General features: G+C 34.7%; 9 protein-coding genes and 2 long non-coding RNA genes across 21 annotated transcripts in view; 7 read left to right on the top strand and 4 right to left on the bottom strand.

Annotated features, from left to right (window-relative positions):
• LOC126741535 (syntaxin-binding protein 5) overlaps positions 1-46,245 on the top strand; it is a 66,072-nt gene extending 19,827 nt beyond the window's left edge. Inside the window, exons 2-22 of one of the 6 annotated variants that reach the window (XM_050447988.1) lie at positions 373-570; positions 631-765; positions 815-878; positions 938-1,142; positions 1,198-1,273; positions 1,326-1,480; positions 5,198-5,504; positions 5,562-5,799; positions 5,861-5,992; positions 6,054-6,193; positions 9,608-9,848; positions 12,053-12,361; positions 13,384-13,810; positions 30,709-30,825; positions 30,879-31,127; positions 31,176-31,400; positions 31,451-31,559; positions 33,339-33,425; positions 34,122-34,217; positions 34,275-34,399; positions 34,460-46,245. In XM_050447988.1, coding sequence (XP_050303945.1) covers positions 413-570; positions 631-765; positions 815-878; positions 938-1,142; positions 1,198-1,273; positions 1,326-1,480; positions 5,198-5,504; positions 5,562-5,799; positions 5,861-5,992; positions 6,054-6,193; positions 9,608-9,848; positions 12,053-12,361; positions 13,384-13,810; positions 30,709-30,825; positions 30,879-31,127; positions 31,176-31,400; positions 31,451-31,559; positions 33,339-33,425; positions 34,122-34,217; positions 34,275-34,399; positions 34,460-34,716 — 3,852 coding nt within the window. In that variant the 5' untranslated portion in view covers positions 373-412 and the 3' untranslated portion in view covers positions 34,717-46,245. Of the gene's footprint in view, positions 1-372; positions 571-630; positions 766-814; positions 879-937; positions 1,143-1,197; positions 1,274-1,325; positions 1,481-5,197; positions 5,505-5,561; positions 5,800-5,860; positions 5,993-6,053; positions 6,194-9,607; positions 9,849-12,052; positions 12,362-12,499; positions 12,606-13,383; positions 13,813-21,979; positions 22,410-30,701; positions 30,826-30,878; positions 31,128-31,175; positions 31,401-31,450; positions 31,560-33,338; positions 33,426-34,121; positions 34,218-34,274; positions 34,400-34,459 lie in introns of all 6 variants that reach the window. The other 5 variants (XM_050447987.1, XM_050447991.1, XM_050447992.1 and 2 more) reach the window with 5 other exon arrangements.
• Positions 46,246-46,384: 139 nt separating this feature from the next.
• Positions 46,385-50,689, top strand: LOC126741536 (ubiquitin-like protein 7). The gene is made up of 5 exons (XM_050447994.1): positions 46,385-46,646; positions 46,701-46,912; positions 46,971-47,105; positions 47,160-47,488; positions 50,447-50,689. The coding sequence occupies exons 1-5, from the start codon at positions 46,502-46,504 to the stop codon at positions 50,580-50,582; spliced, it is 957 nt and encodes a 318-aa protein (XP_050303951.1). The 5' UTR covers positions 46,385-46,501; the 3' UTR covers positions 50,583-50,689.
• Positions 50,690-57,007: 6,318 nt separating this feature from the next.
• Positions 57,008-71,651, bottom strand: LOC126740918 (beta-1,3-glucan-binding protein). Its single transcript, XM_050447105.1, has 10 exons — positions 70,927-71,651; positions 70,743-70,873; positions 70,582-70,690; positions 70,453-70,527; positions 70,200-70,339; positions 62,836-62,972; positions 62,620-62,786; positions 62,335-62,559; positions 62,137-62,282; positions 57,008-57,458 (listed from the first exon to the last, which is right to left on the bottom strand). Exons 1-10 carry the CDS (start codon positions 71,048-71,050, stop codon positions 57,267-57,269), a joined length of 1,446 nt encoding a protein of 481 aa, XP_050303062.1. The 5' UTR covers positions 71,051-71,651; the 3' UTR covers positions 57,008-57,266.
• An 893-nt stretch (positions 71,652-72,544) lies between these two features.
• Positions 72,545-86,443, top strand: LOC126740921 (peptide methionine sulfoxide reductase). Of its 3 annotated transcripts, none has more exons than XM_050447111.1 (5): positions 72,545-72,674; positions 78,180-78,351; positions 80,552-80,672; positions 80,865-81,001; positions 85,931-86,443. In XM_050447111.1, the coding sequence occupies exons 2-5, from the start codon at positions 78,194-78,196 to the stop codon at positions 86,163-86,165; spliced, it is 651 nt and encodes a 216-aa protein (XP_050303068.1). In that variant the 5' UTR covers positions 72,545-72,674; positions 78,180-78,193; the 3' UTR covers positions 86,166-86,443. The 3 variants fall into 3 exon arrangements, with proteins under 3 accessions (XP_050303068.1, XP_050303066.1, XP_050303067.1); XM_050447109.1 differs by lacking the exon at positions 72,545-72,674 and adding an exon at positions 73,033-73,372; XM_050447110.1 differs by lacking the exon at positions 72,545-72,674 and adding an exon at positions 77,847-78,125.
• Positions 86,444-87,678: 1,235 nt separating this feature from the next.
• On the bottom strand, positions 87,679-93,262 carry LOC126740919 (transcriptional repressor CTCF-like). Of its 3 annotated transcripts, none has more exons than XM_050447107.1 (5): positions 93,097-93,262; positions 92,441-92,760; positions 92,272-92,386; positions 92,146-92,219; positions 87,679-88,357 (listed from the first exon to the last, which is right to left on the bottom strand). In XM_050447107.1, the coding sequence occupies exons 2-5, from the start codon at positions 92,731-92,733 to the stop codon at positions 87,838-87,840; spliced, it is 1,002 nt and encodes a 333-aa protein (XP_050303064.1). In that variant the 5' UTR covers positions 92,734-92,760; positions 93,097-93,262; the 3' UTR covers positions 87,679-87,837. The 3 variants fall into 3 exon arrangements, with proteins under 3 accessions (XP_050303064.1, XP_050303063.1, XP_050303065.1); XM_050447106.1 differs by having other exon boundaries at positions 92,937-93,243; XM_050447108.1 differs by having other exon boundaries at positions 92,881-93,240.
• Positions 93,263-93,518: 256 nt separating this feature from the next.
• LOC126741136 (ankyrin repeat, SAM and basic leucine zipper domain-containing protein 1-like) lies at positions 93,519-96,045 on the top strand. Its single transcript, XM_050447472.1, has 9 exons — positions 93,519-94,207; positions 94,289-94,427; positions 94,487-94,612; positions 94,665-94,823; positions 94,878-94,948; positions 94,998-95,239; positions 95,327-95,572; positions 95,624-95,831; positions 95,887-96,045. Exons 1-9 carry the CDS (start codon positions 94,124-94,126, stop codon positions 96,034-96,036), a joined length of 1,425 nt encoding a protein of 474 aa, XP_050303429.1. The 5' UTR covers positions 93,519-94,123; the 3' UTR covers positions 96,037-96,045.
• Positions 96,046-112,651: 16,606 nt separating this feature from the next.
• LOC126741728 (heat shock protein beta-1) lies at positions 112,652-131,052 on the top strand. Of its 2 annotated transcripts, XM_050448273.1 has the most exons (4): positions 112,652-113,035; positions 123,755-123,830; positions 130,330-130,531; positions 130,594-131,052. In XM_050448273.1, exons 1-4 carry the CDS (start codon positions 112,852-112,854, stop codon positions 130,783-130,785), a joined length of 654 nt encoding a protein of 217 aa, XP_050304230.1. In that variant the 5' UTR covers positions 112,652-112,851; the 3' UTR covers positions 130,786-131,052. The 2 variants fall into 2 exon arrangements, with proteins under 2 accessions (XP_050304230.1, XP_050304231.1); XM_050448274.1 differs by lacking the exon at positions 123,755-123,830 and having other exon boundaries at positions 112,654-113,033.
• On the top strand, positions 113,042-119,746 carry LOC126741732 (uncharacterized). The gene is made up of 2 exons (XR_007662306.1): positions 113,042-113,992; positions 114,098-119,746. It is a non-coding gene; the product is annotated as an uncharacterized LOC126741732 (long non-coding RNA).
• LOC126741730 (uncharacterized) lies at positions 130,821-134,755 on the bottom strand. The gene is made up of 2 exons (XR_007662305.1): positions 134,676-134,755; positions 130,821-133,739 (listed from the first exon to the last, which is right to left on the bottom strand). It is a non-coding gene; the product is annotated as an uncharacterized LOC126741730 (long non-coding RNA).
• A 2,958-nt stretch (positions 134,756-137,713) lies between these two features.
• Positions 137,714-138,524, bottom strand: LOC126741729 (succinate dehydrogenase assembly factor 2-A, mitochondrial-like). The gene is made up of 4 exons (XM_050448275.1): positions 138,357-138,524; positions 138,164-138,300; positions 137,992-138,105; positions 137,714-137,934 (listed from the first exon to the last, which is right to left on the bottom strand). Exons 1-4 carry the CDS (start codon positions 138,384-138,386, stop codon positions 137,775-137,777), a joined length of 441 nt encoding a protein of 146 aa, XP_050304232.1. The 5' UTR covers positions 138,387-138,524; the 3' UTR covers positions 137,714-137,774.
• Positions 138,525-138,763: 239 nt separating this feature from the next.
• Positions 138,764-140,523, top strand: LOC126741727 (NEDD8-activating enzyme E1 catalytic subunit). The gene is made up of 6 exons (XM_050448272.1): positions 138,764-139,173; positions 139,234-139,462; positions 139,517-139,693; positions 139,747-139,940; positions 139,997-140,203; positions 140,264-140,523. The coding sequence occupies exons 1-6, from the start codon at positions 138,874-138,876 to the stop codon at positions 140,489-140,491; spliced, it is 1,335 nt and encodes a 444-aa protein (XP_050304229.1). The 5' UTR covers positions 138,764-138,873; the 3' UTR covers positions 140,492-140,523.
• Positions 140,524-144,179: the final 3,656 nt, after the last annotated feature.

Below are 144,179 nucleotides of genomic sequence, written 5' to 3'. Positions count from 1 at the left end.
CCCCGTCCTCCAAAAAAAGGGTCCTTCTCTCTTCCGTCGTTTCGAGACGCCCTTTTGAACCTTTCGAGTGGTTTGCGGCTCACCTCTCCGCAAATTCGCCACTTAACTATTCATGAGACACGTCGACTCATATTTTATAGACTCTCCCTCCCGCCGTCCCCTTGCGGTCCGGGTTTGATCTTAACGATGACGGCAATCGTTTTCTTTACTCGATGGGCTTGTAAACAGCCGCGGTAAACATATTATATGAATTTGACGAGATAAGGCTTTGAGGAAAAAAAGTGATATTAGATCAACCCTATATGCAGTTCATCTTGGAACGTTTGCCATTATAATTTAAAATTTATCAATTTCCTTAACGAATATCGATAGTTTGGGTCAGCCGGGGGTGGATGTACATGTGCGCCACGACATGGATGGTCCACCAGGATCGGCGGCCGTACTGCACCTCCAGTTCCTAGTCAATGACGGATCTTTGATCTCGTGTACGGCCGACGACACTCTGCACTTGTGGAGTTTCAAACAGAAACTGCCCCAAATCGTGCAGAGCTTAAAGTTTCAAAAAGAAAAGTAAGCTGTGATGTGAAGTTAATTTTATTCAAAATTTTCTTATTAATTCATTGCTTTTAGGATTACTTGTATGCATTTACCGTTGCAGTCCAAGTGGTTGTACGTAGGAACGGAGAAGGGAAACGTCCATGTTGTGCAAATTGAGAGTTTCTCCCTCTCCGGGTATATAATTAATTGGAATAAAACGATTGAACTGTAAGTGAAGCTTTAGTGAATATAATTTTTTTTTCATGAAGACTTTTAGGACCAGGAAGACTCATCCCGGGGCGATAGTTCACTTGAGTGATAATCCTTTAGATCCTAGTAAGGTAAGCCTCCCTTAATCACCTCAAGGGTAAATACGGCATAATATAAAACCTCATTTCAGTTACTAATAGGTTATGAGAGTGGCCAAATAGTTTTATGGGACCTGAGAAATAAATGTTCGGACATGAGGTGGCAATCGGCCGAACTAAGGTCGATCGCGTGGCACTACGAGGGTAAGCAGTTTATGTGCTCGCACACAGATGGCACCTTGACCACCTGGAACATCAGGAACAGTCAGAAGTTCGTTCATATTTCACAACCACATGGTAAGTATTTCGATCTCGCTTTAACTAACTCCGGTTGGATTTCGTCATTTTGTAGCCAAATTGAACAAGGACGGCAAACCCGAGCAATGTAAATCAATAAACAAAGTCGAGTGGAAAACTAGTAAGACGGGGTATGTAGTATCTCCTTTTAAGTATATATTTATTCGTTTATCGTTGCTTTAGGGAGGCATTTGTGATATTTTCCGGCGGGATGCCCTACGACCAAGCATGTAGAACGCCCAGTATTACCGTTGTACATAACAAAACCACCACGGTCTTAGAAATGGAGCATAACGTTGTCGATTTTATTACTGTTTGTGAATCACCTTATGTAAGCGGTAAGTACAATAGAGAAATGAGACGCCATCATGCGGAAGCCATCTCACGAGTAGTCCAAACACGTTTTGGACCACGAACTTAATAAATATACCTGGATTGCCAATTCAATGAAAAGTAAATGATCACTACTAGGGGGCCGCCATTCTTCGTGATTGTGTCCTTTCGATGTTGGTCACTCTGACAAATTTTAGTTGTGCCAATGTAGATTGTAGATTGAGAAGGGAGTCGTGTCGGCTGATCCGCCGCTCAGCACTGCTACCTGTGAGATATTTTGTGCATAACTCTACTTGTCTTAGTTTGTCTCAAAAAGTCTTAGACTTCTGCCGTACAAAGCTATATTTTTGGGAGGTAGTTGTCCCACTTCTTGAGGTGTTGGTTGTACCCCTTCCAGGTACTTGAGCCTCTTGCAGAGTTGGGTCAGGCATTCACAGAGCAGATGTTCTGCTGTTTCTGTGGCATTGCTGCAGAATCTACATTGGTCGTACTCTGTTATACCTATTGCCTTTAGGTGATATTTCACTGAGCAATGACCGGTTAGGAGTCCGACTGCTGTTCTGATGTCTGATCTGTTCATGTCTAGGAGCTGTTCAGCTCTTTTTCTAGAAGTGGTTATAAACTTTTTTGCCTGTCTTAGTCCTGGTGCTCTTCTCCAGTGCGACAGCAATTGTTCCTTTTCCCACCTGTTTAGGTCTTCGGTGATGTGGGTCTTCATTAAACCACAGTATGGCTCTGGACCATAGTATGGTGTTTGAGCCCCTTTTTTGCAAGGCGATCGGCTTCTTCATTCCCCTCTATACCCCGGTGGCCAGGTAGCCACATTAGTGTTACTTGATTCTTTGTTGTAAGGCGCTTTAGGGTTTGTTTGCACTCCCAGACTAGCTTTGAATCACATTTAAAAGCTTTCAGGGCCTTTAGAGCAGCTTGGCTGTCTGATAGTATAAATATGTGTTTTCTTTGGAGGCCTTGGTTGATGCACTCTTCTGCGCATATGTCTATGGCAAGCACTTCAGCTTGAAAGATGTTAGGGTATTTGCCCAGTGACTTTGAGATCTTAATATTAGGGCCTGACACGCCCAGTCCTGCTCCTTCTGTTAGTTTGGAACCGTCTGTGTACCATAGCGATGTATTGTCGGCTTTTGGTACTTCTTTTTTCTCCCATGATTGGCGATCATCTATGATCACTTCGAATGGAATTTCTAGATCCAGCATGGCCGTTATGTGGTCACGTGGTTTGCTGGCATTTCCCAGTTTAATTTCTTCGAGGATGCGCAGGTGACCACTTAAATCCCCAGGCTTGAATTTGCCGGTTTGGAAAAGCCTGTAAGCACTGTTAATTGCTTCTTTTTTCACGCTTATGTGAAGTGGAGGCATGTTTAGCAGTGTCTCTAAGGCTGTGGTAGGACAAGTAGACATTGCACCGGTTATTCCTAGACATATCAGCCTTTGGACTTTGTTTAATTTGGTCTGTGCGGTTATTTGTTTGGACTTCGGCCACCATACCAGCGAATGTGATGATGGGCTTAATGACTGTTTGGTAGATCCAGTATACCATTTTCGGTTTTAGCCCCCATGTCTTGCCAACGAGTTTGCGGCATGTCCAGATTGCCACTATGGCTTTGGAAATGGTCTTGTCTAGATGATTGTTCCAAGTTAGTTTGTGGTCCAAGGTAACCCCCAGGTATTTCACCTCGTTAGAAAATGTTAGCTGAGTTCCGTTTAATATAGGTGCTCTGAGTTCTAGCTTCCTTTTTCTGGTAAACGGCACTAAAATTGTTTTTCTAGGATTTAAAGATAATCCTTCAGTTTCGCCCCAGTTTTGTATAGTATTTAGGGCGCTTTGCATTCGATTCGATATTACGCCCTCGTGCTTGCCCCTAACTATTACTACCAGGTCATCTGCGTAGCCTAGAACTGTGAATCCGGATCTACTTAATATGTTAAGAATTTTGTTTACTACTAATGTCCACAGTAGAGGTGACAGAACCCCTCCTTGGGGACATCCTTTTACTGTGGTTACTGTTGCTGTCGCTCCATTTATTTCTGCTGTGATGGAGCGGTGCTTGAGCATTGATCCTGTCCACTTTACGATGGGGGCCTCCACCCCCCAGTCTTGCAAGGCTTTTCTTATGGACAGGTGTGAGGTATTGTCGAATGCTCCCTCTATGTCAATGAATGCAGTAAGAGCAATTTCTTTGCAGTCGTTTGACTTTTCTATGTCTCTTACGAGGCAGTGCAGTGCACTTTTTTGTAGATTTGCCTGCTTGGTAGGCAAATTGTCTAGGGTGGAGCGGTGTTCTAGAAAGAGTTACGCTTCTTATGTATTGGTCGATTGCTTTCTTCATTGTTTTTAGAAGAAAGGAGGTTAGACTAATCGGGCGATATGATTTTGCTTCGTTTTCAGGACGACGCCCCGTTTTTGGTATGAATATTACATTAGCCTCTCTCCAAGCTAGTGGTACGTGTCCTAAAATGAGGCTGGCTTTAAAGATTTTTTGTAGGTGTACTTTTAGTATCTCATAGCCTCTTTGTAGCAGAGCTGGGAAAATTCCATCTTTGCCTGGAGATTTGTAGGGCTTAAAGCTTTCGATTGTCCATTTGATTCTGTTAGTTGTGAGGATTTTGCTTGCCAGCCTTTTACTTCTCCCGTTTGGGTTTTGGAGCCCTTCGTTTTGGAGGTTTGACTGGTTCTGGTTATCTTCAATAATCTGCGATCCCGGGAAGTGAGTCTGAAGAAGTACCTCTAGGCTTTCTTTTTGATCGTTACAGTATTCACCGCTTGGCTTTTTTAGTAGACCAATTCCGTTCGAATGATTTTTTGAAAGGATTTTTTGCAGACGTTGTGCCGGGGCTAATACATCTATTCCCTCGCAGAACTGCCTCCATGATTTCCTTTTTGATTTTCTAAGTTCTTTGTTGTACACGGTGAGGGCTGTTTTGTAGTGCGCCCAGTCTCCAGTAATTTTTGCTTTGTTAAACAGTTTCCTGACCTCTCGTTTCAAACGTCCGAGTTCTTCGTTCCACCAAGGCACGTCCCTTCGGATAGCCTTCTGTTTTACGGGACAGCTGTTCTCAAAGGAGTTACTGATTGCGTTGATTAGATTGTTAGATGAATCTTCTTAGTTGTGCCAATTGTAAGGAAACAAAACAATTAAAGTTTTTGAGAGGTTATGTTTACAAAAGTAGGAAGTTACATATAGGTAAGAGTTGCGAAAGATCTGTGATTTTTCTTGTACTTCTTTACGAATTTCGATAAAATTTATGCAAGTAATCCTCACCTAAAATGAGACAAAATTTCAATCAACTTGGAATAGATGCATGCACTTTGAAATATTTGTTTTATTATTCTGATAATCTTGCATCTTATAAATCTAAACTTAAACTTAAATCTTATAAATCCTATTACCTTGAAAATGGTGATCTTCATTTAAAATTTTGCTTGTATTTACTTAACCAATTCATTTAACTAGGCAATCCGCTATACTCACACGTCAAATGTTAGCGTCGTCAACTTCATTACAGTTATTCAATAAATTTTTTGTTGGCAACACTAAAAATGTTCGGAGTGACCAACATCAAAAGGACACAACCACTATAAACATGGCGGCCACCAGGCAGTGGTCATTTTTGTGTATCGTGGCCATATGCATTAGCAGTCCAGATATATGTATTAAGTTCGTGCCTTGGACGCATTGAAAAATTCGATTGGTTCCTTCTAGATATGCAAGAACCATTAGCGATAATCGCCCTGCTGCAAAACGACTTGGTGGTGATGGACCTGCAAACACCCGGTTATCCGTGCATAGAGAACCCTTATCCGATGGATATCCACGAGTCGCCAGTGACGTGCGTGACTTACTTGGCCGACTGTCCTGCGGATCTTATTCCTGCCTTTTATTCGGTTGGTAGGGCGGGGGGCGTGGCCTCGAAACGTCACCAGAACGCACTGAGCGACATGGATTGGCCGGTCAACGGTGGCACGTGGTCCGCGCAGGGCTGTAGCTACCCGGAAGTGATCTTGACCGGGTAAGCTGTACTCGATTACTCCAAGATAAGAATTTATTAATCTAAGACGGTTTCTAGTCACGCGGATGGCAGTATAAGGTTCTGGGACGCGAGCGCGGGCACTTTACAAGTACTCTACAAGCTGAAAACGTCCAAGGTGTTCGAGAAGCCGAAGAGTAGATCGACGGAAAGTGAGGAGGATCCGTTCGCCGTACATTTGATCTCCTTATGTCCGGAGTCGAGGAAGTTGTGCGTCGCGGGCGCTTCCAGTCACGTGATATTGTTTAGTTACAAGAAAGTGGAATGCTGTGATGAGGTTAGAAGCGCACCCTATAGTGCGTGTAACTAAACTGGTTTTGGTTGTAATGATGTTTTAGGTTATGGTGCTTGAAATCCCCATAGTGTATGAGATAATGGAGGACGAAATATCTCCGGATTGTCAATTTTCCGGACCGGGTAGTGCCGGCTCCGGCAACAAAATCGACATGCTAGATTTCGACAATAAAAAGGTATATAACGGTTTGTTACATATTGAATATAACCCAACCCAACAATTTCGTGAATTTTAAGGAAGGATCGGTGAAAGTTAAAAGCGGACCCCAGAAAAAACCTCCCGGTTTCCAAGCGCAACTTGTGTGTTTGACTCCGTGGAACAACGGCGAACCTCCCAGCCACATTACGTCCTTAACCATCAACAGCGCGTACGGATTGTAAGTAAAACTCGCATAATAAAACGTCCAGTCACAAAAAACAGAATGGCTTTTCTATTTTACTGCATGGTTACTTATTACTCTACATAATTAAACTTTCTTGTGCATTTTTTTGTGATATGACCTCGTATTACATAATAATACAGAGTTAAAACAGTCCACCCTAACAATCTTGAAAAATCAATTGGTCAGCCAAAAAGGGCGGAACACGTCAAATTTAATATTGAGAGGGACATTTATTGACACAATTGCGTTTCTCTGACATCATCCTCTCGACCCTCAGAGCCTCCATGTCAATTGTTTTAAATGGGAATAGGGGTCAAGTGATGTGGATAAAATAATAAACCTTATTTTAAACGAAAAACCTGTAATTTATTAAAGATTAAATGTGCTGTATTACGTAATACAAAATCTTGTTTACAAGCGTCCTAAAAACTGCAAATTCATTCAGCAGAGCCAAGGAGACTGATCTCCGCGCTTCCCAAATCAGGTAGCGTGTATGCAAAATTGAACGATAAATGGGTTCGCAGAGTAGCCACCTGGGCGCTGTTAGTCAAAAGTGTATCTCGCTCTGATTGGTCACTCTGCACGATGTTCTTATTTTCACTCGCGTCAATTAGACGTTTGCAAAAAGAGAATATTTGATAACCATCGTTTTGAATTCAATTCACTTTTAATGGGGATAAGGCGTTGTAACTTTGTAAAAAAAAAGATTTTTAACTCTTTTAACTTTAAAACTGCATAGGTCAGTATAATATAACTATGATGCGAATTGCACTTTCCTCAAAAAGATATTGTGAAGATATGTATATTGTGAAGATAAGTAATCGATCCTGATAGGAGTTTAAAATACTTTATCGATACTAGCCGAAAATCGTCATTCAATGAACCAGGAAATGCAAAATCATCGTTGTAACTTTTTTTTAATTGATAATGCAAAAAAATATATAAATATTAAAACCCAGAGAGGATACTGTTATTTTTTGTGAACCGTTTTGTGTTTAATATTGATTAATTGAATTATTTTCACATTGGTTTCAATTGATAACTATTTTTTCTAAAGAAGTTAGTCTTTAGTTTCCTTTTATTGCTAAATTTTGCGATGATGAATGGTTTTTGATTGTTTGAACTTGTTATGTAGGATGATCTTGAAATCTTATCAAGCCAATGTGATGATGAGGAATCATAAATAAATAACATAAATGAAAACTTATTTTAAACGAAATACAGTTATTGTTAAAAACGTCTGCGCACATTTCGGGCGTTACTAACTGACATTCGTTAACAATTCTATTTCGAAGATCGTCAGGCTTTGTGGCAAAGACTTTGGTTTTTAAATTTAAAAAAATCCAAAGGAATAAGATCGGGAAATCTAGCAGGCCATTCTACGGTACCTCTCCGGCCAATCCATCGTCCAGGAAATACATCGTTCAAAAAATTACGAAGATAAGCAAGCAACATAATTTGGTGATGCCCTATCTTGTTGAAACATCATTTTGGTCTAGTAGTTTAGTTCAGTTATCAGATTGATGGAATCCTGCAGAAGTTCCAAGTAATTTTCAGCATTAAGGTTTATATTAATAAAAAAAAGGTCTAACAATATGATCTCCCAGGATAACAGCCCATATATTAAGATTGAAGTCGCTGCGCATATGTGTTTCTTGCAATAAATGACGATTAGTGTCGCTCCAGTATACGAGTATTCATTCGACAAGCAGACATTGTTCAGCAAATTCCTGAAAACATCTTGTCGAACTTGCATTGTCTTATTTATTTAATGTAACACGACGTTTCGGTTGGTAAGTATCTCCAACCGTTATCAAGTGTAAACTGACAGCAAACTACTATTCTATAGGCTTATATACTAGATGTGTGCAGCGATGTGGAAAGGAAAGTCATCCGTGAAAAGAGTTGGGGGGAGGACACGCCTCTCTCTAGATCCTACACTGTCCTGAGAGTAGAGGCTTCCAGATGTTGGGTACATCGACGCTTGGCTGGCTGAAGATCCCCTGATTCTGTGAAATGAAAACTGCCTCCACGAACTTCCTCTTCCGCCAGTCCTGTTCCTTGTGCAGAATCTTGGCTTCTGACCAATGGATATTGTGTCCATTATGCCACGCGTGCTCTGCTATTCCAGATTTGGAAACCTCTCCTCTTTGGGTCCAGCTACGATGTTCCTTCGCTCTGACTTCTAGGGGGCGCTTCGTTTCACCTATGTATGAGTCACCGCACTCACATGGGATCTGGTAGACGCAATTTTTGGTATCCAACAGGCCATCTAGTTTGGTCTTTGATACCACGCTTCTGATAGTGGTGCTAGATCTAAAGGCAGTTCTAATATTGTACTTGCTGGCAATGCGTCGGATTTGTTCCGATGTACCCCTAATGTAAGGTATGGGTAGAAGTCTGGTTGTCGTGGTGGCTTCGTCTCTGATTTGATTTGGACGCGTCCTTTGGATGGTCCTACTTATTAGCTTCTTTGGATATCCATTCTGTTGTAGGTCTTTGTAGATGGTATCCACTTCAGTCTTGAGATCCTCGTCGCTTCTACAGATGGTTCGAGCTCTATTGTAGAGGGATCTTATGATGCCTACTTTGGTGGTTGCAGGATGGTTGGACTCATAGTGAAGATATTGGCCCGTGTGTGTTGGTTTTCTATATATAAACTGAAGTTCGTAGATTTCCACCGACCTTTTTAACGAGGACATCTAGGAAAGGTAGAGCTGAGTCCTTCTCTGTCTCCATCGTGAACTTGATTGTTGGTCTGAAGTTGTTGAGGTGAAGCAGAAACTCCTGAAGTGCTTTTTCCTCTTTGTCCCAGATGATGAAGGTGTCGTCCACATATCGAAGCCAGAGCTTGGGTTTGCAATGGGAGGCATCTATTGCATGTTCCTTGAACAATGCAAGTTCGACAAGATGTTTTCACTGTACCATTGTCTACCACCTTCAAAAACACAACAAATTCCTCTTACGGTTCAACCTATCACTCGCTTACTCACATTTGTACACATAAATAGTTTAATTTTATTGCTATAACATGCTTACGGATTAAACAAATAGATTCAAATATGAATAACGAAGGAAGTGTTAAAATTTTTAATATTAAATAAATCCTGGCAGTGGGTTCTACTGTTTAGCCCCAGCCCAAGTGAGTAACGAATTCTCGAAAGTAACGAGCTCTTTCTTGAAGCTTGAGAATACGCTCAAATTGAGTAACGCAACACGTACAAGAGAGATGCGACCCAAAAAGGGCATAATACACTGCTCTATAAGCAGTTATAGCAGTTCCGCTTTACCCTTAATATTTTTAAATATTCTTATAAAAGAAAAAAATTGTAATGTATTAATGTTAATGCGTGGTAATAAAATAGTTTTTTAAACTTGAAGTTTTTGCACGATAATCGTTAATTTCAGAATGGCATACGGAAACGAATCGGGTTTGGTAATAGTGGACATCGAGCAGCGGGTGTGTCTATTGAACGTCGGCAGTCCGGACCTGTATGGGGCACAAGATCCGTACTCCCGTTTGCCGGTGCGCAGCCCGAAGAAGAACCAGGGGCACCACGTGACGCAGCTGCAACATCTCGGTCAAATGGGGCCCGAGTTCGGCGCGCAGGACTACGACCGGCAACCGCGCAGTCCCAGCATCGACCAGGTCAGTCCACTCGTTCCTATTGTCTAATGTGAGGGCATTTTTGGCCGTGACGTCACTCCCCAGGCGTAGCTTCTAAAGTTGACAGTAATAAAAAAACTACTATATGACGTGACTGGTTGTTGAGCCATTACGAATATTTCAGTGTTGCCACTTTTTAGTCACAAAAAGAAGATGTATATCAGGCGCGCCTCACAGTGATAAGTAAACTAGTTTTTTTTAGCATTTTTTATCAAATTGTTTCTGGAAATATCATTTCTCTTATTAACTGCTTAAAGCGTCAGCATCACCCAAGTCAGCAAATTGTTTTAGGTTTCCTGGTCAGTAGTTCGGGTTCTAATGTTTTAATTTCTGTCTTTTTTTATTTCAAAATAATGGCAAAACATTTCTTCAAAATTATTAATTTTTTATTCAAGGTCTTGTAGGTGGCGCTCTGAAAATGACAAAAGAATTTAGGTTTTTCGGTCCATACAACTCGTTCTAACTGTCCAAGTCAGAGACCCTCTTTCAAATATATTTAAAGTTTATTGTTTAAATTTCGAAAATTCTGACCCGATCTTTGTCGGGTGATCGATGTGTTGTCAATGACTGAAAAAATGCTTAACTTTGCAAGAAGATTGTCAAGAACCTAGAGTAAGTACACGTGGCCGCCATCTTGTATTTTAATGTGATATCATCACAGTCATCTGCATATACGTACATTACAACTTTAATAGCTTCGCCACTGTTTCTGTCTGTCATACTTGTCGGGAGTCACTATACTTTTCACACAAGTCATGTGTGCACTGTTGTTCTTAATATACGTATGACGTCATGCGTAGAGCAGTCACAGCTTACTTGATCTGTTACGTCTAGGCAGTACGACATCACGCATGAGATGGCATTAATAAATTAAACACAGTTTACTTGACTTATTAACTTTTTTTTTTATTCCCAACATAACTGAATACTAGGAATACTAGTGACAAAAATTGATCTGTTGACGTTAGGGTGACAGTTGTCAATTTTCAAAATGGCGTCCTCTTGTACCATCATGCGCACTACAGTCACGGCTCGCTTGATCGGCCGGTTTAGGTTTAGGGAGTGACGTCATAAACTGTGCCGCCTAATTGACATTTTAAAATGACACCAAATGAAGGCAACTTTCGTGTATATACCGTGACACGTAGCCTTAGCTAGTTCCTCTTCTTCTCTCTCTTGCTCAATTAATTAGAAAACCCTTTTGACATAACCAATAAGGCACATAATTTTTTCTTAAGTTTGCCAATCCTAACAAGTAGCACGTATTCGCTCGGACAACAAACCGATTTACGTTTTTTTTTATTTTTGTTTTTTCGAGCCAACTCGATTTACTCCACGTACGCTCATTGCACATTTACTACTCGTCAATTTTTAGCACATTATGTTTATCGATCAAACAAACTTCAGGAAGTTCGATCGAAATTATATGAGGCGCTTCATAGATTACTAGACAATTATTCACTATGTAGTACTGCTTTCGGTGTTAAGTGGCGCCAAGTGTAAAGTCAGATTAATTTATCTGACAGGTCTCCTACTTACCGACACTGCTGTCATCCATCAGTAAGTTTAAAGATTAACCGGGAAACAAAATAAAAGGAAAGGGGGATGTATGAATTAAATCCGTTAATGAAATAACAAGAATAATATAGACAAATTTTTAAAAAATTTTAAATTAATTTGTTATAAAAAAATTAGCCAAATTATTATAGCACTGCTTACAGATTGATTGCTTGGAAAGGAATGCATTTGAATGTTCTTATTATAATTTTTTTAAACTCGAAACACAACTGATAAACACCATTTCAAGTATAATAGAAATAATCAAAATCTTTCAAAGAACAATCAAAAGAACCCAAAACTAGCAACAACAATCCATTATAAGGAAAACACAAGCAATGATTGGCTGCTAGCGCTCTCGTGTCCTTAGTATCAACTATTTCCTTTGCTTTAATTTTTACTTAAGAGTTTTCAGTGCATGCAATAATGCTGAAACTAGACAGAGCTCAGGTTGACAGCCGTGTCAGTAAGTAGGTGACCCCTGTCAGGTAAATCTATCTGACTTTTATACTTGAGGCCACCTAGCACCGGAAGCGGTACTACATACTGAATAATTGAACAGTAATCTATGAAGAATGAAGGGCCGAAATATAATTGATTAACAACCCCCCCCCCCTGCGGGATATTAGATGGGCCGTTCTCCCGAGTCTCCGTTTCCATTCGCTCCCTGTCCCACCCCCGTCGAACAGGCCCAAGAGGCGACCGAGGAGGATCCGCCGCCCCCACAACTGGCCACCCGAAGGAAATCCTCCACGTGGAAGGGCCTCAAGAGGCAACTGAGCAGGGTGGACATCAAACTGAAAAACCCCCTGAAAGACAATAAGAGACACAGTATTTTTTATTCGGGGGTGTTGCCCGGAAGTGACGTGATCGATCAGTTCGATGAGGAGGAGGACATGCCGCAATCTCCGGAGTCCCTGGAGGACAGCACCGTCGTGGTTAGTTAGTTAAATTATTATGGTGTTAAAAGTTGCGCTTAATGGGTCTCTATTCCATCAAGCTTTTCATATTTAAAAAAAAAATTAGCAGCAGCAACATTTGTCTTACGACTTTTATTGCCTGTTATGCATTTCCAGCGGACAGTAGTAGACCTACGTGGCGGAGATGATTCACATGTGAGAAAAGCCGAGCGATTTTTAAATCTAAGGGAGCGTTTGAGGGCCGGTCTCTCTTGGTTTAAAGGTAAACATTTGTATTTTGGAATGCTTCTTCAGGGTTTCATGCTTGCGGGTTACATAATCTATGGTAAGCGATCGTAAAATGACTAACCAACTACGGTTGCTTCCTTAACTGTAAGCTTTTATACCTTTGGGACTTAATAACCTGAAGAATGAATTGGAATAGAGTCATCATTGAGGCCAACTTATTGAGAGTGTATCCTCGTGGGACACGTGAGCGTGTTCTAATTGATGGCGAAGTAAAGGTCGAAAATAATTTGTTAAAAAAACAGTGAGAGAAAATGTACCCCTACTTAAAGCTCCTTAACTTAAAGGCACTTTTTTTTGTTAAGGTTTCCTAATCGTCAAGTAACAAGTCATCCATCCACTCGACAGATCAAAATTATTTTACCTTGAAACATTGAAAGCCTAGAAGTAGCATACCGTGGAACATAATGCTTATGTAGAAATTGCAAAAAAAAACATTTTATAACATCATAAAAGTTTGACAGACATAAAACAATACTACTGCTTCCAGTCTTTCAATGTTCTAAGCCTTAATCCGATGTAGTGCCACTGAAACATCAATAACTCCTTTAAATCCCTTCAAATCCAACTTTTCCAAAGTTGACGGACAAACTCCTCGTCATCCACTTCTTTGACACCCTGGATTTCCGTTTAACTTCCTTCTTCCGGGTTGAAACACTTCTCTTACTAGTTTTAACAGACTTTATATTTCGACCTGAACGACGTCACCAACAGGAGCACACGGCACTTATCCCATTTAATCCAACCAACTGTAGGTGGACCAATTGAATCGTGCAAAAAGTCCGCAGCAAGAGAACCACTTTACGTCGTACTACAGCGAACCGTCGTCCGGCCAACTGTCCCCCAGTACTCTAGAGATAGAGGACGATTTAGAAATCGATAATTCGTCGACGATGGTCGATATCGATCAGCAGCGGCGTAAGATGAGCTGCGTGATCGTGAGACCGGACAATTTGGAACTGATGCAGGAGGAAACGTTTCCTCCGGTACGACCGCCGCGGGGCGTGAGAAAGAAAAGTACCGCCAAAAGTAGTAGGGAGGGTGAACGGCTGTTGTCCGTTCCGAATGTGAAATTTTTAAAAACGGACGGTGGGCAGGTCCTGAAAGATTTGAGGGAGAAGGACGATTCGACGGTGACCAGCCCCCAGCCCTCGTTTACCGGCAATTTTATGCGACGTTTTAGTAAGTCTCTATTTCGCGTTTTTCTTTTTTGTTTTTTGGGTTGTTTGCTTTTTTTTATTATTTTTTTTTAAAGGTGTATGGACGGAATTTTTTTGGAAGTGTTGCTTACTTTTTTTGTCGCTGATGAGTCATTTTGTAATAGTCATGCGTATATACCGACTGGCAATGTCAACTGTGACAAATAGAAATGACGTTGTTGACAGCTACATCACCTTGTTCGCATCAAATGCCTATTCCAGGCAGTTGAATCTATGGTTTTTCTTCTTCCTCATTTGACTCGCGTTTGTATAACGACTGTCCAAGAATCTCTTCATATTAATTTTACAAAATTTAATTCTTAAATGCACGTTGACGTCTCTATCATGATATATCCTATCATCCAATGTGAATAGGTTTAGCAAGAAAGCAATTAGAAGGATAGAAAGGGAAAAAAACAACCACATGTTGACTGAATGAAGGATGGCACGGAATTATTGTTTCCGCAAGGGAGAAGAGCAGACAGTTAACTTTTGTCAACTGTCAACAATGCTACATCAGTCTAAAAGGTCAATTATGACAGATTGGATGTTTTTTAACAAATATATCATCTTAATGCATCAGTCTAGAATAAAAACACAATTCTTCCAGGCAGTTGAGGCCACTGTTAACCTAAAACCTCTAAAGGAGAAAGTCAGAAAGTTGACGTTTGTCATTTGTTAACAATGTCATTCCAACCGTGACAGGTAGGCGTGACGCTGTTTTGACATTTACAGCAATATAACCTCAATAATGACAACAACTGCCTGGAATAAAAACAAAATTCTTCCAGGCAGTCGAAGCACTTGTTTACTCCAAGGAGGCTAAAGTTAAGGAAAATGATCTGAAACTGAACGATAACTAATTTCAGAAATTAGCCACGTCGGCGCTGTCAATTAAAGTGTATTAATTCACTGTGATTGGCTCGACCCATGTTTTGACAGTTAATAGGATACAAGGATAGAATACTGCCACGTGCAGAGTAACCAAATAGAGGGTACGAGGTACACTTCTGACCATCAGCTCCCAGGTGGCTACTTTGCGAACCCAGTTATCGTTCATTCATCTTCCGTACGCATTATTTCATTTAGGAAGCGCGACGATCAGTTTCTTTACCTCTAGTTTCTTTTGTTTACTACAAGAGAAAGGCAGAGTGTTGACGTTTGTCAACTGTCACTTCTCACTGATCTGTCAACTGTGACAGATATGAGTGACGTTCTTCATCACCTTAATGGCAATAACTGCCTGAAATTAAAACGAAATTCTTCCAGGCACTTAAGGCCATTGTTCACCCAAAGCAGAAGAGCAGAAAATTGAGTTCACTATTTACCTAAAAAAGAAAAGCAAAAAGTTGGCTGTCAACAATGTCACCCCTCTCTGAATTATCAACTGTGACAGATCGGCATGACGTTGTTGACAGCCACAGCTATATCACCTCAATGACATCATCAACTTCATGGAATAAAAACAGAGTTTTTATGGATACAGTTGAAGTTATTTGTCATTTGAACGAGAAGAATGATGACGTCCTCATCAACTGCCTGGAATAAAAAACAAAATTCTTCCAGGCAGTTGAAGCCATTGCTAACACATAGCAGATGGTTGACGTATGTCTAAAATGTCAACTGTAGCAGATGAGTGGCATTTTTGACAGCTACATCACCTTAATGGCATCAACTGCCTGTAATAAAAACAAAATTCCAGGCAGTTGTAGATATTGTTTACTCAAAAGCATGAACCCTAGACATTTCTCAGGACATCCAACGCCCATGCTGTGTATACGGCGAGGTTAAAATCACTTGTTCTATCACACTCTCTGTCTCTCTCGCACTCATGTAACCCAGCAGTCAGGAGAAAAGTCAATCTGCTTCTTCAAGGTTATGTTATCAATTTCGTATTGCACGATGTACGTACATCTGATGTTAAAAGATCGGTGATATATATAGATGAAGAGATACTGCGGACAGCTTTTAATTTCCCCATTACCTGAACGTTCTAAGAATCCCAGAGTTCGTGCTCAAAAGAGAAGAGGATTGATATCTGTCAATTGTCAGCAATGTCACTTCTGCCGGAAATGTCAACTGCGACAGATCGACATGACGTTGTTGACAGCTACAGCAACGTCACCCTAATGGCCTCAACTGTTTGGAATAAAAACAAAATTTTTCGAGGCAGTTGAGGCCATTGTTTACTTAAAAAAGAGAAGAGCAGTAGGTAGGGGTTTGTTAATAACGTCACTCCTGACTGAAATGTCAATTGTGAGAGATGTGTACGTAACGTCAATGCAAGAAGAATGGAGACAGGAGAGTAAGTTATCTCCATGAGAATGACCGAATGTCTAAATTGTCAAATGTAAGAGATATCAGTGACATTGTTGACAGTTGACAAACGTCGACCCTCTTCTTCTTGAAGTAAGCAATGGTTTCAACTGCCTGGAAGAATTTTGTTTTTTATTCCAGGCAGTTGAGGTTATATTGCTGTAGCTGTTAACAAAGTCAACTGTGACGGATCAACAATGTCCATATGTTTCATACTATTTAATCCTTGTAATATTGCCTCTCGGTATATTGGTCAATCACAGCATCAAGTGTTTAAAAAATAAAAGCTTTCTCTTAAAAAATCACAATTTTACTTAAAGCGCCCAGAGACTGTTAGGAAAACCTTATATAGAATTTTTTGGTACTTCTGTAGAATATTCTTAAGAGATTAGAGTTAGAACATTAGACTGGTACATATATACATAAGACATGTCAGATTATCATTGTTTTATTTCTGCTTTCTGTTTTTTTTTGTTAAACTCACACTTTCCCTCCCGCTTCGTATGTTTTCTTTCTCCCACAAAAAATTGGTTCGATTGAAATTACAAGTTGTTCCTCCCCAAAGGAGGGCGGTAGGTTTTGACTTTGTATCGGGTGGTTTTGGCCCAAGGACGGAGGACGTGGAGGTACCGACACTCGCCGCCCCCTCACTTGCAGAGCCCTCACGCTCGCCACCGTTTGGGTATCGGGTAAAAATAAAAGCACACTATCATAGGCCCTCCTTTGTAACATAAATCTACTTACTATATATAGAAACTAGATCAGCTTACGAACTATTTTAAAGTGTTAAAAATTAGATTATGAGGCACCCGTGCTATACAGGGTGAGTCAGATCTTAACTAAGAAAGTTTAACAAAAAAGGCAAAAATAGGACCTAGTTTGTCATATAAACATATGTCGAGGAATGTTTCCTTTCCGGGATATAGGTTGTTACAAATTATAGGAAAAAAAATATACTGCTTGAAATATTACTATGAATTTGGGTTTTTAAGCATCAATTTTTTGCATAATATGTTTTTAATTCTACCAGTGTCTTCTGTATTGCATCGAGACTGAATACTTTTAGATAAAAAAATGATATGCATACTGGTTTTGCCAAAAATAAAAATGACTCTTAAAATCCTCATTTAATTTAACGAAAATTAAGTCTCTTGACTTTTTACTTACGAGGCACCGTTTCTGGATAAAAAAAAATAAAGCACATTCTCATGAAAGAAGAAATCGCTAAAATCTGATATAGCAATAAGTTTACCACCGTTTTGTAGTAATCTTCTAAGATTAGGCCAATTCAATACACACACAACTACTGTCTTAAGGGTAGAATAATTTAATTTAAAAAATGTAAAAGACAGTTTTGGTTTCCAATTTCTCCTTTCAATACATTATTGAGTATATTGATAAAAACTTGTAATTTCCTTCTTATATAAAACAAATGGAGAGAAAAACTGTTGTCAGCTTCGAATATTATTAATATTTGAAGCTCGTCTTAAGAAGAAAGTGGGAGCTTTGGAAAAGTGGGAACCTGGTGATTAAATTTAAAATAATAAAAAAATTATGACAATGTGTACCTACATACGATACGACTTTCATCATGGGTTCCTAAAGAGTAAATCTGCCACTACATCGCGCATATTTTAGAATTAGTAGCTAAAGCTATTTCCAATAAACATCAATTGTGCGTAGTTTATACTGACTGTAAGAAAAAATTTGATAAAGTCGACCATGAACTAGTGCTTCCTGTTTGTTGAAGTCCTATAAGACAGACAGGGTTCAGCAAATTGGCTCTTCAAGATCAAACACGTTTATAGTAACATCAGCAGTACCACAAGGAAGGTACTTTGGATCCTCAATTATAAATACATTGACTCCTTGCCAGACTGCCTATCTAACTCTGCTAAGCTTCTGTTTGCAGACGATTTTAAACACATATCGTCGGTCATCTCACGAAGTGGCGTATCTTTCATTTAGCAAATTGTTCAGGAGAGGCAAAAAACGAAAATGCTTCATATTTGAATTGCCGAAGAGCCGGAAATAATTGAGATTCAGATCTAATATTATTATATGTTGCGTACTGCTATGTAGCCTGTGAGTACCTGTCGCATAAAGCGTTATAACTACGCTTTCGAAAAAAATAATTTTGAATGCAGATACGTCACTTGGTGTGAAACTAAATCTTGACTTTTGTGAGATACGTCTCTTATCCTTAAAAAATATTGAAAATTAAGTAGGCACAAAAAAATAGCTAGTTAAAAATCAAATAATATTTTATGACAAAATAAAATAAACAGTAATCAAAATATTAAAAAAGCATTAAAAAACAAATAAATCAAATTCACAAATGAAGAAAATATCATTATGCTGTAACAAAAAAAAAACTTTGAACGAAAATTAACAGTGTTTTCTGCATTTTATAATATTGAAAACAAAAAAAGTATTAAGTATTACTAATAATATTAGTAGTGACAAAACTTCATTCCTAAGTTATGCCTATTCGTCAGTGTGGGGAAGAGAGAGGAAAAACTATTGATGAACGAACCGGTGAACGAATTACTGGAGTTTCTCCTTACACAATGAAATCAAGTCTTTATATTTTTTTTCAGATATTTTTGGAAGTTTCTTGTTTAGTTGAGGTAGTTCTAATGCTGATACATCAAGGTTTACACGTTTTAGAACTATACAGTCATACTCAGGCTCTAAATGGCTGTTTTTAAAAAATATTTTAAGACGGTCAGCTTGTTTAACTAATAATTCCAATCTTATTTCTAAGTTCTAATACTTAAGATTCTAAGGTCTTTTGACAATGACTTAAAATCTTTAAAGTCTCTGAACAGCATTGGAATAACCCTGTAAGGTCTTTTTGTTCGTGCCAGACTAATTATTGAGTATAGTTGAGAAGGCAAAATATAATACCAGCTTTGGAAATAGCTCTGTGGGCTGAATCTCCTTCGCTCTGCCCATGATTTGTTTCAAAAAAACGTAAAGAGATTTCCTCTATTGTGGGAAATTTGCTTATGGAATGAATCAGCATAGAAGCGACGATGGAATTCTTGTTTTGGCCGTAACATCCGTCTGCGTACAAATAAAAATTCCGAATACTTTTCTTACTATAATATTCCAGGACTTGTGATACGCAGGATGCTATTTCAGAAGAACCACGCTTACTGACTGCTTCGTTCCACACGAAACAAAAGCTCTCTTTCGTTGCTATGTTATAAAACGTAAAATTGTATGTAGCCAAACGACTTTTATAAAAAATGGCGCTTTCATTGGAAAGTGGCACATAAATCACCTGTTGTAAGTCAAAAACACCACACACACTGGATGAATCTTCTATGGCATTTTTTTAACACTGGGATTTCAGTAAACGAACCCTTGTTTTTTCAGCAATATGAATATCGTAGAGAGTTTTTAGTTTCTCTTTAACAGTTTCTTCGCCTTCCCTATAGGATACGCAAAGAGAACACAAATCTTTTTTTGGTGAGTGAAAAGATAAATTTTTAGTCTTAAAAACTCTTCTATAGGTATGAAAACTTGGTTTTTCCATCCTTCCAATTTTCTTTAATTCATCTAGATACATACCATGCATTCTCCTTAGATTCACATCTGGATGCAAGTACATCTTGGTCGTGCTAGCACGACAATAATGAGATTCCATCTTGGGAAATCTATCAATGTGATCACTCATTTCCTTACAGTGTACACAGACCGTGTACCGTCTCCGAACGAGAACCAACAGGTTAATAATAGTAGATACGCCGCTATCGTCAATACAAGTGTTTGTACTCAAAAGTTTCACACGAATAGGCGTATCTTACTATACGTGTGATATCGTACGGGTATTTTGTAAGATACGCCGAAAATGCAATATACATTTGCACCATTTTTATAACAGTTACAGATACGCCGCTTCGTGACATCAAAGTGAGTTCAAAAGCAACTTGTTTTGCCGGCTTAACTATTTTCTGGAAATTTTGTTAGATACGCCACTTCGTGAGATGACCGACGATATGAACACTGTGTCCGACTACAGCAGAATTTGAACAGGTGTGTTACGTGGTTTGATAATAGTAAAATGGCGTTAAACATAAAAAAAATATTCTGTTATCTCTTTTACTAGAAAAATTAATCCTAACCAGTATTATATTGAAAATGCTGAATTAAGTCGTGTCACTGGGGTTAATGATCTAGGAGCTTTGTTTTAGTGAAATTCAAAATTTAGTCATTTTTTACAACGTTAGGAAAAAAGCCTTAAAGCAATGGGATTCCTCATTAAAAACACTATGCATTTTAAAATCTCCACTTTAACAAGCCTATATTATAACGCCTTGAATACGCTTCTTAAATATGGATAGGTTTCTTCTAGTTCAACACTGTCCTAATTAGAATAAAAACACAGGCTTTGATATTTTTGTATAATATATTAAATAACCTTAATTACAAAGATTCTAATGTAACCCATTACACAGATGGTGCCAGTCTGTTTTTAATTCTACGTCATGGCTCATGGCCATCTAGGGCCCTGGAAAAAGCAAGCAAGCCCAAACAGATTACAAAGGGGTCTTTAGAGAACTGATAAGATAACGATGCACCCTATCATAAACCACCCAGAAAAAGAAAGTGGCATCACGTCTTCTTGGCCGGGTTTTTGGAAGGTTGAGTCAGTCGATTTGCGGTATTATTATCCGTCGGTTTCTAAGCGCTCGTTGTAGTATTTCTTTATTTAATAAAATAATATTTTGTTCTCGAAACTTTATCTGTTTTATTCACATTGATTACAGTAACTTACACAATTTTATCCGATTGAATGTGCTTATAGTTAATCTAAGACTTCCAAATAATAAGATCTTCAATGTGGATCTTAATGTATACAAATTTTTTACCTAATGTAGGGGCATTTATTATTATTATTATTATATACGATTGTGAACTCAAGAGAAGAACTTATTGGGCCCTATTGCTCCTGTCGGGTTTATTAGACGTCGATGTGAACCACAGCATAAAGAAACGTTTCTTTATGCTGTGATGTGAACTATGTATTCGGCAAAATGATTTATAATTCGAACATCTTTAAATACGTATTTAAGTGTGGCTGTTAACGCTTTTTTTTTCAAGTACACGTTACATTTACACCGATAGTGTGCACAATCGGTGCTTCGTACTTAAGAGTCAAGAAACCGAATTTGCTCCAATTTAATTGAGGATTTCAAGAGTAAATTTAATTTTTTGAAAAACCAGTGGTGCATCATTGTTTTGTCTAAAAATATGCGATACAGTACGGACGTTATTGATAAAATTTTAAAAAAAATGTAGGCAAAAAGTGCTTCTTAATGCTTAAAAACTATGTGTCCCAAATTCATGGAAATATTTCAAGCAGTGTGAAAGTTTTATTTTTTTAATAATTTTAGCATTTGTTTTGTGACAAACTCGAGCTTATTTTTGAGGTACAATACGTGGTTAAAATTTCTTATTTAAGATCTGGACCAGCTTGTATATCGGGTGGTCCACTAATACCGTTGAATTTGTTGCTAGAGTGCAAGACTTGCAGTGGGTCACCCGGTAACGGTACACGCTTATTATTATTATATAAATGGAAACTATGGGAGATATTTGCACCTAATTACTGCGCATTAGTTTTAGTTACACCTGCAGTACTCCGATCGTTCCAACAGTACCGGCAACAATGTCTCGGTTATGAGAAAAATCAAAAACAACCACGCCTTAATTAATATAGCGTGCTCCCCCTTCCTCCCCTCTTGCTCAGCAAAGACAAAACCGCATCATAAATGTGCTTAAGTGTGAGACGTCTCGCAATATTTGTGTTGTCCGTTGTTGTTAGATGAACGGCGGCGGTTTCGTGCCGTTATGCCATCAAACGTCGTCGACGAGCGGCGGCACGCCGCCCACGCAGCAGCCGCCCTTTCAATGTTTCGCCTCCGCCGCCCCCATGAACAACCAAATCACGTCGCCCGCCCCTTCGCCGGCCGGCATCGCGTCGCCGAACGCCCCCTCGTCCTCATGCCGCCCCTCGAGGGGGGGCGGTTTCGAGCCGCCCAGACGCAGTCGGAGTCAAGGTACCCGCAAACTACACAAATGCTTGTCAACAGCGTCATATTCGGAGGACCAATCGTATTCGTATTCGTTGCCGGGGGCGGTGCAGACGCCGTCGGGCGGCGCCGCGCCGCCTTCTGCCGCCCAGCCGCCGCCCTGCTTCACCGATCGACTTACTAAGCAGCAGCTGATGGTGACGCGCCAGTATTGCAGTTTTGGTAGTACACTAAGTCACCACATTAATATTATATTAGTTTTTTTTTTTTTTTTTGACATACAAATTGTTAGTAGTAGATGAAGTTTTTGAAGATTTTTTCATTATGATACTTATTAGCGTTGAGTCTCATATTATTCGTGTAGTATAGGTGCAATGCTTTAAAAAAATATATGTTTGTTTTAAATCAAATATCCTAAAAACTACTACATCTAGCTCAATGAAACAAACACCTAAATATTCAGAAAACATTATTCTACAAACTTTGTTGAAGATGTCAGTGCATTTGAGGAAAGCACTTTGAGTGCCTTGCCGGGAACTTCATCACAGAAGGTCATGCTTCCATAAAAACTGTAATATCCCAACACTACTACACTTAACTCAATTACCAAGTTTATATGGGAAATTAAATCACTTTAGGGGCTAAACCGGTTTAGAGATAATTTAGTTTAACTAGACATGGGAGGCTTAAGAAAGGGATTCCACCTTAACCCTGAAATGCTACACTTATTTCCGACTCTACATCTGCTACACAGGGGTACAAGCATACCCCAAATAAAACACGTTGTATTTTAGAAAAACGAAAAATTTATTCACTTATAGAAAAATAATAACTTAAACCGAGTCTCTAAGAACACTTTTAACGCACATCCATAATAAAATGTTCGTGCGGCACACACTGAGCATTTTTTTTTTGATGTTGCAAACACACGAACTTTTTGCATACAGCACAGCTTAATCTCGATTTTCGATCCTCTCTTCTGGGACAAAGCACACACCTACCCACTGTTGTTGTAAGCCTAGTAGGTACTTCTTCTGAAGTGGTTATCTTGAGGACCCTACATATAGTTTCACGGAGTTCGCGCCTCTAAGTTGGAGCTTCCAAACGACTAATCATGTGCGGTCTGACCAGGTCAAGGGCAAGCTTCTTGAGGTATTCTCCCCTGTGCTTTACAATTTCTTTATTCACTTCACCAGAGCCACGCAAAAGAATCATTGAATTATATCTCAGAATATCCAACAAATTATAGAACAGACATAATGGCCAGCGACGTGTTTTTCTACCAGTAGAATAAGTGTGGCACAACTGGTCTAAAGTATCCACTCCTCCTTTTGTAGAATTATAAAATTGAATAATTTCTGGTAACTTGGTCGTAAATGGCTCATCACCTTTTTCGTGCATTGTCGAACGCATAATTACTGCTTTTTTAGCACTCTTGGGTGGACAGTATGATAACAGTGTCAGATGTCCACTGTAGCAAAACATGGCAGAATTTTGATTCCTTTCTTTGAGTTCCAAAAACGACTCGGGAATTTCTTTTTTATTTCTTCTCACAGTAACAAGAATGGTAATTTTCCTCTCCAAAAGATGTTTCGCCGTCTCAATAGAAGTAAACCAGTTATCCATGGTCAAGTTCCTATTTGTTCCTTGGATAGAACTGGTCAACTTATTACAGTAATACTGAGCTACAGGAACATCAGTTGGTGTGGAACCTTTTCCTATATAAATTTCAGCATCAAGTGCAAAAGCTGTTTTGGCATCACAGGACAACACAATTTTGATTCGGTATTTATTGGGCTTTGAAGAGATGTACATTTTAAAAGGACATCGCCCTCTAAAACCAACCAATTGTTCGTCAATTGTAATATATTCTGAAGGAGTATATAGGTTTTTCATTTTAACGATTGACCTCTCAAATACTCGAAAAGCTGCAAGCTTATCAGTTTCTTTTCTTTCAGCTCTGACTGCTTTGCAGACTGCTTATCATCAAAGCGAAGATAGTTTATCAAAAACCTGAAACGTGCCTCGGGCATGGTAGCACGGAATATTGGAATTCCTGTGTCTTTATCAAATAGTTCCTTGGTCAAAACTCCGGCCATTTTCACAACACCGGCATAATAAAATAGCCCGAAAAGTGCTTGGAGTTCAATGCTGTTTGTATCCTTAGTCCAAGAGGGTCTCTTACCTACTGGCGCAATAACAGGTTCATCAGTATCTTGGTCATTGTTCTTATTTGAATATTTCAATCGTTGAACTTGGATCTCGTTATTAGTATATTGGGTAATTTTATCGAGATTTTCTTGAGTGAAACATAATTTCCAAGCTTCAGTTCCCGATGTTATATGTTTTGCTTCGTTTTTGTTATCCAGGTAAATGCAAAACCAGATTTCGTTTTGGTGTACGATGAATTGCGCCTTTCTTACCTGACCACATAAACCCATTTTTACCCCTTAATTTGGTAGGCACTGGTAAAATTTCCACCATATCTCTGTTGATCGCCTGTATTTCTGCCAATGGTATATTGTCATCTTCCGAATCTGTATCAGATAGAAAGGTATCCTGAGTCTGTTCTGGTGCAATAAAAGAATTAAGATTGATTTGATTCTCTTTTGGCTCCTCTCTAAAATCAGGTATAACGGCATCTTCCTCCTCGCTGTCATCCGAAAAATTGTCTGAATCATATTCATAGAGAATGCGATGAATTGCTCCGACATCTTCAGGCTTTGTTAGGTCGAAGAACTTTTTCTGCCCAGCCATTATTCGTGCAGCCTAACAAAGAAAATCAATAATAACTTAAAAATCAAAGAAAAATATAATAACTAAAATATTTTCAAAGTATATAGACATATTTTAGAAATATTTTTCAAAAAAAAGATACTTACTCATATAATAATAATCACAAAAATCTACTAAGAAGCGAAATAATCACAGAGTATATTTAACCTAAACTGCTACACTGGGGTACGCGCTAACCCCAAATATCACAAATCTCGAAAAGAAAAAACCGTGTGCCAATGTCAATTGTCGCACGCGAACTGACTTGCCACGTCTTGAAACTAATAAGACGTCGGCGTTCGTTCCCCGGCCCACTTCCATTTAACTTGAGATATGATTAATGATGGGGTACAAATGAACCCCAAGTAGCATTCTAGGGTTAAGATTAATCAGCTGTTTACCTTTACCAACCTAGGAATTAAAAAAAAATTGTTGAGCTGCCTAGTTTATTAAGTGAAAAGTTTATCGGGTTGTGTGTTGTTTTTATTTTGTAAAGATGTTATCTTATTGTGAAAACAATTGTTTAAAATTCAATAATGGATAATTTCAATATTATTGGTCTGTTTATGGTTTTTTTTTAAACCAATTAGTGCTTGGGAGAAAAAAGAGTTTTAATAAAAAGGAGAAGGGCAACGAGTTTGTTTATTAAACGACTTTGTACTTTCTGAAATGGCTTTAGACATTCCTCAATCATTTTTGGAAAACTACAGTTTTAATACTAAATATAGGTAATAACCTTGAATATTTCCGCATTCCTGAACCTTTTTCCATCTAACATTTCAATATATTTTGATCCTTTTTTATCGTTGTCAAATAATGTGTTTTTAGTTAAGCTTTCTTCACTTCAAAATTTTAAATAAGCTCACCAAATTTTTTCCGGTTGATTCGTTAAAATCGGTTGATTGATGACAGGTAGTTGAAGCGGTTTACAACCCCGTTATCCACTTATCGATTTCAGTTAAACCGGTTTAAGATGGCTAAAGCGATTTACGTGCCAATTATCTTTAACCCATTTTCACTAAACCACTTCAAGGTGCTCATATAAACTTGTTAAATGAAACACACACCTAAACATTCAGAAGACATTATTCTACAAATTTTGTTAAGGGTATAAGTGACTTTGAGGAAAGCTCTTTGAACTACAGAGATTTTTTGAGTGCCTAGTCAGGGTCGCCATACTTCCTGTAATATCTGATAAATGTACTTGTACTAGTTAAAATTAGTACTAAATAACTGAACTAAGCTGAAAAATGTCTATACTCATCTCAATAAAAAAAATACCTGAAAATTCAGAAAAAATTCTTCTACAAACTTTGTTAAGGACGTTAGTGAACTACAGAGCTTTTTTAACTGCCTTTAAAAACCTTAATTTAAAAAATCATTACAGGCCCACGTTACACGTTATTAATTATAACCACTGTCCGGGCACTGTCCCGGTCCAGGCGCGACTCCTGTCCCTTGTTACACGGGAGTGTCACCCAAATATTCAGAAAACATTTTCCTGTAAACTTTGTTAAAAGTATAAATGTCTTTAAAGAAAACTTTTTGATCTATAGAGCCTTTTTGAGTGCCTTGTCGGTAGTCGCATCATAAGGGGCGTGTCTCCCTAAGAACAGTAATATCTCTAAAACTGTTACACTTACCTAAACACCTAAAAATTCAGAAAAGTTTTTGGGTTTCAGAGCTTCTTAATTGTGTTTGAGAAAACTATGACCTAGAGTTTTTTGACTACATTGGCAATGAAAAAAAATTAACTTATCTAGCTAAAAAAACGTTGGATTTGGTTGGTCTACCTCGACCTTCTGACATAACCCTCTTAAAATTTTTTTTTTACCATACAACCCCCGCTAACGTAATTAATACTAAAGAAATTTTTTTAGGAAGAACGCATTTTTACCATTAAACCGCTTAATAGCCAGAAAACATTTTTCTACAAACTTTATTATTTATTGAGCTACCACCTTATTTGCCTCGACTATACCTTGAAAGAATTCTTAAGCATTACACCTATTCACTATAGACTTTTCCTATTTTAACTCATCATTGTTATATATTTTTTTATTAATTACCTTTTCAAATTATAATTTCGATAGTACATCATTGAATAACTAAAATTGTAGTATAATTTGCCGTATTACTTTACTATATTGTTTAGTACTTTTTCTTTTACACCAAGTAGTACCTCAGTTTCAAAACACACTCAGTAGATTTGTACGTAGAACTTATTTTCCTAACAGACTATGTATTATAAGATTCAATGAATAAGTTTCTTTTGTTCTTTTTCACAGTATGCCAACTCACTTAGTTAGTACTTACTGTATAAATTTAAAATATGTCAAGCCGTGCAATTTTGTCATATTTTAAAGCGAATATAGTTCTGCATGCGTCTCACTCTCACTCAGGTCATTACTAAAATGGTGACTAAATGTACTTCCAAATCTGTGTTACCACTGTTACTGTTTTATATACTTTTCTCTTTTTCTCAGTTAGTCGCTTTATTTCTCTACCAAGTGACAAAGATCACTATGTGGATAATAAAGGCGAAATCTGAATGCGAAGTCTTTTGTGTAACGTGTGTATCTTCTATAGCGCACAAATAAACTTATGCCACGGGTTACGAAAACATGATATCGGTGTGCTTTGCACGAACCTAACAACCCCCACCCGCCTCTCCGCCCTTGATTCTTTTGTTTCCTCGTGCTTATGTGTTCCCTGTTTCGTTTCTTTACTCACCCTCTTCAGTTCAGTGTTCTTTTCTGTTAACCAATTTGAAACTCGATTGTTATGCTTTAACCACTTTTATATGAGAAAACTGATTATTTTGCATGATTGTATAAAATTAATGTCGCTCCACGGGGTGCTACATATGACGATAGGCATACTCGGACGCCATTTTGTTACTAGTTAAAACAAAATGGCGGAGGCGGATGACTCCCTTTGAATAGCACCCCGAAATACTGTAAATAAGGCTGCATGGATTGATTTTGTTGCTTTCTGAGGTTAAGCTACTGACAAAAATTTGCTTTTTAGTTTTATTTGATCCACTTGTTTTTTTTTATTACACCCTGTATAATTATTCAAACAATGCATGTTTTTTAGGTACATTTTGGTTTTTTTTTATTGGAAGGTTATTTTCTTACAAGTATGACTGTTATAGTTTCCTTCCATGGGTAGAAAATAACAGTTTTGATACGTGGTAAAAATTAGATATGCTGAATGCACTCTTCGCACTAAATACGTCTGTCAAGGTGAACAATTTGTGGTATTAATGAATTTTGTACCTCAAAAACTTCCAGTCCAATCAAAAGAAATGTCTGATAATGTATTTGACATACAAAACGTTGTGATATCCCAAGAATCTCTAACGGGAAAATCAACTTAGCCAAAGTGATTTTGATAATCTCTGCCTTTTTTGCAAAATTTTAAATTTTTGAAGATATTTTCGAAATTATTTGAGGTTTTTAAATAAGAGCTTTACTCAAAGATGTGGCCTCTCAGGATGAACATTTTAAGGTATTAAGGATTTTTGTACCTCAAAAAGTTTAAAAAGTAGAGGTATTTTCGTAAGCCAGCAAATTTGAACTTTTAAGGAAAACCACTAAAATCTTAGAATTTCGCATACATTTCTTACTATATCTCCTAAACCACCAAAGATATTTAAAAACTTTTTCAGTTCAATCAAAAGAAATGTCTGAAGATGTATTTGACTTACAAAACGTTATGTTATCCCAAAATTTGATCACTATAAAATTCACTCAGGTAAATTAATTTTAGTAAATCTCTAGTTTTTTCTGCAAAATTCAGATTTTTTGAGATAATTTTCAAAATATTTGAACTACTTTAATAAAAGCTTCACTCACAAATGTGGCCTCTCAGGGTGAACATTTTAAGGTATTAAGGATTTTTTTACCTCAAAAACTCTTAAAACTAGAGGTATTTTCGTAAGCCAGCAAATTTGAACTTTTAAGGAAAACCACTAAAATCTTAGAATTACGCATACATTTCTTACTATATCTCCTAAACCACCAAAGATATTTTTAAAACTTTTTCAGTTCAATCAAAAGAAATGTCTGAAGATGTATTTGACATACAAAACGTTGTGTTATCCCAAAATTTCATGACTCTAAAATTCACTTAAGTAAATTGATTTTAGTAATCTCTAGTTTTTTCTGCAAAATTCAGATTTTTTGAGATAATTTTGAAAATATTTGAACGACTTTAATAAGAGCTTCACTCACAAATGTGGCCTCTCAGGGTGAACATTTTAAGGTATTAAGGATTTTTTTACCTCAAAAACTCTCAAAACTAGAGGTATTTTCGTAAGCCAGCAAATTTGAACTTTTAAGGAAAACCACTAAAATCTTAGAATTACGCATACATTTCTTACTATATCTCCTAAACCACCAAAGATATTTTTAAAACTTTTTCAGTTCAATCAAAAGAAATGTCTGAAGATGTATTTGACATACAAAACGTTGTGTTATCCCAAAATTTCATGACTCTAAAATTCACTTAAGTAAATTGATTTTAGTAATTTCTAGTTTTTTCTGCAAAATTCAGATTTTTTGAGATAATTTTGAAAATATTTGAGCGTCTTTAATAAGAGCTTCACTCACAAATGTGGCCTCTCTGGGTGAACATATTAAGGTATTAAGGATTTTTGTACCTCAAAAAGTTTAAAAAGTAGAGGTATTTTCGTAAACCAGCAAATTTGAACTTTTAAGGAAAACCACTTAAATTTTAGAATTTCACATACATTTCTTACTAAATCTCCTAAACCACCAAAGATATTTTAAAAACTTTTTCAGTTCAATCAAAAGAAATGTCTGAAGATGTATTTGACATACAAAACGTTGTGTTATCCCAAAATTTGATAACTATAAAATTCACTTAACTAAATTGATTTTAGTAATCTCTATTTTTTCTGCAAAATTCAGATTTTTTGAGATAATTTTGAAAATATTTGAGCGTCTTTAATAAGAGCTTAACACAAAAATGTGGCCTCTCAGGGTGAACATTTTAAGGTATTAAGAATTTTTGTACCTCAAAAACTTTAAAAAGTAGAGGCATTTTCGTACACCAGCAAATTTGAACTTTTAAGGAAAACCACTAAAATCTTAGAATTTCGCATACATTTCTTACTATATCTCCTAAACCACCAAAGATATTTTAAAAACTTTTTCAGTTCAATCAAAAGAAATGTCTGAAGATGTATTTGACATACAAAACGTTGTGTTATCCCAAAATTTGATCACTATAAAATTGATTTTAGTAATCTCTATTTTTTCTGCAAAATTCAGATTTTTTTAGATAATTTCGAAAATATTTGAGCGTCTTTTATAAAAGCTTAACACAAAAATGTGACCTTTCATGGTGAACATTTTAAGGTATTAAAGATTTTTGTACCTCAAAAACTTTCGAAAGTAGAGGCATTTTCGTGAAGCAAATTTAGACTTATGGTACAATTTCACATAAATTTCTTACTGTGTCACCCAAACTACCAAAGATATCTTAAAATATCTTTGAGTCCAATCAATGGAACTCTTGAAAATTAACTAATGATAGATGCAGAGCCCATTTACTGCGAAAGAGTCTTGTTTTCATGATAACCTACTTAAGCATCTCTCCCTCTGTACTATTGAAGCTTGTAAGAAAATGCCTCCAAATTAAAAAATTAAAAAAACAAACCCAATATTCATACCCAAACGATATATTAATCATCATATTATTTCTATGGGTCGGGTAGACAAACTGGACAGCAGTTTCTCCCGATCTAGATCCAGTTCGATGAGCAGCCTGGACAACATCACCTCCGAAGCCATCCAATGTTTGGTATTCGTCGATTCCTATTCAAAAAAATCCGGTAATTCCATTTAATATCGAAAAATAGTAAACCTAAAACCCTATTCATTCCAGAACCGACCTTGTTGACCCCGACGTTATGGATAGGCACCTCACTAGGGTCGGTACTACCGGTGGTAATCACCCCACCGGATCCGGACAGCAGAAGCTCCCAGCCGGTGGTGGTTTCGATGGTCGGCATGACCATCTTCAGGTTAAAAGGGAGCATCTTGACACTGTCCTTCCTTGACTGTAATGGCGCTTTGGTGCCCTCCAGTTACGAGGTGTGGAGGGACGACAATCGGGATAAAAGGGAACGAGATCGTAAGTTTAATACCAACTTTAGGCACCTAACTGAAAACAAACTTACAGGGACTCCTACAAGGAATCAGAACCGTATGAGTCCGACCCTGGGCGGGGACGGTGGCGTCTCGAGCGGGCGAAGCGATAGTTGTAGCGGGGATCGCCAATACGTCGTCATCGCTAGCGAGAAACAAGCGCGAATCGTGGGACTTCCCACTCAAAACTGCGTCTATCGCCAACAGTTGGCCGCGGACAGTGATTTTGTTGTCAAAGCTGATGTGATAACCTTTAAAGGTAGTATTAATTGAACTATTTAAACCTTAATAAACTTGGGTGGGTTTTAGATAGTGTATGTTTGGTAAGTTACGTATCGAGCGGCCACCTGATGGCCTACAGTCTTCCCAGTTTAAGGCCGCTTCTGGACATTGACTTCCTGCCTTTACCAGAGTTAAGGTGAGTGCTTCCGTACTGGGTTATTGTTCAAATAACTTTAATAGACTGAATGCGTTTTTTAACAAATTGCTGCAGTGCTGCTGGCACAAATTTCCTTCCGATTTAGAGCACATCATCTGGTTTGCATGATTCTGTTTTTCATATTTTCTTCTTTAAAAGCTCATATCTAACACAATAATAATCATGACACTACTATACATTTTCTAACTCATAACTATGTACGGTTTAACTAAGTGTGACTTCTTTTTTTTTGATTAATAATATTAAACCTTGTATGGGGATATTTGTGTCTCAATCCATGGCATGTCACTGGCACTGATTGTTTGGACCAGTTTTTCGACTAGTAAATCCAGTTCTTAGGATATCACAGTGATTTCTGTGTCAACTACATCGTCGAACATGGCTTTCGATTGGACTGAAGGATTTTTTAAATTATCTTTGGTACTTAAGGAGATGTAGTTAAAAATGTCTGCGAAATATGCTGATTTACAAAAATGCTTCTACTATCAAAAATTTTTAAGGTACAAAAATCCTTAATGCCTTAAAATATTCACCCTGAAAGGCTACATATTTGAGTGAAACTCTTATTTCAGAGCCTCAAATGATTATCTCAAATAATGCAAAAATTTGCAAAAAAAAAAAGAGACTACCAAAATAACTATACCTAAGTGAATTTTTTAGGTATAAAATCTTGGAATATCACAATGTCTCATATTTCAAATACATCATCACATTGCTCTTGATTGAACTGAAAGATTTTTTAAAATATCTTTAGTGGTTGTAGAGATCTAGTAAGAAATATCTGTGAAATTGTAAAAGTTTAGTGCTTATCCTTAAAATTGAAAATTAGCTGATGTACAAAAATGCCTCTACTTTCATAGGTTTTTAAGGTGCAAAAATCCTTAATACCTTAAAATGTTCAACCTGAGAGGCGATATATTTAAATAAAACTCCTATTTAAGAACCTTAAACAATTTAGAAAATATTTAAAAAAATTTGAAATTGTGCAAAAGAAAATCACTTTAGTTGAGTGAATTTTTTAGTTATAAAAACTTCAAATATTGCAATGTTTTGTAAGTCAATTCCATCATCAGGCATCGCTCTTAATTGGACTGAAAGATTTATAAAAATACATTTATTCTTTGTGGAGATATAGTAAGAAATGTCTATGACATTGTAAAACTTTCTAGTGCTTTTGCTCAAAAGTGAAAATTATTTGATTTACCAAAATACCTCTACCTTCAAAAGTTTTTGAGGTACAAAAATCCTTAATACCTTAAAATTTTTACCCTAAAAGACCACATCTTAATGTGAAGTTATTATTTAAGAGCATCAAATAATTTTTTAAATACATAGAAAAATGTGAAAATTTACAAAAAAAAGCAGAATTTTCCAAAATCATTTAGCTAAGTGAATTATTTAGGTATAAAATCTTCAGATATCACAATGTTTCATATGCCATATACATCATTGGACAACAACTTTTGTTCACCCTGAAACATCACATATTTGAGTGAGACCCTTATTTAAGAGCCTCAAATGGTTTTGAAAATATCTCAAAAATTAAATCTTACAAAAAAAATGTCTTTGCTCATCGTAGCCGAGTATGACATATACCAAAATCATTTCATATGTAAAAACCGCCATTGCCTTTGATGAGACACTCGAAAAGATCCCTATAGTCTTGCAAAAAGTTCTTACAGCTATAGGACGAACATAATCTATGCCTCACCTTAGACTTAATAATATGCACCTTATTATTGTTTCTCTCACCCGCAGTTTCCAGACACCAAGTAATAAGGGCATTGTAGACCCAATGTTATCGATATGGGGACAACAACTTATCGTAAACGAGGATACTGACCAGTAAGTCACACTACCTCTCTCTCTTATTTATTATCCTTATGTAACTGTTTTTTTTATAGTTGTTTATAAAATCATATAAAAGATTGTCTCTGACAGAGTATTATTATAGATAAAATTGTAGTACTTACTTATTAGGGGTCAACTAGTAAGGGTGTAATAAAGAGAATTTAAAGGAAACTGGGACCTATAGGGCTAAATAAATATGTTGTAACTTGAAGGGAATTAACATGTAACAAACACAAATTAACAATGCACTTAGAGGTTCTAACTGTTCAAATGTGGGGTAAAATTGTTTTATAGAACTGTTGCCACGATTGCTTTCTTGCCTTAAAGTTACGTTAGGGCGACCAATTCACTCATCCGTGTGATGGGTCGCCCTAGGCGGGTAATTTAAATTTATTTGACGATTACGTTATTAGACAAGAGGGCAACGGTGGCATCTTAAATATTTTATCAATAAAAAGAAACTTGGTCAATACAAAACACAAATTGGCTTTGGAGCACCGCAAGCATGGGTTTTAAGGCAAAAGCAAACAATTCCTGCATGTTAGGGGTTTTTTATGACAGACTTTTTTTTTTTTAATTAAATATTGGTAAGTTGGATTGATTCTCTTTAGGGAGAGCGTTTCAGTTTAGGTATTAATTTAATAGTTTTTCCGCATAAATAAACGGGATAACTTATGAGCAATGTTTCAGGATCGCTCGAACGTTTAGCTTCAGCAACAAGGGACACGGCTTGTATCTGGCCTCGCCTTCTGAATTGCAAAAGTTCACCTTATGTGCCGAATTTTGGTACGTTAATATTCAAAAAATAATAATAAAAAATTAATGGAACACACGATATTTTAGTGTCGACTTGGCCGAGATGATGGGCGAGTTGTACATACCGAGCGAAATGCCCGAGCCCCCCAAAATTGGCTTCTTCAAGGGTCTCTTCGGCGGGGGCGTCAGCTCGCTCGACCGCGAGGAGTTGTGTAAGTACTCACTCACTCACTAACCGCGAAACTCGCAGTGCATTCACTCACTAATTTCAGTCGGCGAGTCCAGTGGTAAAGCGAATAAATCGATCGCGCGTCACATTCCGGGGGGCAACTTACAAGACGTGGGTCAAAGGGCGAACACTGTTTGCAGCGAGGTGAGTCGCGCTCACAAACTCATGCTGGAACGAGGGGAGAAACTGAGCCAACTCGAAGACCGGGCGGAAAGGATGCGGGGCGAAGCGGAGAATTTCAGTTCTACCGCCCACGACCTCATGCTCAAGTACAGGGACAAGAAATGGTACCAATTATGAAGCGCTTAAGTGACTGTAATCAATAACGTTAATTTCACACCGCTACGGTTATTTATTGTGATTGTTCTTCAGTGCAAATTAGGTATATATGTTTTTTTTTTTGAGGTTATCGGGGTCGTATGTCACGTGACTGTACTCAAAATTAAGCTTCCCCCAATGCTTTCTATATAGGACGCTTTTCAGAATTCACCGGGTTGCAAGTAACCGAGGCGTTTTAGAATTGACCCGGTACAAAAAGCCCCACGTTTTAAAATTAACCGGTGAAATCATCTGGTTGCGACCGACGAGGCATCGGATTAACCACCAAACACAAATATTAACCGATTTTATGCGGATAAGCACAATTTATTGGTAATTACCACGGGTATCCTTGGTTTTTACACGCCAAACAACTACATTGGGGTAAATACCAATCGATATTGGTAAAAACCAAAACGCGTTGGTTATTCGCCTAAAATCTGTTATAGAGAAGGGCAGGTTGCCTTAACGCGAAAAAATTTTGGCCCTCTACTAAAGGTGCAATAATTCGAACTAATTTTGACATTTGTAAGCCATAACTCTATTGGCAACCCGTCTAACCATAGTTCATAGACACAGTTTCATAAATTGGGCAAATATCTATACAAGACCTGCAAATTTAATTTTTGTAACCAAAAGAATTAAAAAACTTTTGTACCATTAAATAACTCCTTCTACTTCAAAAAATGTCCTCTGGTAATATTAATACACATATGTTATATGCAAAAAATAATATTTCTTCAGTAATAATGTCCATGTAAATTACAGGTATAAAAATAAAACACGACGATGTATGATTTTATGCAGCATTATGTTTCATAGTAATAAATTGCCCATTAACAGCAAAGTGATATAGAGTTGGCTTGTTTTCAGTATACTCAATAGTTAGTGGCTATATTAGTACCACCTTGAGTGCGTCAAGTCTTTAATGCAGTTAATTATAAGGTTTTTTTATAACCTCTTGTCTAAACTCGATGTTGTATAAAAAAATAGGACACTGGCATTTTATATAACTTTTTTAAAGATCTTGAATCATGAATACAGGAAAATGATTTGCTTAGCTGGAGTTTTTACTCAGAGAACCTGAGTCCTTAAACCCTGAAATTCTTTGACTGCATTTTTCATAAAAAAGAGGGCACAACAATGATCTAGTTGACTCATAGACTCTGTAATTAAGGTGTTTCAAAATTGTTTTGTATTGTCCAGAATTAAAAGGTATATTGGAGAGTACAGCTTGAAGAGTTCTTAGAGATGGTAATTGGAAAAAGTGCTGTTGTAAAGTTATGGACTGCGTTTAAAAATTGAGAGGGCAAAGACTTCTTCGTTCACTGACCACCTGCAACCAGAAGGTGGATCATTTAGCAATTAAGAGTCAATGAATTCTTTAGTTACTTCATTAAGATTTTCTTTCAAGAGACTTTAAAGAAGCAATAATATGCTCTTTCATTTACTTGCTCATGGTGGATTTATGGACATTATTCATTGGTTTTCAATGTATAACAATAATTTCCTGCTCACGAGTTAAGCGCTATTTTTTGAAAGACCAGCATCAGTAAGAATGCCTTTTGTACTCTCTAAGAGAAAAAAAGATTAATCAATAAAATTTGTTGAAATATTGGAACAAACCCTGCAAGTATTGATGTTGAACTAAGGAATAATTGATAGTAAATTAATATATTTTGAAAACAAAGACCGGTTAACTTTCATGTTTTTTCTATTCATTTAGACCATGTTGTTTCCACAAAGAAACCCTAGGTCTAGAAAACTTGCCCCATTCCAAATTCGAAGCCCTAATTGCACAAAAAATAAAACATGAAATTCCGGTAAATAGAAAGCCATTAATTTCAGCAACTTTATCTTGACCCACGAGGCAACGCCTTCCCAAAACTAATAACTCAACGTCAAAACTGTCAACAACGTCACTACTGTCAAATATTCCTAATGTCAAGTCACCCTAAGATGGCCGCCGTCCGAAATTCCGCTTTGGCGAGTCAAGTTTCATGGGGCTAGGATTAACTGAGTTTTTAAGGTGGAATGTCGGTCACCTATTTTTTTTGTAAATCTGTTGTTGCTCATTTTTCATTTTGATTCAAGTTTATTTTGGTAGTCCAGTGATGATAGTAAAAGGATAAACAGAAAACTTTAATTTAATCTTTTTTTTTTTCATTTTGTTGGTTTCTGGGTAACGACTATCAAAGCCAAAAAACTTACTAGAGACCCTTACAATGGAACCGGGTCATTTTTTTTAAATTTTTTTAGTTTCTTAAATTCAGGGGCAACTTATTTCTAGCATTTTCCATAGTTTGTTTGGTTTGCTTTGAAAAATATAAACATAAACAGATATTATTAAAGCTGCCAACTGTCCAACAAAATCTAAGAAAATCAACCGAAGCGTTTCCGAGTGTTTAAGCAAAATATATAGATTTCAATTATTGATTGTTAGACTGTGGTTTAAATAACCGAACGGGTTAATTCAACCGGTGAATTCTGAAAAGTACCCATAAGAACAGTCTGCGTGCGGAAATATCACGTCACGCCATTTAATTATTGCGAATTAAGCACGGCAATTTAAATACATGAAAAAATATGAATTGTTTCATAAACTAATAAGAGGTTAATAATTTTTTTTCGTTATTTTAAAATAGATTAATTATAATTGGATAATTAAACATATAACTAATTACAAAAAATATTAAGACGGTCGTAATATTCTGTAGCGTCTACATTGGCAAATATTAAATATTTTTTTATAATTGCTCCATATATGCCATATAATACTTTTTATAATAGGTATCCAGGGTGTTTCACAAGCAACATAGATTTGTCATTTTCGCAGATCAAAAAGTGTAAATTTTTCAGTGGAAGACAAATATTAAGGTGGTAGGGAAGACTGGCCTAAAATGACATACCACTTTATTTTTGCTTATTAATTTTTTATTCTTTTAATGTAAACATACAAAATCATTAGTAATTTATAATACTAAAGGTTTATAATAAGAATATAACCTAATTTTTTTTTAAATAAATGAATAATCCTGGCGAAAAAAATATAAAAAAAAACATGTAAATGTGTCATTTTACCCGAGCATACTTGGGTAAAATGACATAAGAAACTTACATAGGTACATAAGGTCATTACAAGTTAAAACTAACAAAGTTCACATACATATTGTTTGCTTCTTTTAAAAATACCAGCACACTCACAATTAATGTGCCCATTTCGAGCACGATTGATATCTAACCCATGTTTCCTTGGACTTGGACATAGAGTACAAACAGTTACAATATAGGCAGGGTAGATCATCTTCGTCGTCTTCATCTTGAAACGTCTCTTCATTATCAGAGTTTTCGTCCATTGGGACAAAGTGTTCGGATGCTACTATGGCAGCCTTACGTGTTATGCGGTTTTTACTTTCTTTGGCTACTTTCTTTGATTTGAATAACTTCTTTTAAACTTTCAGGGCTTTCAACTAAATGAGTTAAATTTTTTTTGGTTCGTTTTGCGGCTTCTCAGCAGCTTGTTTTTCCGCTTCTCTAGCTTTAAGTTCCTCTAATATTGGGGTACTCGTAAACACTTTGGTTCCTTCTGCCTTCCGCTTTCTTGGGTTTGCTTGTATCCCGCATGAACTTGGAAGAGGGGAAATGTCTTGTGGGCGAATAACTTGAAATATTGTTTATATTCAGTGAATGGTTAGCCACTTGAGTATCGCCATCTTGATATCTATATGTGACCATTGCAGGGTTAAACAGATAATCAGGAAATATATCTGGGTTTAGCGGCTATATTCCTGTTTTCATAAACCCACTTACAGCATTTTGATTTGTAGCTGCTTTTCCATATGCTGCAGCAAATAACCCGCCAATCTGATATGAAAAAGCTGTTCTGCCTGGATGACATTTTAGCCATTTTGTAACTTCTTGATCATAAAATGTTTTTACTGGCCCAAAAAAGCACACATCTAAAGGTTGCAGCCGGTGGGTGCAATGAGGTGGGAAACATATCATTTCTATTCCATTTTCTTTAGCAAATCTTGTAACATCTAGAGTTTTATGGCTAGTATGACCATCAACCAGAAGTAACACTTTATTTGCCTTTGAAGGATTAGAATATTCTCTAAAATGTTGCATCCATTTTAGAAAAATCTTGCCGTCATCCAGCCTGTCTCCTGAGCTATTCCCAATGCACCTAAGGGAGCCTCGTCGGTCAGTTCCTTTTTCCAGTTTTTTCTGGGAAAAATTAATAATAGGGAAATATATGCTCCTGCTGCGCTCATGCAAACCACAGCTGTAATATGCTGCTCCCTTTCAGCACTTGAAATTAAGCCAACTTGTTTTCGACCTTTGGTCGCAAGTATTCGGCTAGGTTTTTAGACAGTAGACAGGGCAGATTCGTCTACATTCCAAATGCGCGTGGGGTTGATTTTTTTTTTCAATTGTCTCTTGAAAAGTTCTAAAAAAATTAGCAATTTGCGGTTTATTGAAGGATTGTGCTCTAGCGGCCGAAGTAGCTTCAGGCTTTCTAAGAGATATATCGGGGTTTCTGGACCTAAGTCCACGTAGCCAATCCCAACCAGCCATTTTAATAGTTAAGTTGAACCTGTGTGCAATTCCATTTCTTTCTGCCAGTTGATACGCCAAGGAACGAACTTCATCGCATGATAAACCAAATAAACAAGATTCCAATAACTTGATATGTTGAACTAGGTCCCTCGCCAACTCTACGGAAAACGTGGTTTCGTATCGGCCTAGACCCTTATCAGTAGCTTTGACTCTTTTATTTTTGTCCGATGCTCGTCTTCTTAGCGTAGCCTGGGGTACGCCAAATGTTTTTGAAGCTTTGAGCGAGCCCATTTCTCCATTGTGTACTGCCGCAATAGCTTTTTGCATCTGTAACGGATCCCAAGACTGACGCGTGGTTTTTCTTGAGTAATTTCCAACCATTCTAAAAAAAATAAGAAGAACCAATTCATTTTGAGAAACTGTAGAAAAATAAGGGCAAAATGACATACTATGTCATTTTAGCCATATAGGTCCTATGTCATTTTACCCAACTTGCACCACAAACACATGTTTATTTATAAAAATGTTATTTATCAAAAAAAATGTTAAAATGTTGTTATTTTACCAATAAATAAGATTAATACATACCTGTAATCAGGTTAAAGCGTAAAAAATTAAACTTTAAATACTTTAGTTAAATCTTCTGGTTTAAAACACAATTTGTAGACTTGAAAAAATACAAAGCACGCCCTATGAACGTTAACGCCTAACTAATCCCGATATTTTTAATACGCGTAATGTAAAGACATGCGGAGACACTGTTGACATAAAGTTATTCCGAAAAATACTGTTGGCATGTTGGAGATTTTGTACCTATGTTGTTTTACCCTAGTATGTCATTTTAGGCCAGCCTCCCCTATCACTCTATTTATAGAACATCATGGCTCAAACAATTACATTTAATAGATAAAGTATAAAAATAATTTCTAACTCCAAATACGCAAGCGAGTTTGTTATTCTAGTCTTCATTTTATGGAAGGAGGTCATAATAGAAAAAGGTCACAATACACTACATAATAGAATGTATTTTTTTTACTAAATGTTTTAAATTTTACCCCCTATGAAATTAAAGAAAGCACAAATGGGGAGGCAACCTGATTTCTCTTGACTTGAACATATTAAAATTTAGTAGTATTCACTTGCAAGAGAATTTTTCATAAATTTTATACAAGGTCACACAAAGGTTTAAGTTAAACAAAATAAACTCTGTTTTTATAAAGTGTTATTTTGTTTAATTAGATGCTGTTAATGCATTACATTTTAGGCTAGTTGAAATATATAAACTTTTATTATATCATTGACTAATAACACCTGTAACAACAAACGAAAAAAAGCAAATATAAACAAATGTCCGTGCACAGGCTGTTCTAAGCATCATTGAGTGAATAATGAGAGTCACCTTTAGTCGAGCCTTTAATGGATATAATAATTATTTTACTGCATGCCTTTCGTTCATATTTAAACCTAAAACGAATCTGCTCCTTGTGGTTGTAATATTTTGAAATTGTGACGAAACGAACATTCCCGAGCACAATGTGTATGATCATGCATTAGCGGTGCTCAAAATCCTACTTTACCACAAAAAAAAGCCTGATAATTATACTTATAACGGTATTATTGTGGTAATTCAATAAGGAATATACTTAACATGTGTATTACATATTATATACGTATCAAAAACAAATGTGTACTCGACATACACACACACACACATAATATATAAAACTATCAACCGGAATATTTAAAAAAAAACCATTTCTATATTTGCTACTAATTACATAATAGCACTATATTATATAGCTTTACGATGTAGTGAACCAGGTTAAGATAGAATATTCTACTTTCTATAACTGTTTCTTAAGTACCTTTTAAATGACCCCTGTAGTAAGCAAAACCAAAGCCACGCCCTTTTATCAATGGAATTAAGCTCCGCCTACTCGTTGCCGAGGCACATAGCAGGGCAAGTCAAAAAGTTGTCACTGTTATGTGCCATAACCTCTTTTAAGTTGTCCTTATATTGTATATTCTATATAATTTATTTCTTTACTAACTGTAAATAGATTTAATATAAGAATTAATAACAATATCTTGTAATGTCCTAGTTGTCTATCGGTGACAGTACTAATATTGTTATTAACCAAACTAACTTGTAAATATGTTAAAGTAGTTAGTGATTCGTTGTTGTAGTAAAGACACTGGACGAGATCTTTACTTGCGTACTACTAGTGTTATGTTTCAGTATCGCGAATCGACAATAAGTAATTCAAGTATTGCTGGGTAGACTTTGTTTCTTCCACTGCCCCTTTTTTTAGCTTATTAGATCAAGTACTTACACTTTTAGGTCCAGATTATGGGAAATTCAGGGTTTAACATTTGTTCTATATATTTGAGATCAATCAAGACAGATCCCTATTGGGATTACATGATAAGAATGAAGTACCAAGGGAAACTGGTGTGAAAATGAGCAGAAATCGAAGTCTTAGAGATATAGGTTAAATTTACCAAATAGTGTGCGGGGTGGACTGGTTTGTTTAGTAAGTTCAAAAAAATAAATGTTCTACCAATAATTTATGTCTCAAAACTGGTTGCAGTAGCTAAATTACTGAATTTGAAGCTATAGAATGAAATCTGCTTTTCAAAGGTTATCTTTAAAGAGCTCTAGGTCCCTGAGGAAGCATTTTCGGACCCATGTTCATATGAACTGTTCTTTTTTTTTATCTACCCTAGGAGTTTGTAATACAACAGAAAACTCTGTTTATTGGCATGGAATGGTCTGAGTTTGTGATATAAAAGAAAACTGTGCACATTCTGCGTAGTATTAAAATTGAGATTTTCACATTTCTAATCAATTTTTAATTCTTTTTGGGCTCAATACAAGAACCCTAGGTCTAAACATTCCAGTGCATAAGACTATTCTCTGACAGAGTGTAATCCCATGTTTTTTTTTTTATGTATTCATTAAACGGGAAACCCCCATTACAAAAAAAAAAAATTATAAAATACAGTTAAGTCAATAATTAATAATCCTTACTTAAACTATTAAGAGTTAAAGTACTTAACTAAAAAAAAAACTCTAAAGTAAATAAACAAAAAAAAAATATCTTTGTATTAACTAATAGATTAGGAACATAAATTCTCACTTGGTTTACCCATCAAACAACATATTCATTAAAAATATTAATTGAACAATACTAAGTATTCAAAATGTTCATTAAACTACCCTTAAAAGACCCATATGAATTGCTAAAAACATCTAGCCTCTCCTCCCGATCCAAAAAATCTAGAGATCTCTCCAAAAAAGAGTTTTTACCATAATTGGTTTTATGGAATCCAATATGAAATAAATTATTTTGTCCAAGTGTTCTCTGAGGAATAGAAAATTTAACTTGGGAAAGTAAATCCGGACAGGATGCAATACCATTCAACAACTTATAGACAAAACAGATGTCAAACATTGTTCTTCTTTTATCCAAAGACAAAACTTTAACATAATTCAATATTTGGGAATAATCATGATTAGCAATAAGATCTAAATTAAACATGTAGTTATAATATCTTAAAAATTTGTTTTGCACACTCTCCAGTAATGACTTATGGACATTATACTGGGGAGTCCAGATAATTGAGCCATACTCAAGCTGTGATCATACCAATCCCACATATACAGATTTGACAGCTTGCAATGATAACCCCTTACAATTTCTAAGCATAAAACCCAACATTCTATTAGCTTTTACTACTATTTGGTCTATATGATTGCAGAAGTTTAATTTTGTGTCAAACAGTATTCCTAAATCCTTAGCAACATCCTTTAATTGAAGTTTCTGGCCGTTAATTGTGTAAAATGATGGTATCCTACTTTTTTCCTATGAAATGAAATTTGGAAGCATTTATTAATATTCAAATCTAACAAATTATTTTGGCACCACAGAGAAAGGCTATCAAGATCTTTCTGTAAAAGGCTGATATCAAGTTCATTCATAATAACCAAGAAAAGTTTGAGGTCATCAGCAAACATTAAAAATTCACAATACTCCAAGACATCCCTAAGGTCATTAACAAACAAATTAATAGTAAAGGAGAGCAGTGTCCGCCTTGTGGCACTCCAGAACAAACTTCAATCACCTTAGATATAAAATTACCAAGTTTAATCACTTGCTTTCTATCACTAAGAAAGCTAAGCAACCATTTTAGCAATCTATCAGAAAAACCTATATTTCTCAATTTTTCAATTAATAACAAATAATTTACCTTGTCAAACGCCTTGGAGAAGTCTGTATATACAGCATCAATTTGATACCCCCTCTCCAAGGCATCTGACAACTTGTTGTGGTATATGAGTAAATTTATAAGAGTGGACCGACCACCTCTACAACCATGCTGTTCCTCAACAATAATTTCTCTACATTGCCAATTTAAATGGGCAAACATAAGGCTGTCAAAAATTTTGGGGATGGATGACACTATGGACACACTACGATAATTTTTGACATCATCCCTCGACCCTGATTTAAAAATAGGAGAAATATAACCTTCTTTCCATATGTCTGGAAATGTTCCAGAAATAAGAGATAAGTTAAAAAGTTTACATAGTGGCTGTGATAGTGCATATCGACAGTTTTTTAAAAGAATATTGGGGATTCCATCTGGACCAATCATTAACTTATTAGGCAAAGCCCCCACCTTATCAAACACCTCAGCCAGATTTATGACAGGACAGTCAATATTAATTTGGCTAAAAGACTTTTCAGGTGGGATTGTGTTTGCATTTGAATAGACTGCAGAAAAGTGAGTAGCGAATAAATCAACAATCTGCTGACCATCAGTTGCAACACTATTATCTAAAAACATTTTCCTTGGTACAATGTTAGATGCTCTTTTCTTCCAAACGAACTTCCAAAAATTTTTCGGATTACTAGTCAAGTTTTCATTCAAAGTAGCAAGATAATTTCTGTAGCACTCTTGACTTAACCTTTTACACTGAGCTCTCAGAACGGTAAATTCATGATAATCTCTTTCATCATGGGATAGTTGGTATTTTTTATGCTTACTTTTTTTGAGAAATACCAACGATGTCTTATTTTTTTTTTGAGGCACAAAACATTGTATACCAAAATTTAAAATGTTATAGAACTCTGACACCATAATGTTAATATCGCTATCATTAAAAATAGTATCCCAATTTATAGAAAAAAAATAATCATTAGTCCCCTGATAGTCCCCATTTTTAAAATCAAAATAAAATTCCTCAACTATAAGTGAATCCAACATTACATTGTTGTCTACTCTAAAATTACAGGCATAAGAAATATGATGAATTGAGTCACAAAAAAGTGGATCTGGAGACTTAAAACATTTCATGGTAAACAGAAGATCCAGGAACACATCCCTGCTATTTGGCATATCAATCATTTGGTACATATTAAAAAAACCATATATTTGTGCTAGAAACACGGCTGGTGAATTTGTTGGACAGTCTACTTGGACCCCATTATGAGCATTTGACCAATGTACCCCTGGCAAATTGAAGTCACCTATCATGTAAAACTTAGTGCTAGGATACATAGAACAGATTTCTTCAATTGTGATGCAGTGATCACTATAGATATCATCAGAGGACCCTGGGGGAATATATACACCGCCAACAACAAAACTTGATCCTGAACATTTACATAACAAAAACAGCTGTTCAAAGTGAGATTCTGTCTTTTTAATGATTGAAGCTTGTATGTGATTTTTTACCAGTATTAGCACTCCACCACCTCTACTCTTTGATGTAATCTGCACATTTCTATCAGCACAAAATATACTGTAATTACAGCAACTAAGTTCTTCCGAAAAAATGTCCTCATTCAACCAACTCTTCGTAATAACAATAATATCATAACTTAAACAATCCAACATTCAACCATTCAACTCAGCAATTTTGGTACGAAGCCCTCCCACATTCTGGTAATACATTTGTTAAGAGGTACTTTCTTATTTTGCAATCCCAATAGTGTTCTTCCCAATACTTAAAAAAAAATTAATACCAAATTGGTCCCCTAAAAATTGGCATATCACTTGAAAGTGATATATATTTTTATTGAAGTAAATTTTTTATTTGTAGAGAAGAAACATTTTAAATTAATTTAATTGATTATACTGATGAAATCAATCTCTATTCTTTCCAATTAGTTTATACACAAAAACTGCATCACTTAATTAAGTTTGAATAATAACTTACCTGTAAAAGATAAAATTCCTTTGGGTACAAAAAAACTAAAATCAAAACATAAAACTTTTAAACAACAAACCCAGATGACATCTGTCATTAACGCTTGACGTTTCTCAGCTGATAAATTAGCAATGTTGCCACTTCTAACGACATTTCTTATAAAAAGTGAATTTTTTTTTTTGTGGGATATTTTTAATTTATTAAATTACATTTTAATTAAAAACAAGCCACATCCTAAGATAAGTATTGTAAATATAAATTATATTTTAGTGTTGCTAATAATCGCGTTAAAATATAATATATAGATTTTCCAATATTGGCTTTGTCTTCCTCTCAGTCGAAAATCGTTTGATTATTTAATTGCTGTTGTAAATAATTCTTGGATAAATCAATTAGTTAGTTAAATTAACACAAAATGGTATTGTGTAGTTTTGTTATTTATTGTTAACCTTTTCTATCATGATAGTTTATATGGCTGTTATATTTATTTAGACTATTTATATAAAGAATCAGCTTGTTTCGGCCAATGAGTTTTGGGATTAGGCGTAACTCTATAGATTATAATAATTGCTTAAAAATAAATAAACTTGAATAAGGTACTCGTTTCATTGTATAGAGGTGGGAACAAGTTGTACATTGACGATGTTTAAGTAGATTATTGTGTAAAATCATTATTATTATTATATATAATTATTATTGTTCTACCTAAATAAATAAAACATCAATTGTTTGTATTTTTATTCGTTTCATTTATAACCCTAACAGGCAAGTGTTTTCTAGGTTAGAATTTTTTTAGGAAAATCAATCCCTTATCAAGGGTTCGGCAACGTTGCCCCTAACTCTCACGTTCAAATATCAAATCTAACCTCAACTTGTCAATGTCAAACGAAAAAAACAAACAATCACAAAGACTGTGCAAATTTTAAACAATCATTGTCTGGACATTTTAACAGCAACATTGAGGCACCGGTAGACCCGAAGAGGCAGAAAATGGCCCTGAGCATATTCTTAGGAATATGGAACGAGGATAAATTGCGCAGGGTAAAAGTGGACGACGTGGATTTGGACTCGAACGTGGAAATCCTCAGGCCCCATTTGACAAAGGAGTTGGGCGAGAACCCCGATGACGATTTCGGTAAATATTTCTTGTCTTAAAAGAGCCTTAATATCGACTGTTGCCTTCATATAGAACTTACTTTTTGTGGTTTCTTGTTGGATGACAAGAAGCCTTTGTCAAGCTATGGGGTCACCGCTGGAGTCACCATTCATGTTATTGAGAAGCTGAAACCTAAGCAGTCTGCCAAATGTGAGCCACCCAAAATAAACGAAGCGTTTATCCAGGAACTTGCTAGTTCTTACAGGAGTTTTAGGGCCTCCCCATCATTTAGAACCACTTTACATGTATGTTCCCAACTATTAATGAAACAAGTCAATAACTGCAAAATTATTTGACTTTTAGCGCCTCGAAAACCCTACAGACTTGGATAAAATAATATCTGCAGTGCCCGGACTGCAAGATGACCCTATGGCAATAGCTTTTATATCGAAACCAGACATTTTAACCCAATTGGAAGACCCAAAAACTTGTTGGAAAGTAAGAGGGAACACCCATTAATCTATTTACCGAATAAAACTGAGAAATTTATAGATTGCAGAGCGCAACCCAACAATACTGTTGGCTGTCCGCTATATTATCACCGAGTTTCACAAGACCACTCCAGTAAGTGGAACCGCGGCCTCTTTTCAGCCGCCCCCGTCGTCCGGTCACTCGTATTCGCTGGACGCCCTATCGGACGACGACGACGACATGGAGGGCGACGGACCGTCTTCAGGGGGCGGCATCACAGCCGCCCATTTGGCCGCCGCGTTGGCGGCAGCCGCGGGGGGCGGATCACCGTCCGCTTCCAGGATCGGGTCGATGATTACGCCCGCGATGTTGCAGGACGCTTTGACGCCCGCTGCCGGCGGAACCGGAAGGTACGAGGAAAATCTGGTTTATTTTAGCTAGTTGTGTCTTAGCCCGGTATTAGACTATAAAAGATATTTGACAAAGATCTTTTATAAAACATTTTGTTTGATTCTAGTTCTTTTAAGAAAAGTTTTTGAGCAGTAGAACAGTATTACACTATCAAAGAACTTTGTAAAATTTAAAGAGAATCGCGACGTTATTTTTATTTAAAAATGGATGAAAGACGTGCATTAGCTTGCGCTGTTGCTATGAGTGCTGCTGTTGTTACAATGTGTTTAGTGTTAAAAAGAAAAAAAGAAAAAAACCGTCGACTTTGGGAAAGACCCTGGGTAGCGAGGCGTAATTTAAGAGGAATCCATCATAATCTGCTAAGAGAGTTACTATCTGAAGATAGTAGGAGTTATGAAAACTATTTAAGAATGGATCACGAAACATTTCCGTTTATTGCTTCAAAAATAGCACCAATTATATCCCGACAAAATACACACTTAAGGAATCCTATCAGCGTTGAGGAACGCCTTATGGTGACCCTTCGATTTCTGGCAACTGGAGAGAGTTATTCCAGTCTTCAATACAGCAGTCGTATACCTCAATGTACCCTATCAGGCATAATCCCGGAAACGTCCAAGGCCATATATCAGGCATTGAAAAATGAATATCTGAAGGTATGTAGTAAAATTACTTTGTAAAAAATAATAAAAATGATTCTTTATTTCTATTTATAACAAAACTAGAACTTAAATAGGAACAAAAAAAATGAAATAATACAAATCAATATTTATTCAAATATTTTCTTGCTGAAAATCTGTGCTTGTCACGTTAGCCATTCTAAGTGCATCGCTAATCAAATTATCGGAATTGGTTAGCCCATTCTCTTCATTGAAATTATTATTAAAATTATACTCCAACGGAGTATAACTATGATGGGGTGGCTGTGGTAATGACCTCCATGATTCTTGGGATGAGGCTGGACTTAATAGCCTGGTCGGTTGATCAAGAGTATCCCAAGTATCCATTAATATTTGTTGAATTTTGCGTTTTGTTTGCCTTAGTACAAACTCATTGCTGGCTCCCTGTATCCCACGTAATTCAGATACTACAAATTTCCCGAAAGTATCTAGGGCATCATCCTGTGTTTGATTATGCACTGAAGTTTGTTTCACAATTTTACCCATTTCTGACATGGTTGCAGAAGCTTTAACTAGTAGGTCATCGTAAGGAATAGATTTTCTTTTTTTATTTATGGAAACCGCTGGTTTTATGCCATCTGTAGCAGATTTGGAAGCTAAAGTTGTAGTTTCTGCCTTTTCACTGGTGTCATCCTGTAAATAAAAAAATGTGTTAGATAAACTTTTAAAATATTTATTTTTCTTACAGACACCAACAACTAGAGAGGAATGGGAAAATATTGCCAAGGAGTTTGAAAACAAATGGAATGTGGTCAATACAATTGGAGCAATGGATGGAAAACACATTCGAATTAATTGTCCGGAAATAGGCGGCTCTCATTTCTTTAACTATAAGTCTTATCATAGTATCATATTATTTGCTCTCACTGACGCCGACTATAAATTTGTGTATGTAGATGTTGGAACGAATGGCAGAATCGGTGACAGTGGGGTGTTTGCTAAAAGCCAACTAAGAAGATGCTTACTAGACAGAACAATATTAAACATTCCCGACGGCAAAAATCTTCCGAACACAAATATTACCATGCCCTATGTTGTTCTAGCTGATGACGCGTTTCCTCTGAGCTACAATGTTATGAAACCGTATTCTTTAAAAAATATAACTAAGGAAGAAAAAATATTTAATTACAGACTATCTCGTGGAAGACGAATGGTCATCATGGGATTCAGAGTTTTTTTAACTGCAATTAATTTAGCACCTGAAAAAGTTACATGCATCACACTTGCTGCTTGCACATTACATAATCTGTTAACTGAAAGACGAAAACATCTATATACACGCCATGACGTTTTTACTCGAACTGAAAATGGTTTTCAATACCAAGACGTTCATATCGATGAAGATCTTCAGGAAATGCAAGTTCTTACAAGACAGGTTCATATTGGAGGGAACCGCCATGGTCGAGAAATAAGAGATGCATTTAAATCATATTATAACGGTTCTGGAAAAGTTCCATGGCAAGAAAATTATATATAATCATATAACTTACATTATTTTGATTTATGGCATTATAAATGTCACTTCCCGCTTGGGATTGTTCAGACTGGATTTCTAAATTGGATTCTGATGTATCAGCTTCTGTTGACTTGTCCAAAAATTTTAATAAAGGAAACCAATACACCTTAGGCTTATAAACATCATGCTCTTCGGCTCCACTTTTTTTGGACTGAATTACCTGGAGCATTAAATAAAATAATAAATAATTAACTTTTAATTGTATTATATGTCAATAAACCAAAAAGTAAAATGTTATAAAAAAATAAAATATTTACCTTCATTTTCTCTGATAAATATTGGCTTCTCAACCCATTTAGTTTTTTTTTAATATCCTCCACCTTGCAACCTTTGCTTACTGTATTTAGTATTTCAGCAATTCGTTTATATGTATCTAGTCTTTTATTTCGATTTTTGTAATCCGGATGTTGATGATTATATAACATTTCGTAACTCTCATATTCGGAAATTAATAATTTGGTCGCCGCAACGCACCAAACAAACTTATTATCCGCCATATTGCTTTGAACTGGTCAAATATTTTATCAAATGTAATCATATGTTATTAAATGCTATAAAAGTTTATAAAACTAATCTTTTATAAAAGAAGTAACATTACACTGTAAAATATTTTATAAAATTTCTTTTATAGAAGATCTTTGTCAAATATCTTTTATAGTCTAATACCGGCCTTATTAAACTTATTCTCGGGAATGTTTTTATTTTATATAACAAAGATGAAACTTACTTGGGTGTATATTAGTTTTTTTTTTTTTGGTTAGGTATGCGACTCAGCTACGCCAAATGCGGGATTTGGGGCTTAACGACGAGGGGAGAAACGTGAGGGCCCTCACGGCGGCCGGAGGCGACCTGCAGGCCGCCATCGATCTTATTTTTAGTGGGGCATTGGACGATTAATATAAACAATATAATTGATGGGGTTTTTACCTTGTAAGGATTTATTTTAAGTTGCAAGGGTGTCTATTTGTACATTTTGTGGAAATATACATTTTGATTTATTTAAATTTGCACTTTTATTATACTGAGAAACATGTTTTGGGAAAACTAACCATGTGTGTGAAGCTAGCGTCCGATCGATATCCAGTAACCAAAATCGAGAACGCAGCATATGCCGGTTGCCAGCGACCAATTTATAGTCCGCGCTCCCTGTTATTTAATCAATATAATGCCCGTATCTCCTGAAATTCCCAAGGGATGTTAATAATTTTTTGTCCAGATATTAACGATGAATACCTAAATCGACTGACGATGGTCTCAAGCCTCTACAAACTAAGGTTTTGTTGTGAAAATTAATTAAAAAGTCAAATTGTAAAAAAATGAAAAAGGCTCTAACTCCCAAAATTCCCAAAGGATTTCGATAAAACTTTTTTTTATAAAAGATAATAAATATCTAAATTGATTTTAGATAGTTGCAAACCTCTACAAACGAAAGTTTTTTGGTAAAAATTTATTGAATTTTTAGATGTACAAAAAATAATTTAAAGCTATAACTTCCAAAACTCCCAAAGGATTCGAATGAAACTTTTTTATACAACTAACAATAAATATCTAAATCGATTTGACATGGTTGCAAACCTCTACAAACGAAAGTTTTTTGGTAAAAAAATATTGAAATGTTAGATGTAGAAAAATATAAACAACTATAACTTCCAAAACTCCCAAAGGATTCGAATGAAACTCTTTTATACATTTAACAATAAATATCTAAATCGATTTGACATGGTTGCAAACCTCTACAAACGAAAGTTTTTTGGTAAAAAAATATTGAAATGTTAGATGTAGAAAAATATAAACAACTATAACTTCCAAAACTCCCAAAGGATTCGAATGAAACTCTTTTATACATTTAACAATAAATATCTAAATCGATTTGACATGGTTGCAAACCTCTACAAACGAAAGTTTTTTGGTAAAAAATTATTGAATTGTTAGATGTATTAAAAAAACTTAATGGCTATAACTCCCAAAGCTCCCAAAGGATTTGAATGAAACTTTTTTATACATTTAAGAATAAATATCTAAATCGATTTGTAAAAATCTGATTTTTGTTTATGTTTGTATTACTAACAGCCTTGACGTAAAAAAAACATACCTCACTCTTCACTGATATGGCTTTCCATTATATTAATAAATTAATATAATCTAGGAAAAAAGACGTTGAATACAATCAGTCTTGGCTGCTCTTTAATCAACAAAAAATTGATACTAAAAATATCAAAGAATGTAGGGCAAACATTTTTGACTTCTTAGAAGCTGGACATAGTGTTGCCCACTGTGTCTCAGCGGACTTCAAAATGAGTACCTAGAGGGCTAGCTGCAAAATTCAGGTATGTAAATTGATTTTAACCAAAAATGCGAATTTATTTCTAGAGCGAAGTTTGGCGTACCCAATTTGAATAAGAATTGCGGTCAAGTTGGTAGTTGCGTCGACCAGCCAATAAACAGCGGCTATATATTCCACCTAATTAGTAAAGCCCGATTTTTCCAAAAACCAAAATATATACACATATGGAGGGCTCTTATAAATATGCGGCGATTATGCATTTTGGGTAATCTCAAAAACCTGGCTTTGCCCAAAATCGCTTGCGGGCTGGACCGCAAAAATTTTAAGATAATAAGATGCATGATCGCCTATATTTATAGGAATTGCACCACCCAAATAACCATATGTGTATAAAACTAGTTTGGCTTTTAGGAGTTAAGATGGGTACATATCGGCGCCTACGGAGGGGTTTAGTGGGTAGTGGCTTCACCGAGCCCCACACTGTCCTGGAGTGCCTTGTGCGTCCCAGTTCGTGCGTAAATGCATTCCCCGTCGTGTAATAAAACAAAATAAAAAAAAAATTACACCAAAGTACGCAAAGAATTTTATTGCTGGGCAGTTCAGTGGGTAAAAAACTTAACTGCTTCTAACAACATATACAAATTCCTGGATGAATTTCCAAAAGGATCTTAACTGAGACCACACACTGCTACAAACGGGGCCTATGTAAGTTTTCCTTAAATACAATTAATGAAACTTCCTCGGGTATACTTTCTAGGCATCCTGGTAACAATCCAGCCAGTGGTTTTAACGTAATTTTTGATTGGACCTTTATGGAGAATATTGACTGTTGTCTCCTGAAAGAGAGCGATTACCTAAAGGGAAGACCCGGACTCCTTTTGTAGGACCTGACTGTAGTATCGACGACTTAGAGCTACTAGCCCCGATGGTTTAATTCCATACTACTATTTGGCTGGACTTGGATCTTGTATTTCTACTCAGAAATTACTATCTTTGTATTTGTTATATAAAATAAACAATTGGAAAATTATTATGGTCTTTTGATTGGTTAAAATACCTCAATTTAATTAGTTTAAATAGAGAGTTTTGCAACATGTCTTAAATCTCATCACTTAAAATGTTTATTATTAATATTAAAAAAAAGTTTTATTCAAATCCTGTGAGAGTTTTGGAAGTTATAGCCTTAAGTTTTTTTTAATACATCTAACAATTCAATAATTTTTTACCAAAAAACTTTCGTTTGTAGAGGTTTGCAACCATGTTAAATCAACTTAGATATTTATTATTGGTTGTATAAAAAAGTTTCATTCGAACCCTTGGGGAGTTTTGGAAGTTATAGTCGTTTATATTTTTCTACATCTAACATTTCAATATTTTTTTACCAAAAAACTTTCGTTTGTAGAGATTTGCAACCATATCAAATCGATTTAGATATTTATTATTAGTTATATAAAAAAGTTTTATTCAAATCCTTTGGGAGTTTTGGGAGTTATAGTCGTTTATATTTTTCTACATCTAACATTTCAATAATTTTTTACCAAAAAACTTTCGTTTGTAGAGGTTTGCAACCATGTAAAATCGATTTAGATATTTATTACTAATTGCGTAAAAAAGTTTCATTCAAATCCTTTGGGAATTTTGGGAGTTAGAGCCTTTTTCATTTTTTTACAATTTGACTTTTTAATTAATTTTCACAACAAAACCTTAGTTTGTAGAGGCTTGAGACCATCGTCAGTCGATTTAGGTATTCATTGTTAATATCTGGACAAAAAATTATTAAAATCCCTTGGGAATTTCAGGAGATACGGGCATTATATTGATTAAATAACAGGGAGCGCGGACTATAAATTGGTCGCTGGCAACCGGCATATGCTGCGTTCTCGATTTTGGTTGCTGGATAACGATCGGACGCTAGCTTCACACACATAAACTAACCTACGCCATAACATAACCAAATATGAACAAAACAATGGAGAAGTGGTGGTTGCATACCATAGAAATCTTAGAAAGGAACTTCGATAAGAGCCTATAGAACACTGAACGCCAATTGACTGTTGCGCCCTCTGAATGTCGAGGAGTAATACTAACCGGAAGTGAAAATGGGTTTGTGACGTCATAATGGCGGGTAATTTAAAATTTAGATGTACATAATATATAATAAGAGACATTATAATTATATAAATTAGAAATAATCGACGTACTGTAATATGTATTTACAATGATCAAGTTAAAAATTAAATATTTGAATGGTTAAACTTTTCGATGGAGGCCAATTGAATTTGATTTTATTAGATTGACAATACAAAAAGATAATTAATAGTAATAAATAAAATCACATTTTCTTACCGGAATACGAACGAGAGAACCTTACAGTGAACGAGATACCTTTCAGGAAAAAAAATAATTAATTTAAAATAGCATCCTTAAAACAAAACCAATCCACGTTTCCGGCATACTGAAAAACAACCTTAACACACTCAAACGATGTGCCATCAGTCAACAATGTCATTTCTGACAGCACCTGTCGATATCTCGAAGAAAAATGGCCGACATACAATCATATACCTATTATTCCTATACTAAAGGTATCCTATACCGCACATGAGAGGCGTATGAAGCAAACATTTTTGAGACAGAGATATGATTCTCGCATAAGTCCGTCTCTACCTCGGCCATTGTCCCACTGCGTATGCGCCAAATATCGTGCTGTTATTGGTCAGTTTCTCGAACCGCTATCAAATTTAATTTAAATAAAATTGGCGCGCTAAATTCGGCTGAATCCCCCTCTCTGCTCACTCCATAAACGGATCAATATATTTAAGCATGCGCATAAAAAAATGGTCGAGGTAGAGACAGATTTATGCGACTATCATATCTCTGTCTCAAAAATGTTTGCTTCAGGATCTGGCCGTAATCGGTCGTATAGGAATAATAGGTATATGCCACAGAACACAAATATATAGAGAAGTGGTGGTTGCATACAAACTGAAAGAAATTCTTCTGACAAATCAGCTAGCGGCCTCTCGCTTGGCAGCGGAAACTGTTGTAACTAACTTGACAGTTTGACGTGTCTAATTGGACCAATCGAAATGGTAGAAAGGTGTGGCCAAATTAAGGCGGGAAATCACATTTTATTTAATCTGACAATCTTATCATTTAATCGTAATATCTAAAGCAAACGCCTAATCAAAAAGGTTACTCATAGAGAAAAGAGCCTTTTTGTTTAGGTGTTAGCATCAGATATTGATCTGAACAAAAATAAAACTTTTCAGCTTTATTTTACATATCTAAATAGGTTAATTTACTGCAATAATCTACGAAAGTGTACTAACAATATTGTACGACGTATCACCAATTGGACAAATGGAAATAAAACAATGTTTTTTTTGCTTTAATACATTTATTATTTAATTTTCCTGGAAAAAAAATTACTTAAAATGATATACATAATATTCAATAATTCATTATAACAGACAATATATAAATTAGAATTAATCTAAAAATGTTTAAAATTATTTTGTTAGCACTGAACTACCCTAATTTTATACAGATTAGAAAAGGATGTCAACATTTTTGTGCTATTTTCTCATAATACATCTAAAGACATTCCCATTAGGTTAATAATATCCTCATTTTATTAACACATAGAGTCAATAGAGGATGAATTATTCTTATTTAATATGTACTTGTATCTGTTTCCTAAAGAAAAATTAAACAGATTTTAAAATTATTTAAATTATAATCTAAATATTAATTTTTAAAATTAATTAAAAATTCTATAACAGAGTATTATCGAAAGAAACAATATATCCATCGACAAAACAAAATAAACTCTTTCAAAATGAAAACAACTTTTTAGTATAAACATATATCACTTACATAGAATATATTTGTTGGTCTCTTATAATACTAACAACCTATATCTTGGCACTATAATATTACTAAAAACTTAGTTCAAGGATAGATGTTTACATAAAATAAAAAGAAACTTAAAAAAAAACATGTTGTAAGAAAAACATTAATTCTGATCCATTCCGGGTGCTCAGGTCTCTTAGCCGCTATACCTATGTCTTGTCTCAGTGAACACAGGAAGTGATATGATACGAGCAGGAAATAAAATAAAAAAATAGACAGTGCAAACCTTATAAATCAATTTACTAAATGATTCATATAAAAAAAAGACAAAATAAATGTTTAAATAAATATGTAAAGCCAGGGGTATCAGCATTATTAAAATTTGTGAACTGATCAGAAGAAATTCTATAGCTCAAAGTCTTAATAATATTTACATTGCATATCCCTCTCCATGTTTTTCTTGTAATATGAACTGCAGGAAATTAAAAAAATCTTTTATTACTGTTTCCCAGAAACATTTAAAATATACATACTCTTACATCAAGGTCAGGAAAATTTCAATCAATTTTTAATTGTTGAATAGAAAATGAGAGGCCAGACATTTTGTAATATGTATTTATAATAATCAAGTTAAAAATTAAATACTTGAAAAGTGAAACTTCTTCATTGAAATCAACTGAATTTGATTTTATTAAAGGCTAAAGATTGACAATACAAAAACATAATAGTAATAAATAAAATCAGATTTTCTTACCAGAAACCTGGAATTGCTTGCCGCAAATTAATTAAAACACTATTCCCAATATTGAAAGAGAACTTTTTAGAAAAAAAGTCATAAATTTAAAATAACATCCTTAAAACAAATAGCAAACTCAACCCACGCTGGCATTCATTGAAATGAAAAACAAACTCAAATGGTATGACAATGACAAATGATGTTCTATCAGTCAATGTCAACAACTGTCTGTCAGCTGTCTGTCAATTTTGCCAAGCAAGATGGCCGATATACGATTCCGATTTTCACCATACAAGTTTCATCCATGTGGTATATGCATACAATTCTCATCCCTACCATACAAGTTGTCAACTGTCATTTTTTGTTATAGCAACGTTGTCATAGCAATTAAAAGTATTACTCTAACCCCAACCTTTAATTGGAGGTTAAAAATGAAACGAATAAAAATACAAACACTTGATGTTTTATTTTACTTTATACTGACAGTCCGAGGTTAGGTTTGGTATTAATGAAATTATTATTAAAAAAAGTGTACTCTAACTCGAGACTTATAGTTATATACATTTGGCTTATTTAAAACTGTACTATTATTTAAATTACATACATAATATTTTACGAAAACTAACCTAACCTAATATCTGCCTGTAATCAGTGTCAATTGTCACTTGTCAAATAAAATTGCAACGTCGCCACAGTAATGAAAAGTTTAATCTAGGGCCCAAACTTTAACGTACTCCACTTGAAGTTTATGGTCGCCGTTCCACGTCGGGAGCCATTGGGACCGCGCCCTATAAAAGTCCTTTTGGCTCACCGCCTGCGTATTGACCCAAGGCTTGGAGCCGTCCGTGCGATCTTCGAAATTATGACCGCCAGCACCCACACCGATGACCAGATTCATCTAAGAACAGTAAGGAGAACTTAGGCAACGTTGCACTGTCGTAGACTCCTTGACACGTCAAAGTTTGACAGTTGACAACGACGGTTGTTATAGTGCCATTAATGGCAACACAGCGGCAGTAGTGGAATAATTTGTAGCTTAGCGGTTTATTAAATATTAACGTAACCACGTCATCAAAATTCGGGGATCCCATTATGATGCGCCCTCTGGCTAATTAAGTGAATCAAAAAAAATCATTAGTACCGTTCCTTGTTTTATTTTAATGTGTCGTATTCATTATCTTATAACTACGAATAAGTTTTAGATTGCGTAAAATGTCGAACAAGTATAAGCAAAAATTCAGAGACATCTGGATGAAGGTTCCAAATTTAAAGCAGTGGTTGTGTTCAATACAAGAAGAAGGTTTTTTCCTTTGTAGTATTCCGACAACCCAATCCTTTTATTTATTGTAAACCGTATTACTAATGAAACTTTGTTCTTTGACAAGTTTGACAAGGCTACAACACTTACACTGACCCAATATAGAATGAAGAACTTTTACAGGAACTTTAATAGGAAGTCAAAAAGCGGCATGCAGTTGAGGTCATGAAGAAAAAGACGAGAAGAGCTGAGGTTTCTAGTAACTCAACTGATGCCTGTAAAAAATCTGTAAATTTCTTTTAACACATAGAGAAAGAAAAAGACAAGCAGAATAAGATTAATGAATTTAGTGAAGGAAACATCAATAAATTCTTCCAGGCGGTTAAGATTATGAAGTCGAAAGACAGGAGAAATGGATTTGAATTCTATTGAATGAAGTAAGTTAACAGCCTGTGAAAAAATGGTTAATTTCTTCCAGGCAGTTGAGGTTATGAAAGAGAAAGGCAAGAAAAAGAAGAAGACATGCAGGATAAAATTAATGAGTTATCTGTAAAAGAAACATCAATAATTTCTTCCAGTCAGTTGAGGTCATAAAGGAGAAAGAGAAGAAGAACTATGGATTCAAATAACTTAATGCCTGTAAAAAAATCGTTAATTTCATCTAAGCACTTGAAAAAGAACAACAAGAGAACAAAGAAGAAAACGACATAAAGGATAAAATTCATGAATTGTTTGTAAGAGAAAAATCAATAATTTCTTCCAGCGGTTGAGGTTATGAAAGAGAAAGACAAAAAGAATTGAGGTCTGTAACAACTCCCTGTAAGATATTCGTCAATTTCCTACATGCACTTAAAGAAGAAGAACCAGAAAAAGAAGGAGAAATGCGAGATAAAATTAATGAGCTATCTTATTTGTAAAAGAATTAATAATTCTTATCAATAATTTATTTCAAGTACTTAAAGAAGGAGAAGAAAAAGAAGAACGAGTGTGGAATAAAATTCATAAATTAAAAGAAAAATCAATAATCTCTTCCAGGCAGGTGAAACCATTCTCTTAACCCTCTAAAGGGCCAATTTTTATTTTATGAAAAAAAAATCATAGGCGGGTAAATTCATAACATAAAAATGAATTCGAGGCTTAAAAAAAGTTTATTATAAACCTTTAAAGCTTTGGGGATGAAAAAACCCCCTCCCCCAGTCTTAAGGCAGACCTGCCGACTAAAAGGACAAAAATAGTCAGGGTAAAAAAAGCGAAATTAAACTTGAAATGTATATTTTGTGCCTCAATACAAAAAAATAAGATTAGTGTAATGCTTTATTGTGTATGAAACTCTTGAAAACACTTTTTAGTTGAAGAAAGGCACAAATTTAAATTGCATTTAGTGCAAAAGAACTGAGTTTCAGCTTTACATCCTTTGTTTTTACACATTCTTTTACCGGATCTATCCAAAAGGTCGGGCATGTGGTTCAAACTATCAAATCGGATATCTGGCTCGGCGATATATGTCTCTTCCTGCTTCGAAGCAGATGAAGGCCTGCCAGGACGTTTTCTGACAGCTTCGTTAACGCATAGTACGGCAGCTACTTGTGCTCGAAACACTGGTAAAGGCGGCGATTCTTTATGAATCCGTTTGTGTAGCAGATATGCGTTGACCATAGCCATGTCAATAAAATGATAAAATAGACGCAATGTCCACTTGCTAGTCTTTAGGCGAATATGGTACCTTCCAAGTAATCCATCCATTAGATCAACTCCGCCCATGTGAAAATTATATTCACGTATGATGGCGGGGCATTCAATTTGCACGTACTTTTTTGCAGACCGATCATATCTTGTTGCCTTTGATGGTTGTTTATCTTGGAGAGCACTTTTAAAGGGTAGTACCCCGACGTATGTAGAAGCCAAACGCACATTTTTGTTGTCCTTCCACAATACAGTTGTCAAATCTACACCATGCGCATTTCCCACATACTCAACAGAAAATCCCTTATCTGCTGTAGCAAGCTGTTTATCTTTTTCACTAGGCAATTTACAATTAGGAATACGACCAGAACGAATTGTCCCCAATGAATAAATGCCTCGGCTTCTAAGATAAATAAGTAGTGGCAGTGTCGTATAAAAATTGTCAAAATATAAAATATGATTGATAAAGTCAGGTATTGTTTGAGATAGCCGGACGACAACATTTGCTGCTGCTCCCAGATTAGGCGTATTGGGCAAAATAACATTGCTCCCTGCGCCAGTAAAGATTTCGAAGGCGTAAGAATAACCATTGCTGTCACATAGAACAAATAGTTTGAACCCCCATTTATGGGGCTTTGCCGGCATGTATTGTCGCAATGAACTGCGTTTCATTTTAGTCGCGCACATTTGCTCATCTACGCATAAACGAGGTAATTTTGGAACTGTTTGAAATCGTTCATTTCAATGTTTCACTATCGGTTGGACTTTATATAATGGATCAAATTCAGGTTGATCCCGTTTTTTTTCTTTTGATTTATCGTTGAAGTGAAGATACTTACGAATCATAAAGAATCGTTTGGATGTCATTGCCGTACGAACTGGTTCAAATGCATAACGACCCCAGTATTCTGTCGTATTTGGATAACGATATATCGACATAAATATCAAGATGCCAATGTACTTCCGGATCTCAGCAGCATTGGTAACAACTGTTGTCTTGATGTCGTACTGTCGAGCATATAAATTTGTTTGTTCTGCAATATTTTCAAGAAACTCTTGTGTAAAAAATAGGCGAAGCATTGATATGGAGTTTTTAAATCCTGAAAGTGTAGTGGAAGCTCTGTGCTTCCACGGAATACCACTTCATTTTTATGCAGCTGCAAATGCTGTTTACGCCAAATTATTTCTTTGCATTCTTCTGACTGTGCTAAAAGTGCACTTGGGTTTCCCGTAAACCCACCTGTGTTAGGCTCGGAAACATCAGCCCCATCTTCAAATTCTGGCAGAGGAGAACGTGGTCGTTTTTGCTGTCGTTGAAATGAAATAGATGGTTCACCTGAAGTCAACGGGGATAAAACTCTTGCAACAACAGACATTTTTTGTGATTCAGTTGTATAATTCCCTGATGTCGATGGCTGTGAGGTGTTTCAATATCTAATGTTAACAATTGGTCGTCAGGCGTAGAAGATTCAGAAGTTAAATCGTTGCATTGATTTATTTCATCTTCAAGACAAAAATCTGGGTCAGCAAGACTATCATCATCGTCAAAATCGTCTTACAGCCCATCTTCAATATCGGTGTCAGGTCCTATATCTACATTGTCCAAAAGTTCAAACATTTCGTCCGAAGTCACTTGAGATAAGTCATATAATTCAGGCTCTCGGGGATCCTTCCCGGGCTGCCCTTTCTTGTTTGATGTCATATCTAACCACAAAAAACAAAAATAGTAAGAAAATAAATATTTCGTATGAATGAGATAATTTTCACACAAACCAGTCGATCCGCCTTTAGGCAGGTTGAGGTTATGAGTGATTTATAGCAAAAACACATGAACTACTTTTTTTTCAATGCATAACTAAGAAATATAACATACATAAACTCACCTGTAAATTTTTTGGCTTGAACAGATCGCTACATGTATTTATTTTATAGCACAGAAAATATCATTTAAAGCGAAATAATTATTTTGTAAATTTACTAAGGCGGCACATACGCGACTGACTCTACTGAAAAAACACGGGAACCAATAGCCGTTCTAAGTACGTCAGACACGAAACAAATTCCACCCCAAAGGCGGGATTGCCGCTATGTAGCCAAAAAATTGAAAATGCATCTCTAAATGAGATTTTGATAAAGCCTGCCTTAAGGAGGGTCTGCTAGCTAGAGGGTTTGAAAAACTGATTACAGTTTAATTTTAGTTACTGTAGTAATTTGCTTGAAATATAGTTATCAACAGAAGCTAGGGCGTCTAAATTTACATATTACTGTTCTGTAACATACGTCATAAATGTTATTATAAATAAATATGCGAGTTTGGCCCTTTTATTTTATTACTATTTACATTTTATTACCCACAGAATATTTATTTTAAAAGAAATAACTATGTACAAATCTATATATCTACATACAAAATGTGGATTTTTAAAGTGCTGAATCCGAGAATATTCCATTTACGTACTTTCTATAATAAAACTCTAATGCGCCGTTGTCCACTTTATCTTTACGAAATTAATATCCAAAAACAGCGGAGAAATAAGTCGGACTAATGGAAACACCGATCAAAATATGTATGTTTTTTAGTGGTATTTGTGATGAAATTAGCGTGTCAGGTGCAAAATTCCAATTATTAACTCACCTCTTTATCAAATGGAGCTAATTTACCGCCCGCCCTCCACCTATCGGAATTCTTCAAGTTCAAGCTGGCACTCAATGAGGCAAAACCGCCCTCCGGAGGAAAAACGGTCCCATAAGGTACACTATCCACGCTCAGTTTCACATATTCTAATCGAGAAAATTATCATCCGCACCCTATAAAAATGACCGAAATATTTACCGGGAGTCCATAAGACGGTAAAATTATGAAAATCCTCGCTCCAAAGTTTCGCGCTCTCGAGCCTCTTCAGGGCGTACTTTCTCGCTGCCGGATTTTGTCCCAAGATCAGTCCACCCTCGAGGGTTTGACCGCCCGCGTTCCTGTTACCGGGCGAAAAAGCGATCCTGATCTGACCGGATTCGTAGTAAGGACCGTACTCGTCCGTTTCCGAATTCAAATAGAGTTCTGCAAAAATCCACGTTATATTCCCAATAATTTTTATAATTAATCAAAAAAAAAACTGACCGGGATAAAGCCAGTCTCCTCTGGGCAACTTGGCCCTCACTTCAACCGTTCCATATTTAAAAGAAAACTTCCCTTTGGTGGTTAATTGGCCGCTAATCACCGGGGGGATGATGCGCCAACCCGAGGCTTTTTGGTAGCAATCAGTGGACGCCCTGACGCTTGTGCACCTATAAATACCGTTTTAATAATACGAGGGACGATGTAGTAAAAACGTGCCTTTCTCCAAAATCTAATCCCTCAGAGTTGAGCACGTAGTTATCCCCAAATACTGCGTCGGTGAGCACCGGTGTAATTACTAACAGGCCATTTGTAAGGGAAACGGCCGAGTCGTCGTAGGCTACGAATTCGTAGTCCTGTAGAGCATTTTATTAATTATCCATAAATCAGGAACTTAATAAATATAACTCGCCTGTTTCCAAGAAAACCAACACAACTCAAAGAATAGTCAATTTTAAGTTGCCGTGGTCATTATTTTTAAAACAGGAAGAGTTATTTCCAGAAAAATCGGCATACGTGTATTTCGAATATTTTCCGCGGAGAGCGACTAGCGTGATCGTCCCATCTCCAAATTTTGTTAAAATAATTCCGGCAATAATGTCTCAGGTCAGTACATAGAGTAATTAAAAGTATGTATTTAATATTCATTCAGTAATGTATTTAATATTCATTTCTCTATGGGTCAGTACGTTTTGTGCCATTTCTAAGAGACGCATCTAGCATTTTCGCGGAAGAAACGTTTTATTAAAAGTATTATTCGTGAAAGACCGTCCTAATTAGTGTTAAGCTAGTGTGTTTTCGAAAAAGAAATAATTATTGTGAAATTATTTAAGAGAAAACCGTCACAATTAGAGTTGTGCCAGCTTGTCCCCAAAAGTAAGTAATTTTTTTATTCACGATATTCAGGAAAACCGTCACAACTAGACTTGTGCCGGTCTGTCGCACAAATAGGTTATATTTTATATAGTATTTTAAAGAAAACCGTCATAAATTACAATTGTGACAGTCTTTCCCCATAAATAAGTAAACTTTGGTACCAATCCTAACAGGTTTATAGTCAAAAATAAAGAAAAATATGTAGTTTTCGTGACAAAATATAGAATTTTATATAAATTTATTTGACCTAATGATTCCCAAAACTTTGTAATACTTATAACGTTAAATTTTTAGAAACAAGATGCAGAAACAAAATAGGTCTTCTTTAATTTTGAAATTAACCAAAAATAATGTCGAGGTACATAACATAAATCAACCTATGTGGAAAATAGAGCAGTTCATGAGAGAGGATGAAAATGAAAAAGAGATCGAAATAAGGCAAGGTAAGGTTAAAACTAAATACAGATTGTATAATAATATTTCATATTAAATTTAATCTTTTATATTTTAGACATTTGCCGTTTATCGGAAAATTCTTCAGCTCCATTGAATGATAAGTGTGATTTAGGTGCTTTACAAAATCTGGAAAAAGAACCGAACGGAGATGAACTCTATAATAATCAAAGTAAGTGTAAATGTTAATTTATTTGCTATTTTCAAATTAACTGTTTTTGTGTGTGTGCAAATTACTTTTATGCGCGTCATAAACGATATAAACAAAAATTTAAAAAATATATAAATTATTATCACATTAATCGTGCATAAAGTTTTGTTTGAATTTCTGACTAGTTTCATAACTAGTTTTTATGATCCTATGTTTTATAGTTATACAAACATTTCTATGTTCTTAATACATAAATAAATATTTATTAATAAAACCTAATATCTTCCAGATTTGGGTCATCTAAATGGTAACAATGATTCAAGTAAAAATATTCAAAATCTAGAAGAAAAAGGGGAAGAGGTTTTTGATATTAATCAGGGTGAGTTATGTTTTTAATTAACTGTGTTTTGTAAGTTTTGTTTAAATTAATGTCTGTCTTACAAATCATGATAATTACAAATAATAAAATTCTAGATATTTGCTATCCACCGCAAAATTCTGCATCTCATTTTAATGATGATTATGATTTGGATAAGGAAAATCCAGAAAATGGAAAAACAAAAAAATAACTTTATAAGAATCAAGGTGAGTTGAAGAGTGAGTTGGCACCTAGCTATGACATTTTGATTTGAGTGTGAATAGTATGTGGTGTATTGTGTAATACGTGTGGTAAACAAATACCTAGATTGTTAGTATACTAGGTAGACATGACATTCTTTATATTAAAAGTTTTCACTTCCAACGAGGTGAAGGTAACTAACAGAATTGTTTTATTTTGTAGATTATGTACCTAGTACTTCCGGAATAAATACTGCTAGAAACATTTTAACTGAAAGAATTCACCATTCAGATACTTCGTTACAAAGTTCCTCCAGCGATAGTGAACCATTTGGTTCTTCATACTCAAATGATCCTGATTATGACGCGTCTTCAACTTCAGAATCATCATCAGAATCAGACACAGAAAATACCCCTACAACATTAACTGACAATATGGATTCGCCTAAGAAAAGAGGCAGAAAAAGAACGTTGCTAAGCGATTGCGAAATAGTGGTCAGAGTTATCAAAAACTACCAAAAACGGAGACAAACAAAGAACCTTGGTAGAACGAGCGGAAAAGAAAATGTTACCTCCTTGTACTGACAAGTGCAGATTAAAATGCAAAGAGAAAATCTCTGAAGAATCTCGAAAGAAAATTTTTAAAGAATAGTGGAACCTTAATGACTTACACCTATAAAGGGGATTTATTGCATCTTTACTGAGTCCTATAAATCCCAAATACTCTAAATTCTAATAGACGACGAGATTTAAACCACGCTTGTTATTTCCGCTTTGAGGAAACAAAAAGTAGAGTTTGCAAGCATTTTTTTATGTCTACTTTAGGGATTATACTACAAGGACTATTAGAAATGTGTTTGAAAAACAAAAATCCTGTAAAACTGGTGGTATTATAGCAAAAGAATTTAGAGGCACGCATACTAGCCACCTCAGATTATACAAGGAATTAAAAACCACATAAACTCAATTCCTAGAGTCCCGAGTCACTATACAAGAGCTAACACTGACAAGGAGTATATTGAAGGTACCAAAACTATTGCCGATCTTTATAGACTATCAGGATCTGTGTAAGAGCAAACAGTTAAAATATGGCTCTTATCGAACTTACTATGACGTGTTTATCCGAAATTTCAATCTTGCATTTTTCTTCCCTAGAAAGGATCAATGCGTTGAATATGCTAACTCGCCAGAGGAAGGCAAGATCTTAATTCAGGAAAAATATGAGACTCACCTGAAAGAAAAAAATTAAAGTCGCTTAGAAAGGGAGAAGGATAAAGAAACCGGAACTCATGTTATTACGTCTTATGACTTACAAGCTACTTTACCTTGTCCATCTGGAAAAGCGTCTTCTTTTTAATATATTTCTAAATTAAATCTCTATAATTTGACTTTTGCTAATTCAATTACAAATGATGTTTCTCGCTATGTCTGGCATGAGGGTGCTGCTAAAAGAGGAGCCAATGAAATAGGTTCTTGTGTTTGGAATTATTTAGAACAACTAGATGACAAGGCACTTCAAGAAAATAAATTAATTGATGTCGTATTTTACACAGGTAATTGTTCTGGACAAAATAAGAACAGGTTCCTTTTTGCTTATGCCGTTACTAAATTAAAAAGTATCAATAAAATAACTCATAAATATTTGATTCGGGGCCATACACAAAATGACGCAGATAACGTGCATTCTGTAATTGAGCAGAAAATCACCAGCACTGCTGTATACGTACCCGATCAATATATTACCCTTATAAGAGAAGCAAAAAAAGGACAGCTCTACAAAGTTATTGAGAGAAATCACAATGATTTTTTTACTGAAAATCTGGATTTAAAGATGCGTTTAAAACTATTGATGGTGAGAGCGTAAAAACTGCCGAAATTAAAGTCTTAAAAAAAAAAAGAAAAAAAAAAGGAATACTATCACTAGTGGAAAAAAATATATAATCCGGCGGCAAAGCTCTCAAAAGTCGTCGTTTTAGGACTAAACCCAATATTACGGTATAACTTATTGAGACTATAACCGTTTGATATATTGGGTCATTTTACATATAAAAATTGTTATGGCGACGTTGGCAATTGGTCGGGGCGTTCTTGACAGCGAAAAAACTAAAAAAACAGCATAAATTCAAAAAAATGATTTTTTAACATTAACTTGTCAAATCTTGCAAACTACTTGACGTATGCGATTTTTTTAAAAATTATTATAAAGAGCATACTTAAGCGCTAATATCTAGCCAAAATGATTTCCAAGTATTTTTGTTTTTGATAATAAAAAATAATAATAATTAATATAGATTGTATTTTTGGTATTGAATTTTTTAACAAGGGAGAAACTTTTTTATTTAAAGGAATTTTGACACACAATCTGCGAAGGAGATGTACATAACACTACAAGGAAGTTTAAAAAAAAAATACCTCTCTAGCAGGGCGGCGGGCGCGACCTTATTTTATCGACGGAATGCTATTATTACAAGAACTAAATGAAAAAATGTTTAAAACTTTTGAAGAGCTTGGAGATGTCATATTAAAAAAACTGCTACTAACACCAAAAAAATATCCTTAATATTTGACAGATATGATATTGAAGATTCCGTTAAAAGCGCTGAACGACAAAGAAGAGGTCAACATAAAATAGGAAGTTATTCTATAATTGGTTCTCGAAAGGTACCACATTACAGAGACTTCTTAAAATCAAATGTAAATAAAATGACGCTAATAAGATTTGTGACCCAATATTTAATTGACTCGTCAGATAAACTGCCTGCTGATAGAATTGTTATCATAGCTGGAGGACTTTAAAATGGGAATCTTAGGATAAAGGTAAAATATTTTATTCTATGTTATTATATTGGCAATAAAATTAATAATATGATTTTTATATTTTAGATCGAAAATAGTAAAGTTATAGAAGAAAATATTTTGTCTTGTAATCATGAAGAAGCTGACACACGCCTGATATTTCATATAATTAATAAAGAATTTACAGGAAAAAAAATCATTGTAAAGTCGGATGATACTGACGTGATGGTGTTGTTACTCTACTTTTATTGGAATAAAGACAAAATGAATTCATTGTAAATAATTATGGAAAAGGGAAACGCCAGATCTTCGACAAACAAAAAACGATTTATTCCAATTCACTTTATAGCGAATCATTTTGGAAAAGCAGTATGTGATGAATTACTAGCTTTTCATGCACTCACAGGCTGCGATACAACTAATATTCTTTTTTTAAAATTGGAAAAAAATCTACATGGCAAATATATTCTCGATATCATGAAATTCTGGATTTGCGATATTTTGGAAAAAATACTATAGATGCGAGAATTTTTTTTTGTATCTTTACCACAATGAAAAATGTACAGATTTAAATCAAGTAAGGCTTAGGTTGACAAAGGAAACTATAAAATCAGCCAAAGAAATTCCTCCCACTGAAGCATCATTTTATTTGCATGTTAAAAGGTAGATATATGTACCTACTTTTAATTAGTTTTTTAACATGATGAGTTGGTATCTTATAAGATGTTTTATTTTTATTCTTTTTATGTTCCAGGTGTTTTTATCAAGTATATTCCTGGGTCAAAAGTGACCTCGGTATGGTCGATAAGTTAGATCCACGAAGTTATGGTTGGATGTATGAAAATGATATTTTAGTGCCCCAGTATTCTACACCCAATGATCCAATTCCCCAAGGACTACGGAAAATTATAAGTCTTTTTTGTAATGAAAAAAACTGCAAAACAATAAGTGTGCGTGCAAAAATGAGGGCGTGCATTGCTCTCTTGAATGCAAATGCAAGATGGAATGCAAAAAATGTAACAGAAATCATAGATATAGAAGACAATATAATTTAATAAAATGTTTTATGTTGTTTATAACTACACTATTATGATACTTTTGGAATATTTTTTTGGTACCTACTAAATACAAAGTGCAATATTTTATTATTTAGTTTCGCTTAGCAAGGTGTGTCCTTTAAAAAATTAAAAAAAAAATTAGAAGGATATATCAAATATTTTCGGCGATATTATAGATTTAATAATAAAAAGTAGGTTTTTCTAAAACCCCGTATTTTTGAAGTTTTTCTGCTATAACTATGGTCTCGACCAACTGCGAACGTCGGTATATTAACATTTTTTGTGTAAAAAGACATGCTTAATCGACTAGTATTAGTGACAATTGGTTAAACTTCAATATTGGGTTAGTGCAAGCAAAAGTCGGCTTGCCGCTGGCCTAATAGTTCCCAGTTACTACGGAGAATTTTATAAGAATCTATAAGAATTTAGTTTGTGAGTTCTAGAGAAATGCTGTTATGTTTCATTAAGTTTTGTTTGTAAAAGATTATCTTTAATTTGTGCTAAATATAAGTTTCTTTTTTGTTACAAAAGAATTAATAAACAGAACGTATTTTTGAAAAATAGGTCATTTTGAACTTGATAAACTATAGTTGTTCTACATAAACCGATACATTAATAATTTTATTTTCCCTGGAAGACTGTCACAATTTTATTTTTTTTTTAATTTTTATCAAAAATCATATTTAAAAAAAAATAAAACTGAAGATTACTTTCTTACAAATAAAACTATGTCCTATAAAAAAATAAGAATTGTATCTTTAAACCACAGGTCACAACAAAACTTTCAATACGTGTTAAAACTTTAATAGCGGATATCACAAAACAGATGATTTAAGAGTTGTGCCTGTCTTCTTAGAAACAGGCGAACTGGAAAAATGACCACTGGTCGCCGCCATTTTTATAGTGGTTGTGTCCTTTTGATGTTGGTCAGTCTGGACATTTTTAGTGTTGCCAACAAAAAAATATATTAAATAACGGTCATGAAGTTGACGACGCTGACGTTTGACGTGTGAGTATAGCGAGTTTGGGTATATCGTCTGCATCATATATTGTAGCTTCCTCCTTATTTATTTAATACATGGATAATTGATCAGCATCCTTAATTAAACGTATTTGGTTCACTGTTTCTCACAACCGAATTACTCTGAATTGTCTGTCTGTGTTGTTTATCATAGAATAATATATATAGAGTTTATTTTTGCTATATAAACCCTTGCTAATAAAATCATCTATATTTTGATTTTTATAGATGGTCATTTTCATGGTATTAGGACTTATAAGATTCTAATTTATTAGAGTAATAAACCAAATATTTTAAAGTGCATGCATCTATCCTAAGTTAATTGAAACTTCATGTCTCATTTTAGGTGACGACTATACTTTCTTTCATAAATTTTAACGAAATTCTTAAAGAAGTACAAGAAAAAAACTCAGATCTAATACTGCAACTGTCTTATCGCACCTAAATGTAACTGTCTTTTTAAGCATAACCTCTCAAAAACTTGTAATTGTTTTATTTCCCTACAATTGGCTCCAGTGAAATTTGTCAGAGTGACCAACATCGACAGGACACAATCACGCAAAATGGCGGCCACCTAGTAGTGGTCATTTACTTTTCATTGAATTAGCAGTCCAGGTATATTTATTAAGTTCGTGATGGACATTCGAGGGGCCGAAATCACGAAACTCACCGGTCCTGTGGCGAATCTACGTTGAACGGTCCATAGTTGGTCCCGGTTATTTTTGAAATTCGAGAAATCGCTGTCGAATATTAGTTTTTTATTGCACACTGCTTGGCCCCTGACAGTAGTTGCACAGTTTGGGATGTTCCCTGTGTAGGTTATATTTAAGATAAATAAATGCTAATTTTACTGTTTTTTGACCCATTCAACTGAAGGACAAACTGGACAAGCCATATAATAGAGGGCATAATGAAAAACATACCTTGATCTGTAGGAGGTGCCGAAGTGGTAACTTTTGGCACTACCGTGACATTAGATCCCGGTTTAGGCAGCAGCTCTACAAAATGTTCTTTTATAAATCGCAAAAGTTCGAAATATTATTTGCTATAACCTGTGACGGTGAACACCTGATCGTCTTTCCTATAACCGAGTTTCCGTTGCCCATCGAAATAATCCGCGTAGGTCCAATAGTACAACACGTCACCGGGTTTCAATTTGGCCTAAAATTTACTATAATTTAAAAGAAAAATATAACTTTTAAGAACTGGGTACTTGTGAATCATAAAAGGTCCATCTGCCCCCTTTGGCCTTATTAATATCCCGTGAAAAAGTTCCCCCTTCTAATCCGTTGAATTCTTCATTGACTTTACCGTGGAAGGCAAACAGTTTGATGCCCTCCACATCTAAAACAAAGACGACAATAATGGATAAAATAAATTAAAAACAAAAGACTCACCGGGGATTGAGACCCTTAAGCCTTTAGGGGTGAAAGCTTCCACGGTGGCATCAGGTACCTCGAAGTCGGACTGTCCTGTCACCAAAATAAAACAACAAAAAACGACAATGGACCGCACAAACATGACGAGATTCTTCGCTTTACTAACGAATCTATTGTTTGGTGGTCAAGTGAGATGGCAGATAATCGCGGGAATTTCCAGCGAAGAAACCGTGTTTGTTGAAAAACCAGTCGCGCATACCCGAGATAAAGATTTAAAAAAATAAAGAAATTCCCCTGTATTTGAATTTTTAAACACAATGAACTGTTCAAGGTCGTGTAATTAAAATCCAAAATTGTAGTAGACTATTGGAAGTATCGTCTTGAAATAAAAATAGGAGCATACTCAGAACTCTGTTCGCTTTAAATGTTATTTAAGGTTCAAACTAGTCCAAGCAAGAACGGATGAAATATGAGAGTTTCAAGTAGTGGCTTTCAAGGACAAAGTGACTTCCCACTATAAAGTCCATTATCTGCAAGACTAATAGGACTATTGTCTTCAAACCGAAAGTAGCCTATTCAGAGCTTTGTTCTTTTCAAATGTTATTTAAGGTTCGAACTAGTCCAAGCAAAAACCGATGAAATACGAGGGTTTCAAGTCGTGGCCTTCAAGGACAAAATGAGTTCCCACTTTAAAGTCCAATATCTGCAACACTAATGGGACTATTGACTTCAAACAAAAAGTAGCATATTCAGAGCTTTATTCTTTTCAAATGTTATTAAAGGTTCGAACTAGTCCAAGCAAAAACGGATGAAATATCGGAGTTTGAAGTAGTCGCTTTCAAGTGACTTTTCACTTTAAAGTCCAATATCTGCAAGACTAATAGGATTATTCTCATGAAACAAAAAGGAGCCTATTCAGAACTCTGTTCACTTTAAATATTATTTAAGGTTCAAACTAGTCCAAGCAAAAGTGACTAAAATAGGGGACGGTTTTACGTTATGAGGTCGCTTGCTCACCTAAAAATCTAAGACCATTATCATAAATCAAAGTTTTATTTTTGGCAACGCAAGGTGCGTCGCGCCTGGTCCTTCGAATAGTTTTTGCGTAAGATAATTAAACAAAATCGCTGATAAAAGTTTATTAAACTGGTGTTGCATCATTATTCGTTAATTTGGACGAAAGTAGACAATTTTAGCGAATTACCCGCGAGAAGATCCAATTTTTTTAAAAATCTTCCATAGTCATAAATTCGCGACATTGAACTTGAGCTAGAAAATGCGTGCTTAAACTTGGACTTAAGACTCCTTATCTAGTTCAGTAGGTGCTTATATAAAAAATTACTATATTGAATGCGTTTTTAGTAGACGCATGCGTCAAATGTCAAATAAAGTGTCAAATAATTGTTCCCTTTTACGGACCAAGCCATTGGTCTTTTGTAATCAAGATACAAAACATGCGCACAGGTTGTTGATACCGCTGATTGAATATTTCAGTTAAATATTCAATCAAGTATACGTTAAATTAGCCGTACTAATAAAATATTTTAATGGTTTTTTTAGGTGGTGGGACTCTTAAGGCTACCTCTAGCCCCTCCAGGTAATCTAGAACGGACCGAAATCTAGATCAAGTTCGGCATCTTTCCTTCTCTCTCTTTCTCTTACACCGGGTTTTTTTCACATAACCCGAATAAATCTTTATTCAGTCACAAGCCGGGGACAGATCGACGTATATTCTTCATTTTCCTGCTTGATAGTAAGAGATTTTGGTAAGCATTTGTTTATTTATCTACAATGTGTTTTTTAAACGGTCATTTATTAATTTATTATAATAATTTTTTTTCATCTCTTTTTATTCAATGACAGTTTCGACAACCCCTTAATTCTAAGTCTTAACTGTCACTTTAGCGTCAGTATAAACAACGCCATCTCTTGTGAAAAACCATATAGTGACCCTGTAAACACGAGCGCACTTTTTAGATTCCTGTAACTAAGGGATACAGAATAGAAAGGTGAAATAAATATATTTGATAAAATTGTATGTAGGTAAAACCACCCACAAATGAACATCATGTGCGGTTAAATTTTGAAGGTCAAAGCACATCTCTGGTACAGACAATTTTGACCCAAACGAGTGAAAGTAGTAAGAACGTGCCTCCGGTCAGGTATTAATAATAATCCCTTCTCATGAGCATAACGTGTCGATTTCCTATAGGAATTATCATCAATTCATTTATAACGTATATTACACCGTTGCCTTTTAAATATGTTCATTCGTGCGGTGCCTGTGATCTGTGATATTTTATTAAAATGTTGTTTACGAGAACCAGTTTTAGCGTTAGTACTTTAGTAGTGATTATAGGTGTAGCCCTATGGGGCCTTATAAGGTACTGGGAAATCGAAGGCGGGGATAACGGGCAAACAAATGACTGGATAAAGTACTTACAGTGGTCCTATTATAAAAATGGTAATTAACTTAATTGTATTTTGCAGGTAAAATGTCACAATTATATTAATATGCTATAGATTATTTTAATGCAAATTCAAGATGGCGCTGAACGTCACTTGTCAAATTTTATATTATCGACTTAAAGAGGGTCCTTATCTAATGAGTTTTCGGGTTAAAATTCCCACTATGGGTTTTTTTTTTATAGATAAATATGTCACTAAGCACCTATTTCGCATCCCAAAACCCTATAAAATCACTACACTTATAACCTTCTACACCGGTAAAATCATTCAAAACAGTCAAATGGGTGCTTATGAAAATTAAATAAATAATGTTTTATTTCACTGCGTTCCCCCCGTATTTCCCATACAATTCGAACGCGTCGAGCTTTCGTAGCATTTTTTCATAAGAGCCCTCCAGCCGGAGTCTGCAAGTCGTTATTACGCTCTCTGTTCAACTAGTTGGCGCGCGACATGTTCTTTCTTTGTTCCTCTCGTTGGGTACGCTGCCATATTGGAATTCGGGAGATAACATTCCGCAACGTTGACAAATGTAATTGGTCCATTATTTGTTAATTTTTATTTTATTACAAAATGAATATTGATAGGCATTTAAAACAAGGTGTACATTATTTGCCTTCTTATGTGATGAAGATGTATTGCAGGTTGCCTATGATTCAAATAATAATAACATAAGGACCAAGGAAGGTTAAAAACAAAGACTTTTAAGAGTATAATTTTTAGAATTTATTACAAACGAAAAATAAGCTGTTTTGTCCCAACTAATAAATTTACAAAAAAAACACAAAAATTTATATGTGGATTTTATAATGATAATTGTGGATTTCTATAAAAAAGATTTAAACAAGTCAATTTTTTTCATCCTCGTTGGTCTTAAAGTCTATGCTATATTGATGTAGTGCAAATTGCCTAGGTTACCAACAATAATAACATAGAGACCCCCAACGACTAAAAACAAAGAGATAATTTTTAAAATTAATTATTTAGGAAAATAAATTTTGGGAATTAATTATAAATTTCAAATCTCTGATCCAACAATTATTTAGAAAGTCAATTTTTTATACCTTCGTTGGTCTCCCAAGTCTTTATATTCTGATATTCAAGATGACGTATTACGGGTTGCCAATGAAAGATACAAGAACAATATAGTGATCAATGAGGGATAAAAATAAGGACTCAGAAATTAATTAAAAAAATGAAATATTGAATTTAAACTTAAGTTTCCAAAAAGGACACAAAGTAACATAAACATAATAAAATAAAACAATTTAAGAGCAGTCAATTTTTTGCATCTTCATTCTGTTATCGAGATATTATATTGCGGGTTGCTTATGATATACACCATAACAATATGGTGATCGTCGAGGAATAAAAATAAAGACTTTAAGGAATTTATTAAAAAAAAAGGAATTTATTCCTAATTAAAATTAATAAAAAAACACTTTAACCAATTAACATAACAATAATAATAAAGAAATATTAATTTGTAAATTGTCAAATTTTTTCCTCTCATTGGGCCTACTATTTGTGTCTATCATCCTCCTTCTCCAATAATAAAACCATAATTAGCTCCTCATACGGACATACATACCGGTCGAAGAGTTGCTCCATAAAATTCATTATATTTTGGTATTTTAAATGCAAATTGAAGATTAAAAACCAGTGTATTATAAAGCATAAATGTCTGTGTGGTAATTGTTTTGTCAAAGTTTTTTTCTCATAAAAGTGCCACAATTTGCCTAAATCTGCATTGTTTAAATTAAGCTGCCTCCTGTTCTGTGTTTATATACTCATGTGCTGCGTTCCAATATACAGGTAGAAAAATATTAAACACCAAAAGCTTTAAATATGAGTGAAAGGGATCAAGAGGATGCAGAGTGCAAGATCTGCAAAAGGGAAGTTAGTGGTGATGACCAGGGGCTTTTCTGCGAAGGTAAATGTCAATCGTGATATCATGGCTCCTGCCTAGACATAAGCTCTCAACTGTATAAAAATATCAAAGGCAATGTTGGCAAAATCCTATTATGGATGTGCGACTGCTGTAAAAAGGAACTTAAAGTGTTGATGACAAAAGCAAAATATGAGGACAGCACAGAGAAAATGTTTGGAATACTGGAAAATCTACAGGGTAAAATTGCACATATAGAAAATAAAATGTAAAAAAACTGCGCTATGGTTCTGGAAAATGCTGATTATAGGTCTAAAACTACAAATAAGGATGAAGAAAAATATACCTAGTATTTTGTTAAAGCCAAAACAGACACAAGATGCGAAAAAAACGTTTTTGGATCTAGAACAAAAGATTAAGCCTGAAGCTCTGGCAGTTAAAATTTCAAGTAGGAAGGGGCTATCAGAAGGTAAGATTATAATAAATTTTCCTCCTAAAGAAGACCTTATTGCTCTTAAGACCTCAGTAGAAAAAAATCTTACTGAAAAATATGATATAGTAGAGACTAGTTTGAAAAACCCCAGAATCAAAATACCAGGTCTTGTAAACAATTACACAGATAGGGAAATTGAAGATATGATTAAAAAGCAAAATAATTTTATGTCTGAGAATGATTACCATAAAGTCACATTTATTAAAACGATTCTAAATAAAAATACTATGACCATCTATGCAGAGTGTGCACCTAAAGTTTTCCATCATTTTATGTGCAGAAGATTTATATAGGATGGGAGAGACTTAGTGTGTACGAAGATATTGGTTTGTTAAAGTGTTGGAACTGTCAACAATTTCATCACAAGGGAAATTTATGTACCCACAAACAAGCTTGTAGCAGGTGTTCTGGGGAACATAATGTCAATGACTGTCAAAGTCGTATAGTAAAGTGTAAAAACTGTGAACTGAGTAATAATAAGTACAAAACTACACATAAAATAAATCATGAGGCTAATGATCCACAATGTCCGAGTTACCAGTACCATTTGGCACGTGCAAAATCTAAAGTAAATTATGGATAACTTTGATCCTAGAAATTTTGACATTGACAATATTAAAGAAAACACACCCGAATGTATGCTGGTAACTCCGAGTGATCTGTCTGGTCATATAAGTTGTGATAAAAAACTGTTAAATATAATGCATTTAAATATCTGTGGGCTAAAGTCAAATTTAGACAATTTATTAGTATATATTACTTCTTATAATCTCATTTCCTATTGTCATATAATAGTTCTCTCAGAATGTCATAATTTAGATACCACAGATGCTGTCAATATTCCTGGCTATAGTATATATTCTAATGAGGCACATTGTCCTATACCTATCTGTAATAGTTATCGAGTTTTTCAAGCACATACAGGTACTGCGTACCTAGGTGCTAATACTTATATAGCTTTTCTATTTTGTTAAAATTCGATGTAAATTACTTTATGTTTCTGTCTAAATATTAAATTAAATTAAATAAATTAAAATAAATAAATATATAATTAACAAAGGCGAAAAATAAAGACCACGTTTAATAATATTGTTTTGTAAATCTATTTTGAATAGTAAAATATTGTCACAGTTGGAAATAAAAAATATATAACTTAAAATTACTGGATAAAGTGCTTACAGTGGTCCTATTGCAAAATTGGCAATAATTACCTTAATTGTATTTTGCACATATATTGCCGCAATTACAATTATGCAGGATTATTTGAATTTGTTTATACTATGGCGTCAAAACACTATTATAGTCTGGGATATTGATAATTGTTTAAAGAAAAAAGCTTCAAGATGGCGCTGAACCTCACTTGTCTGGTCAGTATTTGTCCAATCCGGTTTTACTTGTCACACGTCAATATCAAAACGTCACATCAGTATAGCCAAATGTAATGGACGTCAGAAGAAGGTTGCCAGCCTCAGCTTATGGGCAACCAGCCGTACGTAGTCTCTCATTTTAAGCAGTGTATAGCTGACCAATTAATAAATACGCGGTATTCTTCAAGAATTATGTAGCGTAAGCGATAAAATCCTAAATAATTAAAATTATCATGTGTAAAAATTATTCAAATAAAAAAAACATTTAATTTTCAATGTCAGCAACAAACGAGAGTTGTTCCTTGAAAAATTAATTGAGACGTAATATAATCATTTCCTTGAAGGTTTTATCAAAGTATATAGCTTTCAATATGTTAAACTGTGGTTTTATGTTGAAATAACTGATAACAAACTGCCGAAAATTGTGAATTTTAATAAGGGTGTAATTTTCCAACGTCATTATTAGGTTAAAAATAAGGCAAAGGCAGAGCCATTTAAGTTTGTTTCCAGGATTCCCTTAAATACCAGACCAACTGTCGTATAAATTATTTTATTTGTATAAATTATTTGGTCGATCTATAGTCCTGTGACTTGCAATTTCTATTTTAATCGATATCAATTTAATTCAATGAAGCGTAACGATGAGTACAATCGTTAATTAACAATGTATCCTTATCTCAAGTGGATACTTTTATATAAGCGAAAGTGAATTTATTGCAAATCACGTTCGGGATAAATAAACGAAGTCGAGACAACTTAAATCTGGCCGTCCACTATGTATCGTGTTTATTTTTTCGTTAAGCAGTGTATAGCAGCCGCCTAATTATTAATTTTATTTGATCTAATACAATTTATTATCGCCTGGTCATACACACAATATCATAAAGATTCTTTGGCCGTGTATATAAAGATAACACTCTGTCATTGATAGATTCAGTTTGTGGTTTGTCTTAGATCAGAGCACTCGCCGGTCCTTGTGGTTTTGAGCAATTTTTATTTCAAGGTGAACTTAACTTAAGGAAAAAAAAACGCATACTTTAACCCGTTTTTATTCCAGAAACTTTCGCGAAAATGCCCAGTTTAGAAAAAGAGGTTCCCTTCAAAAAGGCCACTTTCGGCATGGGTTGCTTCTGGGCCAACGACGCCCTGTTCGGGGGCCAACCCGGGGTCCTTAGAACCAGAGTGGGCTACTCCGGCGGTACCACCTTGAACCCCGTTTACAGAAATTTGTAAGTAGCCAATATCCAAAATTGTGGCAACAATGGTTGATTTGTAGACAGCATACTATACCGTTGCCAATAGTGCGGTTATGTAGACTGTATTTAAAAAAGAACAATTCTTGGCGCGAAAATTTCATTTACCAACAAAGTTGCCATATATATTTTTATTTAAATAGGGAACCAAACTAAACCTTTAAAAGTTTCACCCAATTTGACAACTTCACATGTCACCTGTCATCAATATCAAATTTGACGTTTGAAGTGTTACCCTAAACGTCAAACGTGACTTAGAATATGTTATTGTAACAACCATACAGTGCTTTCATTTCAAAACGATCCACCCATAATAACTTACTTAAAAAAAAAAAAAACACGTCAAATTAGATATACAGGGGGACGTTTAATCATGCATTTACTGAAGTTCTGTCAATCACCTCCTCACCTCCAGCTAACCTCACTTTAATATGTCAAATGGGAACCCCCATCGTGTAATACATCATAGTAAGCAGCGTAAAATTCTCTATTTAACGGTACCAAAAAAAAATGAAATCGGTAAATGTGTAAGCAAATAGTTAGCGAAAATGTCTAGAAATAATGAATATTTTATTTACACCAAACTTTGGTATGTCAAATAGTTACCCCATGGTGTGATACATTATTTTAAAGGGCATTCATTATGCTATCAATGGTTGCAAAAAAAAAATAAAATTGATTGACCAAGAAGCAATTAAAGTGTAAATCGGTAGGGTAGAAAAACAAATTTAATTACTTTAACAAATTTATTTTATTAAATGTTCAAAACGCGCGCCGTTATTAGCAAGACAATAAAAAAGCCTATTTTCGAACTCCTTCCGAACATTGGCAAGGGTCTGCCCGCTAATTTCTCTGCATTCTTGAAATATTCTATTTTTTAAATTCTCAATACTCTCAGGTGGGGTTTTATAAACTTTGCTTTTTAAGTAGCGCCAAAGAAAAGAGTCTAGTGGGGTTAGGTCCGGAGACCGCGCAGGCCATTCGATTGCACCACGTCTGCCAATCCACTTTCTCGAAAATTTTCATCAAGCCACTCTCGAACTACCAAAGTGTAGTGCGCGGGAGCTCCATCCTGCTGAAAATGTATATTATTTTCATTCAATAATATAGCACCATGTTGATCTACTTGATTTTCCATAGATTGGATGATGGAAGGGTATATTGCATTTTCTAAAAGGTTTAAATAAATTTCGCCAGTCAAATTTTCTTCCAAAAAAAATGGCCCGATTCTTTCATTCCCAGAAATTCCTGCCCAAACATTAATTTTTTTGAGGATATTAGGTATGGCCTTCCCGAAAAACCTGCGGATTTTGATTATCCCAGTATCTACAGTTATTTAAAAAAAAGGTCGATTCGTCACTGAAGCAAAAAAATAAGTGAAATAAATACACATACAAAGTTATAAGACTGCAAAGATTTTTGCAAAAAATTTGAAGACACTCCTTTTTCTCGCAAATAACGGCACACATTCTTTACTTAAAAAAATAAATAATTTGCTTGAACTAAATGTACTGTTTGTTACCACACATTTTAACAACTAAATTGCTTGTATTTTTTTTTGATGATCTATTATAAAAAATGTAAGAATTTTAAAATGATATAGGTACCACACTAAAAGTATTCATTTAAAATACAAAAGTTTGGCGTAAATAAAATATTCATTATTTCTAGACATTTTCGCTAACTATTTGCTTACACATTTACCGATTTTATTTTTTTTGGTACCGTTGAATAGTAAATTTTACGCTGCTTATTATGATGTATCACACGATGGGGGTTCCCATTTGACATATTAAAGTGAGGTTAGCTGGAGGTGAGGAGGTGATTGACAGAACTTCAGTAAATGAATAATTAAACGTCCCCCTGTATATCTAATTTGACGTGTTTTTTTTTTTTTTTTTTTTTTTTTTTTTTTTTTTTTTTTAAGTAAATTATTGAGGGTGGATCGTTTTGAAATGAAAGCACTGTATAATTTTTTTTTTAATTTCCCTTTAATTTATTAATAAATATTTATTGTCTTCAAATAATAACAATTATTCAACTTCACATTAAATACCCAACCAAAAATAATCATTTGCTCTAATCTCCTCTTCCTGTTTAATTGAAGGTCAATGTTCCAATATATTAATCCAAACAACTTGTAATCAGTTTAATTATAGAAGATTAAACAATTTAGGGGAGACCATACTGAAGTCATTGAAATCGACTTTGACCCCAGCGTAACGACTTACAAGGACTTGCTGAAGTTGTTTTGGGAAAATCATGAATATGGACTTACCACTTTTATCAAAAGACAAGTAAGTAAATACTTACGAATTTATAGATAAATGGCATGGATTAACATAAATGTCACAGACAAGGATAATTGCCCGAGAGTAATCTCTTTAATAATTTGCATGAAATAAATTACTTTTGATTTTATAGTAGGCAGTAGCTTTATGGTTAGTTGTAAAAGCTTTATATGCATAATAATAATAAATTTATTTCAGTATATGTCTCTGATTTTATATCATGATGATGAGCAAAAGCACATTGCCGAGCTGGAGATTAAAATCGAAGCAGGAAAGAGGAATGAAAAGTTAATTACTGAAATTGCCCCGGCGGGGCCTTTTTATCCAGCCGAAGAGTAAGTACTAAGATTTTGTATTTAATTTTACTTAACTATTGTTGTGGCCATTTATGTCATTGCAAAAGTTTCTTCGAGAGTTCAGGATATAGATGTCAGAACATTATTATTTCTTTTCCATACCTAAAAGTTTGGAACAACTTTTTGAGTAGTCAAATGTATTATTTCCTCTAGGCAGTTCAAGAAGGTATGATTATATTTTTAGTTAAAAATTGCATGTGGCTTGATGATAATTATTTTTATTATTATTATTATGTTGACAATAGCAGGCGGTGAGACCGATGAAGCTATTGTTTCTTTTGTATGTTTCAGGCTTGAGTAGGTGGACCTGCTCACATGCAGTAGTGTATCATTCTCTCTGAATTTTGTCCCAGATCAACATCAACGCGATTCTTGAAGATATTCGTATTTGGGGCCGTCACCGTTTCCTGATTTAACGAGTTCCACAAGTGCACTGCACGATTTGTTACAAAGTTTTTTCTGGGAAGTTTTGCCGTTCTTTCTTTTTCAAGCTTCCTTGTATGTCCTCGGAGATGATGGTTTTGGCTATAGTGGAAAAGGTTCGCCAAATTGCACTGGTAATAACCACTGGTAATCTTGTAGGTTTCGATGAGATCGCCTCTATGTCTTCACTCTCTGAGAGTGGTCAAACCAAACCTGATTAATCTTTCTGGATATGGCACCTCGCTTAATTCGTAAGGGATTTTTCTTACTTTGCGCTGTAATTTCTCCAATTGGTCTATATCTTTAATATAATATGGGTTCCATACAACAAAGGCATATTCTATTTTTGGTCTTATGTAACTTTTGTATAGAGTGGATATCATTTCAATAGAATGGTCCCTGAAAGCTTGTTTTATCAGATAGACTAGCGAGTTTGCTTTTTTACAAATTCTGGTTATATGACGTTCCCATTTTAGGTCTGATGTTATTAGGACTCCTAGATCATTTTGTTCGTTCACTGATTTTAAGGCACATCCATCCAGAAAATATTCATTATCAGGATTATCTGGACCGATCCTCAACACTGTGCATTTGGATGTGTTTAGTTTCATACCCCATTGCCTTGACCACATCTCAACATTTTGCAGGTCTGCCTGGAGCAGTGGAGTAGCATATATTTTGCAGTCATCTGCAAACAGACTTGTGTCCATCTTTATAAGTCCAACTAGATCAAACAAATATGATGTAAAAAGCACTGGGCCAACTACTGATCCCTGGATAACGCCGCTGCTCACTCGATGTGGACTGGACAGCTCCCCATTGACTATAACCCATTCTCTCATTCAGTATCCTTGATCAGATCAAGCAGCTTTCCTCTGACTCCAAAATGCTCCAGCTTTGCCATTAAGAGCTTGTGCGGGACTTTATCAAATGCCTTTTCATAGTCAAGATATATTATATAGTCTGTTGGCTGGCCATTGTCGTGATTTTTTGTCCAGTCATTCAAACACTCTAAAAGGTTTGTTGTTGTTGAACGTTTAGGCAAAAATCCATGCTGAGAGGCAGGTATCAAACCATTCTCCAGAAAGAATGCTATGAGCTCCTTAACTATTACTTTCTCCATACATTTCAGTGGGTTACATGTGAGGCTGATAGGTCTGTAGTTTTCCGGTTTGTTCCGGTCTCCCTTTTTGAACAGTGGTGTCACAATTGAATGTTTCCATTCTTCTGGTATCTTTCCTTGTTCTAAGCATTCCTGCATTGCCCCCAAAAGCAGAAACTCCCTTCTGCAATTTTGAAGGAAAACTGTTGGGATTTTATTTGGTCCTGGGCTTGAGTCGCTTTTCATATTTTCAAGCGCTTCTTCGACTTTCTCTTTTGTAAAATGAATAGTTACAATTTGCACCCTGCTGTGATTAGGCAATAATGGAATTGGATATGAACCCTTCGTGAATGCTGTATCAAACTGTTCTGCGAATGTTTCCGCCATGGATTTGCTGTCTAGAAACTGCTGGGTTGCTGTATCTTTTAGGGTTATGGTTGGGATTTTCGAGTTTAAGTTGCGATTTACATATTTAAATAGTTTATTTGGCGAGGCCTAGTTTGCAAGACCATTTTCATACTTCTTTCTGGCGTCATCACCATTTTCATACTTCTTTCTGGCATATATAGGCTTGATATTTGTCCTGAGTTTTGTTTGTTATATACTTTTCCCATAGTTTCCGTTTTTTGTTAATTTCTTTGAAAATATTTTCATTTATCCATGATTTTTGGGGGTTTGTTTTCACACGTCTGGTAGGAATGTATTGTTCGATAGCACCATTCACAACAACGTTTTGAAAGTTTTCGAAGATCGATTTGTTCGCATGCGCTGGTTGTAGTTGAATGAAGTGGTTGATTTCTTCATAGTCTGCAGTGTAAAAGTTCCTTCTTGTCTGGTGGTGCAATTGAAAGACTTTTCCAGTTAATTTTGGGGTAGTTGAAGTCTCCCACAACAATTTGTTGGACATTTTGATGATGTGTATGCCTTTTTTATAGTATCTATCATGTGGGTATTGACCTCTTCGTAGTGGTTCTTCCCGGTCTGTATAAACAAGCAACAGACAAATTCACTTCACATATCTGGACATCCAGCCATACTGCATCAATTGGTGTTTGGAATTTGTGACTATCCGAGAAAATGCAATTCATTTTAAAGCCATTAATTTTTTCCTTGGCAAGAATACATACACCTCCCCCTTTTTGATTTTGACGGTCTCTGCGATATGTATTATATCCATCTATGCTAATCACTTATGCCGTCCTGCAGCCATGTCAGCATAATAAAAGTGGGATTCGCTGTTGCAACTCTTGCTTTCCATTCGTCTATCTTGTTCACCACCGAGTTCAAATTACTATACCAAAACGAAACATCAACTACCCCAGAGCAATTTAGTTTTTTTCGGCCTTTTCGATAATTGTAGGTATACCATTTAAGTACTTTATGATTAAATTGGTCCTTCCTTCGGCCTTTTGTTCCTCTAAGTCGGCCAGAACCCCCTTCAAGAACGTTCTCTGGGCCTCTGTTTGATCGTTTTTCATGTAAATGCCTGGCTATTTCTCCTTAAGTAACTTCCTACCCTTTAGGGCCTTCAGAGCTTCTTCTTTTGTTAGCAGGATCACTCTAAGGGGTCTTCGTTTATCCGCAGCTTCTCTTCCCAGCCTAAATATTTTGGTCTCTTCTGGCAGAGCGAGATTCATCCCCCAAAAAAAGACCTGTTACCTTTTGTAGGTCATCTTTTGCTTTTTCTTAAGTGCTATCCTTGTTCGACTCTTTAACACCAAATATTAGGACGTTGGTCGCTCTTCGCTCTCTTTCCTTCATCTCAAACAAGGTCGGTTCAATGCTTACTTTAGCTGGTGCTTTCATAGTATCGACCCTCTTCTCGAGTTTTTTTAATGCATCGGCATAGCTTGTTTCTGGTAGTTTTTTGGTTACTTGACTCATATCATTTCTTACCTCTTTGATTTCCTTCCTAACTTCTTCAGATTTTTTTTTTTCTTTTTTCCATGGAACCTTTCAGGGTATCCACCCACCACATTTTTAAGCAAGGCCAGGTTTTCGGCCGTTTTGACACCCTGTTCCTTAATTGCTTTTAACTCAACGTCAGTCCTATCTGCTTTACTTTGTATTTGAGGTAGCTTTATGATGGAATCCTTGCATTCCAGGCAAAAGTACATAGTAGCTCGCACCGCACTGGGAATGACTCTCACTTCCTGTGCTATTAAGCCGGTACACTCCCCACATATGATCCTCTTGCAAAAATCACAAGGATACCCAAATAGTTTCTCCTTATTCTCCTTCAGAACGCAATGCTGATTGCATTTATAGCAATCATGCGACATTTTAAGCCTCGGTTTTAAATTAGAACGAAAAGTGTAAGGTTTCGGCCCAGTCAACCCGTCGGAGCCTTGACCTTCTCTATTGTATAGTATAAAGGACGAGGAATGCGATAAAACGGGCAAAGGAAAATTGTTTTTCTTACTTTTTCGGGCACTTTCCGCCGGACTACGGTTACCAAAATCTCACGGACCCTATGTCGCACTTAACTTTACACGTGTGCCAAAAAATCAAAATTATACGACCACTATTTTCGCATTAAGGTGGGTTCCAAACAAGAGCGCAAAACAACAGGGCCCGCCCGAACGAATTCCAAATAACGTATCTCTCGTTGATACGAAAATTGTCTTAATGTCATTTATTTCATCATTCTACCGTTCATTAGTTGAAGCCAATCTAGGTTTTTGAACATTATTTTTATTTTTGAATACTGTACCATTTTTCGAATCCCAATGCTGTTTCAAAGTCAATATTTTTCTTGAGAGCATTTCCTTAAGAATATAAAATTTATGTATTACTGCTCCTAGTTTTTTTCTTGATGCTCACATTTAACATTTTTATCTACATATATTCCTAAATATTTAATCAATTTGTACAATAGGGTTTTTTATATTATTAATTTTAATATTCTGGAAGTTCAGCCTACCCAAGTTGCAATGTATTTTGGTTTTTGGCTGTTTAAGAGACAATGTGGTAGTGTCTAAAAAGTTTTTATTCAAGGCCAGACCATGTTGGAATCATGTCTCTACTTCTTGCCAAGTATCTCCGTAAAAGACCTCAGAAGTATCATCTGCATAGGAAACTATCTTGCCATGCAAGTATCTCATTTATACTTAGAAAATTGAAAAATTAGAATCATAAAAAGAATGGAATGTTTTTATGAACTGTAACGATGGTAAAAACTTATGGTGTCGTGTGCACCTCAGTATAGAAAAAGAGGCAATTAAAGCTGATTTTTTCAAAAGTAAATATCGATACTTTCATAACGTTACTTCACGGGGGAACCGTCTTCATAAGCCTAGAATAGAGGATCTTAGAAATATGACCAGACCTTAATTGTGAAGATTCTTTGAAAACCAAAGTGATTGTTGACTTGTATCTTTCAGCTACCATCAAAAATATCGGTTACAAAAACACGGCTGGATAGTGGAGGAGCTCGGCCTCACGCCCGAGCTTCTACAGACGTCCCAAGTAGCCGCGAAACTGAACGGCTACGTGGCCGGGATCGGTAACCGAGCCGACCTGGATCGGGACATGCGATCGCTGGCAATTCCCGAAAAGATCGCCAGCTACGTGAAGATTCAGTTTTTGGAAAACGAGGGGGGCAGCCTCTACTGCTGATCAACTCCGTTCTGTCAATCCTTACGGACGGTCCAATTTAAATACGCCACCTTACTCCCCTCGTGTAATGTTTTTGCCTCGGCAACCCAACTCTTAATGGTTTTTAAAGTTGGCCCAGTAAAAATGCACCTTTTAAAGTCTCGTGTTCGTTGCGGTATAGGAAGGCCAATTTTGAACCGCACTTTTAATAAACACTGTTGTATATATGTATAGTAAAACGTTTATGAAATGGAATTAATGCTGGGAGAGGAGAGGGAGAATAAACAAAGTTAAAACCTCTTGTGTTTTATTTATTTACCTAACTAATTATAATGTTTGAACTGTCCCAGTTCAATTACTGATTTCTTCCAGGCAGTTGAGGTCAATCGAGTGTGGCATCAATTGCCTGGAAGGAACTTGGGCATAACTTCACACCATTCATAAATAAAAGGAAATCTGTCAACTCTTTAACTAATTCCTCCTTTTGTTGCTCGGTACTCTTGAACCAACTTTAATTGCTATTTACTTTAAAACATTTGCATTATATGCACAAGCTTAAGCAAAATTTAATAGAATATCGCAGTACAAGAATCATCATGTTTTTAAAATTTTAGAACTAAATATATATTTTAGATTTCATGCTTTAAAAGTATTAGAATTCATTATCTTAGTAACTAAACTTTTGTATTACCAACAGTCAGTTATTTGTAACCTTTCAAACAAGCCCGACATATTTCCTGTTTTTGTCTACAGAGTGTTACAGAATGAGATGCTGATCTTTAAGGGTGGTTTTTAAGAAGAAAACTTTTGAGCTACAGGATATTAAAATCTTGAGACAAAAATTGTTTCTTCTTCATAACTTTGTTAACTTCTTAGATATGTTTATGAAATTTCGCACACGCCCTCCCTCCGAGTATCAACAGACATTTTTTGATATAGATTTTTTTAAAGGTTCACCAATGGGGTCCGCACAGGACAACAACGAAGACTAAATCTTTTAAGAAAATATGTACAGGCCCGGCCGGTTGAAAGAGAACGACCTGAACGCGTTGGGCTGACTCGCAGATAAATTGAGGCGTGTCGTATCAAAAGCAACAATTTCCACTTTTTGTAAATATTGAGTTTTGGGCATAAATTATTATTGCTAAAGCTCCTTTATTACCCTAGAAATTTATTTGTAGCATAAAAGACAATATCCCATACAAAATTAGGTTTAAAAATTGCCGTTTATTGCAAAACATACAATCTCCACTGTGTGATTCACAGCAAAATAAGCAATATCCATTTCAACCAATTACAGTCAGTGTACGCGTCACCTGACTTTACTAGTTTTACTAGGGGTCTCCGCTTGTTTGTTTCGATGATGTTTATTTCCTGCTGTTTACGTTTAAAAATAGATTCGTTGCTTTCAGACATAATTATTATTTGAATTAATTTAAAACAGTGTAGTTGGTTATAATTTGGTTTGCGATATTCGCGGAAAGCTGTTTAAAATGGAACATCCATTAGAAGTTGAACAACTCTTAACAAACCGTCACCTCAACAAATTTCTTACTATATTGCCCAGGACAGACTCACAAATAACGACAATCCAAGTTGATTTTTTGTACAAATTACCTTGGGTTCAATTACTAATTTAAAACTAATAATTAATAACTTCAAGGCACACCTTCAATAAACAAAAACAAACCGGTCAACTGTTAACTAACTCCCCCCCATGTTGTCCAGCGACATGCTTAGCATACTTCGACTTATCCAAAGCCTTAAAGTCGCAACTAGGGCACTGGTAAATCTTACTGGAAATCAACAGATCAACGTCCTGCTCGTCGCAATGCGAAGCCAAATAATGACAGTCCAAGTTGACCTTTTGTGCGAATGTCCTTTTACACAATTTACAAACGAACGGTCGAGCCGTATCGTGTCTACGCATATGTATCGAGAAATTTCCCCTGTTGTGCGTTTTATAGTCACAAATATCGCACTTGACGAATTTTACCGCGCTTTGTCTTTTGCCGTGTCTGGTCATTTTGTGGCAGGACAAGTTGTAGCTGTTGATAGTTCGATACTCGCAATATTCACAATAGTGGATTCGGTTCGATATGTACGCTTCTATATTTGGAATGTCTTTGTGCTTGTTTAGTAAATGACCGTCAGAGTGGATCTTTTGCGTGAATTGTTTGTGGCAGAATTCACATTTGTAGGATTTTGGAGACCTAAAACAAGAACATCTGTAATCTCTACTCATGCATATCGTCGGCAAATTCACAGAGTGGCGAATATAAAAAAAAGTGATTTTTGGCTTATATCGTTATTCGATAGAAGTGGGAACACCGAACAATCTCTCAAAGTGGCGAATCTTTATTCTGTCCCCTTGATAAGTTAATCGATATTTAAGTTTAGGCGTATGTAACAAAATACCAAATAACATTTCTTCAAACAGGCTAATATCATATTCGTCTCTTTGAAAACACTTTTTAAGTTACCGGCTGTGGGCGAATATGGAATTCGTTAGTTTACGAACTAAATTGGCGAGTGTTTTAACCTCAAAAAAGGTTAGTGTGTTCTGTGTATTACTGTAAACATCCTTTTTACAAAAAAAAATGGATGCATTAGTGTTGTGGGATGATGGAGATAAGAACGTGGTGGATTTTAAAGAACTAAAGTGTGCGAATAAAACAAAGTGTTCTTGATATCGGTTGCAGAGTAAAAATGAAATATAAAGCAAAAGAGTTTAAGATATTACTATAATTTGTCTATTATTATACTGTTTCTCATTCTTTTCAAGAAACTGTTTCTTCTGATAATAGTTGGGATGATACTGACAATCTTCCATTATCTAAGGTAAAAGAATTTTTGCTTACAAATTTGGAAAGCTCAAAAATAAATGACGAATCCGAAGGTGCCCAAATTAGCATAATTCCAAGAAGAGAAGAGCATGGAAGTATTTTGGATAAGTCAACAGGTGAGTTTTAGGTGGGGATTAATGTAAGAAATTTGTCTAATATTATAATGTTTTTTTTTTCTCTTCAAGAAATTATTTCTTCTGATAATAGTTCGGATGATACTAACATGAATCTTCCACTATCTAACGTAAAAGAACTTTTGTTTAAAGATTCGAAAATCTCCAAACTAAATGACGAATCCGAAGGTTCCAAAATTTGCATAATTCCAAAAAGCGAAGAACATGGTACTGTTCTCGGGATATTAGCAGGTAAGTTTTAAAACTATCCTAATATTTTATCATAATAAGTATATACAGTTTTCTTTTTCTTTTCTAGGAGATTTTGCTTTGGATAATAATCTTCCTTTTTCAAAGTCAAAAGAAATCTTAGGTAAAACTTTGGAAGACCCTCAAACTGTTGAAGATCCTCAGGTTTCGTACAAAAAAAAAGTTAATATCATTTCTGATATAATAATATGCACTGTCGAACCAAAAACAGGTACTCGTTTAGCCTTTTATTTCACGCCCATGACATTATTCTTGATTCCGTAAATTGCGAATTTGAACAGTGCACCTTACAAGGTACACAATTTTGCGGTTGTGGTTACTTCCTTTGTATGCAGCACTATTATGGGAAGACTGATTGTAAAATTCACGAAGTGGTTGACAGGAATAATTGCCTTACAAAAGTAGTACGACAAAACAAAAAAAAAAAAGCAAGATTAAATTCGCTGAGTTTTCAAAGTCTGATTTTAACGGCAATGTTCAACAACACTGCGAAGTTTGTGGATGTCTGGAAGAAGTTTGGGCGGCTTGCCATAGGTGTAATATTTTACTTTGTTGGCCTCATTTTGACCAAAATTCAGACTGCATAAACCACAAAAGCAGACAAGAAAGCAAGGTTAACGAAGAGACTGTTCTGAATCCTGCAGATTTTAAAGTTGAGGGCAGTCAAATTGAAATACCTAGTCAGAGAAAACGAAGTAAAGTAAAATATTTAAAAGAAAACAAATTTAGAAAAGCAACTGGGCTACCATTTGTAATTCCAAATACAATGAATATCGCTCCTCCAAAATTGCTTAAAGAAGCCTGTAAAAGTGATTATTGTAAGAGATTTGGAAGAAAATGTCACTTATTTACGAATGATCAGCGACAAGAAATATTTACGGAGTTTTATGGTCTTGGTTCCTTAGACCTTCAAAGGCAATATTTGTGCAGTTTAATTGAAACTGGTGTTCCTAAGTTCCAAAAAATTTACTCTAGGAAAGGGCACAGAAACGACTGGTATTTGCCGTTCTTTGAGGAGAATTCAGGTTTGTAAGGTTTTATTTCTAAATACATTTTGTATTTCGGAAAAGTTTATGAGGACTTGTATAATGAAGAAAAAGAATACAAGTGTTATAGAGAAGGAAAGAAGAGGTGGAAGAACATGCAAAATGAAAGAACGCGACAGTAAACTTAAAAATGATATTGAAAATCACATAAATATGTTTCCAAGGGTAGAATCTCATTTTTGTCGCGCAGATTCTTCAAAAGAATATTTGTCACCTCTACTTTCAGTTTCAAAAATGCATGGAATGTATTTAGAAGCTCAGAAAGACGATGATCCTGCTCGTATTTTCACGTATCGAAAAGTATTCAATAAACTCAATATATCGGTGCATAGACCAAAAAAGGACCAATGTACCATTTGTAATACATACTACACTGCTGACGAAGTAAAAAAGAGGAGCTTATTGGAGAGTTTTAAAAAACACCAAAGTGAAAAGCAGAAAGTAAGAGAAATGAAGCAAGATAGTAAGCAGAGAGCAATTGAAAACAACAAACATATCAGTGCGGTTTTTGATCTACAGCAGGTCATACATCTTCCTATTTCTAAAGAGAGTGCACTCTTTTACAAGGCCTAAGTTTTTATAACTTCACAATTTATGATCTAGCGTCAAAAGACTGTTGTGTGCATCAGAAATAGCATCATGCATTTACAGATTTTTACAAGTTTGTGACAATAAAGGAGCTGAAACAGTCGATTTTTTTTCAGATGGGTGTTTTGGACAAAACAAAAACTCAGTTAAACTCAGCAATGTACTTGTATTTTTTTAAAAGTAGCAAAAACATTAAAATCGTTCATCATTATTTTTTTGAAACTTGCCACGGCCAAAGTGAGGGAGATTCGGCCCACAGTGCCATCAATAGAGCCATGAAAGTAGCTGGAGATTTATTTTTACCAAGTGAAATTATACCAATTATAAAATTAGCAAGGCGTAAACATCCGTACATTGTGGTCGAAATGAATTTTTATGATTTTCTTGATTTTAAGAAATTGTCTCAGGATTTGCGAATACTTAGATCTCAAGCTGATGATTCACTTGGGAAAGTTATTATAAACTGGACCAAGATTTTTATAACAATGGTGAACAAGTCAGAACTAAGCCAAATATCCTTTAAAAATAGCCGAATAATAACACTTCCATGAAATGTCAACTTATTTAAATTACATATAGCTAGACTAAATAAAGGTCTTCAGAAAATTCCCGAAAAAAAATATAAATCCTTATTATCCTTATGTGAGGGCAAAAATCCCTGTCATACGTGGCGTCGAATACACGGAATTTTTGAAAAATCTGCCCCATTAAAAGATTTCTTTTACATACCCAACTAAAATAATGTTTTGGTAATTTTTGTTTAGTGTTTATATTTCCTATTTTTTTTTTAAGAGTGGTATTTTTTTCGATAATTACCTACTTTGTTGTTTAGTTTTAGCATGTTTAAGGATACCGTTATGATATTTTTTATAAGGCGAATGTCAATCCGGCAATAAAGTTTGTACTTCAAAAAGATGAATGTTGTTTTTTTGTGTGTTACAATTGTAAAAGTCTCGTTTTTTCCCTAGGTATGCAAAATAATCCCACCCCTACAATCCCCAGTTAAAACTTGAGGTTATTATTCTAAGAAAATACAATGATTTGAATAATCCCATAAACTTTAGACCCCGTTTTCTGAAAACATAAGAAACTGATATTCGCCACTTTGTGAATTTGCCGACGGTATATAATGACTTACTTTTTTGCTTTCTTTATGGGTTCTTCAGAGTAACCTACTTCTTTCTTAAATGATTTTAGTGAATTGAAAATTTCCTTACTGAAAAGTAAGTTTTCTGTCAACAAAATACCTGAAATTATACAATACTTGCCTTTCATTTGATGACGGTGAAAGTTCTTCTGCATATACCTCACTGTAATTGATCTTAACTTCACCTAAGTCTATTAATTTCGACTCTGCTACTTGGTTATCACCATTCTCACTAAAATATTTATGGTTATAAAAACTAAATTTAAAAAGAAATGCCTAAACTCACGATAAGCCATTTGATGAAGCAGTACTCTGAATCATTTTATCATTTTTAATGTCATTCTGGTTAGAATTTTTACCATTTCCAAACTCTTTTCCCAAAAGTATTTTTAAACTGTTATAAACCACCTCAGAGGTCTGTAGATTCTCTTTATGAAAGTCGGTACCCTGGATGACTTCCTCTAGATATATGGGACGCTGAAGCATATTTTTCAGTTTTAGAATTTTATCTTGGTTGTGAATGCAGCGAGTTTTAAATATATAGTTGCCTATTAGCTGATGAACACATTGAAGGCACATCAGAGGGTTCTCTGAAAGCGAGAGATCCTAAAAGAAAATTAATATGAATAATTTTCTTTTTAATAAGTGGATAATTTTCCCACTGAATTTTTTGAATGGGAAACTATTTGAGAACGAATAAATAGAGTTATAATATGGGTGACCTACTTCCTGAAAAATTATTATTCTACTACATGTTTACGTAAATAGAAACTGTAATTTACCAGATCAGGAAGTACAAAATATAAAAAAGTTTCCAGATTTTTAGCATCGTAAAGATTGCTGCTCTTTTCGAGACAAAACCGACAAATTGCTGATGTTGCAATTTGATCCAAGTCGGAGAACATTCCGAAATAAACGATGTCTTTTATGCTCGACACTTACTGCAACGGATTCTCTGGTCGTTCTACTATTATTTTCTTATTTCAGTTTTTTTCTAATTAAAAAAAAATCCACATTTTTGTTTACAAATTGTTGTTTTTTTTTTTTTTTTAATTTAACATACGTTGTTGACATAAGAGACGTTTCTAACATAACCTCACACTTTGACATGAATCATCTGATTTTTATGGTAAGGGAAAAGCAATATAGAGGGCACTAAAAAAGACACTCAAAACGGTTATTTTTTTGATTAATATTTTTTTTGTGTTGGGAAAGAAGCACAATATAGCAAAAGATATTAAGAAAATCTTAATTTGAATTGTAAGTTAGGTTAGGGGATTACTAAGTTCTTTATTTGACAGCTGTCAAAAGTATCATAACATTCAAAATCCTAACCTAAGAAATGTTCGATACTTAGTGCAACGTAGGGATAGTGTATAAAACAGTATCGATTCTTTTCGATATTTAGCTTGTAAGTATCGATACTTGGTAATGATCATAGATGCATCGATGGGTTAGTGGTTACTGTTTTTTTAATAAAAATTCTATCTTTTTGTTTACAAACTGGTTGGCGTTTGCACAATGTTTTATGCTTTTCTTATTTCTCATAGCGTTATTGACATAACTGACGTTTCTAACATAACCTCACACTTTGACATGAATCAATTGATTTTTATGGTAGAGGAAATTGGAAAACCAATATAGAAAGCTTAAAAGACACTCAAGAGGATTATTTCTTGAATTCATATTTTATTATGTGTGAAGAGGCATAATATAGCGAAAGATATTAACTCTAAGTTAGGTTATGAGATTCCTTATTAAATTCTATATTTGGCAGCTGTCAAAAATGTCATAACAATCACAACCCTAACCTAAAAAATGTTGTTTGGTGTTTTGAAATCGCCAAACCTGTTTTTCCCGGGTTCTTAAATATAAAAGTCAAAAAGTGGCTTTTTATGATAGAGCCCTTTAAATAATAAATAAGTAAAATATTTAAATTCACATAAACATTCCCGAAGAGAAATCTGTAATGGCTTATAGTCGACATGGACCGGACTGGTCTTCGGACAGTGAAGACAGCATAGCAGACGATGGAGACTATCAAAATTTCAAGGTACACTTTTACTAAACTAATTCATTCAAAATATTTAATAATTCCGTTAGCCTGTACAAAACTTCATCGTGTTTTTCTTAGTCCAAAATGAAACAGACTTTAAGCCGACCAATACAGAGAAAACTTACCGAAGAAGACCAGAAATGGCAAAATATTTCGGAGTTTTTCACAGCAGTGTCTATGGGGGATATCAGTGCGGCCAAACAATTATTAGCTAAAGGTTAAAACTATTAATATAACCCTTAATAATTGTATAACTAACAATATACACTTGTTTAGAAAATATAAACTTAAATAGTGACCTGCGAGATGGGTGGGCTGCCCTAATGCTTTCCTGCAGCTATGGTAACCCTGAAATGACCCAGCTATTGATAGATCATGGGGCTGATGTAAATACTCATAGAGGTAAAAGTTCCAGTAGTTCCTGAATTATTTCTTTTTAATTAAGGGATTTTAGAGTTGATGACGGTTTTAATGATGGCTTGCAACTGTCCAGAGTATACTGCTCCGTTTGAGAAGTCTTTTAAAGTTATAAAACTTTTAGTTGATAATGGTGCAAATGTAAAACAAATAAATAGGAAAAGGATGGACGCTTTGATGTATGCTGCTTGTAATGGTAAGGGTTTATAAAAGCAAAAAGTTTTATAAAACCAAATTGTATGAATTGCAGGTAATTTATTAGCAGTGGAGTATTTGCTTCCGAAATCAGCCAAACAGGCAGTGGATAATCAGAAGTGGAGTGTAAGCTTTTAAAGTGCCTCTATGTTTTTGCAAAAAATTCGTTTTTTAGGCTCTAACATGGGCGGTGAGCAATAATCAGCCTGCTGTCGTTAAATATTTGATTAGTCAAGATTTTGACTTGCATTTAAGGGACATTAGGGGAGATACACCCCTGGACATTGCCAGATCTCACGGACTCGAGGATGTTTTAAGTTTGTTCCCTAAGAAGGAGGTCGACATTGTCGAGGAGATTTTGTTAGGGGCCAGTCTTGATTTTGAAGACCATTTTAGGGGGTTGAAAAAAGGAGAACAGTAAGTAATATTATAATTAATTCCTATTAGTGAATCTCTGGGTAACAAGTAAATAACTAAGTCATATTTCTACTGAAACCTTTTCAGGCCTCAATTCTTTGAAGACGTATGCAAGATCCTTATATCAGTAAAATGCGAGCACTTAATACCCTTATTTAAAGAGAAAAACGTCACTTTAGGGCAGTTCCTATGCATGGACGATGGAGAGCTTAAAAGATTAGGGGTGAAATTACCGTTTCAGCGCAATAGGATCCTGACGGGATTACATCGGTTCCATAAAACCCCTTTTCATCCGAAATCGTTGCACGTTTGCGTGAAAAATCGCGTTTTTAGGTGAGACTTTTAAAGCAATTGTGAAATTTACCCACGCTTTGTTTCTTGCAGTAATGTGGATGTTGCAACAGAAATTTTGTCTGCAATAAAGCAAATTATCGCGATGGAAGCGAGCATAAAATACGTGATAAAACATTGGGAAAAGGAGGATTTGTCTAAGGAGGAACGCGATAAGATTCACGAGTATATTGGCTTAATCAAAATGAAGATCAAGGGGTTAAAGACCGTTACGAGTAAACTGACTGAAAGAACTAAAGAGGTTTGCGCTTTTTTTTTTTTTGAAGGAGGTTTTAGGATGTCAGGTTTATTTTTAGTGGGATGCCTTAGTGTCTCCGGCTGATTTGATTACAAAAGACTCCATAAGGAGCCATTTTCCATGGAAGAAGTTTGGTTTTTGTTTCGGTGTTTGTGCTCTCGGATTAGCTTTTAAGTTTAAAAATCGTTTAATATTAATAAACAGTTAATAAGCGTAATGGTGTATTTTATTGAATGAACATTTAGGGAATTTCCCGAATTGAGAATTTTTACCCTTAGGAGTCCCTCTGTTTGAGTATGAGAATATTCTAAGTAGTTACTAAATCAAGACCAATAACTTCAAATTTAGTGGTTTTTGAACTTTTGGAACGTTCTGGAAATTTGTCTGTAACTGAGAAAGTTTTGAAAAAAATAGAAAATGTTGAAAACTAAATATTTTTTCAGTTACTAAAATTACATTAAGAATATTTCAATTATTTCCTGAAATATACGCAAAAATTGAAGACTTCTGCGAAATGGTTGATTAATCAATAATTTACAAATTTTCATTACCAGAATTCACAGATATTCACTTGTTATTGAGAGACAAATTTATTTTTAATTCTTACAGGCACTCCTGGAATAAGAATTCGAATATCTTGACTCTTAGTGCATCGATTTGAGTCGTTTCTTTAAAAGAGACTAAGAAAGTCTTCAGAGTAGTCCATTAATAGTGTAGTAAAAAACGGGGCAAAAGTCGCTTCCTTCTCGATTTATTTTTTTTACCTTAGAACAAAACGATATATATGTCATTTTATTAGATAGGTCATTGTTCATTAGAAATTACAAAATATGACCTTTTATTAGGGTCCAGATTTTTTTTGTTTACAAAAAACTGGGAATACGTAAATTTTTTTAAATCGTGTTTTTTTATACATCCCCTCTAATATCTACTTAACTAATTGAGCTATTGCCATGATTTTTTTTTATTTTAACACACACACACTGAGGCGCTTCTTTCAAAGTATAAAATGATTGGAATTTTTTATTTTAAATATGCCCAAAACATGGATGACCTTGCATGGCAGTTCAGAAATTATGGAGGCAAATTTTGACTAATCGAAAAAAAATTTTGTTTTTGGGAATTTCATATAACATGTTGCGAAGAAAATGTGCACAAATGATTAAGAAAGTTTTTAGTACCATAATCATTCCTGTCACTTTTGTAGTTTATGCGTTATGATTTTTTATAGCGCGCGGAATTTAACCTCGGCGCCTTGCAGAAACTGATAAAGCAATCAAGCGATGTTTATCTTGCTTAATATAGTTATACTCACTACTTTGCCAAACATTTTATCTTATGAAATTGCGCCTGTTCCGGCTTCTATGTTCCATGAAGATGGTGCAATGCGCAAATCAACAAAATCTGATCTTTCGAAAAAGTTAGAATCATTTACTAATCCGTTATTCGTCTGCCCACCAATAGATTCATATGTTATTGATGGCATGGTACTTATTCAAGAGTTAAAGTCATCTACATTTTCAACTTTTAACGATTTGGGGCACCTGCTATTAGCAAAAATTGTGAGCAATGGAAGAAAACACTTTTTTTTGATACATACACTACTCATTCCTTACAAAATGCTGAAAGGTCCAACCGTGGTGACTCAAATGTGGTTGAGTTTAAAGTGAGTGGCACGCGAAAAATTCCTAATTTTAACGAGTTTCTTAAATCATCTGCAAACAAAAGAGCGTTATTAGTTTATTTAAGCGACTACTTTCTTCAAAAGGGTTCCGATTCATGAAATAGTCATGAAAAATTAGTAATAAGTAAGCGTTTCAAATTACGTACGATAGAAAACCCGAAAACTTGATATCACTGAACAGCAGTCAAGAGGAAGCAGACACTAGGATCATTCTTCACGTTTTTTCAGAAACTTCACATAGCAAATCCATTTTAGTAAAATCGGTAGATACTAATGCGTTGCTATAACTCTTACACTTTTATAGTATAACACCAGAACTTGAAAAATGTAAATTGTGTATGGAGCTGGGACACAGCAAGAATAGACGCTTTGTTGCCATCCACGATATAGTTAAGAAACTTGGCCCTCTAGTAACCAAAAACCTATTAGCTATCCATTGCTTAACTGGTTGCGATAATACCAGTGCATTATATAAAATAGGCAAAAAAACCGCTTTTGATACGTTATACAAAAACATTGAGAGCCTTTCACAATTAGAAATGCTTCCGATATTATCCGAAAATGAAGCCATGGATGTTGCCAGTAAATTAATTTTTTTGCTGTATAAATACAAAGATGAAAATATTAACAACTTAAACGAATTAAGATTCCACCTAACAACAACCTCAAACAAACCTGCTTCTGAACTTCCGCCGACCGTAGATGCTTTTGGACTACACCTAAAAAGGTATTATATTTCGCACTTTAGCACTCTAAAAAGGTTATTAATATTTAATTTTTGTAGGTGTATTTACCAATTAAAAACTTGGTATAATACCTATTTATCAGAATCTGTATATGAAAATCCCGCTAAGTTTGGATGGGTGTTAAAAGAAGATGTACGGGTATCACAGTTCCTAAGAAAACTTTTATCCATAAAATGTTCAGACAAAAATTGCAATAGTACTAGATGTGTTTGCGTAAAACAGGGATTAAAATGTATGATAGAATGTAAATGCAGATTATACAATAATAGTTTAAGTTTTAATGACGATATTTCAGAATCAGAAACGAAGAAGCCTGATTTTTTCATACTTTTCTTTTAATGTTGTTTTCGCAACCTTTTATACGTATAAAATGCTCAAAAACGTAGTGATTATAACTATATTAAGCAAGATAAACATCGCTTGATTGCTTTATCAGTTTCTGCAAGACGCCGAGTTTAAATTCCGCGCGCTATAAAAAATCATAGCGCATAAACTACAAAAGTGACAAGAATGATTATAGTACTAAAAACTTTCTTAATCATTTGTGCACATTTTCTTTGCAGCATGTTATATGAAATTCCCAAAAAAAAATTTTTTTTTCGATTAGTCAAAATTTGCCTGCATAATTTCTGAACTGCCAAGGTCATCCGTGTTTTGGGCATATTTAAAATAAAAAATTCCAATCATTTTATACTTTGAAAGAAGCGCCTAAATGTGTGTGTGGTTAAATAATAAAAAAATCATGTCAATAGCTCAATTAGTTAAGTAGATATTGGAGGGGATGTATAAAAAAACATGATTTTTAAAAAAGGGAAGTTTTCACAGTATTTTGAAAGTAAAAAAAGGTCAAATATGTTGGTTTCATATGTAGAATCATATTCTTGAGAATACCCAATAGGTTTGATCTTGTTCTAAGCTCATAAAAAAATACGACACAATTTTACTCATTATTTACTCCACTATAATCAATAATTTTCAAACAGACAGTTTTTTTAGGTATAAAAATGGTTCTCATATAATCATGTTGCAATTTAATATTCTTTCTTGTACTAAGAATATTTCAATTAATGCCTGAAATATTCGCAAAAAAGTGAAGATTTGACACAAAAAAAAACCATTCAAATAATCCTTATAACTCAGAATGACGTTTTTACCCTCAAATTCTTTATGTTGGTGTAAATGAATTATGGATATATTCCAAGTAGCTACTTCCTGTCATCATCAAAAAGTTCTTTTGGTGATATTAAGGTTTCTTGTTATCTATATATTAACGGCAGACTAATTTGAAAGCCATATATCAATCAGCTTAAGAAAAAGCTTTTATGATGTACCTATAGCTAGGTCTGCAGAATGGCTGCCCTTAAAATCTGTCAGACTACGTAAGTACCTATATGGGTCTTTTTCATACAAGGCTAGTGTATGGTCTTGTCTTCTGGAGAAATTAAGATGGTGATTGATAGTCAGTAAATCATTATTTAAATTAAAGATTTCTGAATTTGGTACATACACTTATTAAGAGATAGAAGAACTTCAACAATCAAAATAAAACCCGTAAATGCCTGGAATATTATAAAATATACTGTACCATATATCGTGAATTATAGATAGACGTGCTATGTCCGAATAAATAAATCCGACACCAAAAAAACATTCTCCAGATAATTCTGGCGTTCCGACGTTTTGGCATCCAGAAGCCCGATTCTATTTTTAGTGTCCGAAAATAGACCGCGATATCCCCGGGTTGTTATGCCGGTTAAAATTTCATTTAACGCATTATATTTTATGTCCGATTTGTTTTTCTTTTCTTTTATATTCGACTCCCTATAAATAATATTTCATTATTTTTATTACTACTTGCGATATTCGATTTCCGAAGGCCACTTTCGGTCGATATATAAATATTTTCTTAACTGTGCTATTTATACTACGGTTTCGGAGGACGGCTGTTAGTAATTAATTAAAACACTCATCTTTTGCTCGCGGTTTTAATGAGCAACAATTTTTAATTAAATATAATTTAATTATCTTAAAGTGGACAGATTTATGAGGAGATCCGAACCCAATTGACGTTCCCACTTAATAAGTACATATCATACGCAAAGAATCTTTAATTTAAGCACTTTCTCTAAGTACATTAACGGAGTATGTAAACGTATCTTTTCGGTACCATTTTAAGGCTTTTCGGTCCGCCTTAAGCACGCATAATATGCAACACGAAAAGAACCAGATCAGTAGAGCGGTACCGGTACCGAAAATAAAAGGCGTTCGCCGGACGATACCATAAATGGAAATGGTATGGGGCTTGGTTACCTTTGTGGGTACCACCACGCACACACCTGTTACGTCACATCATTTTTCAAGGCTTTACCCAGAAATATTAAACCCTTGGTCAGCCATGTTCGTTTTCAGGGTTGCCTCTGCTGATTTTTTTACTTGTTTTTTACTGGCCAAGTGTTGTATCTAAAGTTGTTTACACGATGTCAGTAAGTTCAAGTCAGTTGAAAATTTGTACTGTGTTGTTTTTAAAAATGAATTCGAGAAAAATTGAACTTTTCAAAAAAAGAACAATAAGAACCGTGATGATGTTACTAAAAGATGAATTGAGTAATATGTTAGATGAAGAATTGAAAAAAAAGAAGCGTCTATGGGTGAGAAAATGGATCAGTGAGAGATCAATAACAGGAGGTTCGGCTTTGCTGTTAAAACAGCTTAGATTAGAAGATCTCTCTGAGTACAGATTGGCGTTACGACTTACAGCCGAAAATTTTGACGAGTTACTTTCTCTCATAGAACACCCTATTCAGCGTCAAAACACCATAATGAGAGATGCACTACCCGCAAAAATAAAGTTAGAAATAACGTTGACATATTTAGCTACAGGAATGTCTTACCGAAGCATAAGTCACTTTTATCGTGTTTCCAAATCTGCTATATCACAGTTAATACCAGAAGTGTGTCGGGCCATTTTTAGAGCATTAAAACAATTTATTAAGGTAAAGTATATTTAATATATTCGGAATAATTTACATTACATATTTCTCAAAGCAGTCGCTATTATATCACTGGCTTGTGTGCTTTCGTCCAGGCTATCATTGTGATATGAAATTGGGGAAAAATCATCGTTGTAGTGAGAAGCCGAAGAAGAACTTGTAGTGCCTGTTGGACTGATTTCTGGTGGGGGGGATAGTATAATGCTGGCTGGTAGCTCGACTGCTGATATTGGACGCTGGTATACGCTTCAGAGGGCATGTTTGGATTTCACCGGTTGCTGAATATTAAAATATGCGGAATTAGGTTTTTTGGCTTTTATATCAAGTCTGTATTGAGTTAATATGCTCTGTATTTTTTCTTGAGCAATGATTGCTTGTTCTTCGGATAATATCTTTAATTGAGCTGATACACTCTTTCCAAATACGTCATGTTTTCCTGCAAATAAAAGAACAACATATATTAACGAAACTGTAATTTCAATAGGCTACAAAAAGAAAAAATATCTAATCATGTTATTTCATTTTTTAGATAATAAATACAGAATACAGAAGAGAATAGAGAAGATTGAGGCGGGCTTTAATACAAAATGGAATTTTCCAACGTGTTATGGCTCAATAGATGGAAAACATGTAGAAATCAGAGCTCCCTCTAATAGTGAAGTGCTTTTTTTAACTATAAAAAAACAAGCAGCATCATATTGTTAGCTATTGTTGATCACAACTACTGTTTTTCATACATAAACGTTGGCGCAAGTGGCAATGCATCTGATGGTGGTGTTATCAAAAACTGTTCAATTCACGAGCAACTAGAAAATGGCCTGTTACCTGAAGATGGAGTTATTGTTGGAGATGCATCAGCATTTCCGCTTAAGACATATTTATTAAAGCCATATCCAGGCGTTAACCTCAGTGCAGAAGAAAAAAGATTTAATGACAGGCTATCACGTGCCAGACGTATAGTCGAAAACGCTTTTGGGATTTTAGTCAGTAGGTTTCGTATTTTTGAAAAGGCAATACCGACTAACTTGAATAGATGCAATCATTTTTGCAACTTGTGCACTACATAATTGGCTAAGATCAAGATGGAAATATTATACTAGGCTACCAGGAGGCATGAAATAACTCCCTTAAAAAGTATCTGGAATCAAGGAAGTAATCATTCAGCAAATATTGCTAGAGAAAAAAGAGATAAATATAAGAATTTTTTTATGGACGACGGTAGTGTTCCGTGGCAATTTGGTCACATATATTATTATAAAAATAGTAAATAATGTTAAACTAAATTTATAAATATACATATTATTTTTCTTACCGTTGTTCTTCGTCTTACTGCCACATTTTTGATAAAGGAATTTAATTCCTCAAACCATGTTACTCTCGGTATATAGACATTTCCCCCAGCGCCAGATCTAGTAGATTTCTCGATTTTATCGACTTCTAAATAGTAAGTATTTCTAATACTTTTTATCTTATTTTTTATGTCCTCAATCGTATAATACCTTCGATACCAATTTCGGTCCGAATTTGTTGAAGAGCCGATGTTCGGTTTTGTTTCTTTTTATATTCCTGGCAGCGAATATTCCATAGGTATTCATGCTCTCTATACAGTTGAGACATATATAATATGCTCAACAACTGTTGCGACATATATATATTAAATATATATGTCGCAGTCATATAATAAAACCCTTCATATGATAAAATATCAAACCAGCTCAACAAAAAAGGAAATTCAAATTTCGCGCCAGGCTATACCTGACAACATTGGATCGGTTCTGGAACACTTCTCAATTGATAAGGCCACTGTCACAGATGTAAATAGCTCCGCACGGAAATAGCTCCGTGCGGAGCTAAAACATCTGTGCCACTGTTTGTTAGACTTTCTATACAGGCTGAGTCATTAATATTGCACGACAATTTAAGGGCGTATTCCTTGGGTCAAAATATTGAAAAAACTTTCTATTAACCCATGTCCGAAAATGCTTCTTTGCCGAGATACAGAGAGTGTTGAAAACAGCCATTTTATTTATTCAATTTAATTCTTATATAATCAAAGGTTTTTAAAAAAGGAAAAAGTGATTAACATGAAGTAAAACATAAACTAGGAGTAGAGGTTATGAAGGTTGTTAAAAGTGTTGTCCTTCAACTTCAATGCAAGCACCTACCTTACAAGCCATTGATGAACTATTTCTTAACACTTCAACATTTTCAGTTGGAGTAGCATAACCAGTTATTTTAGGTAACCCCAGAGGAAAAAGTCTAATGAGTTTAAATCGGGAGTTCGCCTAGGCCCGGTTGTGGACCTCCTCTACTCCTAATTTGTCTTTTACGTCATGCTAATCACTTTTTCCTTTTGTAAAAACCTTTTTGATTTTATAATAATTAAATTTTATTGTTGTATTTAAACACTTAAAATGTAATAAATGGCGCCCTCTATTAGTGGCATCAAAACTATCCACCAATTTAGCACCTTAGAAATCCTCCCTAAAGCTAATTTCATATGGGTATTCTCGTTTAATTTCAAATTATTTAGAAAAATTTTAACGCCCTGTAGCTTTACAGTGAAGCATTTTCGGACATAGGTTTATAGGATTTTTTTTCAATATTTAGACCCAAGGAATACGCCCTTCAATTGTCGAGCAATATTAATGAATCTCCTGTATATAGGTAAGCATGCAGCCAGCATATCACACAGCATAACTGCCACTTCCGTGTCATCCTTCACCCAGTCAACACGTGGTCGTTCTTTCCTTTCCTATCCTTTGGAACCCTTCCTAGACCCTTTCCTGCCCTTGCCCTTTGCCAGTGGTAGCTGAACCTATTCACGCCGGTAGCCAGGCCGGATGCATCGTAGGGGAGGCGTCACCGTGCATTTCAGTATTAAAAATTGTGAAAATATCGATTCGGGGAACAGGGTACATACCCGACAGTTTTCCCGAATCTCCAAATCGTGCTGGCAGATTGCCTCGTAGCAGAAGCCATTAAAACCACAAACCAAACCAACTGCCATTATTGCCAAACATGTCAAGTTCGAAAACTAGGTTAATTATTTTAAGTCTCTGCTTCTCAGGTCGACTGGCCATTATTTTTTTCCATGTCTCTTGGATCCAGGATACAGCAAGGATTCGGTCCCTAAGGACATACTAAGGGAATAACAAGCTAATCTATGATATAGATTATGGGCTAGTTTTGCTTAGCTCTACGAAAGATGCATGCTTTGTCATAGAAGCTTTCTATTGGTGATAATGGTATGTATACGAGGGATGATCTTTTGGACGGACATATTTAATTTTTTTAATATAAGATTCCTCAGGAAATTGTCGATTGAGTCTAATTGACTTAGTCACTTCTTTGAATAACATAATATGTTCTCTTATTAGATCTACTATCTTTCTCCTGGATACATGGCCCATGTCTTCTTTAGGGGGTCTCTTATTTGTGTACAGTATAGTGAATTCCTTGTCGAAGTTTCCTCTTGATAGTTCCTAGCCCACTCCTGCCAAATATGCTTCTTAAAGCCTGGAATAATTTCTAGGAGATACAAAGATTGGTCCTCAAGACATTTTCGAATGTTCAAACAAGAATAACTTCTTGTTGTTGCTTTTTTTAAGGTCCCAATAAATTTGCTTAGGGCCAGTATTATAAATATTTTTCAAAAGTTAATTTTAACCATCAAGTTACCCTTAGCAATAAAATGTCAGTTTTATAAACGTCCCATTTATTCTTCTTTGTTTTTGAGACGTTATTACAAGCTAAAGAATTATGAAAAATGACGGCATTTTATATGACATGTCAGATGCTTGACAGTTCGGTAGTTTCGAGGAGATAATTTCGTTTTTTACCGCTATCTATATATCGAGGAATAGAAGCTTTTTCAGTTGTTAGCGTTCAATTAAAATATATTATAAATTAGTTTGTATGTTCTATGTTATTCGAATTAGGCACAACAGTGCCGCTTTATCTTAGGATTTATTATATAAACACAGGCAAGTCCAAGTGGTAATTCGATAGGGTCTTGCGTCAGCGGGATTCGAGATCGTTGACAAAAAGACAGAATCACCGCGCGCCTTGGTGTATACGGTCGATTTGTATTATTTTATAACCCTTATTTTTCATAATTAATATAGTGTGTTTTAATTTTACATTCGACCTGATTTCTAACATCAGAAGTGGGATTACCCGAAAACGTGTCTTGTTACCCGTTACGTGAACTAGTGTGTAAATTAATTTAACAATGCTGGAAGGAAGTGCCAATGGGAGCTCCACTTTGGACCATTTGCTACGCGGACTTTTAGAGCGTGCCGATTCGCGTGTGAATGTGCCATCTGGGGATTGCATTAGTTTGCCGGACTTTGTACCTGGACGAGATGATCCGCAAAGATGGGTCAATGATATGTCCGAATTGGCTACCAACTTGGGTTGGAGTACTGGTATACTTATGGCTGCAATTGGAAATTGTTTTGAAGGGCAGGCACGTGAGTGGTTTAAAAATTGGTCTCCTTTAGATAGGCGTTCTTGGGAAAATTTAAAAAGAGATTTGTGCAAAAGTTTTGCAGGTAGTGCACATTTTGGTCAATTAATGTCTGATGCATTGGCCTATAATTCTGACGGTTGTCCGTCTTTTGGTTCATACGGTCGTTTAAAATTACAAAAAAAAAATATTGAATGGTTTAACTGCGGAAAGATGGGTCATCGTCGGACAGAATGTATGTCTCGAGGGATTAAAAGGGGAACGGAAGAATATCTATCTGGTCCGTCTAAAGTTACCGCACATCATGCAATTTTTGTAAAAAATCGGGTCATTCATTTGATAAGTGTTTAAAGGGAATTCGGGCCAATAATAAGCAGAAACCCCATACTTAATGACAAACTCTGTTTGTATTCACTAAATATTAATGGAATTTTTCAAGAAGTTTTATTAGATACTGCAGCATAGGTTTCTCTTATACGCCATAATAAAGCTAATGTTTCGGGGATTTTTACAGCAGAAGAAAAATTAATCATAAGCGTAGGCAAAAATTCTTTTAATACATACCATGTAATAAATGTAAACATGCTGTTAAATGGAAACAGTTTTCCATTTAAGTTGCATGTGGTTCCTGATGACGTAATTTGTTTTGATATAATAATTGGTTTAGACTTCTTGAATATCGTATTAACTTATTGTCATGCTTTACCTACATTAGAATTTAAAAATACGCGAATGATCAACAATCTTAACGTATTAAAGAACGATGACACTTGTGTGTGTTGGTTGGATGTCCACTCAGCAAAGTATGGACAGCGAAACACAGGACATGAAAGATAAACTAACGACGAATTAGATTAAAAAAAAAAACACAGTTTTGTATAATCGAAAACACATTATGTCATATAAGCGAGTTAAATTCAGAAAGAGTAACCCAATATTTTGTTATTTGTATTGGCATTGATAAAACTGTAATAAACATAAATTCTCATTTTTGTTCCCAAGAATGCGCCACTTTGTAAAAAGTGGCAAGGCAAGGAAAAAGGAGAATTATATAAAATCTGGCCAAACTAGGATCTAATCAAACCTATTTAAAGACTCTTTCCAGGCAATTGGGAAAACAAGATATTTTGGAAATGTAATAAGATGGAAGATTTTAAAAGTGTCCAGTCCTTCTTGACTCTGTTGTACTTCTTTCTTCTATTTAATTTAAGACATAAAAAGAGAAACTCATCATGAATCTTCACGAATCTTCTGATTCGTGTTATGTCTAAAAATACTGAATAAGTCAAAATGTTTTGGAATGGTGTATAAAATAAAATGTTTTATATGTTTTTGGGCTGTTAATAGACTAAGTAAGCAAGACAAAAGGAAAATTATAATTGTGACTTATCTGGAATCTAATCAAACCTATTTAAAGACCTTTTCCAGGGAATTGGGAAAACAAGACATTCTGGAAATGTAATAAGTTTGAAGATTTTTAAAATGGCAAGAGTGTAAAATCAAATAGCATTCATATCCAATACTACTTGACTCATTATCGTGCTCCAAGTTCCATAAATAACGAATATTTAGAGTTACTTGAGTCCCTCTTAACTATACTGAATTTCTTTATTCTATTTAATTTAAAATGTTGTAGAATGGTGAATAAATGCTAAAGGGAAAAGTCAAATAGTGCTCACGTTCATAAATACTTGGCTCATCAGGGCTTTCCAAGAGAACTTCATGTCTGATAACGCTGTTGAATCATTTATTTATGTATTTGGCACGCATATAATTCTCCAGGATTAAGATTGGTAAAATTAGAAAAATTAGAGCAAGAAAAAAGAAAATTATAGTTTTGACTAAACTGGGATATAACCAAAATTATATAAAGACCTTTTCCAGGGAATTAGGAAAACAATATATTCTGGAAATGTAATTATATAGGAGATTTTAAAAGTAGCATCAGTGAAAAGTCAATTTGCATTTATACCTAATACTACCTGACTCATTATGAAGCTCCAAGTTCTAGAAATAACGAATATATAGAATTATTTCAGCCCTTCTTGACTCTACTGTATTTCTTTCTTTTATTTAATTTAAGATATATCAAGGAAGACTTATCATGACCCCGTGTGGTGCATGAAAACACTAAATTACTTAAAATGTTTTGGAATGATGAATAGATTTTAGAACTTGTAATTTTTCTATATTCAGTGATATGACAAGGAGACATAATCTTAGCAATTTAACTTAACATGTAACCAATGTAACCTTTATACCCCTGAAATATTGACAAAGCACTTAGCTAGTGCACCTTTTCCCTGAAAATTTGACTAAGCATGTGACTACAACACTTACATAATTGACTAATCACGTAACCAGTGTGCTTTAACCCTGAAAATTTGACCAAAGGAATGGGTTTTAGTGGGTTAGGGCATGGTCAACACCAACCCCATACTACCCTGTGTCTGTTTGCGGGATTTGCTGTTCAGGGAGTCTTTTTGCAGATAATATATAGAGTAAGTAGAGTAAACGAACACCCAGAACAACCACTAATGACGTACACTTGATTAAAAAAAGAAGTGGCTTTACTATTTAATACTATACGTGTTGATTTTCTTGGTCCCCTACCAAAAACAAAAAACAGGCTTTGTCTAGGTTTTTGTAGCCGTAGATGCATATTCTAAATGGTGTTTCCTTTATGCACTTATGAGCCTTAAGTCCGAAGAAATTGCCGACTGTCTCATGGATATAATATACCTTGTGGGTACTCCAGTCCGCATAATAACCAACAATGGCACTTTGCTGCGTGCAGCCCAAAATCATGAACTGCTCTCCGGATGGAACAACCAGAAATTCAGCGCATAATTGAAAATGCTTCTGAAGATAAACTTCATACTTCTGCTGTTCAGCATGAGAAGTAAAGAGAATTCGTTAAAAGACGCCTTGATGAAAATACTTTTTAACAGGATGAGTGGTCAAGAAACCGTTCAACATCTCAAAAAGTATATAATATTGATGATTATGGACTAATTTCGAGAGATACCATTAGGTCAAGGAAATTGATGAATTTGAATCAGGTTGGATTGGACCTTATAAAGTGACGAACATTTTATCTCCAGGCCGATATCTACTTAGAAAAGTTAGTGATGTAGCTGACTCTACCAAGGTTACGGTAGCAGCTCCTGAAGTCCTGAGGACTGTTTGGATTTGCTCGAAACCTATGTTTTTGATGATGCCGAACATAAGGTAAATACCATTGTTTTAATTGAAAATGACCGTGTAAGCGTTTACAGTTAAAACTACATTAAGCTTGGGCACTTGTGATGCCTTCTGGCTAATGTTTTTGATTTGTTTTTAAGCTTGGGCATTTGTGATGCTTTCTGGCTAATGTTTTTGAGCTTGGGCACTCGTGATGCCTTCTGACAAATTATTTTTATATTTGTTTGGGCTTATTTTATTGTTTGTTGGCGCGGAGACGCTTGGACATATTATACTGCTTTCTGACACATTGTTTTTATATTTGTTTGGGCATGTATATGCTTTCTAACAAGTGGTTTAAACATAAACAAAGTTTTATTTCATCTTAGTTTTATACTTACAAAAAGAAAAGATAGAGAAACTAGATAAAATCACTGTATATCTTGTATCAACATATTGTGATTAAAGAACCAGTATTGATTTTTGTTTATGTTATTAACAAAGTTGTGAGGAGTCTCAGTGGTAAGTCCAAGTGGTAATTCGATAGGGTCTTGCGTAAGCGGGATTCGAGATCGTTGACAAAAAGACAGAATCACCGCGCGCCTTGGTGTATACGGTCGATTTGTATTGTTTTATAACCCTTATTTTTGATAATTAATATAGTGTGTTTTAATTTTACATTCGTACTTTAATTCGACCTGATTTCTAACATCAGTTTTAGGTTATATTCAAACTTCTTGACAGAATATATGTCAAAAACCAGGATTTTTTTATAAAGTTAACTTTAATTGATACCCCATCCACCCGTTAAAGTTAACTTCTGCATTTAAAAATTAACTGTGACATGTGACGATATTCGACAAGTTAACTTTAAGTTATCTGTCAAAATAGTTTTATAATACTGGCTCTTAGGCTCTAAACAAAATAGCACATTGAGCTAAAGAACTGATAACGAACTTATAAAACCGAAGTTGCCAAATTCTCTGGCCGATAATCGAACTTTCCATAGATGGTCAATAATATATGATTAATTATTTAAAAATAATAATTATTACACATTTTAAACTGCCACATAAGGTGTCTAATAAAGTACGTCCCACTTATGTAAGAAAACTGATCAGATCATCCACGTGTAATAGCATTCCTACTGTGTTTCTTTTGCATGTGAATTATAATGATTGTTTTCCGTTTATGATGAACGTAAAGTATACTTTGGCACCCTACCATAAAAATAAATTGGAATTTAATTAATAATAAAATGGGAAAACACTACACCCGAACCGAAAATAACCTAATAAAGGCATCGAGAATAGGAAAAGCCTTTGGCCTACGCGAGTCTGGTCTTCTAAAAATGGTCAATCGTGTACACAATAAAATTTTATACACGTCACATTTTCAATTAAACCGGTGACTCACTTTGGAAGCGTTATTGTAATCCAGCAGTTTATTCGGTCCGAACGACGTTTTAGCGAAATTAGACCGTAACCTGCCTCAAATCCTATGAATCATTATATTGTTGGCAAAGTGTCTTATTTTGATCTATTAAATGGCGTCTTTGAGTCAGCCCTCGTTTTTAGATATTGCAGCGTTCGATTTTATGGGTTATTTTCGCTCGGATATAAACGCTAACTTTTTTATTTTATATATGGATGCCCTGTATAACTATATATGTTTGGATTCTCCGTGGAAATTTGATGGGTCGCAAGCCCTATTTTGCTATAAAAGGTTTCGAGATATTAGCGATGGAAAATTGCCATTTTCTCAACTGTCAGCAGCTGCAGGGCCTCAACCATTTAATATAGAAGATGTAGATTTTGAGCAGTATAATAAACACGTGAAAACCTTTCATGTCAAACAGTTAATTACCAGTAGGGCCTTGCAATCAAGAAAACGACCATTTTCAATTTCGAATATCTACGAAACAATAATTGCATCAAATTATGGCACTTGAAATTCACCTAGAATTCAAAATGTTTCATGCAACCTTAAACACGTCAAGGAGCGTAACGAAATTTGTCCTTTTTTTTTTTTTTTTTTTTTATGGTAAGGCGAGGGAATGCTCTTTTACGCACACCCAGCTTGAGCTGGGTAGTGTGGGACTCTCCTAGATAGGAATACCCACTAAACCACTCACCAAACAAGGTTTGACCTCTCACCTCCACTGCCCGGTTACGGGTCGGAAAACCTGCTTAACCGGAACCTCTATGTTCGGTTGCCTCTTGCTCTTTTCTAGAAGAGCGCCTCTTTTCAGAGTGCTGTCTCTTCCCTGTATCTCCGTATTTCTACGGCAGGGCTCGTAGTTCTTCAATCATTTCTGGGATGCTTGTAAGCAAATCCCTGGGTCTTTTATAATAGACCCGTCTTTGTCTTTCTACTGCTGGATCGTAGTTTGTTAGGTGTTGCAGATCTTGGCATGGATGATTTCTTAGTTTTTCATAGAATTTTTGGGCCTTGTTGAGTATGTATTGGGGAATCGAAGTCCAATTTATGTTTCGATGTCAATGTTCCTAATAAACCAAGGTGCATTTAGGGTGGTCCTAATGCACTGGTTTTCTGCGGATGAAAGTCTCTTGATGTTGGTTTTGGACGCATACCCCCACACCGTTGAGGCATACGTCAGCTGGGCTCTCATAATGTCCCTATTTTTCGTTTGAGTCATCAATAAGAATAATTCAAAAAATATGCGGTGGCGTGCGTGGCGACTACGTGAAATGTTAATTGAGAAATTCAATAAAAATAAATAAAAAAACAAAATGTAGGAGTCGGGCTGCTTGGGCGTGAAATTTAGCGGAGGAAAAAGGTCTTGTTTGTATCGCGTACCTCTAGGAATTCTAGAAGATTATTATTTAACATTCTATGGATAAAGTACAGCCGAAGTACACGGGAATATAATAAAAAAGCAACTATACCATCAAATAATTGTAATGCTTCAGTCAATAGCCTCTAATGTTTCAATCAACACTCGACCAAAACACTTTTTATTTAGTAATTAAATTACCAACAGTTATTAATTGGCAACACTGTGTTACCTTCTGGCCTTAGCGGTTCCTTATATGACATATGGCAATTAGGTTATGTTTGGCTGAATTAGTAATTATTTATCAATTTAATAGTATCCACTGTGCACGTACTTACAATTATACCTGGACTGCTCATGCAAATGGCCACCATGAAAAATAACCACTGCCTGGTGGCCGCCATTTTTATATTGTGGGTATATCCTTTTGATGTTGGTCACTCTGAACATTTTCAGTGTTGCCAATAGAAGATATATTAAATAAGGGTAATGAAGTTGTCGACGTTGACGTTTGACATGTGATTTGTCATTTGATATAAAAAGTCGTACAGTGTCGTACATTTTATTCACTCATAAATAATAAAATCATATTATATAAAAATCATTGTTCAAAAATTTATGAAATAAAATGCCTTAAATTTATATACTTAAAAGATGATTTACAGGAGGATATTGTTCATATTAATAAAAGCCAAATGATAGAGTTTCAATAATCTTTGTTTTTAATTTCAAACATTTAAATGAACGACATTATTTTAAAGTGCATGCATCTATCCCGGCCTGTTTCACTCGCATCGTAGGTCCAAAACCCACCGGATTCCGCCAGTTGATAATTCAGTCTCTCTCGGACCCGATAGCGGTCGCGCTACGCTAGACAGAGAGAGCGACATTACTAATGCGCAGGTCCGTGTCCCTGTCCCCCGAAAATACTGTAATTCTTATTTAAAAATATCATTCGCAGTACAGTGGAACAGTTTCGTTCGAGAGACGCGTGACGCCAAACAACGAACCCGTGCGTTTTATATAATTTTTTTTTAAATTAAACGCGTAGCAAGCGAATTCATTCTTGTGATTTATAAGCCGGTTGTTCTAGTTAGTGACGACCCTTCTCGCTATCCTTGTTGTTTACACGAATAAAGTAATAAAAGCGCAATGGCCGAGACAAGGAGAGACATCCCGATCAAAATGGGAGATTTTAGCGTGATCGACACCGAATTCTCGAGTATCCGGGAACGATTCGACGCGGAAATGCGGAAAATGGAAGAGGAAATGTCCAAGTTCCGGTCCGAGCTGATGAACAGGGAAAATAAGAATTTTTTCAGTAGCACCACCAGGTAGGACCTATTAGGAAAAGCACTAAAGATTTCTATTTAATAAATTCCTTACCTATTGTGGCAACGGTGGTTGAATTCCTGTTTTAATTTGATTGAAATGTAATATAGCAAGTCCCATATATATTTAATACTTACTACACCTCATAAATTTGACGTAACATTTGAGTGAGGTCACACTCCACAAATCTGGGTGATTTAGGACCCAATCACTTTTTTAAAGTTCTTTAGCAAATTGCCTTCTTTAATTTAGGAACCTTGACGTTTTCAAATAACTGTCAAATTATTTTGACATTTGACACACAACCAATACAGGAGGTTCAAACTAATCACTACAGCGTTGCCGAATTGTGAACCTATTTTCTAAGCTTTCATTCCTTATACATATATTATTTTATTACATAAAGGTGTCCGGCCAGTTGGTTTACTTTGTTTAAAGTTTTATTTCCCTGTCGATTTTTTTCATGCAAGGACTTTATAGTAACTTGTGTTACCATCTTTCCACCTCTTGGGAAGGGTTGGGTCAAACACATACCAGTCCTTACACTCTTAAATTGTATATAATATCAAATGAGGAATCCTTACCAATTAATTAAAAAAAAAAATAAAATAAACAGATGTTAAAATACAAACATTGAACAATAGGAAATTCACGTGAAAACTGAAATTTATTCCTTCCATTAACTTTGTTAATATTTGCCAACTTTTACCTAAACTTTATGGACTTTTGTCCAGTATGGCAACACCGCAACCATCCTGGTGCCAAATTGACATATACAATAACCTCATTTATTTTAGTAAGGAGTTTCTTTAATTTTTTAGGGCAAAAGATGGTTCATCCAAGCATTTTTGGGTTTTAAAATGTTCTATAGACCGTACCCCTTCTACTAAGCAAAAAACTTGTTTGGAAAATCGTTGGCTCTTAAATTGCTTAAGCACCGAAATCTGAATATCATGTGCAGGTATCGCAAAAGTTTTGCCTGAAATTAAAAAATGGCTCCACCTTTAGGAATGGGACATCCTGTATACCAATCAACCATCTATTAATAATTACCTCTACCTTTTAGAGTGGAACACCCTGTACATCAACTATTAGCTTTGACCTTGCACACGAGAACACCATTAGAATATTTAATGAAAAATCCTGTTCAAGTTTTTCCTATTGTCGTTCTTTTTTATTTACAATTTAAATTACCTGCGCCACTTGAATCCCACGTTTATCTGATCCTATCCTTTGCTTCTTACTTGGTAACCAGTGGCGGCTCGTGGGTCAATCTTCAGGGGGGTCATTTTGGTTTGAAAACTTATAGTTTACTTTAATAGAAAAAAAAACAAATCAAACTATTGATTTTTTAAAGTATTTGAAAGATCTTTTAGCATTTATATTTTAGATAAAAAATACAGACTTAGATAAAACTCAATATTTACCGAGATATTTGCCCTATTAAGCGGGTAAAAATAACTTTAAATGCTTAAATCGTTTTTCGAAAATTAAGTTTGCCTTTTTATTAGGGTAATGATTTTAAATAAAAATATAGGAAAAAGGGTATAAACAGGTTATCGAAACCACTCTACCCAGAACCATCGTACGTTTTGAAGATCGGCCGAAAAAGGACGAAAATTCGTGTAAATTTGCAAAAAATATTTTTATCGGTTTATGTTGACTCGCCGCTTTTTGCAGGATGAGATTAAGTTGATGGGCAGTGAGTAAAGTGTGCATTTGGGATATTTCTTTAATTTTTGTTTGTACTCCTCCCAGTTTACCGCTCATGACTGATGCACCATCGTAACTTTGGGCAATTAATTGTTCAGGTGCTTCATTAATTTTTGATAATTATTGAAGTTCTTCCAATATTACATTAGTTAAATGTTGTGCTGTGGCACCTGGAGGGTTATCAAATTTCCAAAATCTTTCATGTACAATATCAGTTAATACATATCGCAATATGACAATCATCTGCGTTTTATTGGAGCTGTCTGTGGTCTCATCCACTTGAATTGCCACAAAATTCGTCTGGCCAATCTCCTTAATTATATGAGTATGCAAAATGGCTAACATTGATTCTAAAATATCGTTCTGAATTGTTTTTGATGTTCCTTTAAATACTGTACTTTTTCAATATGTTCTTTAAACATTAAATCCAGTTCAGAAACAAAATCGATAAGGCCCAGAAAAATTCCTTGGTGCTGTTATGAGATGATTGGAGCTGTTACTTTCGTCATGACCGCGCAATGCAATTTCGAAAACTCCTTTTATTATTATAAACCGATTTTTAGAAACCGATTCATTAAAGTCATGCACAGATTTACGATATACACTATCAAGTTGCTGTCTTATGTTAACACGTCCTAAACTTGCGTAACTCATTGATGAATTTATATGAGTAGTGGAAGAAGCATGCTTTGTAATTTTGACTTTTAAATGCTTAATGTCAGTTACTCCATTTTTCGCCCATACAGCGTCATTCGGAAACAGTAAATACGGGTAGCAAAAAAATGCATTTCTCACACTGCAGCCACAAATCCAATTACACATTGTACATTGATTCTTTAAAATATCTTTGAATATCTTTACCCCTATCCTTTGTTGGTTTTAAATTCCTATTTAGTTTTGGTCGACCACTTTGCTTTTTATCAAGCCGCCGTTAATGATTTAATGTTTCAGCAGATTTTAAGGCAATTATTTAGTGCGGGCGGCAAACAGTAACTAACTAAAACAAAACAATAAAACATTCATCCAGTCGGGCCGTCGACTACGTTAGCGATATAGGACTGAAAGGTGACTCTCACTCCCGCTCACGAAATGCTAATCTGCCTTCTTTGTTCTATTTTACATGCGTTTCTCCTTAAGCCATAAGAACTGTATAGGGACAATTTAAAATACGGCCCAGCCACGGGCTTGTGATGCGCGCGAGGCGCGACGTTAATAATATATTTATTTGTTTTGCCAATGCAGACTGCTTAGAGAATTTTATAATTCACAATAAAGTTTTAGATAAAAGATATTTATAATAAAATTGGTATTTTTATGAGATTATTTAAGGGGGGTCATTGACCAATTGACCCTAAGAAGGAGCCGCCACTGTTGGTAACCATAATTGTTGACTCACTTGTAACTATTTACCATTAATAAATAGTAACGCACCTTGTAGGGTGAATAGGATGCCAGTAGTCAGAATGTTTTCTCAAATCTTAACTAATATTTTGTTGATCACAAAATGATTGCAGATGTCTATTTATCATAAAAAAACTCAAATTGGAGATTTATAGTACATGTTTTTTGTTTTTTTCTACAAAAATGCACTGTAGTTAGTGATCGGTCACTTATAATGAGTAATCGGACAGGACAAGATTGATCAATTATTAAGACCAGTTCAGGAGTAGTAAATAATTAATTTTCGTTGAGAGATTTACCTTAGAACAAGCAAAAATGTTAATTAGTTGAATTAACTAGAAAAATGGCAACAAATTATACTTTATTAAAAAAAATATACAAAAATAAAATCAAAGACATTACAAATTATACTTAATTTAATTCCAAAAAAAAAAAACAGATTAACAGGTAGGTATTTCGGTCAATTAGCAAACAAAAATGTTGTTTGTTAAAAAAAATCATTGATTAAGAAAAAATAATTATAAAATTAACACATAAAAAAAGGTGAAAAAATAATATCCCCTAATTTACTATACATAATTGTATTTTTTTTTTAATTTATTTATAATACACGGGATCAGCCCCATTACAAAAAATTTATATATTTCTGAAAAAGAAATAAAAGCTATACTACCTAACCACTAATTACTAATTAAAAATAATTATCAGACTTAATCTTAATACCAAGGATAATTAAACCGTTTTACAAGTAGTAACAATATTCTCTCAAAATCAGAACAATTAACAATGCAAAATTAGCTAAGAAAAAACAAAATATATTATTATCAATGACAATGATCAAATGTATTTCAAATTATTGATCATGGAGCAAAATTAATTTAAAAACCAAAATCCTACAAACTCTTAATAAAACTCCTAAAATGCATTAAGGAAATTCCCAAAACTTCAATTCCAGTAGAGTTTACCAGCCTCAAGGTCCTTTCAGCAGGCGAGTGTATAGCATAGTTGGTACAATGATAAGGCAAAGAAAACAATTTACCCTCAGATTAGGGTGTGGAATATTAAATGAAATCCTATTAAGTAGTTCAGGACAAATCACAAGGCCATTCAAAAGTTTATAAATAAACACCAAATCATTCTCAGTGCGTCTCTTAAGTAAACTCCGCATATTCAGCAAGTTCATTGCTTCATCATAACAATGGTCATTAGGAACTGGGATGCAAAGTTTATAAAGGCAGAATCCTAGAAATTTATTTTGAACCCTCTCCAGTGTCATACAATTATTCATGTACAGAGGAGACCAAATTATTGATCCATATTCCAATAAAGAGACGACAAGTGATATGTACAACCTTGCATGTTTCAACCGACAGATCCTTACAATTGCGCGGGACAAAACCAAGGACCTTAGATGCTTTAGTTATAATAGTATTTACATGGGTATTAAAATTCAATTGTTCATCAAAAAAGATACCAAAAAAAGATCCTTTACTACTTCAGTGTACCTAAGATTAACATTATCAATAGTATAGGAGGAAGTTACCCGTTTGTTTCTTTTGTAGAAACTAATGTATTCACACAATCACACAATCTATTCAGATCATCTTGCAAGAGAACCATGTCTTGTTCTGAACTGATCACCCTATAAAACTTTAAATCATCGGCAAATAACAAAAAAATTACTATTTTTAAAGCAAACCAAAATATCATTAATGAAAATATTGAACAACATGGGAGAACAATGAACCCTGTGGAACCCCAGAGGTCACACTGATAAGATGGACCTAGCATCCCCAATTTATACCTGCTGAAATCTGTCAGAAAGAAAACTTGCAAACCAGGCCACCAAACAATCTGAAAAACCAAAAAGTCTCAATTTTTCTAGTAATAAGCTATGGTTGACACTGTCAAATGCCTTGGAAAAGTCTGTATATATTACATCCACTTGTTCACCCCTCTCCAAAGCATTTAACAGAGCACCCTGATACAGCAACAAGTTTGTAATAGCAGACTTGCCACGACTGAAGCCATGCTGTTCACTTAACAGAAGTTCTTTGCAATAAAAATTAATTTGGTCAAAAATAAGACTGTCTAGAAGTTTTGGGATGGCAGACTGTACACACACACTCCTGTAATTGATCATTTCATTAGCAGCACCACATTTAAATATAGGCGTAATAAAACTGAGTTTCCACTGGGATGGAAAAACTGTCAAGTCTGAAGACCTACTGAATAAAATAAAGAGGGGATAAGAGAGGGCACATACACATTTTCTCAAAAAATAATTGGGTATACCATCAGGGCCAGCACTAAGTTTAGGAGGTAATCGAAAGATCTTATCAAAAAATAATCCAATAGATAATTTAGGATTTGGAATAGTCATGTTTACACCAGCCTGCCGAGAAGGTAAGACATTATTATCTCTATTATAGACAGTAGAAAAAAACCTGGCAAATCCCTCTGCAATTTGTTCACAACCTGCAAACTCCCCATCATTATACGTCATCAAATCAGGAAGCCTATTCGTTGCTCTCCTGTTATTAAACTTATACCACAAACTCTTGGGGTTTGTATAAAGTAACTGGGCCAAATTTGAAATAAAGTTCTGGTAACAAGTCTCCGTTAGAGTTTTGCACCTAGCTCTAAGATCTGAAAAGACTTCGTAGTCTGCAACAGTATGACTAGACTGATATTTTTTATGTGAAATTTTCTTTTGCTGGATCAAGTACTATAACTCCCCTAAAACCAACTGGGAAAAGATGAGGTTTTGAATCTCTTAAGAGGTACAAACAAAGCTATAGCCATATTCAATATATGATAGAACTCTGAAACCGCATCATCAATATTAATTACATTCAAAACATGGTCCCAATCAATTCCACACAAATAATTATTAACACCCAAATAATTTGCATTTCTATAGTCATAGAAGAACTGTACAAAATTTAAAGTTTTTTCTTTACCATTGTTAAAAATTAATTCAAAATGATAAGGCTTATGATAGACAGATTTATCAAAAACACAGTCAACAGCTTCACTCACCACTAGAGCATTCCTATTTGTAAAAGTGAGATCAAGAAAGGTATTTCCATCATTTGGCACAAAATTCCTTTGAAAAAAGTTAAGGTAAGAATAAAACTCCCCAAGTATTAATTCACATGAGTTAGGTGGGCATCTAACAACAGTTCCAAACTCATCATTTTCCCAAAGAGCATCCGGAACATTAAAATCACCAAAAATAATAAAGTCAGAGTTTGAAAATTGTTGCCTGAAAATATCAACTGACTGGCAATGTCCTTCATAAGAATCCCTATTGGACCCAGGTGGGATATACACCCCGCCCACATTACAAGCTAAAAACAATTGCTCAACTGAATTGTACTGTAATTTATTTTTTTTGGCATTTATAAAGTCTCTAATGTAAATTAATACACCTCCACCTCTGCGTTTATTGCTTGTAAGAGACGATCTATCACAGCGATTAAGGGTTCATTAATAGAAAATATGTATATGTTTCACTTTGCCTGATCTTATAACTTTAAATGGTGTTTTTTAATAAACTAATATACTCTAATAAACCTCTAATTATTTAAAATAAAAGAACAAACTAAATTTCTTTCCTACAACAAAATACTAAAATAAAATATTCATTTTGGCAACTCCATTCAGCGATTTTTTGTTTCTTTTCCAATGTCCGATATTTTTTTCACTCTACCCTTAATACAGTCCAATACCTTTGACAGACTAACAGAGATAACCTTATTTTTATTTGTAACTTTTAAACAATTATTAAAAAAAATACTTTTCTCTAGTACTCTCATCTATTATAAACATGATAACATCATAAAACCTAAACCACCACATATTTTCCTTACCTTTATCATGTACTTGATCTAATTTAACAAATATTCTTAATTCACAAGACAATGCCATCTTTGAACGTTTCCGAACTAATGAAGAACTGAACTGAATTGGTCAATTTTTTTTTTCATTCATGAATCCCTTTCTCCCTTCACTGGAAGATTCTCCCCCAGTTTAAGGAATTGACACATCAGAATTTATGCTTGGGGTGGTTTAAAAGAGAGCCTCATCCAGTGACCTTCAGCTCTAATTATACTGCGAGGATCAATATTTCTTTAGGATACAAACACCGGTCAGGTTAATCGAATGCAATTGGGTTAATTGAATTTGTTTATGGGTCAGTAATGGTGGGTTTTCTGTCCTTGTTCTAATCTAGCCTCAGTATTTTAATGACTTATAGGAGGGCAATCAATGGATTAAAAATTCCTATAATAACCGAAAACAAATAACTTACAGTATTTATTCAAACATCTCACCAGCATATGATGTCATCCCTGAAAATAGCTTTATAGCATGTATTTAAATTGGCTCGCCCAGTGGCGGTGGACCATGATATTTGTTTTTTTAATTACATAATGCAACTCTGTAGTATATACTGAATTTAATTGTTGTTTTTGTTAAGGATTTAGTTATTGGCTTGGCGGCTTTCCTAATTATTTCAATGGTTTGAGTCGATCTGAGTGTATTCCATCTAAAAATACTTACCTTGTCTACGCCACTTGAGAAAAAAAACTTATGTGGACATATGTTTCCTTTTTTCATTAGAGTAGTGCTGTCAAAAAAGATTAATTAATACATTTTTAAACGCTCATACTTTTTTAATCAGAAATAGAAAATGACCAGTTTTGAAGCACTAGAAAAAGGCGATAAGTTAATAGCAAGAAACTTAAGATAATAATAGTTTTCTTAAGTGCTCTGATAATACGGATACAGTAATGGATAATAATTACAAAAATCCTATGCGATCATTTCCTGTTAATAATTGGCTCTGTTTATAAAGGAACCCATTGTTCTTTTGTCAGGTTGGAGATGTTTCTTGCTATATGAGTGTATTCATGCAAAATTACTATACCTCAAGTTCAATAAAGTAAATTTTATGTATGTACTCACTTAAAACCTGTTTAAAATTAAATCGAAATAAAAAACGTGTTCAAAGAATGTTAGTTTTTGTAAGGCCGACAGGAAACAGTTTTATTTGCGTTACACGTACCGAGCCAAAAATAGAAACCGACCTTTTTTTTCAAGTGGAGCCAGTTCTCAGTCAGCGAACGTTGAACTTTTTACTACTTGAAATAGGATACAGTTATTATAGCACTAGTTGACAATAGGGATTATTAGAAGAAGCATGTTTATATTTATACTCTTCAATAATAAAAATTCTTGTGTCTATAACGTCAGGGCCTAAATTCTTGAGAGGGCGTATTATATTACTTCCAGTTATTTCTATTTGATTTTAATAAATGTATAAGATCTTGTTAGAATGTATTACAACAATAAACTTGTAAACAGTAGCAAAACGATAAATGTACTTACATTAACTTGTGGGGTATGTTTTGAAGGTGTTAGAATGATAGATGTTTTGCTTATATCAGGATTTGAGATCATTGATATGAGATGATAGGATACTACACATCTAAAAAGTAAAAGGTACCTGTGAGTGAATATTTTACCCTAGTTATTGTCAATATTCAATAAAAGTAAAATAGATGTACACCAGGCCCTTTCAGGTTTATAGCACCTGTACACAATACCATAAAACTATCAATAAGACTAACAACCTTCAAATTATAGACATCAATAGACCTTGTTAAAGAGATGTTCTCCAATCCAGGTAGAATAAAACCTGATATCCAGCATTAAAAATCATATTGATGGGATAGTGCTCGCAAACACTCCACAAAACAACACACTGATGTAATGGTCAATTACACAGTTTTCCCACACATTATTATTTAAATCTGCACTGTAGACCATTTTTCATAGAATTAAACATTTTAACCTTTCCTTGTATATACATTCTTAACTGTCTTGTTGAAATTCATAAAAACAAAGATAGTTATTAAAAAAAATGTAGATGTTCACTCTTATAGTACAAGAGGTGCACAACAAATACCTATTTCTTTCCCCCTTTTTTAAAACTACACAATTCAAAGGATAATTCACAACAAATTACAATGTTCTACTCGTTCTATGACTTGTGTAAGACTGTAAGGTTACTAGCATCAATAAACTACTACTACTATAACTTTTTAGGTGAACTTTTTAACCACATAAGTGCTATTTCTGTTTATTTTGTCAAAGAACCTCTTAAGACATAAAACTTAAAGATTCTCTCAGACAGCCCTCGACTTTACGTGTCCACAGTGATGGTTGACAAATACCAGATAAAATATAAGTAAAATAAATTCACCTCTTACAATAATAAAATCGCAATTGGGGTCCTTCTTCACCTTAAGGATGCTAAGCTTCAAGCACTTATGTACCACAAATGTACCTTTTAAATGTGGGTGAATTTCCTTTTATTCTTAAGCATGCTTAAGCCTTTTTATAAAGGGTGACTGACACTCCAGCAAACTTTCGTCCAATTACTCTTTATCCTTCCCTTGATAAGGTAAGAGAGCGGCTTGTCAAGAAAGTTCTTACTAATGCTACTGTTTCTTTTCTTGAAGATGTTAATTACTACTTAATTAGATATTAATTAATTACTTGTCTAAAGCATTTGACTATGTCCATCATCATGTGTTACTGCAAACCTCATGGTTTTGGAGATGTAGCTTTCAATTGGTTACTTATGTGATGATCATAGACAGTCAGTATTTTAAGAAGGAAAAAACCTCTTCCCTAGTGTTGGGATACTAGAACAAATGACTTACTTTTGATAGGACCATCACATAATGATAATAAACTATTCTCTAACATATCAAAAACTTGAAATGGTCTTTAGCTAACATCTCTTTAAACCATAGTCAAATACTTAATACCCACTGTAGTCTCACAATTGATGATAATTTAAAATTTGAGGAACATGTCGAGAAGTTTTTTGGTAAAGTTGTTATGCTTTCCAATTACCTGTACTGAGATCTGTTTACTTTTCCTTAGTTGAGTCTTACATTACGTCTTATGGAATAGCTTTCTGAGGTTGTTGTGGGACTTGACAGAAACAGACTTTAAGATTCTTGTGTTTTAGGCAGTCATGTAAACTCATAACTTGCATGCTTGTATTTGTTCAATTGTTCCTGCTTGATCACACAAGGCAAGTGAATAATATTCAATTAATAATTCCTAGGGGCAATTTGGTGAAAGCGTCTTACTTTGCTAAGAAAGCCTTTAATCATCTTTCCCTTAGGCATTGTAACTATCAGTCATCTTGTGTGATCTATATTGTTTTAAATTATATTTATGTATTTTTCTTGTAGCTTTGTAAATGATTTTTTTAAAATCCTCTAAATATTAACTTATGCCAATAACACCATGCACAATGATAAATTCAGCCACTGTTGCCTGTATTTTTACACATATGTTACGTACAGGGTGTTCCAGTATTCGATTTTGCTAAGGTAATAGGTATAAAACTAACTAGAATTTTTAATAAAATTAAGCAAAATTTGGTACTGGGACACCTTGTACCTTGTATAATCCACGCTTTAAACGGTTGAGGAATATTAATCAGTAGCCCCCTTAAGTGAGGGTTGACTTTTAGCTTACACGCATAACAAATCTAACACAAGCCGCTTTTTTCCATGCATGTCTTTCGAGTCCGAGGTGGTCCAGGACGGAGGGAGAGATCGGATGGCATCGAGTAAATCTTCGACCACTTCCAGCAGGTAAAACCAGTTTGTGGTATATGTTTTAGGGTTAAACGAAGCGAAAAAATTAAACACCAATAGCCCTTCTAACTTTAACGGTCTTTGTGTTTAATGTTCAGCTGATTTTGATGACGTATGTAGTTGGTTAAGTAGGAGAAACCACACCCAATCGAGGAAAGGAGACGAAGATTCTCTCGATGTTGCTTTTTTTTAATCACTTATTTTACAGTAGTTATTTCAACAAAATTAATTGTTCTGGACACGAACTTATTTATGCCGATTCATTGTAAAATAAATAACCATTACTAGGTAGTGCGTCAATACAAAGATCACAAATAAAATCCTGATATTGAACATCAGAATATTGTAAACCTTTGAATTTTGTACATCCCATGTGATACCACCTAGGGCATTTGTCACAACCAACATTTTTGTCATTTTCGTCTTCGGCGTCACTGTCCAAAAGTTCTTCACAATTTACACACCTTTGCTTATCATTTTCTAAGTTAACAAGGTCATTAAGATTTTTTGTAGCTAATGATTTTCTATTTTGCACTGTTTTTTTTCCTATTTTAGTTTCACCTTCATCTTTTTTTTCTTTCCTTGAATTTTCCCTTTCCTCTTTTTGTCTTAATTTTTCTTCATAATGTTTCCTCCATTTATTAGATAAAATTGCACTTGGAAAGTTACTATTTCGATTTGTTTTGATTTTCTTTTCTAATGGTTTTGGAAACCTAAGATGTTTTTGAAAAGCTAACTCAACTTTGGTTATGTATTTTGTTTTACTGTCCCTTTCTGATTTTTCTTTATTTGTAATGTTTTTGTCCAGTGTATTTTTTCCTGTTTTTCCTGTGGCTTCAATTACTTTAAAATCGGACGTAGATGGTTGAGGGTCTTCATCAGTAACTGCCTAGTTTTGTCCGCATTTTCAATTAATTGAAGATTGGATGTAGATGGTTGAGGGTTTTCATAAATATTAACCATGCTTGGAAATAGACGATTTTCTAAGACCACAATTTTGGGTTCATCGTTAGCAACTGGCTCCAATATTCCGTCATAGCCAACCTCATACTCAACTTCCATCACATTTTCTAATAAGTTTGGTTCCAACATGTCATCAATAAAAACTTCTTTGTGTTCCTCTAAAATTACGTCAGGACGCTCGACCTTTTCTTCTTCAGCTTCATCTATTTTCAACATTATTATCATATTTAACAAAACATCAATATCAATTCCATTTTCCAGCAAATCCGGTTTCAAAATAGTTATCACTTTTGATGCACTTTCTAAATCTTTTAAAGTTATTTTGGTTTTAAGGTTTACCGTTTCATTAAGGTTGTGATTTTGCTGCATGTCTTCAAGCGTATTTTGTACGCATTTACTGTAATCTGGGGCCTCTGGGTCAAATGGATAAAGTCCACAAGCCCTAAACCCATTTTTTATGTTGGTCGGCATGTTTGGGTGTTCTAAAACCTTAAGGAATATAGGACAAAACTGACTTTTCGTCACAAAATCGACGTACTTCCATAGACATATGGGAGCGGTGACCATCCACTAAAAATAAAATGGGTCTTTGTATTTCTTGTTCAGTCAACCAATTATTGAGGCTGTTGGCAACAAATTCAAAAAATATATCCGAACGCATCCAACCTGACTCAAATTTTCCCAAAACCCAATGCTCAGGCTTGCTGTCTACGACTGCTTTTCGCGGCCGTACATAAGGGAAAACAACTACAGGCGGACATATTTTGCCATTGGCTGTAATTGTCATTAGAACCGTGAGATTTTCCTTCTCGTTTAATTTTTTTACATTATATACATTATGACCTTTAAGTCTTAATATTTTGCCAGATTTAGGACAAAGACTAAATTCTGATTCGTCGGCATTTAAAATTCGACTTGCATCCTTTAATAGATCAGCACAGCCACATTTTTCTAAATTTTGGAACCATAATTTAATATATTCTTTGGTTATTTTGGCTCTTGAAGAATCCAGTGATTCTGCTGACGTCATTGCCAATTTTGGATGTCTTCTTAGAAATCCAGAAAACCATTTCTGGCCAGGGCGTCCATCTTTAAATGGTGTATTTAAGTTACCCTCTTTAACAATTTTTTGAACTGCTAGTAATAATTCCTCTTTTTTCAAAGGAAATCCATATTTTGCTAAGGTTGTTAACCATGTTACTATTTTTTTTTTCGTTATTGGTACTCAAAACTGGATCAGGCCCCATACGACATTTTTACACGACCCTTAATCCGGTCCAGGACAGTCGACTTCGGAATACCATACTGGCGACAAACTTCTCTTAATTTTTGGCCGTTGCGGACTTCTTGGCAGGCGGCAATTAAAGTATCTTCTGAGTAAGCAGCTCGTGTTCGTTTTTTATTGGAATTCATGGCTTGTTTTTCACCTTTAACGAAAAAAATCCTAAATTAGGGAAAGAAACATAGAAAAAAATATGTGGACGAATACTGGAAACAATACCGAAAACGAAAAAGCCCAGTGGTCGAACACAAACATGTGTGCATTTATTTTTAAAACATGGTACAAAAAGTGTCCGTCCACTGGCTAGTACAAACTAAAATATCATTTTCCATAGTTAATAAAAAGAAACACCAATACATACCTTTCACAAAACAGATAAAGATGCAAACACTAATGATTAAATTTACCGGTAAGCTGACACCTGTCCGACTACTGGAAATTTCGCAGACAATATATTCCAATATCCGACCACCACGTTTTTTAAAATAAATGAGAAAAATCTCGCTGTTTTAAAGAATAGTTCGCATCTTTATGCTATGACTAATACATACACGTCTAGAATTGATGATTTAAAACTTAATTAGGTATATTAACTTACCATACAAATGTGCACTTCTACTATTTTTTTTTAATGAACATCACAGACACTTAACAGCTGATTTTTAACGGTCGTTTGGATCATGAATATTTTAGGTTATGTTGCTTAAAATGTTTGAGTCTGCGCAGATAACATGGATGGACAGTGACGTGCATTTACACCATCTATAAATTTCGCGTATAGGTTATTATTTGAAGTTAAAGGTCATTTGTCCACTAACTGGTTATGTCCGGCTTACTGGCGAAGTCACCCTAGGAAGTTATATAAATGAGAAATGGTATAGGTTTCAAGACAGAACCTTGTGGCACTCCATACTTCGATGATTTAATATCAGATTTATTCTGATTAAAGATACGACTCAACCAACTTAACTGCTTCAGGACGAAAGTTATAGGCCTAAGGTTTTTCAAGAAGAATACTAGGTGTTACACAATCGAATGTCTTGGTGAGATCAAGGAAAGAGGCTAGTTCTCAAATCCTTCCAGAACACTACTAGTAAGATGGTCCTGCAATAGTTGTTTTTACGGAATCCAAACTGAGAAATTGCAAACAAGCCATTAGATTCAAAATAGTCATTAATTTGTGTTTTTAAGATGCGTAGATAATGTTTTTAAAAGTAAGCTAAAAAGGCAATTAATAGACTTCGAACCATGCACAATCATGCATATTCAAATTTGTTTTGGTGCTGTCTATGCCTTTGGTGCAAAATAGATTTTAAGTGTGTTTTAGTGTTTTTCCTTTTTAAATTAAAACCTGTAATTTTTAAGGAATTAATCCATATATTTTTTTATGATGCTTATTATTCAATCTGAGAACATTGAATACACTATGGAAGAAACATTAGCTGCTTTGAATTGAGCGCAACATCTACACAAGGGGCAGACGAGATATTTTGTTGATAAACATGCCTAGTAATCCATGTTGCCAGTGATTACTCAATTTTAACAGAAGAAAATATATAAAGTGATATAATAATTAGCAACAACTGAATTGCATTCTTTATTATAAAGCAAAAGAAAAAGTGAAGAAATTCATTTAATAACCAAAACTATTTTGTACACTAATCACTAATAATTAATAATTTCAAAAGAAGTATATCATGCCCTTTTTGAGTCTCACCTAAGGTATTGCATCCTGTTCTTTGGTTACTGTACTGCTACTAAGTTACACTCTCTGTTTCTTCTGCAGAAGAGAGCTGTTAGGGTCTGATCATGTGCAGACTATAGAAACCACTGTAAGCCTCTGTTTCAACACTAACTCTATATGATCTTATTTTGTTTGAAACATTTCCTTCCAACAAAGGGCTAATATTCATAATTACCAAACACGTTCTAGACAAAACCTTCGGGTACGTCCACAACGGCGCACCGCCCTAAGCCTATACCATAGTATCGCCCCTGCCTCGCACACCGCACAGTACGTTTTCCGTTGTAATTTGGTTTTACTTTTAAACATGGCCTCATCATCGTCAGATGAGGATGATATTTTATTAGATTCTAACTTAACAAAATGGTATTTAATTAAAAATAAACCAAGGATGTCAGTACACCCTTTAAATAAAAAACGAAGTTACTTTGGAGAATTCCATCACCTTTATAAGGATTTAAGAAAAGATGGTCGACGTTTTCTCGAGTACATGCGAATGAATATTAAGACATTTGATTATGTCTTAAGTAAAATAGAGAATAAAGTAAACCTATCTTATAAGAACTGTCATGCTCAACCAATAGTAGTTGAAGAAAGGTTAATGCTAACACTGCGGTAAGTTTTATAAAATGTTTTATTAGTAATAACATTGCTATTAACAAAAACTTTAAACATTATATTTTACTTCATATTATTTATATATTTTTTATTTCCACTTTTATATTTCTATTCACCCCAATTCGCGTTATTGGTAGAAAAGGGTGAAGCGCATTGCTGGGACGAGATGTCACGTTGATGGTGATTATCGGGAATGATGTTTCGTTCGGAACTGTCATGATAGGACTGAGTAGAAGTAGACCTATGCCAAGTATGTCCAGAAATTTCGTTGTTCGATAACTGCATGTTCTGCTCAGAGTTTTCATGTAAATACCGAGGTTGCGATGTCAATAAAGTAGGTGTCGTAGGTGATGGTCCAGGAAGAATTAAATTATTTAATGACTTTGTGTTCCGTTGAGAATTTTCATGAACATCTTGAGCGGGAGTAGATCTTTGCGAGGTATATAACGTAGATGATGGTCCAGAAGAAACATCAGTGTTTAATAACTGCATCTTCTGTTGAGACTTTTCCTGAATATGACGAACAGGAGTAGATCTTGGCAAAATGTGTAACGTAAATGAGGGTCCAGGAGGAACCTCATTGCTTAATAACTGAATGCTCCGTTTAGAATTTTCATCAACATGATGCTGAACAGGAATTTATGATGATTTCTACTACTTTTGTTCCAGATCGCCTGCCTGGTAAACACACTGATAATTAATTTATCCTTATCCATCCCGCTAATAATTTCAAAAACAAAGCGAACGACCATGTGCGAGGCTCCGAAAAATACTAAGCTCATGTAACGGCAAGAGAAATAAAACCAACCAATCCTCTCAAAAGATATTTTTATTCTCCCCAACACAAAATATTTTACCATGGTCACAAAGAATTTATCTGGCCGGCCCCTTTTCTTATCGCACAACAAACAAAGTAGGTAAAAATACCCAAGAAACGAAGAACATGTGGCTCGACCCTTTTCTAAGGAAAACTAAATAAACGTATTTACAAGAAATATTTAATATAATACAAGTGGTATGATTATTTTAAATTAGGTAGGTACTTAAATATTAATTACTAATTAAACTTAAGCTGGAGGATGAATTGTGAAACTTCATCACACTCAATTTAGTGTGCGATGCGCCTAGGTACAATGGGCAATCGAGGGACGGTGCGCCGGTATGGCCGCACGCATTGAATTTAATAGTTAAATTTGCTTAGCACAGGGATGCTAAGTGAGGTGCGATGTGCGGTGCTTCGTTATGGCCGCCCACTTAGTCTCAGAGCACTTAGTAGAAATACTATTTTCCACTATGGAAAGCTCATGTATAATTTATTGCCTTTAAGGATTCGCAACTTGAATGGACGAAAATTTAATATTGTCATTAAAAAAGTTTTATTGAGATCTGCTAATTATTCTTTCACAGAATTTCTTGACCTATCTATACCTATGTTGCAGAACCTTAATGACTTTTAATTTGCGTCCATACACCTATGTCTAGGTTAATTTTATTTTATTTCTACTGTACCTCTAAGTACACTTCGTAATTGTTTGTTATATGTTTATTGTAAATTTAGGAATTCTTTGTAAATTGTACAGCAAATTTAAGTAGTAGTTAGCATTAAATTCAAGTAGCTGTATCTCAGCAACTATTGTGATTAGGATATGTGTTTATATGAACTTTTCCATTATGAATAATATCCACCATTCCTTCTCAAACACCCTGTTTTTTACACGCATTTTTTCTTAATAAAAGATGTTTTGACTGAACAAATTTAAAACCTTGAACTCTGAATTTTCTTCTGCACAAAGCTTTAAAACAAGTAATAGAGTCAAGTGATATTAATGCGATAAAATTTTATACAGATGTTATTTTCTTGTCCAATTAATGTTAAATCTCTTTAACAGTACAACCACCCAATCGTCAAACACAAGTAGCGATTTGGCCCACAGGGGAGGCCCCCCTGCCGAAATGACCACCTGGTACGACAATTTGAACTCGCCCCTGATCCAGAGCGACGGAAACGACAAGAGCTTGAAGTTGAGATTCGACGTGAGCCAATACGCACCGGAGGAAATCGTCGTCAAGACCGTCGACAACAAATTGCTGGTAAGTTATTTGGTTCTCGATGAATATTCGGGTTTAGACTGACCTTTTTCTTGATCTCGCAGGTTCATGCTAAACACGAGGAAAAAACCGAATCGAAATCGGTCTACAGGGAGTACAATCGGGAATTCCTTCTTCCGAAAGGTACCAATCCCGAATTGATCAAATCCTCCCTGAGTAAAGACGGAGTTTTGACCGTGGAGGCTCCGTTGCCGGCCATCACCGCCGGCGAAAAACTGATTCCAATCCAACACTGAGTCTCCGTAATATTGTATTTATTATTTACAAAGAATTTATATTTTCATTTATTTAGATTTTTGTTTGTTTTGTTTTGTTGTCGCCCTCTATTTAGAATACTCTTGACGTTAATTTGTTGGTGAACGATTTTTAGTTGTTACATAATTAAGAATGTGGCTAATTTAGTTCTAAATTGCTTCACACCGGTAGTGTTAGCGCATTTGTCTCTTTTTTTTTTTGTAAGTTATTATCGGTAATAAAATTAAAAATGTATTTTTAAGCAACAACGGTTGTTTTATTTAGATTTTTTGCATTCAACACTAAAAATGTCATTCTGGGTCAAGAAATTGGTTAGTTTGGTTGGGGCTTTTTTTTTTTTGGTAATTTTCTTATCAAATCTTCACTTTCATGGGGATATTTTAGGAAATAATTGAAATATCCTCAAACGGCAACAGTTTTATATGAGAAAAATTTTTAAGGGTTAAAAACTCCCAGAGTTACAGACAATTTTGTCGACCAATGTTTAAAAACCACTAGGTCAAAATTTTCCACGTAAGAACTTAAGGAATATTCTTATAATTCAGAAATAAATGGATGAGAGACAGTCAACAACAAAAACGGTACTATCAGGGGTGCCACAAGGGTCCATACCTGGACCAATTTTATTCCTGATTTATTGAAAAGATTTTCGATTCTGTCTAGATTCTGCAGATGGCAAGACATTATAACTCACATAAAGTTTTACTACAAACTCACAACGAAGCATACATGTGAAAAATTGGTTTGACTCAAATTATTTATCTCTTAAACAAAACAATAAGCTTACAGTTTTCTTAAAAAAAACAAGTATCGAGTAATGAAATTGAAACAACATTTTTAGGAATTTTATTGGATAAGTAGCTCTCTTTTAAACTGCATATCGTCGTCCTAAGATGCAAATTGCCTAACTCACAAAATAACACTTTTTCAGGAGAGCCCAAAAACTTATCTTTATTTAAAGACAGTTTTAAATAAATTTTTGCTTTTGAATTGGTATAGGTGCATCGAAAAGTTGGGGAAGGGCGTCATACGATGCAACAGTTTTATTTTTATTCAAGCGACATGGCAAAGGTTTCCATTCTTCTGAGTGGCGAATTTTAAACCAGATGGAACCGTCTGGGCTATATCTCAAAGCTTTTATGTCAGTGACAGCTGCATCACCTGTAGTCCTTCCTGGTCTTATAGAATTAAGAACTACGTAATCAGCAGGGATATTTATAATTTTCTTTTTCAGCTTCCTTTCAATACTTGAGTGCATGGCATCGCATTCCATTTGCGTGTGCCCCTTTTGAAGGTACTTCTGCTCAATTGTTGTTTTACATTCTTGTAATAAGTTTAAAAGGGCGTTTGAGAGCAATGCATTCCTGTTCTGACAGGTGCAACCATCACTATAAAAAAAAAAATTTGGTTAAAGCTTCATTTTCTGGCATTACATGGTTTTTGACAAAGCTATACAAGATTGATGTAAAAATGTTGGCTGTCAGTTCTCCTTGTCCCTCGTGCTAAATGTAGCAATAACCATCCTTGGTTTTAAGATTAAATATTGTAAAATTGTGGACAACCAGTTTTGTCTTGTAATATAGAGAGGATACATTGGACTTCGGACATAATAATACAGATTGCAGATCCATTGTGTATACACTACAACAACTTTCTGCTTCTTTGTCTTTTTGTTTTTCGTTTCGTGCTTCTTCTTTTTTGAGTTGATGTTCTTCAAATATATCTTGCCTGATATTTCCCGTCTTAAAGGCTACACATATGTCGCATTCATCTTTTTTTGATGAAAATAATGCAATGTTTTGATCTTCAATCATGTTTGTAAAAGATGCAAGAGATAATGGTAACAAGTTGTTCGTGGTACACCATTCATTTTTATACAGCCTATAAAGTCCTAATTTGGAGGTCCAAACCTGCTCTAAATAAAGCTTCATAGTAGACTTTCTACAATAATGCGACTCCATCTTCGGTAAGCTATTTAAAAAAGAAATTAAGCCCTCGTTTTGTTTGTTTATTTCTAATATTTTAATTCTCCAATATCCTTGGCACTATCAATATTTTTTTCAAGAAGCCAATAGCCAACTGTTCTTTTTGGTATGCCTAGTGTACTGCAAAATATCGTTTTGAAGACCTTTAACCTGATACTTTGCTTATTAAGAAAGTATGAGTATGAATACGCTCGTCTTGACTGCTCCTCTTGTTTTCGGTTTCTAGCTCTTTTAGCTGGACATTTGTTAACCAGTGTAGTAACAAAGATTTGCTTCTCAGACCACGACAGCTTCCAAAAGTGATCAAAAACTTGACCTCTATCTTCTTCTGTTAAATCTTTGCAATTTAGGCCACTTTTGTTTTCACATGTACACCTCTCTCCCATATCTAGTAGTCCCACTTTCCTTCATTTTTTCGCTTTTCTAAATATTCTTTCCCTGATTGCCTTTTATGTTTTTCGGAGTTTTTCTTTTTTCTGCTTCTACATTTAAGTATTTCTTCATTTCCTCGGACTCCAGCCTCATCAGCTCTAGACACAACGCCGTCACTTTCTTCACTATAGCCTTCAGTGTCGGAAGAATCAGGTTCTTCTTCTTGTAGAATATCATAGCTTGGGTAGGTTGAGTCATCATCATTGGTTGTTTGCCCCTCAACATTTTCTAAACGAGCCTCACAAAATTCATCATTACTGTTAGTAAGTTGCTCAGAAAAATCCATTGTTGGAACTTGCATGTTTTCAGAACTTTCCTGTAGGTTTTTAATAGCGTCATCAGCCATTTTAAGCAATTCATCACCATTTAGTGCAGCTCCGAACTCTGTGAGAACGCCGCCGCCGTCTTCATTAATTTCCATCAAAAAGTTAGTAGAAGGTTCTAGCTCTATAGTTTCTCTTGTTAAGCTTACGCCAGCAAGGGATAACATTTTGGATGCTCTGGACCGCGGATCCAGTCTGCAAAAAATCGAAATTTATAGTTCTGAAGTCAATATCGACATACAAAGAAGTATTTTTCGAAAATTAAGACAGATATGAATAAATTATTTAAAAACGTAGCCTTCTGAAAAAATACGATTTTTAAAAGTTGTAATTTACTACAATACTCAACGTCCAATTAAAAGTCTAATTTAAGTGGTAAAGAAATTGACAATAAAGAACGCGCAAACTTTTACCTAAATACAATGACAAAACAGAACGCCTAAATTTGGACCTATAAAAGAAATACGTTTTGACATGTACCCAGGTAAAGGCGTAGATCTGGGGGGCCATCCCAAAACCATATTTGAGTATATGTACCTAAATAAATTAAAAAAAAAAAAAAAACACTTGACAAAACTAAAAAAAATCAAATATTTAAAAACCCTAGCAACAAGTGAAAAACAATATTGATTGAATAAGACAAAGAAGCAGAAAGGTTTAGTACACAATGGATCTGCAGTTTCCTTTCTATATTATACAAGACAAAACGGTTTGTCCACAATTTTTCAATCTTTAATGTTTAAAACAGCACAGGCTTAGTTAGCCCTTAGAAAATACAGAAAGCAATACCTATAACAAAAATTGAACATGACACCCCCAAATTGCGCCTGCGGCATGCTTTTTTTCTGGCGGGGAGGGGCTGTAAATTTAGTACCTCCCTCATAAAAAAAAACCTATAACTACACTTTTGTAACCATGTAACAGATATTAGCGAGTTGCCTAACTGTGTGCATTTACCATTTTTTATTATAATAATTAAGGAAGAAATTTGCCCCCAAGAAACTCCACGCCAATGTTAAAACTAGTTAAAACGGCAAAAATTCGTTAGATCTTTTATCTAATTATTATATTAAAACTATTACAGTTTAGCTTAAATTCTGATTTCATTATTTTAAGAAGTTTTTTACTTACCTTTTTAATTTAAAGAGGCACTGAAACTGAAACCACGTTTTCTTTACATTCAACGATTACGGTTTCAATACAAATATGGGACTTAGGCAAAATGCGTATTTGTTTTTGCATACAGCGGACTTAAGCAAAATGCGTTTAATGTAATTTCGCTGCGTAAAAGTTCAGTTAGGGATTTAAGCCATTGTCATGGGTTTATGCTTTTGTAACCAGATGGCACTAATACCTTTGTTTTTATTAAAAATGGACTTAGGCAATTTGCACCTTAGGACGACGATATATACTCAACATAGTAATAAACTAGCATGTGACAACTTCTTACTAAGAAAAATAATGCTATAGGTACACAACAACAGATATTGGCAGAATTGCGTACATGGGCATGTTCAATATACATACAACATGTTTCAATATTGCTAACATGTCTACTCACCAACCAATCCATATTCGTGATACAAGAAACAAAAATTAAGCTGTGATTCCCCAACATAGACTAACTTGAAACTAATTTTAAAATATTATCCATCAAAGTTTTTAATTGCCTGCCAGATGAAATAAAGTCTGCCCTCTAATAAATTGAAATTTACAATAAAAAAATCTTGCTTCACATAATAACCTACAGGAATTCTTGGGGTTTGATTGGGGTACATGGCCTGCAAACTAATGCCTAGCCTGGTGGAGCTACTACTAATTGTATTTATTCCTATTTTGTATCATTTATTTATGTGTTAGTGTATTGGCGTTTTATACAAGAACAAATGTTAAAAAATACATAATTTATCAATAGTTTATCCCTATTTTACTAAATAAAATTTTTTGTAATTGATTTATTTGGGTCACAATATTTTGTAATCAATTTATTACTGGTGTTACATGTTTGATAACTATTGTATTATGCTTAAACTTAGATTGAATTGTAGGTTCTACTGTACAATTGTAGTCATATTTTTTGCAAATAAAGATTCGTTCAATTCTTTTACATCAAAATAAGCCTTAGAGTGAAAACAACATTCTGGGGTAAAAATTTAGGTAATTAGAAAAATTTTCGATCAGGCATCTTTTTATTAATTTTCTTATTAAATCTTTTTTGTGAATATTACTCAAAGCACTTTCAATAAAAGTAAGTGAATTTATTGTTCATATATTGGGGTTGCACCAGGCTGTGCAAACACATTATATGAATCTTAAGTATATCTTACACAGATATTACTGTCTTCTTATTGGAAATACAAATTTACAGAGGTTTGAAATAATTTCTTCTAACTGTTTAGACAAACTTTTAATATTCTTCTAAGCCTTGTGATTCTCATTTCATGGATTTTTGAGACATTATTTGTATGTATACAGTAATTTAGATTCATTGCGCTTCTTTTCCTCCTATTCCTGGCATTAAAACATATTTTCTTATCTCTTCCAGGCTCTTGGATCCATTTTAAATTTCATTGATGTAATGATAAATTTCTCAGACCTTATAGGCAGTCATACCCGTTTTATGAAGCCCTTACTGCAATCCAGTTAAAACACAAATTTTTCCCGATATACAATACCTTTCTTTCTTCCTTTATTTATTTTTTTTGTGGATGGTGCCCTTTTAAGGGAGCAGCTTGTGACTCATGGTGTTCCTCAGGGTTCAGTTCTTGGACCTCTTCTATTCCTCATTTATATTAATGACATAGTCAATCTTAGGATCTCGGGTAAATTCATTCAGTTTACGGATGATTCAACAATTTTATGGCATGACACGAGTGAGATGAATCTAAATACCACAGTTAACAGAGATGTTGTTGAAATCAAGAAATGGTGTGATTTTAACAAACTGTGTTTAAATATTTCGGAAACTAGTGTTATGAATTTTAAATGCAATTTAAATAATCTGTTTTTGGAAGATCACATTCTAGACAACTTAGACGAAAATAAATTTTTAGGTTTATTTATTGATAATAAACTAAAATTTCAGGGCCATATCACGCAATTGTGTAGAAAAATATCAGCAAATTGTTATGCTCTTAAAGTGGTCACAGGAGAGGTTGATTTTGATATGGCAAGAAATGTTCATTTTTCTTTAATTGAGTCCTATTTAAGTTATGGTTTGATGGTTTGTGTTTCTGGGGTGCATGCACACATTACTTATTTAATAGTGTTTTTGTTTTGCAAAAGAGAGCGATCCGACGTCTGTGTAATGTGAGTATGAGAGAGTCTTGCAAACAGCTATTTATCACTCATAAAATCCTAACCCTTTCTGCCTTATTTATATTGGAATCTGTTTGCCTCGTTTATAAGAAGTTTAGAAATATGAACACAACTAATAGGCATGAATATAGCAGTCGACGAGCCAATGATGTGCTCTTGCCTATGCCTACAAGTTCACTGATCAAAAGAACTTTTATATTTGATAGTAAAAAAACTCTTTAATCATCTTCCTGCAGATTTAAAAGGTATAGGTAGCTGGAAACTTTTTAGAAAACATGTTAAAAAACTCTTAGTTGCAAAGGGCTATTATGAAATAACTGAATTTTTGTCGGATAGATTTTAGTCATTTTTACCTTTTTCTTGCAGGACTTTAGGTATATTCTTTATATTTTTTGCACCATATCATTTCGTATATTTTGGGAGTGAATAATATCTGTTTGTGTTATACATATTGATACTCTTGACATTACATTCGCTTTGTATGTTTTGGTTCAGAGTCTCAGGAGTATTTCTGAAGAATGGGGATGTTGTTGGTTTTACCAGTATAGGTAAACCATATTCATAAAAGCAGAATGCCTTTAGGATGATGGACCATAGCATGCTAAATAACCTTTTTACATGTTTGTGTATATGTTTTTCTTTTTTACAGCTTTGTCAACCAATTTACTTTTATGACAATAAAGCATATTGATTGATTGATTTATCTATGCCAGACACTTAACCTAATTTTTCATTTCTTCCAGGCAACTTTATAAATTTAATCCCGCCATTTCAAGCTACCTGATTAAAATCATGGAAATATAAAACCTTTATTCCACAAGCAACCCTTACATACAAATAAAACCTCTTAATCTCTCATAACATTTTAAATACTGACAAAAAAAAAATTACAATACCTTCAAGGCAAATTTTTCATTTCAAATCGGGTTGTCTTAAGCGAGATTCTTTGTTTAAATTCTTGCAGTGGAGCCTTAAAAGTTGCATCACTTCGCTGTCAAATTCGGGAGGGATTTCTTTGATATCTGAGGCCCAGTAATAAATGTCCCAATCATTCGAGGGTCCATTAATCAATCTAGCAGTAAGGATATTTTATACCACTGACTTTCAGAATTATAGTAACTTTTCTTACCTGTCATATAAATTGGTCTGTTGCTCATTGAATCCCTCTAAATATTTGTCAATGAATGTGCTTAGTAATAAGTCGTTTTCCAGCATGCCTCTTTTACGGGATTGGTAAACCAAGCTAAAAAACGCCGTTTATTTATTGGGATCGTGGGGCTCATTCGAGTGGCATCTCTTACCGAGACTTTCGCTGTGCCATGGTTTCGTTGTCGCGGCTCTTGGGCCTGGGAATTTCAATGACGGGCTCGTCTGAGGGGTGTATTACGTTGCCACTACACAAACGGGTTAGAATTCGAAAATTTGGGGCGACGGTTTTCTACCCAAAAAAAAATTATCAGTTACATAACGATCGCCCTAAGGATTTTTACTTACTGTCAGCCCTAGGGTTTTCAGGTAATTCATTATGAATTATTACAACAGTTTCTTTTGACTAGACTTGAAAAGTTTATACGTCTCCCAATTTATTTATTTGACAAATTTATTTTGATGTTGGTTGTTTTTGTATTTTTCCTAACCAAACTTTTCTTTATGGTTTTAAAGTGACATAACCTAAAACTTTAGGTTTAAGGCGCGTTGCCAAATTTATGCATAAACCCTTTTAATTTAACCTATTATTCGCTTAAAGGTTACAATAGTACACTTAAAAGTAATAATGCTAAATGGCACGAGGAATTTCAACTTTTTTGAAATATTTTCAGGTTTAGTAACTTAATTGCAACCATCTAGCTCAAACAGATCAGGCAACATCGCAATCATCCCACTTCTGTCAGTTGTCACTTTAAGTTCAACTTTGAGGTTATGTTTATGTCAACAAAAAAATTAATAGTAGTTTCCTAATCAATTTTACATTAAAAAAAAAAACAAACAAAAGTCCTTATACATAAACATAATGGAAGAGTCAAAAGAATCGTCCCAAAAACGCTGGTCGCATTTAAGAAAAGTCCTGGAGAGACCCGGTCCGTTTAGCCATCCGGAATTCGAACCCTCCCCGGAAATTTTAGATTTCATATTGTCCACCTGCAAAGTCCTAATTATCGGGGCCGGCGGTTTGGGCTGCGAACTGCTAAAAGACTTGGCAATGATGGGGTTCAAGCACATCCATATTATCGATATGGACGTTATAGATTTATCGAATTTAAATAGGCAGTTTCTGTTTCGCCACAAGGATATTGGTGTGTCCAAAGCTGAGGTAACTTATTTATTCGCGTTTAACAGACTAATCAGGCACTTGGTCTTTTTGTGATTAAAGGTGGCCGCAAAATATGTAAACACAAGGATTCAAGGGTGTCAAGTTATACCTCATTATTGTCCGATTCAAGAAAAAGATGAAGAATTTTATAGACAATTCCATGTAATCGCTTGTGGGTTAGATTCAGTGCCTGCAAGACGATGGATTAATGGGATGGTTGTTTCTTTATTAAATTATGATGAGAATGGTGCTTTAGATCAATCTAGTGTAATTCCTTTAGTTGATGGAGGTATGTAGATGCACACACCAGGTGGTCTTTATGGCTTAATTCTTTAATCTTTAGGCACAGAAGGGTTTAAAGGTAACGCCAGGGTGATTTTACCAGGCATGACTGCTTGTGTAGAATGTACCCTGGACTTATACCCTCCTCAGGTCACTTACCCCCTTTGCACTATTGCCAACACACCCAGATTGCCCGAGCATTGCATTGAGTACATTAAAGTGGTACTATGGCCAAAAGGTATTTTTTTTTAACAATAAACATTCAAATGGTATATAAAATTTCATTATCAGAAAACCCATTTGGGGTCTCTCTGGACGGCGACGATGCCCAACACCTCACATGGGTCTATGAAAAAGCTTTTGAAAGGGCTCAGCAATTCAATATACAGGGTGTGACCTTTAGGCTTGTCCAAGGGGTAGTTAAAAATATAATTCCAGCTGTAGCGTCAACTAATGCCGTTATTGCTGCAGTATGTGCCACAGAGGTAGGAAAAAACTTCATTATTTATTTTATAAGACAATGTTTTGCTTTATCGATAAGGTGTTCAAACTGGCGACAAGTTGTTGCAGCCCCATGAATAACTTTATGGTGTTCAATGATGTCGATGGGATATACACTTACACATATGAAGCAGAAAAGAAGGAAAATTGCACTGTATGCTCGAATATTCCCCAGTTGGTTACTATAGAGGACCCATATAAAATGAAACTGAAAGATTTAATTGAGCATTTGTGTGAAGATCCTAAGGTAAGTGTTTTTGGGGTTTGTCGAGGCAGGGGGATGTTTGATGTCCTTTTCTCATTTCAGTTTCAAATGAAAAACCCCGGATTAACTACCACAGTGGAGGGCAAAAGTAAAACTTTATATATTCCAACAATAAAAGCCATCGAAGAGAGAACCAGGGAGAACTTAAGTAAATCTTTAATAGAATTAGGTTTGAAGGATGGGCAAGAGTTGGTGGTTGCAGACACAACCACTCCCACCTCGGTTATCTTGAAGCTAGTTTATTCAATTGGGGATGTAGAAATGAGTTAATTAAATAAATAAATAAATTGTTTAAAATTGCACCAATTATCTACTTGTAAAATGAACAAAGTTCTAAGTAATGTTTACTAAAACTTTATCCGAGAATTTTGCTGTAAGATTCATTTTTTATATTTGGAGTATATTTTTCACTTCACATTGAAGATAAGTATTATTTTTTTAATGCAAATTGGAGAGAGCATTTACACTGTCCAATTTTGCTCAGGTAAGTTGTAAGCAATAAAATTGTTGATATAGCTTTGGCCTTTTTAACTGTCTCATTTAGTTGATTAATAGCTCTTAAAATTTCAATTTCAATTTATTCAAACCTAATACATTTGTTTTGTATACAATTTATTTTAAACTGCACAATGGATTATAAATCTGTGTGTGCAGTAGTTAATACTTACATTTTTAAGAAATACTTAAGTAAATGAACAATAAACAATAATACTAATTTAGTGGAAAAAGAAATCTAGTGAGAAGGAATTAACAAGTTAATCTAGCCAAAATGATTAATAGCTACCTCACTATCAATAAGCCATTTTTTAAATCTATGTTTAATTTGACGATAGTTTCCTGTTCTTAGTGAAAGAGGCAGGAAATTGTACAGTTTGGGACCAAGAAAATAGATATGTCCCTGTATGGCTGAACTATTTACTAAAGGTATATTAACATTTTGCCGAGATGAATTTCTAGTATTTAATTGATGAGATATTTCCTGTTTATAACAATCTGTTTTTAACATAAATCTAAGTGCTGCCACTATGTAGAGTTGTTCTAATGTCAATTATTTGCATTCATGAAATAGCAATTCAGATGGGTATCCTCTGTTTTTAAAATACATTATTTTAATTATATACTTTTGTGCTACATTTTAAGCTGACATAAAATTTTTTCGAGCATTTCTCCAGACAATAATACCATCGTTTAGAATTGATTCAATTAAAGATAAATATATAGTTTTAAGAATTTGAATTGGTAGGATGTTACGTAGCTCATAAAACTTATAAATCAACTTCCTTATTTTAGCAGTTACAAATTCTATGTGTGATTTCCAAGTTAAATTTTCGTCCATGAATACACCTAGATACTTAATATTACATTTTCTTTTAACGGTAGATTGACATTTGCAGTGCAAATATTGTACATCGCAAAGATAATCATGTACCTTGAGCTCTTGAACTTTAGGAAGGGTTGCCCGAGTCAACTGGGTCTTATCAGTATTAAGTGATAACAAACTAAAATCCAACCATCTCTTTATGTATGTTATTGCTAATTCTGCTTTTCTAATAGCTGATTGCCATTTACTATAATGACACTGTCATCCGCAAAACAGAGAACCCTTCCCTCATTCAACACAGAAAAAATCCCATTCATATAGATGTTAAACAAGACTGGCCCCAGCACTGTACCCTGTGGCACACCAACTCCCACTTTTACAGGATCACTTTTTTTCACCTCTGTTAATTTTACTTTCTGAGTTCTGTTACTCAAGTATGAACTGAATAGATTATTTGCTATTCCTCTCATCCCCATTTCATATAATCTGTTTAATAAAATGTGATGTGCCACAGTGTCAAAGGCTTTGGCCAAGTCCAGGAATATTGCCACTACTTTCTCTTTGCTATCTAAAGATTTTATAATTTGTTCTGTCACTTTGCACAATGCATTTTCTGTATTAACATTATCTTTAAAAGCAAACTGACTTTCGGATAATAACTTATGTTTATTCAAGAATATCATTAATTTATGTTTAAGGCATTTTTCTATTATTTTACTAACAGTACTTCTTATTGCAATTGGTCTATAATTATTCATTAACCTTCTATCACCCTGCTTATAAAGAGGAATAATTTCAGCTTTTTTAAGAACAGTTGGATATACTCCCGAACTAAAAATGATGTTAATAATGTGTTTCAGAGGTTTAAGTAAAAAAATATGACTCATATATATATATATCTTTTATTACTTCTGATGTAATGCCATCTTCTCCACAAGAGACACCATTCTTAAGATTTTTTATTTGCCCTTCAATTGGAGATAGAAAAAACGATTCACTGTTATTTACTTTTTGTTGAAACCCTGGTTCACAGGATGGAGGATTAATTTTTTCTGCTAACTTTTTACCAACATTGCTGAAGTATATATTAAATTCATTTGCCATCAAATTCTTTTCAGTAATTTCAATGCCATCATCGTTACAAATTGCTTTTATATCAGATTTAATAATGAAATCATTTGTGGCTTCTTTTATTATTTTCCAAAATTTTTTGAGACTTTTACATTTTTGTTTTGTAATAATTATACTTAGATTTTTTAATTAATTTGCATAAACTATTTCTGTACTGTCGGTAGGTATTTAATGCTTCAGCGTTATTTGGATTTAATGTACATATTTTTCTTAGTTTGTCTCTTTTACGAATAGATGTTAAGAGTCCACCTGTGATCCATGGTTTCAATCTTAATTGTTTATTTATCTCATGACCAGTCGAACACATCTCCACATACTGCTGCAACAGATTCATGAATTTTTCTGTACAAGAGTTGGAATTGTTATTTTCAAGAACAGAGTCCCAAGTTTCAAGAGACAGTTTTTGTTTCAAAGTACTAGTAGTAAAGTAAAACCCTCTGAAACACTGGCCTATTCCGATGAGTTTCCGATTTACTAATTGCATCATGTTTCATATTCAATAAAATGGGGTAGTGATCAGTGAAATCTTGTTTTAATATAACAGAATTTAGATTATTATACACAGCACTATTACATTTTAAGAAGCAATGATCAATACAGGTAGCACTTTGATGTTGTATGCGGGTTGGTTTATTGGTTGTGCTCAAAAATCCATAAGAGTTTGTTATGTAATTATTTACTACTGGGGAGGAAGTGTCAAGTAGATTAATATTAATATCTCCCATTAAAACATATATTTGTTTACTATCGGAAAAGCCAGTATTCAAAATGTCCCCTAAACTACCTATAAAATCATTCACATATGTTGCAGGTGACCTATAGATTCCCAGAATATTAACAAAAATATTGTTTTTACACAAAGACAGGTAAGCACATTTAATATTATTCGATTGTTTAATTTGGTAACTCTGGAAAAGCTGCTGCTTGACATATATTATACAACCATCAAACTTATTAAGGGTACTTTCATTCCAGAACATAGAATAGCCAGGAATATTAAAATCTCTACTGTTATAAATGATATGGGTTTTTGTAATAGGTTTTAGCGGTTGATTCTAAAAATTATCAAAATTTTTATACTCACTTCTTATATTAACATGAATTATGCTAAGGTCTTCATTATCATCAAATATGGCTAATTCATCTAAGGTATCACAAGTAATCACATCATGAGTTTTATACTCATCACAAATATTATTTTGATCAGTGAATTTTAAGGCTTAATTCTTTGGCATTTCTATATTATACATCCCTTTTAATTATTTTTACAACGAAAGCAGGTCCTTTTCACAGACTACCTTTATTGGTCTTTCAGCATGACTTTTTTTAACAAAGATGTGCCCACTGGAGCAATACACTGCCTTGAAATGTCAAGATGATTTCAGTTCCCTGGCCTTTTTTAATAGTGTGCGAATTTTAAGTGTGAGATCATCATTGAAGTAAAGTCTTTGGTCGTTCCCCTCCAAGCCACATTTTGTTACAGTTGTTCCCTTAAGTTGGCCTATC

The sequence above is a fragment of the Anthonomus grandis genome, chromosome 10 (genome assembly GCF_022605725.1).
Source record: "Anthonomus grandis grandis chromosome 10, icAntGran1.3, whole genome shotgun sequence".
Classification (NCBI taxonomy): Eukaryota; Metazoa; Arthropoda; class Insecta; order Coleoptera; family Curculionidae; genus Anthonomus; species Anthonomus grandis.
Note: the sequence above shows the minus strand (reverse complement) of the source record. Positions and strands in the feature narration are given on the sequence as shown.

Excerpts from the sequence above, each read along its gene's own strand:
- LOC126740921 (XM_050447109.1), top strand. The coding sequence starts at position 73,216 with ATGTTGTTTACGAGAACCAGTTTTAGCGTTAGTACTTTAGTAGTGATT. Across the intron at positions 73,373-78,179 it reads GTGGTCCTATTATAAAAATG|AAACTTTCGCGAAAATGCCC; the intron begins GTAATTAACTTA and ends TTTTTATTCCAG. Across the intron at positions 81,002-85,930 it reads CCTTTTTATCCAGCCGAAGA|CTACCATCAAAAATATCGGT; the intron begins GTAAGTACTAAG and ends TGTATCTTTCAG.
- LOC126740919 (XM_050447106.1), bottom strand. The coding sequence starts at position 93,059 with ATGTTCTCCGACTTGGATCAAATTGCAACATCAGCAATTTGTCGGTTT. Across the intron at positions 92,761-92,936 it reads ATTTTGTACTTCCTGATCTG|GATCTCTCGCTTTCAGAGAA; the intron begins GTAAATTACAGT and ends ATTTTCTTTTAG. Across the intron at positions 88,358-92,145 it reads CCCATAAAGAAAGCAAAAAA|GTCTCCAAAATCCTACAAAT; the intron begins GTAAGTCATTAT and ends TTCTTGTTTTAG.
- LOC126741728 (XM_050448273.1), top strand. The coding sequence starts at position 112,852 with ATGGCCGAGACAAGGAGAGACATCCCGATCAAAATGGGAGATTTTAGC. Across the intron at positions 113,036-123,754 it reads TTTCAGTAGCACCACCAGGT|CTTTCGAGTCCGAGGTGGTC; the intron begins AGGACCTATTAG and ends TTCCATGCATGT. Across the intron at positions 123,831-130,329 it reads TCTTCGACCACTTCCAGCAG|TACAACCACCCAATCGTCAA; the intron begins GTAAAACCAGTT and ends TCTCTTTAACAG.
- LOC126741729 (XM_050448275.1), bottom strand. The coding sequence starts at position 138,386 with ATGAATTACCTGAAAACCCTAGGGCTGACA. Across the intron at positions 138,106-138,163 it reads ATGGCACAGCGAAAGTCTCG|CTTGGTTTACCAATCCCGTA; the intron begins GTAAGAGATGCC and ends GGCGTTTTTTAG. Across the intron at positions 137,935-137,991 it reads CAGACCAATTTATATGACAG|ATTGATTAATGGACCCTCGA; the intron begins GTAAGAAAAGTT and ends CCTTACTGCTAG.
- LOC126741136 (XM_050447472.1), top strand. The coding sequence starts at position 94,124 with ATGGCTTATAGTCGACATGGACCGGACTGGTCTTCGGACAGTGAAGAC. Across the intron at positions 94,613-94,664 it reads TGATGTAAATACTCATAGAG|AGTTGATGACGGTTTTAATG; the intron begins GTAAAAGTTCCA and ends AAGGGATTTTAG. Across the intron at positions 95,832-95,886 it reads TGACTGAAAGAACTAAAGAG|TGGGATGCCTTAGTGTCTCC; the intron begins GTTTGCGCTTTT and ends GTTTATTTTTAG.
- LOC126741727 (XM_050448272.1), top strand. The coding sequence starts at position 138,874 with ATGGAAGAGTCAAAAGAATCGTCCCAAAAACGCTGGTCGCATTTAAGA. Across the intron at positions 139,174-139,233 it reads TTGGTGTGTCCAAAGCTGAG|GTGGCCGCAAAATATGTAAA; the intron begins GTAACTTATTTA and ends TTGTGATTAAAG. Across the intron at positions 139,941-139,996 it reads CTGCAGTATGTGCCACAGAG|GTGTTCAAACTGGCGACAAG; the intron begins GTAGGAAAAAAC and ends TTTATCGATAAG.
- LOC126741536 (XM_050447994.1), top strand. The coding sequence starts at position 46,502 with ATGGCCCTGAGCATATTCTTAGGAATATGGAACGAGGATAAATTGCGC. Across the intron at positions 46,647-46,700 it reads GAACCCCGATGACGATTTCG|AACTTACTTTTTGTGGTTTC; the intron begins GTAAATATTTCT and ends GCCTTCATATAG. Across the intron at positions 47,489-50,446 it reads GCTGCCGGCGGAACCGGAAG|GTATGCGACTCAGCTACGCC; the intron begins GTACGAGGAAAA and ends TTTTTTGGTTAG.
- LOC126740918 (XM_050447105.1), bottom strand. The coding sequence starts at position 71,050 with ATGTTTGTGCGGTCCATTGTCGTTTTTTGTTGTTTTATTTTGGTGACA. Across the intron at positions 70,874-70,926 it reads CTTAAGGGTCTCAATCCCCG|ATGTGGAGGGCATCAAACTG; the intron begins GTGAGTCTTTTG and ends TCTTTGTTTTAG. Across the intron at positions 57,459-62,136 it reads TAGCTCCATTTGATAAAGAG|ATGAATCTGGTCATCGGTGT; the intron begins GTGAGTTAATAA and ends TACTGTTCTTAG.